The 142,248-nt window shown below is 43.6% G+C and overlaps 1 protein-coding gene across 1 annotated transcript; it reads right to left on the reverse strand.

The window, feature by feature from the left end:
- Window positions 1-21,507: 21,507 nt before the first annotated feature.
- QSOX1 (quiescin sulfhydryl oxidase 1) lies at window positions 21,508-121,077 on the reverse strand. Its single transcript, XM_089671484.1, has 12 exons — window positions 120,762-121,077; window positions 58,166-58,266; window positions 55,718-55,766; window positions 50,498-50,594; window positions 49,462-49,552; window positions 44,202-44,347; window positions 40,202-40,330; window positions 36,561-36,690; window positions 33,801-33,923; window positions 31,763-31,907; window positions 27,627-27,803; window positions 21,508-22,537 (listed from the first exon to the last, which is right to left on the reverse strand). The coding sequence occupies exons 1-12, from the start codon at window positions 121,003-121,005 to the stop codon at window positions 21,735-21,737; spliced, it is 2,235 nt and encodes a 744-aa protein (XP_089527610.1). The 5' UTR covers window positions 121,006-121,077; the 3' UTR covers window positions 21,508-21,734.
- Window positions 121,078-142,248: the final 21,171 nt, after the last annotated feature.

Raw genomic sequence — 142,248 nt, forward strand, 5'->3', positions numbered from 1 at the left:
GTTTGGGTGGGCACCAGTAATAAGCAGTAATTTGTGTCTCTGCCTCCTTCCACAAGGCCTTCAAAATGCGGTCACTATAATGATCCACACAGACCTTACACATGTTGCGGCTTAAAGACTATAGTTATATATTTTTTTCTAAAATCCAGATCATCCTCTGCTCCAGTATACCATTAATGTACCTTAGTTGCAAAAATATACAATCTCTCTTTGATCTGGAGAGCAAGGCCTTACCTTAGCCTTTGGTAAATTTCTTAGAAAGCTGTAAAGGACCGCCTGACAGTACCTCTATCCGTCCCCTGATAGAGCCTCCCCAGAGTGCGGAGTCTAAGTACCGGAGCACTTGTTCACCAGGGCCCCTTTTGTTGGTGATGGACTTGGAGCGCTCCGGGACCAGGTCGCAGCTGCTAGGTATCTCTACCAGAGGTAGAGGAGTCTGCCAAGGGCTCCAGCGGGTTAAGAGCCTGATGTGAGGGAGCCCAGGGATCCCTAAGGGATGGATGGACGGATGAGCAAAGTCAGAGTCAAACAAGCTGGGTCGGTAACTAGTGGATTGGTGAGGTACAAGACGATATGCAAAGGATAGTCGGGTCACACGCAGGGTCAATGCCAAAAGATCAGATCTATAAGGGAACATCCAGGAGCAGAGTCAGGCAAGCCAAGGGGTCAGGACAGGAGAAGGCAACAAGGTCAGACAATCCAAATCAGAAGTACTCACACACAGGTAACAGGATACAAAAGACCATTCGGCAACAAGCATCTGTGCAGGGCTGGCTTAAGTAGCCCGCCCTGCACCTGACCGTCGCCGCCTAGGTCCCAGTGCCTGCCTAGTACTGTCAAGACGATGGATGCGCCTGGGTCCTAGTGCCCTGCTACCTGTACGTCTTGACAGATGCCTACGCATGTGTAGACCCATGCGTCGCGATGGTCCCTGACAACCAGCCAGCCAAATAGCTTTTGACATTGGTAGAAAACTCCCTCCTCCATGGTATCCCCTTAAGGTCAGACTGACTGAAGAAGAAGAGTGAACAAACAACACCCACATGAGGGTAGGCAGGGATGAGGGCAGGCAGGGATGAGCGCATACTGCAACCCAGACTGAAATACATTAGAAGAACATAAGGATAGGCAGGGAATTATCTGCTTAACCCCTGTATAGATCTCTGAATCTGACAAAGACAACTCTACAAACCAGCCTAATCTTGACCTGGAAACCAAATTGGTTCTAAGAAGCATCATATCTGCCATGAGCAGGATGCTATGGCTGCCAAGTTGAGCATATAAGGGAGGTCAGGATTTACACTCTGAGTACTGTGTCCTCCTCTAGACCAAGCTATGCATGGGGAACACCATTTGTGTTACAGACCAGTGGACTGTACTTTGAGTTTTCACAACTCATAGGTTTTGCAGGGGACTCTGTACCTGAGTTGTACCCAGTTACTAAGCATATTCATTGCTGCTTTGGACCTGGAAACTTAGCATGGACATTTATTGCATATGATACTATGTTGGAGTGGATTTTAAGTATTTACACCAATGGAAAATGACATATGTCTTTGTCTTATGGATCTAAGCATACGATTATAATGTGCAATGGGACTGCTCCTATTTCTATAAATGGGAATTTACATACGCTTTTCCGCCTATAAAGTGTGTATAGTCAGTGAAGGATTACCCTGGGCCTACCTTTAATATCATTACGCATTCATGACCACAGAGAACTATGATTGAAACGCATATGCAATTTGGACGGAGTGATATGGGGATTTTTTATGTATATGTTTTATATTGTGGTGTTTATGTAGTCTGATTTTTAGTACAATAAAGTTGATTTGTAAGATGCATTGATCGAGTTTAATATGACTTTTTAAGGGACCCAGTTCTTTCAGCTTTTTGGTTTGAGTCCACAACTAATATTCCTCTGTTTTTTCAAGCACAAAGTGAAAAGATCACCTCAAAATGTTTATGTGTAAGTGATGCATTAAACAAAAACTCAGCATGTTATATAAACAATCAGATAATCAAAAATATAAAACATATAAATAATCAGTGTATCAATGCACTATAAATAACGTGAAACAAAGTTCAGCGCAAAACTCTGTGATAAAAGTCCAAACAATCCAAAGCACTCACAAAAATGACGTGCAACTTCCAGGTGAAACCTCCACCATTCCCTTTGGGCACTCTCTCACCTTTCCAATTTTGACCCTCACCACAATATTTCACATTATTTAAGATATTTTGAAAATGGCTCTGTGTCCGAACATGCCCACATCCCATATATGACATCCAAAATCAACAATTTATTGTAGAAGATGACTTTTAAGGGCATATACATGAAGGCATCATCAAAAAGGAATACAAATGTACAATGTTTATTGTAAAACAATTTAGAACACGTATGATTACCGTGTTTTATAGACAAAGGTTTAACCTACCAGCAATACAAGGTATAAGGATTCATGCCACAATAAATCTCAACGTGTTTCGAATGGTGATACATCTTCTTCAGGAGAATTTGTGTATAAAATCTATGCGGTGAAACCCAGTCAATAAAACAATGTATAGATGGAAAATATACACAGTCATTTCCCCTGCAAAGAAGTGTCAGAGAGCAACATCAGACCAGAGAACCCCCAAACATGCACAAGGGGCACCAAGGGAGGGCAGCCAAATCTAGAAGTGAAGAAAGGACAATATCACACAATACGCCCAGGACAGTTACAAAAAAACTAAAGTGAAATCTCAATGAAAAAAAGGATTGTCTCACGGATCAAAGGTCTGAGTCCTGATCTCCCTCTGTGGAGGCCCAGGCTTAACTAGGGGCTCAGAGTGTTCAGAGATAGACTCCGCAAACGATGATGTAAGAGCATGCTGAGAACCTCTGCATGCAGCATGTCCCAGTGTTCGAGCATAAAAAGATAGGAAGTCCAAAGTGGAGAGGGAGGTCCCTTTGAACATTGCAGGGGTCTCAGTCACACCCAACAGAGATGAGTTAGACTTCAATGACTAGGGTCCTATGAAAATAAGCTTCCCAGATTCCATGGTATCAGTTCCTTCTGGGGACACCAGGTAAATATCCCCAAAATTGCTATGGAAGTGTAAGCTGAGGTCACATGTGGCAGTGGGACTGTCCTCTGTGTGACTTAGTAAAGACATGTTGTGTCCGTATACTGGTAATGCAACTAGGCCCAAAGCAAGGCACAGCCTTAATTACTCACAGCCTTGTGCAGCTGGTGCAGATGAGAAATTCAGGCAGCTGGAGGTGACCAAGTCACTGTTGGCAAGCAGTGAAAACAGACCGATTTGTCTGGAGGATTTGTTTTATCTCTGTATCACCTGGGGCTGGTCACTTCTGTAGGTATATGCATTAATTTACAACCACTTTAACCCTTACCATGGTAAATGGCAGTGGCAAGAAATTTGAACAATGTAAAAGTGAGGAAACTCCCAGTCGTTCAGCCCAAACAGTGCCACGGCTCTGGACCTTGAGAGGTGCTTCGTAGTGATGCGAGCCTCAGGCATTAACTTTTGAGTGTGATTCCAAAAAGGGTCCTGTGTGAGTTTGGAGACTCACAAGTGATAGAGTATAGTGGCATGCGGAGGTCAGTGTTCACATAGGATTGTGATTGACAAGCTTTTTTGTATTGAAGCCAATGGAAGGCGTTTTTGCATTGAAGTCAATAAAAAGCGATTTTGCATTGAACTCAATGGAAGGCAATTTTGCATTGAAGTCAATAGAAATGCAGAATCCAATATCACTCCTCTGGTGCAATCGGACTCAAACAGCAATGCTGTTCACAAAGAAGCGCATGCATAAGCTGCAATGCAATTTCTGCAGGCATATGTGGGAATCGGCTGAATGTTCTCCTTGGCTAACTAACACAGTACACTACGTTCTGGAAACTCTACATTGCAGAGCCCAATGCCTGAAGGTCAAATTCTAGGCCAGTACCACATTTTCAATCCAGCAGGGTCCAGATACAGCCTTCAAAGCTGATGCTGAGGGACTGCTAATCCACATAGTTGCTGTGTAGAAACCAACTCAAGCAACAGTGTAGCAAGGAATCTTGAATGAAGTCACAGAGGAATGGACACCAATGATGCAGCAAGAATCTTGATTGAAGTGGCCAAGGAAATCATATCATGGAGTTAGAAACAACCTCTTAGGACACTAGCAAAAAACAGAGCTGCATTGAGGAGGGGTTATCCAAGGGGTGGTTTATGATTTTTTTTCAGTGTAACTCTTGTAGGTGGCAGTATAACCCAAATGTTTCTGAATTCCTGTGTTTCTCATTGGATGAAAGAGAAAATAGGTGACTTGTCACATGTCTAAAGAGCACAAATGATTTGTGTCAGTTTAGCTGGAACATCTATAACTATAACAGATAATTGTGTAACAATAGCAACAGTTTCCACAGTTATGACTGCATACATACTGTATATGATGGCAAAATACATCGGTTAAGAAGAAGAATGGCTAGAAACCAAAACCGAATCAGGGACATTTGAACACTAAAAAACATTATGATCAAATAACACAGAACTACTGTAGAAAAAGTGACAGCAGAACTCAATATTCTTCTTAAAGACCCTGATTCCACATAAAACAGTCTGCACAGAACTGCACAACGTCATCACCCATGAGAGAGCTGAAACCAACACTAAAATACTAAAAGTTAATTTTGGTTTTCATTTCTTGCTCTATGGTGAGAGACAATAAGATGGCATATGGTGAAGGTAGTAGCAGAGCCACAAATGGCCAAGTTATCAGGTCAGGGAGCAGATGTCTGTCCCTCTCTTTCGCTCTTCTTTAGCAAGATTACTCTTTGTACATAACACCAGCACTGTTGAGCATAAACTATCCACATGCATATAGCGTGTGTGAAATGAAGTGCTTTCAAGCCATCGTGTCCTGACAGGGGCGGGCTGACAACTCATGGGGCCCCCCGGGCAGTGCCCGAGTTTCCAAATGGTCAGTCCACCCCTGTGTCCTGATAATCTTGAGAGGAAAAAAGTCAAACAGAAGGTGAGAAGTTTTGACCAACAGATCAGTTGCTAGGTCTGTCCCCTAATATGTCCATGAACAATGGCATGAATATCATGGCCTCCTTGGAGGGACATGCATGGGGAACCTTATCTGTGCTATCTTTTGTTCTTTTATGGGCTTGGCAGGTCATATATATACATATACATATATATATATATATATATATACTATATTGCCCAAAGTATTAGGACGCCTGCCTTTACACGCACATGAACGTTAATGGCATCCCAATCTTAGTCCATAGGGTTCAATATTGAATTGGCCCACCCTTTGCAGATATAACAGTTTCAACTCTTCTGGGAAAGCTGCCCACAAGGTTTGGGAGTGTGTCTATGGGTATGTTTGACCATTCTTCTAGAAGCACATTTGTGAGGTCGGGCACTGATGTCGGATGAGAAGGCCTGGCTCGCAGTCTCCGCTCTAATTCATTCCAAAGGTGTTCTACTGGGTTGAGGTCAGGGCTCTATGCAGGCCAATCAAGTTCCTCCACCCCAAACTCACTCATCCATGTCTTTATGGACCTTGCTTTGTACACATGTTGGAACAGGAAGGGGCCATCACCAAACTGTTCCCACAAAGTTGGGAAAGTGAAATTGTCCAAAATGTCTTGGTAGGCTGCTGCCTTAAGAGTTTCCTTCACTTGAACTAAGAGACCAAGCCCAACCCCTGAAAAACAACCCCACACCATTATCCCCCCTCCACCAAACTTTACACTTGGTACAATGAAACCAGGCAAGTTCTGTTCTCCTGGCAAACGTCAAACCCAGACAATGTTCATCAGACAAGCGTAATTCGTCACTCCAGAGAACACATCTCCATTGTTCTAGAGTCAAGAGAGTCTAGAGAAGCTTTGCATTGCACTTGGTGATGTAAGGCTTGGATGTAGCTGCTCGGCCATGGAAACCTATTCCATGAAGCTCTCTACACACTGTTGTTGTGGTAATCTGGAGGCCACACAGAGTTTGGAGGTCTGTAGCTACAGTTGGCAACTTCTGTGCACTGTGCGCTTCATCACACACTGGCCCCGCTCTGTCATTTTACGTGGCCTACCAATTCGTGGATGAGTTGCTGTTGTTCCCAGTTGCTTCCACTTTGTTATAATACCACTAACAGTTGACCATGAAATATTTAGTAGTAAGGAAATTTCACAGATGGACTTTTTGTACAGGTGGCAACCTATCATAGCACCATGCTTGAATTCACTGAGCTCCTGAGAGCGACCCATTCTTTCACAAATGTTTGTAGAAGCAGTCTGCTTGCCTAGGTGCTTGATTTTATACACCTGTGGCTATGGAGGTGATTGGAACACCTAAATCCAATGATTTGGAGGGGTTTCCCAAAACTTTTGGCAATATAGTGTATATATATATATATATATATATATATATATATACACACATATATAGTATATACAGTGCCTTGAAAAAGTATTCACACCCCTTGAAACTTTCCACATTTTGTCATGTTACAACCAAAAACAAAAATGTATTTTACAGGGATTCTATGTGATAGACCAACACAAAATGGAAGGAAAATGATAAATGGTAGTCACAATTTTATACAAATAAATATTTGAAAAGTGTGGCGTGCATTTGTATTCAGCCCCCTTTACTCTGATACCCCTAACTAAAATCTAGTGAAACGAATTTCCTTCAGAAGTTGCCTAATTAGTAAATAGAGTTCACCTGTGTGTAATTTAATCTCAGAATAAATACAGCTGTTCTGTGAAGCCCTCAGAGGTATGTTAGGGAACATTAGTGAACAAACAGCATCATGAAAGCCAAAGAACACACCAGACAGGTCAGTGATAAAGTTCTGGAAAAATTTAAAGCAGGGTTAGGTTATAAAATAAATCCCAAGCTTTAACATCTCATGGAGCACTGTTCAATCCATCATCCGAAATGGAAAGAGTATGGCACAACTGCAAACCTACCAAGACATAGCCGTCCACCTAAACTGACAGCCTGGGCAAGGACAGCATTAGTCAGAGAAGAAGCCAAGAGGCCCATGGTCTCTGGAGGTGCTGCAGAAACCCACAGCTCAATTGGGAGAATCCGTCCACAGGATAACTGATAGTCGCGCACTCCACAAATCTGGCCTTTATGGAAGAGTGGCAAGAGGAAAGCCATTGCTAAAAGAAAGCCATAAGAAGTCCCGTTTGCAGTTTGTGAGAAGCCATGTGGGGAACACAGCAAACATGTGGAAAAAGGTGCTCTGGTCAGATGAGCCCAAAATTTAACTTTTTGGCAAAAAGCAAAACGCTAGGTGTGGCGGAAAACTAACACTGCACATCACCCTTGACACACCATCCCCATCATGAAACATGGTGGTGGCAGTATCATGTTGTGGGGATGCTGTTCTTCAGCAGGGACAGGGAAGCTAGTTAGAGTTGAAGGGAAGATGAATGGAGCCCAATACAGGACAATCTTGGAAGAAAACCTGTTAGAGTCTGCAAAAGACTTGAGACTGGGATGGAGGTTCACCTTCCAGCAGGACAACGACCCTAAACATACAGCTAGAGCTACAATGGTTTAGATCAGTGATGGCGAACCTATGGCACGCATGCCAGAGCTGGCACGCAGAGCCATCTCAGTGGGCACGCCAGGAGGAAGAGAGGAAGAGGAAGAGAACGCGCTCTCCTGCGCACCTCCGGGGGCGCGCACCGGGCGATCTCCGTGATCGCTGTGTCCTGCGGACACAGCTGATCACGTGACATGGTAAAAGGCCAATCACAGCGGCCTTTTACCACGTGATCAGCCGTGTCCAATGACACGCTGATCACCGGGAAATGCAAATGCCGGTTCTCGGCTGCACTTTCCTCACGCTGTCAGATCGTGAGGAAAGTACTGTCGAAAACCGGCAGTTGTCAGAACAGGGATCGGCACCGATCATCAGGGTCACTGATCATCAGTGCCCTGATGATCGGTGCCCACCTGTGCCACACACAAGTTCCGCAAACTTGTGCCCAGCAATGCGCCCACCTGTGCCCAGCAATGCGCCCACCTATGCCCAGCAGTGCGCCCACCTGTGCCCAGCAATGCACCCACGTGTGCCCAGCAGTGCGCCCACCTGTGCCCAGCAATGCACCCACCTGTGCCCAACAGTGCGCCCACCTGTGCCCAGCAATGCACCCACCAGTGCCCACCTGTGCCGCCCACCTGTGCTACCCACCAGTGCCCATCAGTGCAGCCCAGCAGTGCTGCCAGTCAGTGCCACCAGTCAGAGCCCAGCGGTTGTGCCAGTCAGTGCCCAGCAGTGATGTCAGTCAGTGCCACCTATCAGTGCTGTCTATCAGTACCCATTATCAGTGTCGCCTATCAGTGCCACCTATCTGTGACACCTCATTAGTGCTGCCCATCAGTGCCACCCATCAATGATGCCCAGCAGTGCCGCCGGTCAGTGCCGTCTGTCAGTGCCTCCAGTTGGTGCTGTCAGTGCCGCTTATCAGTGCCCATCATTTCCTTCATATCAGTGCATCATCAGAGCCTCCTCATCAATGCTCACCAGTGCCGCCCCATCAGTGCTACCTATCTGTGCCGCCTCATCAATGCCCATCAGTGCTGCCTATCAGTGCAGCTTCACCAACGCACATCAAAGAAGAAATATTACCTGTTTGCAAAATTTTAGAATAGAAGCAAAGGAAACCTTTTATGTTTTTAATTTTTTGCTCTTTTTTCATTTATAGTGCAAAAAATAAAACACCCAGTGGTGATTAAATACCACCAAAAAAAGCTCTATTTGTGTGAAAAAATGATAAAAATTGCATATGGTTACAGTGTTGCATGACCGCACAATTGTCTTTGTTAAGTGCAACAGCACTGAAAGCTGAAAATTGTCCTGGGCAGGAAGGGGGTAGAAGTGCCCGGTAGGCAAGTGATTAATTCCAGTGTTGGCACTTTGAAATAAAAAAGTTGGTTTTGTGTTGCAGTTTGGGCACTCGGGCTCAAAAAGGTTCGCCATCACTGGTTTAGATCAAAGCATATTCATGTGTTAGAATGGCCCAGTCAGACCTAAATCCAATTGAAAATCTGTGGCAAGACTTGAAAATTGCTGTTCTCCATCCAGTCTGACAGAGCTTGAGCTATTTTGCAAATAAGAATGGGCAAAACTTTAACTCTCTAGATGTGCAAAGCTGGTATTTATTTATTTCAGGTACTTATATAGCGCCATCAATTTATGCAGCACTTTACATACATATTTTGTACATTTACATCAGTCCTTAACCCTCAAGGAGCGTACAGTCTAAAGTCCCTTACTCACATTCATAGCAGAGACATCCCTAATAAGACTTGCAGTTGTAATTGCAGGGAAAGGTGATTCTACAAAGTATTGACTCAGGGGGACTGAATACAAATGCACACCACACTTTGCACATATTTATTTATTTGAAAACCATTTATCATTTTCCTTCCACTTCACAATTATGTGCCACTCTGTGTTGGTCTATCACATAGAATCCCAATAAAACTCATTTATGTTTTTGGTTGTAACATGACAAAATGTGGAAAGTTTCAAGGGGTATGAATACTTTTTCAATGCACTGTATATATATATATATATATATTTATATATATATATATACAGTTGTGCTCAAAGGTTTGCAGGCCGTGGCAAAAATTGCAAAATTTTGCCATTGATATTGAAAATATGACTGATCTTGCCAAAAAGTGATCAAATGAAGCCATTTATTATCACATAGTGGTTTGGCTCCTTTCTAACTCATAATGATAATAACAAATCACCCAAATGGCTCTGAACAAAGTTTACATACCCTGGAATGTTTGGCCTTCGTACAGACACACAGGGTGACACACACTGATAAAAATGGCAATAAAAGGTTAATTCCAACATTTGTGGCTTTTTAATTTGCAATTAGTGTCTATGTATAAGTAGTCAGTAAGTTTGTTAGCGCTCAACTGGATGCACTAAGCAGGCTAGATACTGAGCCATGGGGAGCGGAAAAGAAATATCAAAAGACCTGCATAACAAGATAATGGAACTTTATAAAGATGGAAAATGATGTAAAAAGGTATCCAAAGCCTTGAATATGCCAGTCAATACTGGTCAATCTCTTATTAGGAAGTGGAAAATTTGATAGCAAGGTCTCTTGATGCCAAGCAAAGGTCAGGAGGACCAAGAAAGATTTCAGTCAAAACTGCCAAAAGAATTGTTTGCTTTACAAAGAAAACCCCATAGGTAACAACATGAAAAATACAGGCTGCTCTGGAAAAAGACCGTGTGGCTATTTCAAGGAGCACAATACTATGATACTTGAACAACATTGAGCTGCATGGTCGAGATACCAGAAAGAAGCCTTGACTGCGCCAATGCCAAAAAAAGCCCGGTTACAATATGCCCAACAAAAATTTGACACACTGTTATCTGGAGTGACAAGATCAAAATAGAGCTTTGTGTTCGCAACCATAAGCACTATGTTTGGAGAGGGGTCAACAGTGAGGAGATTACCATCCCCACTGTGAAGCATGGGGGTGTCTCACTGATGTTTTGGAGGCGTGAGCTCTAAAGGCATGGGGATTCTTGTAAAAATTGATGGCTAGATGAATGCAGCATGTTATCATAAAATACTGCAAGACAATTTGCATTCTTTTGCACAAAAGCTGCGCAGGGGACACTCTTGGACTTTCCAGCATGACAATGACCTTAAGTCCAAGTCCAAGTTGACCCTCCAATGGTTACAGCAGAAAAAAGTGAAGATTCTAGAGTGGCCATCACGGTCTCCTGACCTTAATATCATCAAACCACTGTGGGGAGATCTCAAACGTACGGTTCATGCAAGACGACCAAAGACCTTACATTACCTGGAGGCATTTTACCAAGATGAATGGGGAACTATACCACCTGCAAGAATTGTTGGCCTCATAGACAACTATTACAAAAGACTGCAGGCTGTCATTGATGTTAAAGGGGGCAATGTACAGTATTAAGAACTAAGGATATGCAGAATTTTGAACAGGGGTCATTTCATTTGTTTACTGCCAGGTTTTATTCTATGATTGTGCCATTCTGTTATGACCCACAGTTGAATATGAACCGATAAGAAAAGAAAGAAATGTGTTTTGCCTGCTCACTCATGTTTTCTACACTACTCAAAAAAATTAAAGGAACACTTTGAAAACACATCAGATCTCAATGAGGAAAAATATGCTGGATATCAATACTGATATGGACTGGATAATGTGTTAGGAATGTAAAGATGCCCCATCGTTTGATGGAAATGAAAATGATCAACCTACAGATGACTGAATTCAAAGACACCCGGAAAAATCAAAGTGAAAAAATGATGCAGCAGGCTAGTCCATTTTGCTGAAATTTCATTGCAGCAACTCAAAATGGTATTCAGCAGTTTCTATGACCCCCACGTGCTTGTATGCAAGCCTGACAACATCGGGTCATGCTCCTAATGAGACAACGGATGGTGTCCTGAGGTATTTCCTCCCAGATCTGGACCAGGGCATCACTGAGCTCCTGGACAGTCTGAGGTGCAGGGGCCGACTGACAACTCATGGGGCCCCCGGGCAATAGGGGATCATGGGGCCCCTGTGTCCTTGCCCAAACTCAAAAAAGCCTATGAAAAAGGTACTAGGGGCATCTCATGGGGCCTCCTACTGACTCCGGGCCCTCGAGCAGTGCCCGAGTTTCCAAATGGTCAGTCCGCCCCTGCTGAGGTGCAATCTGGCTGCGTCGGATTGACCGAAACATGATATCCCAGAGGTGTTCTATTGGATTTAGGTCAGGCGAGTGTGGGGGCTATTCAATGGTATCAATTCCTTCATCCTTACAGAACTGCCTGCATACTCTCGCCACATGAGGCCGGGCATTGTCATGCACCAGGAGGAACCCAGGACTCACTGCACCAGTGTGGGGTCTGACAATGGGTCCAAGGATTTCATCCCGATACCTAATGGCAGTCAGGGTGCCATTGTCTAGCCTGTAGAGGTCTGTGCGTCCCTCTATGGATATGCCTCCCCAGACCATCACTGATCCACCACCAAAACGGTCATTCTGAACGATGTTACAGGCAGCATAACATTCTTCATGGCTTCTCCAGACCCTTTCACGTCTGTCACATGTGCTCAGGGTGAACCTGCTCTCATCTATGAAAATCACAGGGCACCAGTGGCAGACCAGCCAATTTTGGTGTTCAATGGCAAATGCCAATCGCACTCTATGGTGTCGGGCAGTGAGCAGAGGGCCCACTAGAGGACATCAGGCCCTCAGGCCACCCTCATGAAGTTTGTTTCTGATTGTTTGGTCAGAGACATTCACACCAGTGGCCTGTTGGAGGTCATTTTGTAGGGCTCTGGCAGTGCTCATCCTGTTCCTCCTTGCACAAAGGAGCAGATATCAGCCCTGCTGATGGGTTAAGGACCTTCTACGGCCCTGTCCAGCTCTTCTAGAGTAACTGCTTGTCTCCTGGAATCTCCTCCTTGCTCTTGACACTGTGCTGGGAGACACAGCAAACCTTCTGGCAATGGCACATATTGATGTGCCATCCTGGAGGAGCTGGACTGCCTGTGCAACCTCTGTAGGGTCCAGATATCGCTTCATGTTACCAGTAGTGACACGGACCATAGCCAAATGCAAAACTAGTGAAAAACAGTCAGAAAAGATGAGTAGGGAAAAACGTTAAGTGGCCTCCACCTGTAAAACCATTCCTGTTTTGGGGGTCATCTCATTGTTGCCCATCTATTGCACCTGTTGTTAATTTCATTAACACCAAAGCAGCTGAAACTGATTAACATCCCCCTCTGCTACTTAACTGACCAGATCAATATCCCAGGAGTTTAATTGACTTGATGCTATGACTTGTTCCTTTAATTTTTTTCAGCAGTGTAAATATTTATATTTGTACACTCACCAGCCACTTTATTAGGTTCAATTGTTTGGTAACACAAATTGCTAATCAGCGAGTCACATGGAAGCACCTCAATGAATTTGGACATGTAGACGTGGTGAAGACGAGTTGCTGAAGTTAAAACTGAGCATCAGAATGGGGAAGAAGAGGGATATAGGTGACTTTGAATGTGGCATGATTGTTGGTGCCAGGCAGGCTGATCTGTGTATTTAAAAAACTGCTGATCTACTGGGATTTTCATGCACAACCATTTCTAGGTTTTACAGAGAATGGTCAAAAAAAGAGAAAATATCCAGTAAGCGGCAGTTGTGTTAATGAAAATGCCTTGTTGATGTTAGAGATCAGAAGAGAATGGGTGGACTATTTGCTGCAACATTTAGATGGTAGGGTCAGAATTTGGCATAAACAACATGAAAGCATGGCTCCATCCTGCCTTCTATCAATGGTTCAGGCTGGTGGTGGTGGTGTCATGGTGTGGGAGATATTTTCTTGGCAACAGCAAGGTGTACCTAATAAAGTGGCAGGTGAGTGTGTATATACACCGTTCTAAATTATTATGCAAATTCTATTTAAGTGTCACAAAGATGAAATATTTTGTTTTTCAGTTTAACTCACGGATGGCATTGTGTGTCAGGGCTCTTTTGAACACTGAAAACAATCTCGGACACCTGTGATAATTAGATTGGCAGGTGAGTCAAATTTAAGGAAAAACTACTAAAGGAGGGTGTTCCACATTATTAACCCCCCTGGCGGTATTCCCGAGTGTAGCTCGGGGTAAAATTTCAGTACCAAAAGCGGTAACCCCGAGCTACACTCGGGCTTACCAAGCGGTGTTGCTCAGGGATTCCCTGCAGCGCTTACCTTGACCTTCGCTACTGCGATGTGTCCCCTGCAGCGCCCCCGGCCATCTCCTCCGGCCGATGCCGGCATCTGGCTTCCGTGTTCCGGTCCCTGCGAGCATCAGGATGTACGGGGGCCGGAACGGCGGCAAATGTAAAAAATGTTTTAAACTGTCATTTTCTTAGAAATGAATTTGACATAGTAAAACATTATTGTATCAAACCATTTCACATACATTTTGTCCCTACTGCATTGTCCTGCGCCCTGCCTGCATTTTGAATGTTCTTTATGCCTGGAAACTTAGAAAAGTCCATGGCGTCCAAAAAGCATCCCTTTTGGTCAAAAGCAGTTTTAGACCAGCTAGAGAACAGCGATAGTAAATTAGAACCACTTGCAGAATTAAGAGATTTGTGGCTGATTCAGAGCACAGACGGGTTCAGATAAAGGCACATTTAGGAAGATTTCTGCCAGATTCATGCATCGGATCAAGAGAGCAACTGCTAAAATACCATTACATAGCAGCAAACAGATATTTGAAGCTGCTGGTGCCTCTGGAGTCCCACGGACATCAAGGTGTAGAGTCCTCCAGAGTCTTGCAACTGTGCATAAACCTTCTATTCGGCCACCACTAACCAATGCTCACAAGCAGAAACGGCTTCATTGGGCTGAATAATACATGAAGACTAATTTTCAAACAGTCCTGTTCACTGATGAGTGCCGTGCAACCCTGGATGGTCCAGATGGATGGAGTAGTGGATGGTTGGTGGACAGCCACCCTGTTCCAACAAGGCTGCGATGTCAGCAAGGCGGTGGGGGAGTCATGTTTTGGGCCGGAATCATGGGAACAGAGCTGGTTGGCCCCTTTAAGGTCCCCGAAGGTGTAAAGATGACCTCTGCAAAGTATGTGGAGTTTATGACTGACCACTATCTTCCCTGGTACAGAAGGAAGAACTATGCTTTCCGTAATAAAATCATCTTCATGCATGACAATGCACCATCTCATGCTGCAAAGAATACCTCTGCATCAATGGCTGTTATGGGGATAAAAGGAGAGAAAGTCATGGTGTGGCCTCCATCCTCCCCTGACCTCAATAATATTGAGAACCTTTGGAGCATCCTCAAGCAAAAGATCTATGAGGGTGGGAGGCAGTTTACATCCAACAGCAGCTCTGGGATATCTTGCAAACAAATTCAAGCAGAAACTGTCCAAAAACTCACAAGTTCAATGGATGTAAGACTTGTGAAGCTGCTATCAAATAAGGGGTCCCATGGTAAAATGTAACGTGACCTGTTAATATGTTTAAAAAGTTAAAATGTTGTTAAAAGTTTGATTGAAATAGCTTTTGATTTCAGTAAATATGCTGCAAACACAACAAATGACAATTTTCAGTTCTTTACAACCTATAAATTGTTTTGAAACTTACTGTGCGTAATAATTTGGAACAGTGCATTGTAAGTGTTTTATGTTTAAAAAAAAATACTGTTATCATTAGGAGGTTTGTTCAATAAAATTGGAATTGTACTCTTAATAGTTGATAACATGAGAATTATGCTGACTGTTATTTACATCAATTATTTAGGTAAATGAGAAAACTATTGCATAATAATTTGGAACAGGGTGTGTATATATATATATATATATATATATATATATATATATATATATGATTTTTTTCTAAGCATAGTAAAGAAAATATATATATTGAAAACACTACACATTCTCTTTAAAATGCTGTCATAGAATTTATTGCAAAGTGTAGCATTTTAAAGGCCAAGGCTGAGATTATCAATAGTTAACCTCTCTTGGATGATGTTGTTGTGTCCCCAAAAGATGGAGGATTTGTGTATTTTGTGAAGAGGGCTTTTCACACTTGTCAGTTGGAAATTAAGTTCTCTATGGTGTAACAAGTGTGACAGGACCCTGAATTACCATTACATCCACTTGTGTATTGTGCTTAGTGTTTATTTTCATGTGTCACAGAAAATATGTTTCTGGCAAGAATTAAATAAATCCAGAAAACAACCAGAAAAATCCTGCAAAGCAGGAAACAAAGGTAGTATTATATTTAATCCCCGAAAACAATATTAATTTAATGCTTAATTTCTCAATGTGAATGCAGCTATTTGGCATGAAAGTGAATCTTTTCTCAATTCTACTATTGTAAATAAAAGTGTATGGATAGCCAAACATTTTTTGGGAGTTGAGGTTTTTTTTTTTGTCTGCGTACCATTGTGGAATCTTCTATTCACTTCATGTTCCAAAGACACAAGAGGAAGTTAAGCCTTGTACACACTGAGATTATCAGATGCATGAGCGGATGAATGGTTGTCCTTTTTTTTTTTGCATTCCAGTCTCATATTGAAAATAAAGAGGTTACTAAATTTACGCAAAATCTAATAAAACAGAATACAGTTCATAAGTGATATAATGTATTGTATTGTATTGTAATGATTTCTTTCCTTTCCAAGCATGCGTGGTCTTGGTCACTCGATTTTATTTGTACAAATACTATACTAATTACATGAAAATCGTTTGTTCTGTTATCTTATGAGAAACATTTTCATGCTTGTCCCTTCAGATATTTTCGCATGAACTATTGTGATTGGCTTTCAAAAGCTATGTACTAATGGTCAGATTATCAGCTTTAGAATAAATCTCCCAAAGTGTGGGTAATTCCCCTGTTAGCTTAGCCCATCCATTCTCAACCACGATTCCATGGAAATCTAAAGTTCCTCCAGAGGTTGCTAGGGGTTCCTTGAACTGTTAATGATTGACCCCCCCTCCTGGAGGTGTCTGCATAGTTCTGGGGCCAACACCACTTGACAGGGCCAGCGGACTTACACCAATTATCTTTTTAGCTGTCTCTAAGGATGGCAGTCTGACTACAATTGTAAGTAAGGCATTCTTCCATCTGGCCACCAATGTAAGAGGCAATCTCCCCACTGAATTGATCTCAGCAGAGGTTCCCCAAAACATGCAGATTAGTTCAAGTGTTCCAGTGTGGTGTAAAGGTTGAGAAAGGCTGACTTAGACACCAATATGTGGAACAGGTATCCTCATTGAAAGATCTCCACTTACCTCTTGCTCTAGGGACAGCTCTAACATTTTTGATTTGCCCCCATATTCCTTCTTGGTGACAATGGTTACGGTAACCAATACAAAAATAGAGGGATGAATCTCAGCGATGTGTAAACCTACATTACAAGCTTGATAGGGTTTCTAACTCTCCCCGATCCTCCATATAAAACTAAAGGAGACAGTAGAGCAGGGGTAGGCAACCCTAAAGGGGTGAAGATCTTCCTGAACAACATGGGAGATGTCAAAGATCACTGTGCACAGTGTTGCCTCCTCACACCTGATTTAAACCCCTAATTGGCGTACTACCATGCTGCAATCGTATACATTGCACCGCAATCATGGGTTTAAATTGTGTGCCGAGAAAGCTACATAATGCCTCTTCACCACTTGTCAAACACACTCAGATCACTTTTCAGAGGAGCAGCAGTGTAGCATTCGGCAGCGGCACCCTTAGGGCTTGTTCACATGTAAAGTTGGGGGGTTGTAAATCCCCGCAGTTGAGTCACCGTTTTATCGCCCCCCCATACTTACCTCCTTTAGCTGCTGAGGGTAAAGGTGTACACGTGCCGCAGCAGGAATTAAACCCCATGTTGCTTTTTGTGGATGCTACCACCTGTCAATCACGACCCATTCAAGTAAATGGGGCCACTCAGCAAGCTCCTATAACTGCATGCTTCTGCAGGGTTCAAGGGTCTTAAAGCAGGTGGCGAGAAAGCAACACAACACTGCCTGCTGTAACCCTTTGTTTGCTGAACTGCACAAGGTTGCAGGGCACTTGCAGAGTGGCCTCATTCACTTGAATAGGTCATGAGGAAAGAACAAACAGAGGGCACACAGGCCTAGTGCATTACCATAAAAAATGTTTAATACGAAATAAAATAGGTTTTGTACTCACAAACGACAATAAAGTTATGGCACATCATAAAGAACAGCTGGGTCAGCACCGCACTGAGTAACAGTCCACAATAGGGAATGTAGACATCCAATAGGCTGACGCATTTCGAGGACTTGCCTCTTCCTCAGAGCCCATTCAGTATATTTGGATTTTACCTGTCCATTGAGGGCAGCAAGGTGTGCATGTTCCAGGACATTCTTAATATGGTTGTAGCCTGCATCAAATCCATCCACAAGCGCAGGAGCATTTGTGTTTGCTGGTTACTTGAATAGGTCCTGCCTGGCAGGTTCTACACCCACCGACCATGACAGGGCATATAACTTCTGCTGCGGCTGCGACATGTGTACACCACTGACCACTGCAACTAAAGTAAAAAACCCCATATTTAAAAACACGTCTAAACTATGGGGTTTTACCACCCCCCAAACTGCAAATGTTAATGAACACTTACTGTTCTGAGCCTCCTATAAGACCGTTTTCAGACTGATATGCTGCACCGCGGTGCAGCACAGTACAATTGTGACTTTCCTGGTTTAGCTGTGCTTTGCCATAGACTTCCATTATATCCTGCAGGTGTGGTGCACTTTCTGTAAGTGCACCAAACCCAGGGGACATAATAGAAGTCTATGGCAAAGTGTAGCAAACCCGCAGGAAAGCTGCAGGTACACCTGTATACCTGTTCAATTGCTTGGTAACACAAATTGCTAATCAGCCAATCACATGGCAGCAGCTCAATGCATTTAGGCATCTAAACGTGGTGAAGATGACTTGCTGAAGTTTAAACTAAGCATCAGAATGAGGAAGAAAGTGGATTTAAGTGACTTTGAACATGGCATGGTTGTCGGGGACAGACAGGCTAGCCTGAGTATTTCAGAAACTGCTGTTCTACTGGGATTCTCACCCACAACTATCTGTAGGGTTTACAGAGAATGGTCCGAAAAAGAGAAAATATCCAGTGAGCAGCAGTTGTGTGGATGAAAATGCCTTCTTGATGTCAGAGGAGAATGGGCAGACTGGTTGCTGCGACATTCAGATGGTAGGGTCAGAATTTGGTGTAAACACCATGAAAGCATGGAGCCATCCTGCCTTGTATCAGTGGTACAGGCTGATGGTGGTGTAATGGTGTGGGGGATATTTTCTTGGCATTAGCAAGGTGTATCTAATAAAATGGCCAGTGAGTGAGTTAGAAAGGTCTTTTGATGACTGTCTAGTTTGTAGACAGCCTAAATTATAATTAAATGCAAAAAAATGTCAGGGGTTATAACTCCCCCTTGCTTGATCCAAAAAAAAAAAGTTTAGCCTTTAGTTCTTCTTTAAAGTATATCTATGTAAGGATTATAGATATGGCCATCGCTGACCTTGTCATAAACATTTTAGTTGCCCGGTTGTGCTTGGATTTAATGTTTCTGACATACAGACTTGAAACAAGCATTCAGCAAATGAAGGTCAAAATCCCTATATCTCTACTTATACTCCAAAGTCCATTTTGTATAAATGCCATCATTGTATGAGGCTTCCTGTGCTGATGAACCAACCAGCTCATGGAGAGAAATCAGAAATGGTCATAGCAAGATCTAAACAGGGAAGTACTGCAGCAGAAATATATTGCAAATAGATTATCCCTAATATTGGAAATATTTTTGTGAAGTTAAAACAAAAGTGGAAAGAATAAAAGAAGGCTGCGGTTACTTTTTCCACATAAAGTTAAAACAAAATAATGGCTCCCTCTTGTGGTTGTTACAAGTAACTAAAGGTGCACACAATTAAAGTGTTACTAAACCCATAACAGTAAAATCAGTCTGTATATGCAGTAAAGCATGCTTGTTATACCCACTGTGGAACCTAAGGGGTAAATCCTCTGCATTGTGTAAAAAGGCTATTTTATCCTGTCTTCTCTGATCCTCCCCTTGTTCCAGTGTCCCCGTTATCTCCTGATAAGTCACATGGTATGGAAACACTCTGCACATGTTAAGTTTGGTGTGTATTACTAGGGGGGGTTTGTTTGTTTTTCTTGGGAAAGTGCATGTGATCAGCACAGGGCCAATCAGCACTGTCCAGACAGAGGTCAGGGGTCCTGCATCCTCCTAGAGAAAAGAAAACTCCTCCTACAAGCTTTAACCAGTGCTCTGCTGGACACTGATAGACTTCACAAGACTGTTCTAACTGCTGATGAGAAAAGGTATTTAGCAGTTTATATTTACTAAAATAATTGCATGTCCATGTTGTGTGTACTGTGGGAGACCAGATATAGTGAATGCAGGGTCCTGGGTTTAGTAACTCCAGGTAGGTTGCAGTTCTGGAATATGACAGCACTGGAAGATAATGCGTTCCTGGTAGCTTCACGTTTGATTCTTCTCAAAACTTTGGCAGCTAATTTACATCTTTTTTCCTCAGCATGATTCTTGCAACCCTGTTGCCTATTTACGACAAAACGTTTGATGGTTCTGTGATCACGCCCCAATATCTTTGCAATTTCAAGAGTGCTGCATCCCTCTGAAAGACTTTTTACAATTTTTGACTTTTCAGAGTCAGTTAAATCTCTTTTTTGACCCATTTTGCCTGAGAAAAAAAGATGGCTAATAATTATGCACACCTTGATATAGGGTGTTGATCTCCTTAGGCCACACCCTCCCTCATTACACAAATACACATCACCTGATATGCTTAAATCCAATCAGCAATCATATTTATACAGCTTGGAGTTGGACAATATGAATAAAAATTATAATTTGGTCAAAATACTCCCTTGCCTTATAATTGTGCACACATTGTATATTAGATTAGTCCAGATTATTTTTCAGTACCACTCTGACATTACCTTTTTAGAATCCCATTTTAACTCCTCCCTGTCCAGCAATATGATGGAATTTCCTCATTGTCATCCATCATGCTCTATATTCTCAGTTTTCCTTCTCCTGTACCTGCCTGCCATCACATGTGACCCCAGTCTCCACCGATATTCACTTTTCTCTGTTTCAGCCTTTCATATTAAAAAAAAAAGTGTCACTCTGTCTCTTTACCAAACACAGTGACAATCATTGTCACATCCAAAATAAATATAAATATAAACACAGACATATAGAATTTGTGCATTTCACTCAAGTGATAAAGTGACATAAAAGTCCCAAAGTTTCCAATGCAACCTATCAAACTGCAGCCAATTCCACTGATATCCAGGGGACTCTATTAGGGTTAATTCATACAACCAAATTCTGCAACTGATGAATATATATTCATATAAATTATAGACAGCAGAATTCAAGTCTGCTGTTTGGATGTCCAGTTTTAGATTTGGACCCTCCTTAATTAAAGTGGTTCCAAAGCTTAAACATTTTTTTATCTTAATGCAATTCCTGCATTAGGGTTAGAAATGTTCCAGTATTAAAATCACCCCCCTCCAATACTTACCTGTGTCCTCACTTGATCCAGCTCTGTGCCCGTCTGTAGCCGCAGAGGGAGCCATTGCTGTCAGTCAAACCCTGTGTATGAGGGAGCAGGGACGGGGCTGAGCTCTCTGTGTTTGCCTATAGATGTGGACACTGCTGCTCAGAATTGAGCCCGTACGAGTACCCCCATAGCATGCGACTTACTATAGGGGCACTCAGAGAAGAGGAGGGGCCAGGAGAACCAGTGGGGGACAAAAAATTGGAGGTTCACAGAGCAAGTAAGTATAACATGTTTGTTATTTAAACAAAGACAAAGAAACAAAGACAAAAACAAAGAATTTACAATCACTTTAAAAGTATCACATAAGCCACACATCCGCCTTTGTTATAGAAACGTATTTTTATTGGGTTTATTTTATTTGGCAACACATCAGTCAGTACAGGACAACTTCAGTGCATTTAGTTTTGGTCTTTACTGATTGTCTTAGGCTAGCACAGAACTTCCACAGGTTAAAACAGGTATTTTTCACTTTAGAAAATATACAGTCCATCTGTAATATGACAGACCACAAGTCTGCCACCCAAGTTAATGCACGGTAGTATTTAAGTTACGGTTGAGGATATCTGCACCGTTGACGGAAAAAGCGTGATCTGATGTTAAGGTACAAATACATGGCTAGGAGGCCCATGCTGGTGAGGAAATAAAGAATAATACACAAACTGATGTCTAAACGGGAAAACCCAACTTCCAGCATCTTCACCCATTGTCCTTTCCAGTTACTGTCCCCTTCCTTTACCATAACCCCGAGAAGATATTTTGTGTCAATCCCCCTCTTGAGCAATCTTTCCCGTACTGCTTCCTCATTAAACTCAGCATCACTGGGATCCAGCAATGTCTTTGGGTGAATAGCACGCTTATGGAGCTTTGAGTCGGAGTCCTGCAAAGTTCTAACTTGGAAATAATGATTTTCATAGGCATCTAAGTCCAAAATCTTCTCCTCTCCGTCTCTTTGCAGAGCTGTGTTGGTCTTCATTTTTATAATGGTAGGCCTGTGACGTAGGATCTGCTTTGCTTTGGTTGTCTGAAGTGAGTCGGCATTTCCTTCGTCTTCAGCTTTAGCTGGAGGTACGATATTATCATTTCTGCTTGGTATGTCTTGTTCTTTCAAATCTTTTGTTTCCCTCTTCTCTCTTGTTGTGCTTGTTGGTTCTCTCAGCTTTTTCAATAACTCCTTCTCATCTTCCAAATACTCAAAGGATATGTTACTCTTAGAAAATCGCTGTTTCATGAAACTAAGAACATTTGGACCATCCCAAATTTCTTTAGTCAGGAGTTTCTTCCGGCACTTTGGACAAAGGTCTTTGGATGGCCATTGGGTCTTTGGGAACTCTGGGTCTTCTTGTTTATTTCCTAGGAAAAGAAAAACATGTTTAGTTACTACAACATAAAACTCCCACACACAGTTCACATCTCTACACTCAGTTGCTTGAAGCTCAAAAAGGCACATGAGCTTTATTGTGGATTTTTTGCCTTATTTACTTGGAAGCACCTGTATATGTGCGTTGCCAGATTTAAGAGGTCCTGGAAGGACAATGGAAGCAGGTGTACCCAGATTGAGAGTCAGACTCTGTCACACAGCAAGACAACACTACACCACAATCCAAGAAGGAGATGCAGGAAAATGCCTACGTATGATGTCACAGATTTACTGCTGTCCATTTGCCCAAAGAAAAATGCTTAAGCTTGCATACATGTGCAAAAACTCTTGCAAAACTTTTCAGTAATATGGTTACATAATTAGTTCAGTTGACTACTCCATCGAGTTCAACCAATTGTCAGGGATGCGGGTGTGACCAGAAGTGTGTGGACTGACACAGGGAAACGTAGGATTCAGATATAGTAAACAATATAATTTATTGAGACTAACAATACAAACATAAACGCAGTGCACCAAACCCCAAGCTAACACAAATACATACAACAAGGTGAAACAAACCCAAACCTAAACTGATATAGATACACAGGTACATACACATATAGAGCACAACGTAGTCAGGCAGGCCGGGTCGATAACTATTGGGCAGGTAGGTACAGGAGGAGCAGGCAGAGAGAATGGTCAGGGTCACAAGCCAGGGATCAAACAGGAGAAGTCAGCAGAGGTCAGGATCAGGCAGGGTCGGCAACAAGTCAGGCAGAAACAGGAACAGGAATGCAGGTTACAAGATACAGGGGCCCATGGAAAAACACACACCAAGGCACAGATTGCAGGTCTGGCCATCCCTTAAATACACCACCTGCAATCAGCCCCAGGTGATGGCTAATTGCCGAAGTGAACCTCTGGTTGTTGAGAGCACCCGCTGGCCAGCCCTGGTACTGCAGCCCACAAAGCAGGTGAGTCTCACCACTATTGGCAAGTCCATTCCTGACACCAATAGGGAAAAAAAAAAAGCACATAAATAGGAAAGCTCCAAATACAAGGCAAATAAATCATTAAAGCAGGATCCATTTTGCTCCAGCGGGGGAAATTCCCTCTTGATTTCCCAACTGGATATTCCCTGGATAAACTACTCCTGGTGTTAACACCCATAAATATTAGTATTCAGTTATATTTTGTGTAACTAGGAAAAAATCCAGGCCTTTTTTAAAACAGTCTACTGATCTGGTCAAAATCTGTTCTTGAGAGAGTCTATTGCACATTTTCACAGCTCTACTGTGAATAAGCCTTTTCATATTTGGAGGATAAATCTCTTTTCCTCCAGATGTAAAGAATGCCCCCTTGTCCTTTGTGATGACCTTAAATTAAATAACTCTACACCAAGTTCACTATATGGACCATTTATGTATTTGCATGTTGATCACATCCCCCTTTAATCTCCTCTTCTCAAGAGAGAATAAATCCAGTTCTGCAAATCTTTCCTCATAACTGAGCTTCCCATTGCGTCTTATCAGTTTGGTTGCCCTTTTCTGCACTTCCTCCAGTTCTCCGATATCCTGTGAAATGAACTAGTGCCCAAAACTGAACTGCATATTCCAGATGAGGTGTTACTAATGATTTGTACCGGGGGAAATATGATATCTCTCTCTCTGGAGTCTATACCTCTTTTAATACAAGAGAGGATTTTGCTCGCTGTAGAAACTGCAGCTTGGCATGGCATGCCATTATTAAGTCTATGATCTACTAGAACAGGGGTATTGAATTAAACTTCAAGGAGGTCCGGTCACTAAAATTTTCTTCTGGCCGAGGTCCAAATTGGGTGTGCCCATCAGTGTGCACCCTTACATTAGGTGTTGCCATCAGAGTACAACTTTACATCAGGTATTCCCATCACATCAGGTGTGCCCAGTAGAGTACTCCTTTACATCAGTTGTCCCTATCAGAGTGCCCCTTTACATCAGGTATCCCCATCACAGTGCCACCTTACATTAGGTATTCTCATCAGAGTGCCCCTTACATTCAAAGTACCCCTTTCCATCATATTTCCCCATCAGAGTGCCCTTTTACATCATATTCCCCATCAGAGTGCCCTGTTCCATCAATCATTGAGGCCAATTAGACTGCCCCTTTCCATCACATGTGTCCACCAGAGTACCCATTACCACAGTATGTGCCCATTTGTGCCCCGTTAACATTACATGTGCCCATCAGAGTGCGTTAACATAAAATGTGCCCTTAAGAGTGCCACTTAACATAAAATGTGCCCATCAGAGTGTCCCTTAACATAAAATGTGCCCATCAGAGTGCCCCTTAACATAAAATGTGCCCAAGGCACATAAGGGGCATGCTGATGGACACATTTTATGTTAAGGGGCACTCTGATGCACACATTTATATTAAGGGGCACTCTGATGAACACGTTAACACTGGGTGGCCTATAACAAACTCCGATAATTAATTTTAAGTAAACACACCCTTATGCAGCTTTACCCATAATGCTTTGAAACCATTACACTCTCCATTAAGAACTTTCTCTTTAACACTCGTTTTGAGTTTACTTCTCACGTAAAGAGCATAACCAGGAATATTAATAGCCCAGTTGTGTGCAGAATGAAGCCAAGATTCATCAATACCAATTAAATCATAGTTCTGTTCATGCACCAAAGCTTCCAACTCACCTATTTTGTGTTTTGCATATTTTTTGTAGCACAAATACTACTATAATTTCCAAAGGTGGTTTGTAGCCTGGGAATTTTCTTGCCACCTGTGAATCTAGTTGTCATCTGCTATAGCCCTCCCCCCCATCGTCCCTGTTCCATCCATCATTAGGGACTGACCCCTGTCTGACATCTGTGCCCGATTTTTATTCACCCTCTCCTCTCGATCCTAGTTTAAGTACTCCGTCAGCCTTCCATAAAGCTCTCCCCCAGCACAGGACATGAGTTTATATATATGAAAGCATGAAAAAAATGCTTCAATATCGCTGGAAAAACGCTCAGCTCAGGTGTCAATGGGGGCTCAATAATGCAAAATTTTGTGACATACATCAGTTGCTCAAATAGAATTCATATGAGCAGAAATGTAAGTTTTGTTTGATTTCCAAATAATATGCATAATGCCAGACAAGTATCTGAATTTGTTAAATCTTTTTTTTTTGCACAGAGGATGCTATAGCCTTGACGCCTAGGTCAAATCTAGCAGCATTTGTATAGGTCAGTTGACAAGTGAGAAGAAAAAAATAAAAAAGTATATATATATATATATATATATATATATATATATATTTATATATCAGTAATGTGGGTGGAGCGCACAATGATGATCAATCACAGTGCATAGCAATCAGGACCTCCCAAAGGCCATATATATATATCTATATATATATATATATATATATATATATATATATATATATATATATATATATATTAAAAAATTGGATTGCTGCACATAGAAAAATTTTATTCTTGAAAAATCACCATACAAAAGGGGCGATCCAAAAAAATGGACAAAGCCATATATCATAGTGTTCAACAAGCAGTTTCAGGCTATTATGTTAATGGGCTTCTTCAAACCAGAACACATTGAAATTCATTAATTATATTAAATAATTGAAATTGAACATTGAAATTCATTAATTATATCTGTGTGTGTATATATATATATATATATATTTATATATATATATAAAATTTTAATTATTATTTATTTATTTTTTTCTTTTTAATACTGTAATTGTATTAAAGAAATAGTGTTAGGCAGAAACACACCAATCTACAAATTGCACTGGCTTCTGCAAGCTAAGTACATTTTTTACAGAATGTAACCTTCAACTTGGATTTGATTACTATGTTACTGTATAGTTGACATAGTGCCTCATATAATGGGAACCTCTTTGATTGGTTTCTAATCTTTTTGGGGACGGAAAGGTTATTAACAGTAGGGTTTGACATCTAGCAACCATATAAAATGTTCACTGTTATCTGTTAAGGGGATGAGAATTATTAGGTATCCTTATCATGGTGCATCATGCTGAGGAATTTCAGGAATACAATACACATATATGAGCTGTTTCAACTACCAAAAGATTTGTAATTCTGTTCACACAGTCCCAGGGGCGGACTGACAACTCATGGGGCCCCCGGGCAATAGGGGATCATAGGACCCCTGTGTCCTTGCCCAAACTCAAAAAGCCTATGAAAAAGGTACCAGGGGCATCTCATGGGGCCCCCTACTGACCCTGGGCCCTCGGGCAGTGCCCAAGTTTCCAAATGGTCAGTCCGCCCCTGCACAGTGCTATGATTTGCACAACTCTATCACACTGCATACTCCAATATTTTCTGTTTCAGTTTCCTGTAATACCTACCAACTTGTTTGAAAATAAAGTACCATCATCATAGTGCTGATTACAATGAGCAAGGAGATGAAACAGGCTGAAATAGAAAATGGTAGTGTCGCATGTCTGGCTGGGGGGCTACAGGGGTTTGCAAATCAGACCAGCCAAACAGACGTAGACATTCTTTGGCTCTAAAACAGCTCATAAAATATAAATGCATTTTGACCAGGTGAGTAGTTGTTTACCCGAGGTCCTGCTTTAAAGCTGACCTGTTGGGCAGCACAGTGGCTAAATAGTTAGCATTTCTGCCTGGCAATACTAGGGTCACTGGCTCAAATCCCAACCATGGCACCACCTGCCTGGAGTTTGCATGTTCTCCCTGTGCCTGCATGGGTTTCCTCCGGGTACTCCGGTTTCCTCCCACACTCCAAAGACATGCTGATAGGTTAATTGGATCCTGTCTAAATTGGCCCTAGTATGTGTATGTATGAATGTGAGTTAGGGACCTTAGATTGTATGCTCTGTGAGGGTTAGGGACTGATGTGAATGTACAATATATATGTAAAGCAGTGTGTAAATTGACAGCACTATATAAGTACCTGACATACATAAATAAAATATTTTGAAGCAAACATAGATCAAATTCTAATTCCTAGTACAGGTCAAAGAATGGTTACTGACACTACAGGGAGACCACAAGCATCAGCTCTGAGCTGTCTGCTACTCACCTGCCAATCTTTTATTCACACGATTGTGACTTGCCCACAACCATCTGATGGCATCATCATGATCCCGAATGAAATTCATTGACTCACTGGCCATTTTCTCAAACTCTGTAGCACACTCCCTGCAGCCGAAAAAGTAGCGGACATATGCCCGCATTGCCTTCAGTGACTCCTGCGGATCTGTAGCAGTAGAGTGATAAAAAGAAAGGCAAGTCAACCACCAGACAAAAGAATGAACCAAACACTTTTCATGGAACACAACAGATATCCCAAAAACAGGATTTCAGATGAACTCCCTAATCAGCTCCTTATCTCCTAGTGCCTCTAGTAGTGAGATTATTACTTGTGATCGTGAGTGAAAGAATTGTTTGTAGGGAAACACAAATTATTATTATTATACAGGATTTATATAGCGCCAACAGTTTGCTCAGCACTTTACAATATAACAGGAGACAATATAGCAACAATACAGTTCAATGCAAGACTGGGATGAATTGGTAGGAGGAATAGAAGATTCCATTATTAGCCGAGGGCAGGATAGGCTTCCCTAAAGAGATAGGTTTTCAGAGATCGCCTAAAAGTGAGCAGAGTAAGTCTGATAAATTGGGGTAGAGAGTTCCAGATGGGGGAAGCTCTGGAGAAGTCCTGGAGACGAGCATGGGAGGAGGAGACAAGGCAGCTAGAGAGCAGGAGGTCATGTGAGGGGCGGAGAGGATGGTTTGGGTGATATTTGGGCAAATGATCTTTAATTTGCAGCAAGCTGGACAATCTTTGCAAAGCATGCTAAAGACTCTTGCCATCTGAACACTGGCTATTGTTTATTTATTAATCTACAGTCCATGAGCATGTGCCCAAAGCCCGTCCCTGAAACAATTGCAGTGATCTCCCAATTTGAGTTATATTCAATAAAAAGTAACACATTATCTTTTCTCCAGAGGATGGCTATCATCTCCATCTAGTGTCCAAAATGGAGTACTGCATTACTGGCCACTAGATGGAGCTGACAATAGAGGCAATAATCTCTTTGAGAAAATTTGGGACATTTCCTTCAACTTGCAGGAATGCTTCTGACATTCGTGCAACAAATGTTTTATAAAAAGACCCCATGGTGTAATGTGTGTATTTCTTCCAGAACTGTGCAATAATCCTGGGTGAAACTTTGTCTTTGGGCAAAAGCTTTTTGTATTAATCAATACTAATCACAGCTGTTCTCTCTCTTGAGCAGGGTGACTGGTCTTGTGTCCGCCCCCCTCCTGTAATTTTATGTAGGCAGCCTGCTCTCTGCACGTTCCCCACAGCTCTGCTTTCTGTATAGTCTATGTACAGCACAGCAATGATGTCATCGCTGCCTTTAGATGGCATTATCTGGGTCTGTAAAGGCATTAGGTGTATAAATCCAATGTGGATATATATATATATATATATATATATATATATATATATATACACAGGTGTTCCTCGGTTTATGAATTTAATGCGTTCTCCGGGACGTTTTGTATTGCAGTTTCCCATAGGAATGCATTGAGTACCAATTAATCCAATCCAGAGGTCAGAAAAAAGTAAAAAAAAAGTTGCTGTCACTATAGGTCAGTGCTGGTTTTTAAATGTAATTACCGGCTTTTTTTTTCTTTACTATAGCTCAGAGAATCAGCTGTCACTTTCCCCCCAGCTAAAAGAAAGAAAAAAAGTTTATTTCCCCAGTTAAAAGAAACGATGTTTCCTTTTAGTTTGCTTCCTGAGATAAAAGAAACAAAGTATCCTTTAGCTCTGGGGAAAGTGACAGCTAATTCTGTGAGCTATAGTAAAGAAAAAAAAAACGGCAATTGCATTTAAAAATCGGCACTGGCATACACTTCGTATTGCAAAAAAATTGTAAAAAAATTCATAAACCAAGGCATTATCTTCAATGGATTTTCATTCGTAAACTGAAAATTATGTTAACCGAGGTGTTCTCAAACCAAGGTACACCTGTGTGTGTATGTATGTGTATATATATATATATATATATATATATATATATATTTATTATGTGAGAACTCGCTTCAAATGGTAGAGCTTGGTTAAACGCACACAGCAACTCGCTTATTTTTCAGGGCCTTTTTAGCCCACTTTTATTTAAATGAAAGTTCAAAACATCAGGAGTTTCCCACACAGGGATATCTATCATCCACATATAAACAAAATTCAGCCTCCTGGCTCTCTCAGATATACACAATCTTCCACTGGCCTTCCTCTTCAGGCTTACGTCTGTCTCCTGCAGACTCTTTCAAAAACATGGCTCTCGCACACAGCTGGCCACTAGCACACAGCTAGTCTCTAGCAGCTCCTTGCTGCTTTTGGCTTCCCCCTCTCCTTGGTGGAGCCCTCCTGACTCCTATCTGGCGGGGTGGAGCCCAGAACCCTGGTCCTGACTCTATGAAAAGGCCTGCACACACCTGTGCAATCAGTCTCCTGGCCATTTCCAAAACCTGGTCCCAGGATTGGAGATTTCATCCCTCCCAGATCTCTTTGAAATCTCTAGGCTCCAGATCCCAAAATGGACCTTACAAACAAAGGAGGAAAGTGAAAAGCCACTTTCCTCCGTATCAAACACTTACCCTGGAGCCCCTCAACCTGCCTTGTTGAGAATCCTGGGTGACAGATTGCCACACTGTCACAATATATACACACACATTCTTTTTTTTACTTCTTTTTATTGCAGTTTAGTAAGTTTACAAAATTTAGCCTTCTGGGCATACCCAGTTCAAGGCAATTACAGTACACAATAAAGTAATTGAAGAATATATTTCAATAAAAATGTTCTGTCTGAGTTCAACTCTACGCTTTGCATAATTATTGCTAATTTAATTCCAATCATATCATTCTCCTGTAAAATGTAATAGCCTGTGTCGATGGACTTGGATAACAAATACAGCTTGTTTTAGACATCCGTTTAACGCTCCTCGGATTATTCAGAATTCATTGACAGGTGCATTTGGCTTGCAGCTGACCCCCTGATCTGCATCAACCTGCTTCAAACTGCTTTTGTACTCCCATAAACTCGTATGGTGACAGAAGCAGAATAAAGCAGAATAAAGTCAGTGGACACAGGCCCTAAGGGTGACCTACTGAAAAGGAATAGGCATCTATTTATGTGGTGAGGAGTCTGGTCACCTCTGCCTGCTGGACAGCAACTTTAAAATATTTTTTAAAATATATATAATACTTCCAGCACAAAAGATTCAGAATATTTGCTAAGGGCAGCACAGTGGCTAAATGGTTAGCACTTCCACCTGCCAGTACTAGCAGTCCCTAGGGTTGGTGTCACCCGGTGCGGTAAAACTTGGTGACACCCCCTTGTAAAGAAAGCCGACGATCCCCGCAGAATGGATCAGATCTGCGGATTGAGCTAAATGGATTGGACTCCGATCCATTATGCTCAATCTGCAGACCCGATCCATCCTGCGGGGATCGTCGGCTTACTTTACAACTTACCTTTTCTTGGAGCGGGTCCGGTGTCACCCCATATAGGTTGCATGCCGACGATCCCCGCAGGATCGTCGGCATGCAACCTATACGGGGTGACATCGGACCCGCTCCAAGAAAAGGTAAGTTGTAAAGCAAGCCGGCGATCCACGCAGGATGGATCGGATCTATCCTGCGGGGATCGTCGGCTTGCTTTACAACTTACCTTTTTGTGGAGAGGGTCCGGTGTCACCCGGTGCGGTCAGTGTCACCCGCAGCTGCCTCGGGTCGCCACTGAGTACTAGGGTCGTTGGTTCAAATCCCTGCCACTAGGGGGTTTATTTACTAAAGCTGGAGAGTCCAAAATCAGACTCCCTTCTGCATAGAAACCAATCAGCTTCCAGGTTTCATTGCCAAAGCTTCATTGAACAAGCTGAGGTTAGAAGCTGATTGGTTTCTATGCAGAAGGGAGTCTGATTTTGGACTCTCCAGCTTTAGTAAATAAACCCCTATGTGTCCATAGTATGTGTATGTATGAATGTGAGTTATGGACCTTAGATTGTGCACCCCTTTGAGGGTTAGGGACTGAATGAATGTACTATATATATATATATATATATATATATATGTAAAAGCTCTGCATAAATTGACAGCGCTATATAAGTACCTGTAATAAATAAAAAAATAACACTAACCAGAATCAGCAGTTCTCATTTCAAATGCTTGGACTGTCAGCAAGTGGAAGACCGTCCAGACTGTACATGGGAAACCTCGATATTTAGGCTTTGAACCCTGACACCAGACATAGTTCACATGGGGTGTCAGAACTGCATCCTTAACCTTGGGACAGACAGATAGGAAACCAGAAAAGAATGCATGTTACCAATACCGTTATCAGGAGCTGAATAACCTCAAAGGTTCAACACAGGTTATACATTTATAAAAAAAAGTGAATGTCACTTTCGTCAATCATTTACAGGTAGAGAATCATTCCCTATAATTCAAAATCCATGCACTAGGAAGATTCACTTACATAAATATTCCCCCTTAGACTTATTATACCTATAATTATAACTAAGTTGAACTGATGATTCCAGTAAATGAGTTTTAAAACAAGCCTTAGCTGACCTGTTTAGCCACAAGCACTGTGGATCAATCCTTCCTGAACGTGATTTACTCCGCAGTGCCTGCAGCACAAAGGGACAGGAAAGACTTGTTTAAAACATATCTAACCCTTCAGCTTACCTTTTCTTAGATGTAGTGGTTGAATTTAGAGACAAATTTAGACCGTGGAACGCCTGGGGAACTTCTGGTTCGAGGGGACCCCTTATACACAGAGTTGGTTTACATTTTCAATAACAGTTACACATTTTAAAAATGCATGACACAATGTCATTCTGAGGTACAGCATGCAAACACATGCAGTCATAGCGCTCCATATATGGTTTGCTTGCGCCACCAAAATTAATTTTTTATAAATGATACAATATTCCAGTCCAGAGTAAAAACTTGTACAGATGATGGCTGGAAAAATACATGTAAAAAAGAAAATAATTTTTTATTATATAGTTTATATTATTTTATCACTATTTATGTTTTATTATTTTTTATAATTGTTTTATGCTGTTTTATATATATTTTTTGTATAGAGGAGGACCCCTTCTGTCAGGGGGGCCCAAGACAGTTGCCCATTTTGCCCTCTAAAAAAATCTGGTTGAATTTTTCTTCCTGTTTCACACTTTTTTTCTTCTTCTTTTGTTTTCATCTGGTTATCCTGCCAAGAACACACTTCCTGTCCTATGGTGACAACTGTGCTGTATCTAAGAGATGTAGAGTTGTCAAGGTAGTGTGTTAAGACTCTATAACACCCCCTTCTCTCCATGACATAGAAGGTGGTGTTTTGTAGTCTGACTGATAACTGTCCAGAGAAGAAAAGAGTACAGGACATTGCCAGCTCACAAGTCTTCTGGGTGGATAAACAGCTTTTTTGTACTTGCAAAACAGATATAACAAAATGATCTTAATGGTATATTTAACATACCAAAAGGAAGCAAATAGAACTTTTTTTAATAAGATTTACATACACTTTAAGTTTTCATATACTGCTTACTAGATATACAGTAAGTAAATACAGCACATAAATGTCTATAACCTGGCTAGTGGTTCACTACACTGACTACACACATAAAATATTGTTAATTTAACAAAAATGGCAAAAAGTTCTAGCTGAACAAAACTGATTTTGTTGGAAAATTTTCTACAGACCACTATTTTATTTTTGTGAGTAGCCTGAGCTTCAGCTGATGCAAGCTATTTGGCCTTACTTCCAAAGCTGCCCATAGATGACTCAGTTTTTTTTATCAGCTAGCAGGCTTATTGAAAAGTACTGAAAAGATTCCTCCATCCACACAAGCGAGGTGGATGGAGGACTCCTCCCTGCAGCGTTAATGTATGCTGACAGCGGTGTCAGAATACACTGATCAGTGCTGCAGGCTGGCACTATTAGGCTGGCCATAGATAGATCAGATTTTGTCCGATTTCTGCAGAATCGGATGAAATTCAAGCCATGGGAAGCCCCACCAACACCACTCAGCTCAACAAAATTGATTTAAAACTTGACTGATGGGAAATCATTGTCCGAACAAGGACTACATCCTACTAGCATCCATGGGTAATAAGTAAACAATTGTCTTTTTTTTTTTTACGATCATCAGATTTTGTACATGTTCTTACCGTATACGTGTTATTTAAAACATTCGCAAAGTCTTCATACATTAGTGACTCTCCCTCCTCTTTCTCCAACCAATCATTGACTGTATGCAGAAGAGTGCGCAGCATGGGGCGGGAAGGAAAATACTGTGTCAGGAATAGAGAAGAGTAAACTAAGCCATCATGACAGACATAATAAAGTATAAAGGCACTGTGCTATGTAGGGTTATGATGTTCTCAGGGGCGGACTGACCATTTGGAAACTCGGGCACTGCCCGAGGGCCCGAGGTCAGTAGAGGGCCCCATGAGACGCCCCTGGTACCTTTTTCATAGGCTTTTTTGAGTTTGGGCAAGGACACAGGGGCCCCATGATCCCCTATTGCCCGGGGGCCCCATGAGTTGTCAGTCCGCTCCTGGATGTTCTACAAGGATTCAGCCCTGGAGGTCCATGTCCATGGAGTGCTAGAGTTATAAAATGAGCCGCTGTCTCAGCTTCTACTATCCAGCAAAACCTCAAGCTACATGGATGACATGTGACATCACTGCCCTGCCGCTTCACCTTGTCCAATCAAAGGACATTTTTGCATTCATTCAGAAAATGCAAAGCATTCTCTGATTGGCAACCATGCCTTTCTGAATACCTACGTTCACAAAGCAGCAGGGTAGCTGCTTGGCATGGGATCAGGAAGCCAGTGAAGATCACTGGAGTAGCAGTGTCTACTACAGTTATTTCCAGCTTCTTGAGCAGGGGTCTCCAAACTATCTAAACAAAAAGTTTACTGTGCTTTAGACTTTAGCGGGGCCAGAATGTGGCCAGTGAAAGTAACATTGCCTCAGGCTTGATAGTCAGAGGGAGTAAAAAAAATTACATAATGCCTGTGGTTAGTAATTGCAGGAATAGTGCCCCAGCACTGGTGTCAGTGGAAGGAATAGTGCTCCATCGTTGGTGTCAGTGGAAGGAATAGTGCCCCATCATTGGTGTCAGTGGAAGGAATAGAACCCCATCATTGGTGTCAGTGGAAGGAATAGTGTGACATCCTTGGTGTCACTGGAAGAAATAGTGTCCCATTATTGGTGTCAGTGGGAAGAATAGTGCCCCATCACCTCATCACTGGTGCCAGTGGGAAGAACAGTGCCCTATCTTTGGTGTCAATGGGAGGAAGAGTGCCCCATCATTGATGTCAGTGGGAGGAATAGTGTCTCACCATTAGCGTCAGTGGGAGGAATAGTGCCCCATCGTTGGTGTCAGTGAGAGGAATAGTGCCCCATCATTGGTGTCACATGAAGAAATAGTGCCTGGGAATAGTCTATGGGAGTATTAGTGTCTAGTATCAGTGGGAGGAATAGTGCCCCATCATTGGTGTCAGTGGAAGGAATAGTGCCCCATCATTGGTGTCAGTGGAAGGAATAGTGTCCCATTGTTGATGTCAATGGAAGGAGCAGTGCCCTGTCATTGGTGTCAGTGGAAGGAATAGTGCCCCATCATTGGTGCCAGTGGAAGGAATAGTGTGACATCCTTGGTGTCACTGGAAGGAATAGTGTCCCATTATTGGTGTCAGTGGGAGAAACAGTGCCCCATCACCCCATCACTGGTGTCAGTGGGAATAAGAGTGCCCTATCTTTGGTGTCAGTGGGAGGAAGAGTATCCCATCATTAGTGTCAGTGGGAAGAATAGTGCCACATCATTGGTGTCAGTGAGAAGAATAGTGTCCCATTGTTGGTGTCAGTGAGAGGAATAGTGCCCCATCATTGGTGTCACATGAAGAAATAGTGCCTGGGAATAGTCAATGAGAGTATTAGTGTCCAGTATCAGTGGGAGGAATAGTGCCTCATCATTGGTGTCAGTGGGAAGAATAGTGCTCCATTGTTGGTGTCAGAGGAAGGAATAGTGCCCCATCGTTGATGTCAATGGAAGAAGTAGTGACCTGTCATTGGTGTCAGTGACAGGAATAGTGCCCCATCATTGGTATCACATGAAGAAATAGTGCCTGGGAATAGTCAATGAGAGTATTAGTGTCCAGTATCAGTGGGAGGAATAGTGCCCCATCATTGGTGTCAGTGGGAAGAATAGTGCCCCATCGTTGGTGTCAGAGGAAGGAATAGTGCCCCATCGGTGATGTCAATGGAAGAAGTAGTGACCTGTCATTGGTGTCAGTGGAAGGAATAATGCCCCATCATTGGTGTCACTGGAAGGAATAATGTGACATCCTTGGTGTCACTGGAAGGAATAGTGCCCCATCATTGGTGTCACTGGAAGGAATAGTGTGACATCCTTGGTGTCACTGGAAGGAATAGTGTCCTATCGTTGGTGTCAGTGAGAGGAATAGTGCCCCATCATTGGTGTCACATTAATAGGTGTACATCTACATACAATCATTATTATTATTATACAGGATTTATATAGCGCCAACATTTTCCTCAGAGCTTTACAATATAAAGGGAGACAATACAGCAACAATACAGTTCAATACAAGACTGGGATGAACTGGTAGGAGGAATAGAAGATTCCATTATTAGCTGAGGGCAGGATAGGCTTCCCTGAAGAGATAGGTTTTCAGAGATCGCCTAAAAGTGAGTAGAGTAGGCGATAGTCTGATAAATTGGGGTAGAGAGTTCCAGAGGATGGGGGAAGTGCTGGAGAAGTTTAATACATGAGAGTTAGGAGGGCCTGATCCTGGGAGCTTACAATCTAAGACACATACAATGGCTGTGCCTATTCTGTAATTGTTTTCCAGACACAATATTCCTGCTCTTGCTTTTGAAGTGCACTTAGCTCCCACTTACCTTTGCTAGTACATTGACAAAGCCACGAAGAGCTTTCAGACGCTCCCCCTCCAATGTGGTATAACGAGCAATCTCAACTCTCAAAGCATAATGGAGACAAGACTCCAGGTCAGCCATGTAGATCTTGGAACTAAAAAGTAAAAAGAACTTGCTGAATAAAGGAAAATTGTACTAATGAAATTAAGAAATAAGAAATGTGATTTTAAAAGTTATCTTTCAGGATATATACATAGACCTCCTTCTGAAAATGCTAGTTGCCTGGTTGCCTCTGGCCTGAGTACTATCTGTGTCACTGACCCAGAACAGGTGTGAAACCAATCATGTGTAATCCCTATATTTATTCCAGGAAAATAGCTCAAAAAGTATTGATTCTAGGCACCTGGTATGACAACCAGGCAATTAGTGTTTTCAGAAAAAGGTCAGAATTTGCAGTCTATGTATTTTCCCCATGAAAGTTCTTCTATAACTTCACAGTATTGGCATCTTTAATCAAAAGCCACACTGCAGCAGGAGACAAATGGGTCAGTTCTGGTTATAAAGGTGCATGCGACTTTCTCTCCTGCCTCCACATCAAGCAGAGCCCAGTGTGTCTGAGCAATGTAATATGGGGGGTAAAGGGTCCTTAGCCTTGTGTGGGTTCTGTTCAGTGGCTGGAACTTACACAGGTCTTTTGCCGTGGTGCCCAGCAAGGGAACATGGTGGCAAATATGTGGATAAGTACATGCACCTTACCGTCCCTGCACTAAAGTCAACCTGTTACTTTGCCCTGAATGTCCTTCTAGGGCAGTAGTTCTCAACCTGTGGGTTGTGACCCCCTTGGGGGGTCGAACAACCCTTTCACAGGGGTCGCCTAGGACCATCAGAAAACACATACTTCCGATGTGTAAAGAGCAGCTACTGTGTAGAAAGCAGCTGCTGTGTTGAAAGCAGCTACTCTGTTAAAAGCAGCTACTGTGTTGAAAGCAGCAATATTGGAGGTAAAACGACACTCATGAATTATAATTACTGGATAAATAATTTTATGGTTGGGGGGGTCACCACAACATGAGGAACTGTATTAAAGGGCCGCGGCATTAGGAAGGTTGAGTACCACTGTTCTAGGGGCACCCTCACCTCTTAAGGCCCCCATGCGTATGTTTTTACAATTTATTTTTTTTTTTTAGTATATTTCTATTCTTTATTTATCATTTATTTCAGGTACTTAATTAACACCTCCCATCCGGCCGTTGTATATAAACGGCCAGACTGGAGCAGTGCAGGGTCGGGTGGCCGTTTATAAACGGCTTCCCTGCACCCTGCTTGTGCGCGCTCCCTGGGAGCACGCAGCACCGTGATCATCGGACGGGACCTCTGTATGAGTTCCCGATCATGTGATCACTGATTTGCCAATCAGTGATCACATGCAGAGTAGTAAGCAAGATGTCACTTGTGACATCATTGCTTACTACGTGTGAAATCTGTGAATGATCACAGAGGTCACATGGTACAAGGTTATTCACAACAGCCTTGTACCATGTGACAAGCTGTGACCAATCACAGCTCACTCAGTAGTTCTCAATGGCTGCAAGAATGCAAACAGAGAGAAGGAGAAATTATTGCTTTTACAGCCTTTATGGGTGTAAAAGCAATCAGTGTAAAAAAAAAAATCTTCATCACCCCCCACAAGTAGTACAGTGTCACCATGGTGACACTGTACTGCTAGGGTGACAGTATGTAAAAAAATAAATAAATAAATAAATAAAAAATAATATAAAATATTTTTTAAAAAACGCAAAACAAAATGTTTAAAAATTATAATTTTTGGTTATAAACTAATTTGGGTTATTTTTTTTTTTACTACAAATATAACGGAATAAATTTTGGGCAAGATTTATGATGAAATACTATTTATTTGCAAAATGTTATAAGAAAAACACTTTTTTTCAAAATTTTTGGACTTTTTAATTTACATAGCAAAAAAAATAAAAATCCCAGTGGTGAATAAATACCACCAAAATAAAGCTTTATCTGTCTCAAAAAAAATGCTAAAAAATTCATATGGGTACAGTGTTGCATGACCGCACAATTGTCATTCAAAGTGTGATAGCACTGAAAACTGAAAATTGGCCTGGGCAGGAAGGGGTTAAAAGTGTCCGGACTGGAAGTGGTTAATAAAGCTGTCAAAATTGTCAAGTTTTACACACACACATATATATGTTCTACATTCAGTCCCTAACCCTCAAGGGGCGTATAATCTAAGGTCCCTAACTTACATTCATACATACACATACTAGAGCCAATTTGGACAGGATCCAATTAACCTACCAGCATGTCTTTGGAGTGTGGGAGGAAACCGGAGTACCCAGAAGAAACCCATGCAGGCACAGGGAGACCATGCAAACTCCATGCAGGTGGTGCTGTGGCTGGGATTCGAACTGCCAGGCGGAAGTGCTAGCCATTTAGACACTGTGCTGCCCATGTTTCTATGATGTTTTTAGGCTGGTCACATTAAGTGCAGGGTTTTCTTTCTCCCGGCAATGGGTGGTGATGATGCAGAACCCGGTGCTTGCACCATCATGTTAACACCACTCTGCATCAGCAAAAACCAGCCACTTCCAAGAGAGGACCTGAAGAGAACCCTATGCTTCCTGTAACCTACCTCTCTATGCATCAATACACTGTGCATGCAGGGTGGTATGGAATGCAATGACAGGCTGACAGTGGCTGCAGCTTTCCTCCAGTGTTAGCTGCAAGATGATCATCTGTCCATAGCTGCAGGTAATTGCTCTGTTAATTCCAACACTGGAGAACAACTGCGACTACTGTCAGCCTGTCATTGCTTTGTATAGGCAGCCTACAAGTGTCTACAAGCACCAGCGCTGCTATTAGAAACCACGGCGCCCCTTACAGCCAATCTGACAGGTTTTCCCCCCAAAACACAGTTTACTATGCTTCCGTTATGAACGAACACCGTGAGTGATCAGTACTGATCACTTATTGTGTTCATTAAGGAAAGGAAGAGGCTGGTAAATGTGACATATTTACTGGACCCTTCTCTTACCCTCCATCCTGCAGGATGCAAATGTGTGCTTGCTACTGCCGATGGAAAGAAGAAGAGGGAAGTCAGTAGCACAATGGGAGCAGTGGGGGCACACAGCATGGGGAAACGTATGGTGCACAAGGAGGGGGCAATTACTGCAATCGACCCCTGTATCACTCTCTCTGCAGCAGCTGAAAGCCAGAAAGAGGGAGAAGAGAAGAAGCCAGGTTTCACCTGCTGCAGAGAGCCATATCCAGTAACTGCCCCCCTTGTGCCAATCACCCTCCCTGCCCACATCCAATTCACCCAGCTGCCTGGGTCCCCCTGCTGGCCTGGAGGAGGACTGATAGTACCCCCTTATCCATGGCCCTGACAAGCACCTGTACATCCAGCCACAGGAATCTGCTGGATTCTCACTGCACCCCCATTTTTGCTGTGTGACCAAGGCCTAACTCCTCAATCCAGAACAATGAGGACCTCTTATGGCAGAAAGCAAATACTGCAGGCACTGCGCCAGAAAGGAGGCAAGTATTGCAACCAGAGCTATTTCTTTTATTCTTTTCTCCAAAAGTGTAATTAAAATAAAATAAAAAAAGCCTGGAGTTGGGCTTTAACCAAGTACCTATTTGCAGGTCTCAATGTCACATTCTTCTCCTCAACCCCTTTCCATCCAATAAGATTAAGGTTCAGTTTCCTCACCCCTGGCAGAGAACGAATGAATCTGGTGTACTCATTTCGACCCTCCTTTGCCCTATGAGAAATAAAACAATAGATGTTACATTTTTTGTTTTCTGCACTTGTGTACCAGGAAACCTATTTCTGATATGTTGCATACATTTTTTATAAACAGTAATTTTGCAGATGCACATATTAGGGCTAAGCTATACAGGAAATGTTAATAAATCAATGGGAAGAAATGGATCTGCTTTTGACAATTGCATTATTTTCAGCACATGGTTAATTCTATGCTACTAAAGCAAAAAAAAAAAAAAAAGCAACAGAAAAGCTACATAAATAAAGTAGAACTAAAAGCAAAATGTATTTTTTAATTTTGAATAGAGTGGAGATTAGAACACCTGTCACGCTTATGTTGCTGTTTGTGTCCCCATTAGGGAGATTCACCCTCTTTATTGGTCCTGTTTACCATTATCATTGTAAGTGAAAGTAAATGAAAATCCTAAATTCTTGGGTTGCCCTCAAAACAGAAATAACGGGGATATCTTCCAGTGGGGACACTAGTTTTGGTGACACTGGTGACCACCAGGGATTCCCTCACTTTAGAGGGATTTTCTCTTACTTCCTGTTTTGGCTATGGGACAGGAAGTAAAGGAAATTTTCCCTAATGGGCCACAGGGGTTACAACCCTTCCTTACTCTATCCAATATAAAAAAAACAAGGTTTTGTTTTTAGTTCTACTTTAAGGTTTTAGCACAGGCGTCACTAAATGGTGGACCGCGGTCCAAATATGGACCAAGCGACAGTCATGTCCGGACAGCAGCCACTACACTTAGCAGCCTGAGTGGGCACCTCTCCTTCCTCCACTACAGCTGTTAGAAATCGGGAGGAATGGCAGGGTGGACTCCTGTTCTGTATGCACTTGCCTGCTGCTGCTGATGTCACCGCTGTTGTTGAAGTCACAGCAGGGAAGAGGGCAGGAGGAATGGAAGGACTCTCTTCTAAATGTACTGGCTTGCCGTTGCTGCCACTGAACTCTGAGCAGGGAGGAGAGCAGGAGACACTGCAGGTCTACAGGGCGAGCGGGGAGCCAACCTTTCATATTAACAAGTGGGTCACTCGCTTTTTAACAAGAAGAGTTAGGCAGCTCACACCCTCAGTGGAGACCTTCTGTGCCTCCCACCCACCTCCCTGCTCTGAGTTCAGCGACAGTAAGCCGGTACATCCAGCATAGGAGTCCTTCTCTCTATTCCTCCTGCCCTCTTCCCTGCTGTGACTGCAACAGCAGCGGCAGCAGGCGAGTACATACAGAACAGGAGTCCACCCAGCCATTCCTCCTGTCCTCCAGAATGCTGAGTTAAGGTAGGGGGAAGATTATGGGGGGGGGAGGGGGCTGTGATGTCAGAGGGGGAATCTGTGATATAGGGGGCAGAGAGAGGAGGGAGCTGTGATATGGGTGAGCTGTGATGTGGGGGGAGCATTGATGTGGGAGGCTGTGAAATGGGGGGCTGTGAGAGGGGGAAGCTGTGATATGGAGGGCTGTTAGAGGTGGGAGCTGTGATTTGGGGGGCTGTGAAATGAGAGGGGGAAGCTGTGATATGGGGGGCTGTGAAGTGAGAGAGCGGGAGGCTGTGAGAGGGAGGAGCTGTAATATGGGAGAGTTGTGATGTGAGAGGGGGCAGCTGTAATACTGGGGGGGTGTGATGTGAGAAGGAGAGCTATAACATGGGGGGCTGTGAAGTGAGAAGGAGAGCTGTGAAATGGGGGGCTGTGCTAGGGGGAAGTTGTGATGTGAGAGGGGGGAGCTGTAATACTGTGGGGTGTGATGTGAGAAGGAGAGCTGTGACATTGGGAGGCTGTGATGTGAGAAGGAGAGCTGTGATATGGGGGGAACTGTGATGGGAGAGGACGGAGCTGTGATATGAATGGTCTGTGATGTCAGGAGGGGGGAACTGTGATGTGGGGGGTTGTGACTGCAAAGGGGACTATGATGTGAAGGAAGGCTGTGATGTAAGAGGGGCTATAATGTTGGGGGAGCTCTGATGTGAAAGGGAGTTGTAATGTACAGGGTGCTGTGATGGGAAAGGGGGGACTGAGGACATTAATTAGGGGCTGTGATATGAAGGACCTGAGTAATAGAAGAGAAATTAGATTCAGACCTCTGCAGAAAGGAAATGTTACCAACTGGTCCTCCGTGCAGTGGTGTATTTAGGTTTCATGCTGCCCTAGGCAACACAAAAATTCACTCCCCCCATGGAGAGACCCTGACACTGACCAACAACCCCCCCCCCCCGCCCCCATCTGAGAGAGTCTTGCACTACCACTGCCCCCCATACACTGGCAACCCCACCCCAGAAAGAAAACACTCACCTTTGCAAGCTCCTGACATCCCCGGGAACAAGAGTCAGGCTCTGCATACACCATCAAGCTGCCCGCAGCCTCTCTCAGATCCCACCTGGTTCCCATGCTGCGTGTGTCTCTTCTTCCATCTCTTGTTTAGGGGGGCATCGCTGCCCTCCCTGAAAAATGCTGCTGCCCCCTGAAAGATGCTGCCCTAGGCAAATGCCTTGTTTTCCTTGTGGTAAATACACCCCTGCCTCCGTGAATTTTAATTCAGTACCCCTGTCTTAGAACATGCTGTAACTATGATATGACTATGCAATACTAAGTATGGCCACTAGATGGGGGAATTGACAAAAGGATTGCAAAGTGACAGTTAGCTCTGTATTGATGAATGTTTCTCTCTCTGCACTCTTCTACTGTAGACTGACAAACAATTAACCTGTAATAACTAGAACAAAGGGTTCCAGCTGTAATTTTTCCAGTCTTAGGTTTGAAAAAATGACTTCCTGATTGTTTACTGTGAGCCACACCATTATTTTCTCCATACTTGATTTTCCTTTAGGGTTTGTTACACTTGCTTCAAAATGTGGCATTGGACACACCTTTTTAAAGCACTCTGAATGGCAACCAAAGCACCTGTCACTAAATAAAATGGGAAGCTTACTGTCCTGTTTACACGTTGCGTTTGTTTCAAAAATGATATCCCATTTCGCACTCTTGGTGCTACATAGCGTCTCCAAAGCCTCCATAAAAGTTCATGACAAATCTCACTAGCCGCACTTGCAGATTTTCAGAGGCTTTGATTAGCGTTAGCTTCACTTCGTTTTGGAGGTATTTCAGATATGAGCTATCTCTGGATGCTCTGGGAAACCAACAAGCGAACTGGAAAGACGTCATCAGCAGTCACTTGCAGTTCATGTGTATATTTTCTGGAAGTGTCTGGTGCAGACGTCACATCTGGTGTGCAGTGAGAAGCAGCAGGCAGGGGAGCTGGGTCCGGACCGGAGCAGAACAACTAGCAGATGGCACACATGGTGTGCAACAAGGGAACAATATAGCGAAAGGTGAGTGCAGACCGGAGAGAGAGGACAGAGCGGCAGAGCATCAGCAGAGCTGGGGGACCAGAGCAGGAGAGACTAGCAATGCCATACGTGGTGCAGCATGGGTGCAATATGGTGGTAGGTAAGCAGGAACCAGAGAGATAGCAGGATCAGCAAACCAGAGGATCAGCAGAGCTGTGGGTTACTAATGAGTGGGGGATCAGCAAAGCGGGGGGTACTACTGAATGGGGCATCAGCAGAGCTGGGGGTACTACTGAGCAGGGGATCTGCTGAATGAGAGTATTAAGAAGCTAGGGATCTACTGAATGAGGGTACTGGTGAGCTGGGGATCTGCTGAACAGGGGTACTAATGAGCTGGGGATCTGCAAAACAGGGGTACTAATGAGCTGGGGTTCTGCATCAAAGCATCACTGAAACATCAAAAACACATACAAAAAAAGCATGTTGAAATGGTAGGTGTTTTAATGTGTGTTGAAGTCAAAGAAAATGTAATTGAGCCTCCAGTGACATAAGAAGTATTGAATCAGGAACCTAGATACTTACAATTTGATTCTACTGATTGATCCATTTCTACTAAGCAAAAATCCAGTTGGGAACGATGACACACTGAATTTTGTGACCAGATCCTCCTGTTTATTGAGTATCCTCCGGACTGACACACCATCATACTGCACCATATCCATAGCAACCTGGGAAAAGAAATATTACAGTGCTCAGACACACCATGGGTTTCTCCAGCAGGCACAGTATTGCTATACAAAGGCCAAATATTTGGAAGTATTCTAACTATTAAACCAGATTATCAAGCTTCTGAAGGAATGCAGATAAGCAGAAAGGCATACAAGTATGGACCTATTACCTCCGATAAGTCTGGCAGAAGCACCACTACTGAAAAAAGTTTGGCATGGCTAAGCCACACCAGAGACAAGGGTGGAGGGCAGATGCTATAGGAGGGTATTTTTAATTGCCTGATCCTATAGACATTGGATCATCAATCAGCCAGGTCTGAAATATCATGTATATTAGCAGCTTTAAAGCTGAATTCCAAAATGAGCAAATATTGTCCAAACACAACCATCACACAATGTATTCTTAGCTGAATCTTAGTGTGTTTTGTGTATTTCCTCCAGTTCTGTGCAATAATCCAGTGTTAAATGTTTCCTCTGTGCCGGAGCTTCCCGCAAGACCAACCACTGCTGCTCCCTCTCCTTCTTCGGGGTCACTGGTCTTGTCCCCACCCTTCTGTAGTTTGTTTGCACCCAAGTCTATAGTAGTGGATGGCACTATAGGCTACCGCTATACTGCCACTGTGCTGCCCCAGCCTGCCACTATACTGCCCCATCCTGCCACTGTACTGCCCTAGCCTGCCACTATACTGCCCCATCCTGCCACTGTACTGCCCTAGCCTGCCACTATACTGCCCCAGCCTGCCACTGTACTGCCCTAGCCTGCCACTATACTGCCTCATCCTGCCACTATACTGCCACTGTACTGCCCTAGCCTGCCACTGTACTGCACTAGCCTGCCACTATACTGCCCCATCCTGCCACTATTCTGCCCTAGCCTGCCACTATACTGCTTTAGGCTGCCGCTATACTGCCCCATCCTGCCACTGTACTGCCCTAGCCTGCCACTATACTGCCCCATCCTGCCACTGTACTGCCCTAGCCTGCCACTATACTGCCCCATCCTGCCACTGTACTGCCCTAGCCTGCCACTATACTGCCCCAGCCTGCCACTATACTGCCACTGTACTGCACTAGCCTGCCACTATACTGCCCCATCCTGCCACTATACTGCCCCAGCCTGCCACTATACTGCTTTAGGCTTCCGCTATACTGCCACTGTGCTGCCCCAGCCTGCCACTATACTGCCACTGTACTGGCCCAGCCTGCTACAATACTGCTCTAACCTACCACTGTACTGCTCCAGCCTGCCACTATACTGCCCCAGCCTGCCACTATACTGCCCCATCCTGCCACTGTACTGCCCTAGCCTGCCACTTTACTGCCCCAGCCTGCCACTATACTGCCACTGTACTGCACTAGCCTGCCACTATACTGCCCCATCCTGCCACTATACTGCCCCATCCTGCCACTATACTGCCCTAGCCTGCCACTATACTGCCCTAGCCTGCCACTATACTGCCCCATCCTGCCACTATACTGCCCCATCCTGCCACTATACTGCCCTAGCCTGCCACTATACTGCCCTAGCCTGCCACTATACTGCTTTAGGCTGCCGCTATACTGCCACTGTGCTGCCCCAGCCTGCCACTATACTGGCCCAGCCTGCCACTATACTGCCACTGTACTGGCCCAGCCTGCTACAATACTGCTCTAACCTACTACTGTACTGCTCCAGCCTGCCACTATACTGCTCTAACCTGCCACTATATTACTTTTACCTGCAAATATACTGTCCTAACCTGCCGCCATACTGCCACAACCTGCCACTATATTGTCCTACTGCCTTTATACTGATCCAGCCCGCCACTATACTGCCCCAGCCAGCCACTATATTGCCACTGTGCTGCCCCAGCATGCCATTATACTGCTCTAGCCTGTCACTATACTGCACTAGCATAACCACAGCTCTCTTACATATGTTTGATTAAAGTATGGCATTAAGTTAATGATATGCTGCTTTCAAAACCATGACTGTTTTAAATGAATGCCCCATCCCTAATGAACGTACATTCTCCATCTACAATTGCTTTCTGGACGCAACGGCAAAAAAAAGTGAACCTGAAAATGTCTTTAAAATGTTGGTAACTATGCTGAACTCCTCCTATTTCTGAACTGCACTCAGCCTGTGCAAAGGCAGCAGAGCTTCTGCAATCCACACAGCACATAGCTGGGATCAGGTTCCCTTACACACAACCACAATCTGCAAAAGTGTGTATCACAGTTCTGACCTGGGAAATTCCCTAGTCAGAATAGTAGCACAGCTGCAGTAGCCAGCTACACACTGTGCAGATCATGGCTGTGTGTAAGGGAATCCAATCTCAGCTATGTGTAGTGTGTGGCAAGGAGATTATTTTCTGCCTGTGCCCAGGCTGTACTAAGTGCCCTGCCAGCAGTGACCCCTGTCCTCTGCTGAGTTTTCCTAGCAGTGACCCCTGTCCTCTGCTGAGTTTTCCTAGCAGTGACCCCTGTCCTCTGCTGAGTTTTCCTAGCAGTGACCCCTGTCCTCTGCTGAGTTTTCCTAGCAGTGACCCCTGTCTTGTGCTGAGTTTTCCTAGCAGTGACCCCTGTCCTCTGCTGAGTTTTCCTAGCAGTGACCCCTATCCTCTGCTGAGTTTTCCTAGCAGTGACCCCTGTCCTCTGCTGAGTTTTCCTAGCAGTGACCCCTGTCCTGTGCTGAGTTTTCCTAGCAGTGACCCCTGTCCTGTGCTGAGTTTTCCTAGCAGTGACCCCTATCCTCTGCTGAGTTTTCCTAGCAGTGACCCCTGTCCTCTGCTGAGTTTTCCTAGCAGTGACCCCTGTCTTGTGCTGAGTTTTCCTAGCAGTGACCCCTATCCTCTGCTGAGTTTTCCTAGCAGTGACCCCTGTCCTCTGCTGAGTTTTCCTAGCAGTGACCCCTATCCTCTGCTGAGTTTTCCTAGCAGTGACCCCTGTCCTCTGCTGAGTTTTCCTAGCAGTGACCCCTGTCCTGTGCTGAGTTTTCCTAGCAGTGACCCCTGTCCTGTGCTGAGTTTTCCTAGCAGTGACCCTGTTCTGTGCTGAGTTTTCCTAGCAGTGACCCCTGTCCTCTGCTGAGTTTTCCAAGCAGTGACCCTTGTCCTCTGCTGAGTTTTCCTAGAAGTGACTACTCTCGTCTTCCCTGCCAGCAGCAACTCTTGTCCTTTGCCTTGCCAGCAGTGATTCCTACCCCTTGCCTTGCCAACAGTGACTCCTATCTTCTGCCCTGCCAGCAGTAACTCTTGTCCTCCTCTCTGCTGACCCGTTCTTTGCTCTGCAGACCCCTGTACACTGTCCTATAAGTTAATGGCCTTTGTTCACTGCCCTAAAAACTGATGACCTTATCCTCTGCCCACCTGGTATTTTTTTACTGCATACCTACATTAGACAGGCTAGATCTGGCCCTGGTGGATGGATCTGCTGGGTACCTCCTACAACTCTGTTCTCTACACAGCTATATGCAAAAATATAATGATGTTAGCATTACATTTACAATGTAATATCTGGGTTTGTAAAGGTATTCTGTGCACAAAAAGTTGATTTATGTCTTCCGTGGCTCTTGGGGAATATATTTAAAAGTTTTTTTTGTTCTTGGAGTTCTGCTTTAAGGCTAGCATTAGAGGGCAGTCAGTTTGTTCTTGCATCTGTACCAAGCTGCATTTCACTACATCCTGTTTTAATCAGTATTAAAATCAGCAGCAACGATATCTTCTATTTACATTTCCAATTTCATAGCATAGAGAAATGTAAATTCGGAGATAACTATCTGGACATTGACAAACCTAACATTGTTATTAATTTTATATTAGTGAACTGCTGCATGTCAAAGTGCTCCTGTTTCTGGGAGGGAGATAGTACTTTAAGTGGGCTAGGGCATAAAATAAACCTGTATTTGCCTATGCAGAGAAAATAACATATTCACTTTAATAGCAGCCCAATCAGCTGATTGTACTTCTTTTTTCTTTGCTTCCCCAATGCTCCATTCATCTGTAGGAGCGAGGAAAGTAAGCTCTATCTAAACTCTAATTTGCAACTTAGTGCTTACACAGGGCTGATGGCTCTTTCCTTGATCCCATGTGACAGCACTGGGTGTTTCATCAGCCAATCGCTGATCATTACATATCACATGGTTCCCCATACCTAGAAGTTCAAATATGTCATCTTGTTTCCCTGGATGGATGGAGCAGCAGGGGAGCAAAGAGAAGGTAAGTATAAGCAGCTGCTGCAGTGGAATTAAAGGGAATGTATTTCTTTGTCCTGAACATCCCTATCTTTATCCCCCAAAGTGTGATTTGCCATTCACAATGCCGCCCCGAACTACATAACTGACCTGATACCCAGATACTACCCTACCCGTGCCCTCCGCTTCTCACAGGACCTCCTGCTCTCTAGCTCCCTGGTCTCCTCCTCCCACGCCCGATTGCAGGACTTCTCTAGGACTTCCCCCATCCTCTGGAACTCCCTACTCCAATCCATCAGAATGTCACCTACCCTCCTCACCTTCAGGCGCACCCTGAAAACCCTCCTCTTCAGGGAAGCCTACCCCAACCTCTCCTAACACCGGACCTCACCTCACAACCAACCTCCTTCATTCCACCCACCATTCCATTCCCCACAGCCATTTCCTCCTGTACCACCTTCCCCTCCCTCCTAGATTGTAAGCTCGAAAGAGCAGGGCCCTCGAACCCCTCGTGTATTGTACTGTTACTGTCTTGTCTCATGTTATGTCCCCCTTGCTACTGTACAGCGCTGAGCATACCCTTTGGCGCTATATAAATACTGTATAATAATAATAATTTCAGCCATTCTTCTCAATATAACCTGTTAAACCTTCCATTTGCAGGGTGGTCTGCAGGAGTCAGACATGGCCACCAAGCACTAAACACCACAGCGTCAAGCAAGATTTAATGGGGTAAATGTCAGCAGTGGTGGTAGGTAACTTTTAGAAGGGAAGCAGTAGCCGACTCATTGACTTACCTGGAGGTCACTATTTCCATAAATACATGCTTTAACATCACACTGAAAATACTTTATAACATCAAGAGGTAAGTCTGTATGTGCATGCTGTGGATCGGGTGTGACTGGTTAATGACAAGTTCACCTTAACACTTCATTCTTACCTCTCTTGCCATATACATTTCAGGAAGTTCAAATATCAAAACTAGATAGGTCTCATCATTGTTCTGGAAAAATTGATCAATCTCAGCGGCACTGGAAGAGACAATGTTATCGATCATATCAGTGTCATCTAATCAATTCATCACCATTTAAAAATGTTGAATAAAATGTTTACAATAGATGTAATCCCAATAACTGATATCTCATGTAAGGTGTAACATGTTACTGTCATTTCAAAAGCAGTTTTCAATATTTTTTATATCTGCAGCAGTAATACTTGGTGATCCTGCCATGAAGGTCCTTGCTCAGGTTATAGACTGTTATAGACAGACTGACAACACGCGGTCTCCTCATTGTGTTCCTGCGTTGTCACCCTGTCACACTGGCTTCTGATGGAAACTACATGTGCACAAATGACACAACTATGGTCCAATGTTGTCACCATCAAAAAACCTGACCTAAGAAATGTCATGTAGCCATCAGTGGAGTATATGTATGTAGACAGCAAGAGGTTGCAGAAGATCAACAGGAATGGGATGCCACAAAGGAAGAAAGAAGGTAAAAAGCAGTTTATTATTAAGGAACATATGAAATATATTAAAAAGGCAAATAGACTATGCACTTTACAAGTGCAGTTGAGCTCTGCAAAAACAGTTGCTCCAGAGCTTAGTAATTGAGATGAAAGCTTCATTTTGCAAAGAATCACATGCAATGAAAATAAAAAAAAATATAATTTTTGCCTGCATATGATTGGGTGATGGAAGTCAGGAGGGCTTCCCCTCATTTACTAAGCTCTGGAGCAAATGCCCTCGCAGACTGCAACTGCACTTACAAAGTGCACAGCCTATTTGCCTTAAGTAAATCATCTGAATGCCATTCAGCTAGGGTTTATATATACTTTAACTGAAGATCATGCTACCAATGCTGCAGCCAGGAAAATAAGGACATTTAGTACTTTCAGAAGGAATTCAGCAATGGCTGCATCCATTTCTCTAATGACAGGTTTACTTTAAGTTTGTTCCCATTCCTTAGGCGTACCTGATTGGTTCTAGTGGTGGACATGCAGGGGGTGGAGACTCCTTCCTTGCTTCCAATCTGTCAATGATGAATTTTTTTATGGATTCCGAATCCCGAGCTGCAGAAATATGGTGCAAACAGTAAAACAGTTGTCTACATAACATTTGGCATTTTCCTGCCCCCCCCCCCCCCAAGCCCTACAGAATAAGCAGTATTAAATAAGACTAGATCTTTAGAATAGATATGTGTTTAATAATTACTAGTACAAATATTTTGTAGCATTTTAGAAGGAATATAAATCATTTTGCTGAGTTTCAGAAAATAGCTGTGATTCCAGTGCCAAGTGTTTATGAGAAGTCTGAACTGGCTTCTTACCAAATTTGTATTCACTTGTCACTTGTAATTTAAGGAGTTCTTACTAAATGGCTTTACAGAAGCAACTCCACTTGTTCACATCCAAGCGCTTTACAGCAGCACAACACAGCCAGCAACGGCTTTTGTGGAAGTCAGTCAAGTCCACCCCAATCTTTCTCTGCATGGTAGTGTGCTACAGAAAATATGAACTGCATGAAGTTAACTGTGTCAACATGTGCTTTTAGTGCCCAAAGCAGCCTTTCCAACCTTTTCAACACAGAGGAACCCCTGTGGTCTTTGGGAATTCAGCAATATCTGCCCTCATTTCTCTAACAGAGGAACCCCTGTGGTCATTGGGAATTCAGCAATATCTGCCCTCATTTCTCTAACAGAGGAACCCCTGTGGTCATTGGGAATTCAGCAATATCTGCATCCATTTCTCTAACAGAGGAACCCCTGTAGTCATTGGGAATTCAGCAATATATGCATCCATTTATCCAACAGAGGAACCCCTGTGGTCATTGGGAATTCAGCAATATCTGCATCCATTTCTCTAACAGAGGAACCCCTGTGGTCATTGGGAATTTAGCAATATATGCATCCATTTATCCAACAGAGGAACCCCTGTGGTCATTGGGAATTCAGCAATATCTGCATCCATTTCTCTGACAGAGGAACCCCTGTGGTCATTGGGAATTCAGCAATATCTGCATCCATTTCTCTAACAGAGGAACCCCTGTGGTCATTGGGAATTCAGCAATATATGCATCCATTTATCCAACAGAGGAACCCCTGTGGTCATTGGGAATTCAGCAATATCTGCATCCATTTCTCTAACAGAGGAACATTGGAAATTCAGCAATATCTGCATCCATTTCTCTAACAGAGGAACCCCTGTGGTCATTGGGAATTCAGCAATATCTGCATCCATTTCTCTAACAGGAACCCCTGTGGTCATTGGGAATTCAGCAATATCTGCATCCATTTCTCTAACAGGACCCCCTGTGGTCATTGGGAAGAATTACCCACTTACAGTTAGCTAACAGATAACTTACAGAAGACTAATGGCGTCAGTGAGAACTTATCTGAGATTTAGAAATTGCTCAAGAACCCACTGGTAACCTCTGGAGGAACCCTAGGGTTCCATGGGACCCTGGATGAGAAACCCTGCTCTAAAAGGATAAGTGGTGACACAGTAAGGGTACTTGCACACCATACTATGGGCAGCACAGTGGCTAAATGGTTAGCACTTCCGCCTGGCAGTACTAGGGTCATTGGTTCGCATCCCAACCATAGCACCACCTGCCTGGAGTTTGCATGTTCTCCCTGTGCCTGTACCTGAAATAAATAAATGATTCCTGGCAGAAAATTCCTTCATAAAAGCACAAGATGGGCAGTATAGTAAATATGCATATTTGCATGTTTTTGCTCACACACACATAAAAATGATTCTAGCTTTTGTTGGGATGTGTCGTACATATGTACATATTTCACACAAAAACAGCCAAAACACTCTCCAGCAATGCAGATTATTTTTTTTTACTGATCTATAAGCAGCGCATGTTTAAAGGCCTGTGCGTACAGGCACATTAGGAGCAGTGGACTGCATTTACATCAGTAAAAAACCCCCACTTGTATGCCTACAAATATTGCATTTTTAGGGATCAATGTGTAAGAGACCTAAAACCAAATTTTGCCTACATACTGTACTATACAACTAGCAGACTGAAATCTTTACATATTAAAACCCATACAGCAAAATGCAACAAAAGCATACAAACAATACATAAAATATGTCACTGTGAAAAAACACATGTCCCCTGGAAGGATGGTGCTGTGACTCTCACAGAAGTGAAAGACAGAAGTAGGGTAACTCTTTTTCCTTAGGGCTTGTTCACACTTGACTTTATTTCTAACTCTTGCCAAACGCCCCTATAGCGTTTGACAGGCGTTAGACAAGCGTTCAAGAAGCGTTTTTAATGCTCCTGAAATGCCCCCAAACATACATTTGTGCCGATGTGGAGTCACATACTATATAAATGTGAGCACTATTTATTACTGTATTTTTATTACATTTATTACATTAATAAACATACTACACTATATTACCATTTCTATCCTCTGATTCCTGTGTGGGATGATGGCGTGAATGAGAAGTCAAGTTTTGAATTTCCACACCAGCTGGCAATTTCCATACTCTGATTGGGTAAACAAGTGCATGAGACCTTCCTTTTAATTAAAGCGGTCATATTGGTCTGTTGAGTGATTTAAGTATTGCCTTTTCGCTGGGTGAAACATGGCTACTGTATGGTGAAGGAATACCAGCACCAAACAAATGTTTTCTTCAAGATTGCACTCTTAAGTACTTTTTATACTTTTATGGACATTGCAGTAATTTTACTGTAGCGCTTGAATTTATAATATCTATTTATGAATATATGTTGACATATTTACACAGAATCATATTTGTCTACAAGCAGGGGCGGACTGACAACTCATGGGGCCCCCGGGCAATAGGGGATTATGGGGCCCCTGTGTCCTTGCTCAAACTCAAAAATGTCTATGAAAAAGGTACCAGGGGCATCTCATGGGGCCCCCTACTGACCCCGGGCCCTCGGGCAGTGCCCAAGTTTCCAAATGGTCAGTCCGCCCCTGTCTACAAGTTGAGTATATTTATACTGTGACTTCAGTGCCTTGTTATTAAGAGTGCAAGAAATTTTGTGCCAAAGCAAGCATTTTTTCAGCTGGATTTTTCTGCTAGCTCCTAACAGAAATATCTAGCATACATAGGAGTATTATATTATGCCATACGCCTGTGTGCACGAGGCCATTAACTGGTTTTGTTTTGTAATGCAAGGTCCACTTTAAGCTAAGACTCCAAACATTAGGTTTTGGATATAGAGGGGAAGGATTGGCACCTCTCAGATTTGTATTCAAATTCCAATTGAAGAACAGAAATATGCAGATGTTGGGCAAGCAATGGCAAATACTTAAAAAAATCTTCACATTGAACTTGCAGGTGAGAATAGACAATGAATGTCTTAATAAATGTGACCCCTCCAACAGACATTCAGTGGTGATAAAAAAAGTGAATGGCCAGCTAATCGAATGATCAGCTCTTTACAAATACGCCTCTAGGTCATGTAAATGTTTGTATTTTGTAGCTATATGGTGGCATATTCAACAAACAGTGCAAGGAAATAAACACAAGGGTGCAAAATCTGGTAACTCTTTGCAGCCAACGAGAATTCACACTTTTGAAGTAAAGGCCATACAAAATGAATTTCCACTGGTTACTATGGAACATCACACTTCTAATGTTGATTCACAGGGTAAGTTTCAAGCAATTTCAAAATGTTTAGGCCACTGAAAAGAACGATGTAGAACGTCACATAGATTTATATTGTTGGGATATAGACTGCCCTAATTCATTTTGAAGTCCAAAGTTGGCTAAAATTGCCACAAAATAGCTTCTGCGTATGGCAAGAGTTCATGCTTTGTTTCCTGTACTGGATTACTATATTATATTTTATTTATATATTATATTTTAAAAAACACACTAAGTATGACCAGACAAGGATCAATAACACCAGAGAGTGCTGATCAGGGGAAAGTCTGATTGCCTAGGGCAGGGGTCTCCAAAATATCCAAGCAAGGGGCCAGATAACTGTCCTTTAGACTTTAGAGGGGCCAGACTGTGGCCAACGGGAGTAAAAAATGCTCCAGCATCAGGCTTGGTGGTCAGTGGGAGTAAAAAAAGACCTAGCACCTGTGGTCAGTAGGAGGAGGAATGGTGCCCCATCATTGGTATTATTGGGGAAAATAGTACTTCATCACTGGTGTTAGTGGAAGGAATAATGCCCCATCATTGGTGTCAGTGGGAGGAAAAGTGCCTAACATTTGTGTCTGTGGGAGAAATAGTGCCCCATTATTGGTATCAGTGGGAGAAATAGTGTTCAATCATTTATATTAGTGGGAGGAATCATGCCCTTTGGTTGGTGTTCACAGACAAAAATGTACACCTAGGAAGAATTCCCCTGGAGGTAGACCAATGGTGCTCCAAAGCTCACAGTTTCTTCCTGGCACTTTGAACAGCATAGGAATATAAGATGAAGAGCTGGCAACTCATTCTCCTGATAAAAGTACTTTATTCATAAGGGGTACAGTGTGCATGTTACAGCATCTGATGCGTTTCGGTGAAAACCCTTATTCATAGCCAATGCTATTGTTGGTGTTATTGGAATGAATAGCACCTTATTTTTGGTGTCAGTGGAAGGAATAAGGCCCCACTGAAGGTGCTGATGGAATGAATAGTGCCCCATTGTTGGTGTCAGTAGAAGGAATAGTACCCCATCACTGATGTTAGTGGTAGGAAAAGTGCCTCATAGTCAGTGTCAGTGGGAGGAATTATTTCCCACTGTTGGAGTCAGTGGAAGGAATGGTGCCTCATTATTGGTGTCAGTGGGAGGAATAGTTCCCCAAGGGCCAGATAAAGGCAAGCAAAGGGCTGCATCTGTCCCACGGGCTGCGGTTTCAAGACCCCTGCCCTAGGGGATCAGGGAGACATGTATCCCCTGTTGGAGCAAATTGGACCATGCCATATAAGGGTTAAGTTTAGCTTCCTCTGGATCAAGCATACGCAGAGGGTTCTGTATATGGACTCTTTTATTGGTTGAACCTGAAGGACTTGCGTCTTTTCTCAACCTGACATGTAACTATGTAATAGTAATTACAGTAAGATTTTAGGCAAACATAAAAGCTAAATACTGAGATTACTAGAGAAAATAAAATGAGGAGCCAATGTTTTCCCTCGCCCACTAAATTAAAAAAGATTAAAAAAGAAAGATCAGTGATAAAAAAAACAGAGAGAGGAAACTGCTCACATACATAGAAATCGGATGGCATCTGACTTCTGTTTTGTATATGCATGGAAGAACTGAGGAGAGAAAAACAATATACATTATAAAGGCCAAAGCCAAAAAGGAATTTATATATTAAACAATTTAATTATACTGTAAATAAAAAGCTGAAGTATTATCTATGTGAGAAGAATTTTGCAACAAAATGCTTAAAAATAAATACCAGTTCTGTTGTCGGAAAGAAATGCTAATTTTGAGCTTTTTTTTATACTAGTGTTTAGCATTTTTTTCTGCCAGAAAAAAATCTCTCAAAAGAGGCAAAACAGATGGGTTTTTTTTCCTGCCTCTATAAACACTGAGATTAAAAAATGCCTTTATACTATGAGCATGGACACACAGGATACCATTAGTTGCTTCTACAGGCAAAACGCTAAACTCCTCTAGGAGCAGTGTTTTTTTTAGCCAGTGTGCATGGAGCCTTACATTGCTAATTACAATCTGTTAACACTTTATGAAGTTTCAAGAGCTGGTATGCAAATTATCTGACTATCTAAGGCTGGCCAAACACTATGTGAATTTCTTCCAGTTCCCGATGAACCCGTCGAAATCCACTCCTTGGGTAGCCCTGTCCAGGATCCTTCAACTGAAAGATGGAAGTAGCCAGACAAAAATTGATTGCCAGCTACATCCAATCAGAAGCAGCCACTGTCAGGGTATTCTGACAGCCACTGGTGCTAAAGACTGGATGAAAATCAAATACTGTATGGCCAGTTTAAGCCAGACCAACAAAATATTTCATCCCACTGTGCCCACCAACCTTTTTTTTTTTACTTTTTTTTGGAAAGCATGGGGAAGGATTAGTACATCTGTTGACTTTTATTGCTGTACGTGTTGTCATTACTGCCCCATTGACACCCTGTGTGTCAGGGAGTATATCAGCGGGACAGGAAATCTCTCTAGTGAATCTCTCCTTTTTACAAGAACATTGGATGCTGTAACCTGCATCTATCTCATTCAGTACTGGTTTTGATTCAAAAGCATGGCTGTCCTTTAAATGTCAAATGTTTTAGTACACGAGGTTTATAAGCTAAATTCCAGGCAAATCCACAGATGATATACATTTAAGGTTTTTTTTCTGCCAAAGATTGGTTTTCCTGTCCATTCATTCCTGAGATTTGTAAAGCCTCAGTATTGACTGGTGGATGTCCCCACTTACAATTAAGAGATACCACGGTCTGACGCAGATCAGCAGCAGATCTGATGAAGTCATCATTCTGCACCTATTTTTGCCAATCAGAACATTGCTTGTAAACATTTGCATGCAGCATACTTCATTGGCTCCCAGTCCTGCCCCCCTTTGTTTCTTAGCCACCAATGTGATTTATCATGCAATTTGACAGTTCAAATCACATGACAAGTCACACCCTATTTGTGCCTATGGAATCGTTCAAAATGGTGTGACTCCGACTTTGCACTGATTTTGAAAAAGTTTCCTGTCCTATTTTTGGTGATTTCATGTGTGACTTGCATTGACATCTGTGCATGAAGACGCACAGATGTCAGCAAGCCACACATGAAATCGCACTACTTCAGCTGCAATAGCGCACTTTTAAAGCCGTGTTTGGTGTGAACTGGGGCTTAGTCTGCAAGAGGCTGATGCCATGTCAAATTTAGGTGCTTATGTGAGTTTTCTTCAAATAAAGACATGTAAGGGTTTTGTAATGAATATGTTGCTGCAATTTATATATATCTGGAGTTCAAATCAGACAAAGTAAAGGGAGATCTGCAGTAAGGCTAGCGATACATGTTATAATTTCTCTCCTTTAATCACACCTTTTGAATAAGAAAAATCAATTGATCCCCCATCCACCCTAAAAAGCATGGATGGCGGAATCTCCCATTGCCAGCTATTGTATTCTGACAGCTGCTGCTCCTATGGCTGTCAGACTACCCAAACAGTGACTGTCAGCCATGAAGATTTTGCCCAGCTCCTTCCATTTTCACACTGACGTTTGTCAGATCCGGTGGTGCTAACAGGGTTACCTACAGCTTGGATTGCAGCTGGTTCAACAGGAATCAGCCACATTTGAAGTGTGTATAGCCAGCATAACCCATAACAACCAATCAGCCATCATCTGTCACTGAATGTTCTAAGATAATGACAATTGAGTACAGTCTGTGATACTTTTTGTATTTGCACTAACATACAATTTTCAGGACAAGCTTTTGGGGTATGTCCCCTTCTTCAAGGTTCAAGCAGTACTACTTGGACCGTGAAGAAGGGGACTTACCCCAAAAGCTTGTCCTGAAAATTGTATGTTAGTGCAAATAGAAAAAGTATCACAGACAGTACTCATTTGCACTAATACGGCTACAATCACCTAAGATAATGAAAAATAATACCTGATTGGATATTATTGTTTGCTGAATAGGGAAGAAAAAAATTTAAAAAATGATTTATAAAAGTATCAGCTACCTTCAAGGTGGGAAATCCTTGTATTTCAAACTCCTTACAGACTAAAGAGTTGTCCTCATTTCCACAGTCTAGGACAGCCAAGTACACTGCAGGTCTCCAATCTGTAAAAAGAAATCTAGATATCATTATTATCAGTTAAAAGATTTTTTTTTCCAGAAATATAATAGTTATATTTGTTTTCAAAATTATAACTATAATTAAAAATTAAAACTGTAGCAATGAAAAATGGAAATGGTCAGGGTGGATTTGGTTTAAATCAAGCTGATTTAAATCACGATTTAAATCACTAGTGAAAAGGTTTGATTTAAATCAGAATTTTTAAAGAGCAACTGTCATCTCTGTCCCGCAGCGGCTCCTCTTCTGACCCGCTGTTGACTCCCTGACAGTCCCATTCACTTTAATGGGACAGCTGGTCATGCGGCAGTGACACAACAAGGTGAGGGAGGTGGCGGCAGCAGGTGAGTGGATGCCCTCTAACAGGTGCTACCATGATGGATCTAAAATGACAGGTACTCTTTAAATGTAAGGAATCTGACTCATTCTTGCTGGTATTTCAAATCTTTAATGTTTGCAAACCAAATGAAGGTTTCTTTTTTAGAATAATAAGTGGTCAGGTTAGTAAAACAGCGATATCCTAGGTTAATCACACATAACTGGAGAACTACTCAAATTCTTTTATTTCATGTTTTTTCTCATGGTTACTGTGATATTGTGTGAATGCATCAATGCAGTGCATGTTATCTCAGCTTGCAGAGCTTGGATTCATTGAATGAGTTTACCAAAAATTAAAATATTGCAGAATATACAGCCTCATGCTACATAACCAAGCTCCATTTCATGCTAAATAAACTAAATTATTAATGTATCTTAAATAGAAAACTATCTTTAGATAGATTTTTACTCCAAAAGTATTTTATTAAAATAAATTTGCTAAAAATAAAAAAAATCCGATTTAAATTGAAAAAATCTGATTTCTTTGATTTTTTTTTTTTTTAAATCATCAATTTTTATCCACCCTGGTATCTGTTATTATGTACCAGACTTCAGGCTTCAGTATAATTACATACTTTGAACTGGCAGCTAGCTGTTTAGTCAGATTTTAGTTTTTGGAAGTTCAAGACAGTCAAGACATTTCTTTTTTTTCAAATTTAATTTTATTATAACAAGGCAGTATCCATAATAGACAACATACAAGGTTACAGGTACAAATGCAGATTTCAGCCCATAGACTGGATACAAGAAATATCCAAAAATAACCATCATGTCAAATGTCTATATGAAGAAGGTGGTACTATAAAACTAAATCCAATTACTGGAAAAAACAATGAAGTGCAATAATTAAAGGCATCGCCAAATAGGTTCATTACGTGCGCCCGGAGATAGCGTGGCCCTATATCAATGAAATATTCTACAGTAGCTCCCTTGTAGGGAGAAAGGGAAGTCAGACATTTCTGATTGGGTGTTTTTGTCTGAAAAACTCAACAGATAATCTTCAGATATATGGGTGCTTTAAAGTCAAATATAAACAAAGCATATCCATTTATAGTGTGTACTTTCTCAATTAGGAGCACTAAGTGTAATTTCTGTCTGCTGCCCTGTTCCTCTGCTATCAGCATGAGTCAGTTCTGACACGTTTTCTTTACATGGAGAGAAAAATGGTAACAGGGGACCTTCAGCAGATTGATAGCCTCAGCTCTGTTCCTGTGAGCTGTGTGAAGGGGGGGGGGTGTCTCTTGCCTCCAATCAGCTCTCAGAAATCTCCTCACTGAGCTCTGCAGTGTGTAATTTCAGCTCTGTTCCTTTTGTTCTCGGACAAGCTTTATAGATATACAGTGAGGAACAGAAGTATTTGAACACCCTGCGATTTTGCAAGTTCTCCCACTTAGAAATCATGGAGGGGTCTGAAATTCACATTGTAGGTGCATTCCCACTCTGAGAGACAGAATTTAAAAAAAAAATCAGGAAATCACATTGTATGATTTTTAAAGAATGTATTTGTCTTGCACTGCTGAACATAAGTATTTGAACACCTGAGAAAATCAGTGTTAATATTTGGTACAGAAGCCTTTGTTTGCAATTACAGAGGTCAAACGTTTCCTGTAGTTCTTGACCAGGTTTGCACACACTGCAACAGGGATTTTGGCCCACTCCTCGACACAGATCTCCTCTAGATCTGTCAGGTTTCGGGGCTGTCGCTGAGCAACACAGAGTTTCAGCTCCCTCCAAAGATGTTCTATTGAATTTAGGTCTGGAGACTGGCTAGGCCACTCCAGAACCTTGATATGCTTCTTACGGAGCCACTCCTTGGTTATCCTGGCTGTGTGCTTCGGGTCGTTGTCATGTTGGAAGACCCAGCCACGACCCATCTTCAATGCTCTGACTGAGGGAAGGAGGTTGTTGCTCAAAATCTCACAATAAATGGCCCCATTCATCCTCTCCTTAATACAGTGGAGTCGTCCTGTCCCCTTCATAGAAAAGCACCCCCAAAGCATGATGTTACCACCCCCATGCTTCACAGTAGGGATGGCGTTCTTGGGATGCAACTCATCTTTCTTTTTCGTCCAAACATGACGAGTGAAGTTTAGACCAAAAAGTTCTACTGTCAGGGCCTGGACTTGAACCTGGGACTTCTACTGTGTCAGGCAGTAACTCTACTCATTGAGCTACCTAGGATGCTGGACAACACTTTGCCTCATCTATTGGATAATCCTGCCTTGTGCCTTGTTTGCTCTTGAACCTTGAACTCCTTGCTCCTCCCATGAACTTCCTATATAAGCCATGTCCTTGGACTTCCTCCTTGCCAGATTATTGTGCCTTTCCAGCCAATATCCTGCTACTGTTCCTGCTGCTGTCTACACCTCCGCTACTGACCTTTGGCTTGTTCCTGACCACGATTGATCTGCTACCATTTGTGACCGACCCTTGGCTTGTGACCGACTCTGCTTTCGTCTGATCCCTAACCTGTTGATCCGCTATTGGTTCCTAGTCTGCTCATTCCCTGGTGGGGTGATCCTGAGATCTGCGACCTGGTATTAACACGCAGCCCAATCCATCTCCACCATTAGGAGCTCTGGTGAATACCGGTTAATACTTAGACCCCGCACCTCAGGTGAGCCTGCGTCATTCCCAGGGGGATCCGCTGGTGTACCTATCCTGCTGGTTCCAGGTAAGCCTTTTACTGCTATAGCAACTGGTCTCTGAACCTGACCTTACACCGTGACAGAATAATCTGGCCCACACATGGAGGCCGCTATAGCAAATGCCATGGCTCCTGTCAGGCAGCAAATTTCAGAGCTACAAGAGTTTGGTGTTACCTACCAAAAGAAATTTGCTGAACTGCAAAGTGTAGTAGAGGGGCAACAGGAAGAGATCTATGCTCTGCAGACACGATTGCTGGACATGTGCTCCCGTGATGTTGCTAATACACGCATGCCTCTGCCACTCAAGTTCAATGGAGACCGCCGCCACTACAGGGGTTTCCTTAACCAATGTCGCATTTATTTCCAGATGCAACCTGCTGCATTTAATACCGAGAGGCAGAAGGTATTGTTTGTTATAAACCTCCTGACTGAGGAAGCCCTAGCTTGGGCCTCTCCTTATATAGAGCAAAACAATGCAATGTTAAACAGCTTTGCGACTTTTGTGACTGCAATGAACGAGGTCTTTGATGATCCCAACCGCTGCGCTACCGCTGAAGCAAAGCTGCATAGTTTGAGGCAGGGTAGACGCCCTGTTGCGGAGTATACAACTGAATTTCGACGCTGGATCTCAGACACCACCTGGAACCCAGCAGCGCAAAAGAGTCAGTTCCGGCAGGGGCTCTCTGAACAGGTGAAGGATGAGCTCGCCAGAGTAGAGACTCCTAACGATCTTGAGGAGTTCATCCAATTATGCATTCGGATTGACCAGAGACTGACAGAAAGGAGAGATTGGGAAGTAATGGTGGCATGCGTTTTTCTGCTAATCAGTTCAGTCAGAAGGATTTAAACATTTCTTCAGATTATAACACACCTGAACCTATGCAAGTAGATACTGTTAAAAGATACATTTCTACTCAAGAGAAGACGTTTGGAGAATTTATGTTTATACTGTGGGGACTCTGGGCATTACGCAGTCAATTGTCCTAATAAAGTCAAAAGAACAATTGCTGCGACTGATGTTATCCTGCCTGAACGCATAAATTCAATTACCCAGTCTATCTCCCCATTGATCGATGAAGAAAATAAAGTTGGTCCTAAACAGTCTCATTTAGTTGTCCCTATCAAACTTTTTACTGAGGGCCATGAAATTCCTTGTTCTGCTATGCTGGACTCTGGGGCTGGGGGAAACTTTATGGACATAGAGTTTGCCCACAATAATAATATTCTCAGGAGAAACAAATCTGCCCCTATTGATATGGAGACAGTTGATGGTTCACCTTTATCATCAGGACCAGTTACTCATGAAACAGTTCCTCTAGTACTCCAATTTCAGGCTGACCATTTTGAGACCATCAGTTTTCAGCTGATTACATCACCTAAATTTCCTGTCATCCTGGGCATCCCTTGGTTTACTACCCATAATCCCTTCATCAACTGGGGAGCACGGACCATAAATTTTACATCCCCCCATTGTGAGGAACATTGTAGGAAACCATGTGCTACAAGTTGTCTACCAATCAGGAAATCACAGGCTGATATGGTAACTACACAGTCATATGACAATCTGCCTCCACAATACCATGAGTTTCGAGACGTCTGTGATAAGAAAAATGCGGATCAACTACCTCCTCATCGTCCATACGATTGTCCCATTGAACTGCTTCCAGGAGCAGAAATACCATTTAGCCGCATTTTCAATTTATCAGAACCTGAGTTAAAGGTGCTAAGGGAGTGGCTTGATGAGAATTTGGAGAAGGGCTTGATCAGACCCTCAACATCTCCTGCAGGAGCAGCCCTGTTCTTTGTTGAGAAAAAGGACTCCACCTTGCGTCCATGCATTGATTTTAGGGGCTTGAATAAAATCACTGTTAAAAACCGTTACCCACTCCCTTTAATCGCAGAGATGTTGGAAAGACTCCGCTCTGCCAAAGTCTTCACAAAACTTGACTTACGGGGGGCATATAACCTGGTACGCATGCGTCAAGGCGACGAATGGAAGACTGCCTTTAGAACCAGATATGGACACTTTGAGTCCCTAGTTATGCCTTTTGGCCTATGTAATGCTCCCGCGACTTTTCAGCACTTCATAAATGATGTGTTTCGAGATTTGTTGGACCAGTTTGTTATTGCTTATCTGGACGATATCCTCATCTTTTCGGACAACCTGGTGGAGCATCGCAAGCATGTCTGTACTGTATTCAAAAGGTTAAGGATGAACCGACTTTACATCAAACTGGAGAAGTGTGAGTTTGAACGAGCCCAGATCCAGTTCTTGGGATATATAGTTTCTTCAGAAGGAGTGAGCATGGATCCTGAAAAGATCAAGGCAGTGGTAGATTGGACTGCCCCTGGAAACGTTAGGGAAATACAACGATTTATTGGATTTGCTAACTTTTATAGGAAATTCATAAGAAACTTCTCTAAGGTAATAGCATCAATTACACAGCTGACAAAGAAAGGAGTGCCCTTTGCATGGTCAACTGAGGCACAAACTGCTTTTAGTAAGCTAAAGACTCTCTTCACATCTGCACCAATATTGGTACATCCTGATCCTGAGCTACCTTTTATTGTGGAAGTGGATGCCTCAGACTCCGCCGTGGGAGCTATCATTTCTCAGCGACGAGGAGAAAAAAATGCAGCTTCATCCCTGTGCTTATTTTTCTCGTTTGATGGCATCTGCTGAAAGGAATTATGACATTGGGAATAAGGAGTTGCTGGCAATTAAGGAAGCCTTTTCCGAATGGAGGCATCTGTTGGAAGGGGCTAAGCATCCCGTGACTGTCTTCACGGATCATAAAAATCTAGAATTCATCCGTTCTGCCAAGAGATTGTCTTCTAGACAAGCACGTTGGTCACTGTTCTTTTCCAGGTTCAATTTTATTATCTCATATCGACCTGGGTCAAGAAACGGAAAGGCTGATGCCTTATCACGAATGTCGTCTGGGCCTCTCCAGGAGAACACTTCTGAATGCACAATCCTGCCTCAAAAGAACTTTCTAGGGGCCACAAGTCCTAAGGCATTCTTGAATCTTCTTAAAGAGGGGTATGAGAATGACCCACTTCTCAATCATCCACCTACGGACATTAACCTGACTTATAAGAATGGCTTTTGGATTCAAGGACATCATCTTTATGTACCTGAATCTGTTCGGGTGGAAGCTCTCAAGTTGGTTCATGATTCCAAACTTGCTGGGCATTTTGGAGTCGCTAAGACCGAAGAACTATTATCACGTTCCTTTTGGTGGCCGGGGTACAAGAAAGATGTCAAACGCTATGTGACCTCATGCTTGACCTGTGCACGCAATAAGATTCCCCGAGCCTCCCCTTTGGGGTTGCTTCAGCCACTCCCTGTTCCATCAAGACCATGGGGGTCTATTTCTATGGATTTTGTGGTGGATTTACCTCCCTTTAAAAGGAATGACCACCATTTTGGTAGTGGTTGACCGTCTCACTAAAATGGCCCATTTTGTTCCAGTTAAGGGGCTGCCCACTGCTGAACAGACTGCTGAACTGATGGTTCGAGAAATCTTTAAACTGCATGGAATCCCTGATGATGTGGTGTCTGACAGAGGTGTGCAGTTTACTTCGAAATTCTGGAGAAGTTTTTGCTCAGCCTTAGGTGTTACAATTAATCTGTCCTCTGCTTTTCATCCCCAGTCTAATGGTCAGACTGAGAGAACTAATCAAACAATGGAACAGTATCTTCGATGCTTTGTCACTTATCTTCAGGATGACTGGGTGGACTGTCTTCCCACTGCAGAGTTTGCATACAACAATTCTAAACATAGTTCCACCTCTCAAAGTCCGTTTTACTTAAACGCCGGTTACCATCCAGTTTTTATTCCTGATCTCCCTATCACAACTCCAATCCCTGCTGTTACCAATAGACTAACTACATTGCAGGAGATTCAAGAGAAATTGATTGAGACTTTGAGGGAAGCTCAGGAGTATTACAAAAAGTCTGCAGACAGACACCGGAGAACACTTCCTACGTTTCATGTGGGTGAAAAAGTTTGGTTATCAACAAAGAATTTGAAGGTCCAGGTGCCATCTGCTAAGTTGGGTCAAAGGTTTGTGGGTCCTTTTCAGATTTCTGCCCAAATCAACCCAGTCACCTTTCGCTTACAGCTTCCGGATAGTATGAGGATTCACCCTGTTTTTCATATGTCACTACTCAAACCGTTTCAGGAAAATCCTTTCCCTGGAAGAATTTTTCCACCTCCTCCACCTGTTGAGGTACAGGGTGAAGAAGAATTTGTGGTGGAGAAAATCCTTGATTCCAGGATCTTTAGGAATAAGTTACAGTATCTGGTTCAATGGGAAGGATATGGACCAGAAGAAAATTCTTGGGAGCCTGAGGAGAATGTTCATGCTCCTAGACTAACAAGAGAATTCCACCAGAGGTTTCCACACAAGCCTAGTCCTAAAACGTCCAGAGGACGTCCTGGGAGGAGGGGAGTACTGTCAGGGCCTGGACTTGAACCTGGGACTTCTACTGTGTCAGGCAGTAACTCTACTCATTGAGCTACCTAGGATGCTGGACAACACTTTGCCTCATCTATTGGATAATCCTGCCTTGTGCCTTGTTTGCTCTTGAACCTTGAACTCCTTGCTCCTCCCATGAACTTCCTATATAAGCCATGTCCTTGGACTTCCTCCTTGCCAGATTATTGTGCCTTTCCAGCCAATATCCTGCTACTGTTCCTGCTGCTGTCTACACCTCCGCTACTGACCTTTGGCTTGTTCCTGACCACGATTGATCTGCTACCATTTGTGACCGACCCTTGGCTTGTGACCGACTCTGCTTTCGTCTGATCCCTAACCTGTTGATCCGCTATTGGTTCCTAGTCTGCTCATTCCCTGGTGGGGTGATCCTGAGATCTGCAACCTGGTATTAACACGCAGCCCAATCCATCTCCACCATTAGGAGCTCTGGTGAATACCGGTTAATACTTAGACCCCGCACCTCAGGTGAGCCTGCGTCATTCCCAGGGGGATCCGCTGGTGTACCTATCCTGCTGGTTCCAGGTAAGCCTTTTACTGCTATAGCAACTGGTCTCTGAACCTGACCTTACACCGTGACATCTACTTTGGTCTCATCTGACCACATGACTTTCTCCCATGCCTCCTCTGGATCAACCTGATGGTTACTGGCAAACTTCAGACGGGCCTGGACATGTGATGACTTGAGCAGGGGTGTCAGGGCTCCGGGTATGACCAGAGGTGTGTGGACTGACACAGGAAACGCAGGCTTCAGATATAGTATAAACAATATAATTTATTTAAGACTAAACAATACATAAATGCAGTGCAAGACTAAACATAAACACAGTGCAAACAAACCAAACCCCCATCAGGAATGGACTTGCCAATAATGGTGGGACTCACCTGCCTTGTGGGCTGCAGTACCAGGGCTGGCCAGCGGGTGCTCTCAGCAATCAGAGACTCAACCCTGCAGTCAGCCAAACACCTGAAGCTGGATACGGAGGTGTATTTAAGGGATGGCCAGACCTGCAGTTTGTGCCTTGGTGTGTGTTTTTTCATGGGCCCCTGTATCTTGTTACCTGCATTCCTGTTCCTGTTCCTGCCTGACTGACTTGTTGCTGACCCTGCCTGATCCTGACCTCTCCTGTTTGATCCCTGGCTTGTGACCCCGACCATTCTCTGCCTGACCCCCTGTACCTACCTGCCCGTTAGTTGCTGTACCCGGCTCGTGACCTGACTACTCTCTGCCTGCTCCTCCTGTTCCTACCTGCCCGATTGTTATTGACCCGGCCTGCCTGACTACGCTTGCATTGTATGCATTGTTATCTGTGGGTGGTTTGGTTTGTTTGCACTGTGTTTATGTTTTAGTATTGCACTGCGTTTTGTATTGTTAGTATTAATAAATTATATTGTTTATAACATATCTGAAGCCTGCGTTTCCCTGCGTCAGTTCACATACCTCTGGTCATACCCGGAGCCCTGACACCCCCAACAGATAACAAAAGAACAATACTAAGCGTAGTCGGGCAGGCCAGGTAGGTAGCAATCAGGCAGACAAGGTACCAAAGGAGCAGACTGGAGAGTGGTCAGGAATAGCAGAGGTCAGGACAGGCGTAGTTCAATCAGAGTCAGGGATCAAGCAGGATCAGACAGGAAGCCGAGAGGATGCAGGTACAGGGGCTCTTGGGAAAACATACACCAAGGCCCTGATTGCAAGTCTGGCCATTCCTTATATGCACCTCCTGCAATCAGCCTCAGGTGTTTTGGCTGACTGCAGGAGTGAGCCTCTGGTTGCTGAGAGCACCCGCTGGCCAGTCCTGGTACTGCAACCCACAAGGCAGGTGAGTTCCACCACTATTGGCGAGTCCATTCCTGACAAAGGGAACCTTCCGTGCAATGCATGATTTGAAACCATGACGGCGTAGTGTTCTACCGACAGTGACCTTTGAAACTGTGGTCCCAGCTCTCTTCATGTCATTGACCAGCTCCTCCCTTGTAGTTCTGGGCTGATTCCTCACCTTTCTTATCATCAGTGATACCCCACGAGGTGAGATCTTGCATGGAGCCCCAGTCTGAGGGAGACTGACAGTCGTCTTTAGCCTCTTCCATTTTCTAACAATTGCTCCAACAGTTGATCTATTTTCACCAAGCTGCTTGGCAATTGCCCCGCAGCCCTCTCCAGCCTTGTGGAGGTCCACAATTTTGTCTCTGGTGTCTTTTGACAGCTCTTTGGTCTTGCCCATGGTAGTAGTTGGCGTCTGACTGACTGTGGGGTGGACAGAGCTCAGACAGGTGCTACTAAGTTAGATTAATGAGTGGAGTAGAGGTGGACTTTTTAAAGGCACAGTAACAGGTCTTTGAGAGCCAGAATTCTTGCTGTTTCTTAGGTGTTCAAATACTTATGTTCAGCAGTGCAAGACAAATAAATTCTTTAAAAAATCATACAATGTGATTTCCTGAATTTTGTTTTTAAATTCTGTCTCTCAGAGTGGGAATGCCCCTACAATGTGAATTTTAGACCCCTCCATGATTTCTAAGTGGGTGAACTTGCAAAATCGCAGGGTGTTCAAATACTTCTGTTCCTCACTGTATATTCTGCAGTTTGACCAGTGGTAGAGAAGAGAATACTGCAGACTGACAGGTACAACTTACTGTATGTAGGAGGATTTGTTTCATCTCTGTGTATCACCTGAGGCCAGTCACTTTAAAGCAGAATTTTGGCCTCCCAGAAAAAAAATGTATGTTCCTAGTTAGAAATGACATAAAATTTTTCCTCAATGAAAAAAATCAAGTTGTAACTAAATCCTTTTTCCCATTTGTGTCCTCTTCAGTGTATGTGATAATTATTGCACCCTACTTGTTAGTGATGTCATGCTACACTAAGATGAACATCTCTGGATTTGTATGTTAAAGAATCATTACTTTATGACTCCCTTTTACTACTTTCTTTTATCTTATTTGATGTAACTTTTCTTCATTTGAAATAAAGATTGGATAAAATACATGCTGTAGCACTGAATTGTAAATGCATCCATTTTCTCTTAGTTCGCCCTGCAAAGTCACACATATACCTGTTACAAAAGTCCTCCTAATGTAGCTTCCCGGGATGGTGTGACAACAATGCTGCACTGTTCCTAAATAATAGCAGAGTTGCCACTCTGATGTGCTACAAGTGACAGTGGTGACCACAGGGATAGTGGAAAAAAAAGCCCTGATTGGCAGCATTATGCAGATGCTTTGGGATCAATGCTGTTTGAGTCACTAACCTGAGATAAATACAGTAATACAGAATTTGAACACTTTTCTGACAAATATTTCAATCACATTTTCTTGTAAGTTCTGATGTACATTGTAAGTTAATGAAAATCAGTTATGGAAAGGAAAAACCTGGCAGGTAAGCATTTTAAATACTTGTTTTTTTGTGCTTTCAAAGTTGGTGACAAGGTCTCTTTAAGTACCACCTTCTGCATACTTTGCATTATACTTGTATTGTGATCTGTATCCTGAATCTTCATTCAGATGTGAATATACAATATACACTATATTAACAAAAGTATTGGTCAGCCTGCCTTTACACGCATAGGAACTTTAATGGAATCCCAGTCTTAGTCCGTAGGGTTCAATATTGAGTTGGCCCACCCTCTGCAGCTATAACAGCTTCAACTCTTCTGGTAAGGCTGTCCACAAGGTCTAGGAGTGTATCTATGGGAATGTTTGACCATTCTTCCAGAAGTGCATTTGTGAGGTCAGGCACTGATGTCGGATGAGAAGGCCTGGCTCACAGTCTCTCCTCCAATTTATCCCAAAGGTATTCTATCAGGTTGAGGTCAGGACTCTGTGCAGGCCAGTCAAGTTCCTCCACCCAAACTCGCCCATCCATGTCTTTATGGACCTTGCTTTGTGCACTGGTGTGCAATCATGTTGGAACAGGAAGGGCCCATCCCCAAACTGTTCCCACAAAGTTAGGAGCATGAAATTGTCCAAAATGTCTTGGTATGCTGATGCCTTAAGAGTTCCCTTCACTGGAACTAAGGGGCCAAGCCCAACCCCTGAAAAACAACCCTACACTATAATCCCCCTCCACCAAACTTTACACCTGGCACAATGCAGTCAGGCAAGTACCGTTCTCTTGGCAACCACCAAACCCAGACATGTCCATCGAATTGCCAGACAGAGAAGTGTGATTTGTCACTTCAGAGAACACGTCTCCATTGCTCTAGAGTCCAGTGGCGGCGTGTTTTACACAAAGGCATCCGAAGCTTTGCATTGCACTTGGTGATGTAAGGCTTTGATGCAGCTGCTTGGCCACGGAAACCCATTCCATGAAGCTCTCTACGCATTGTTGTTGTGCTAATCTGAAGGCCACACGAAGCTTAGAGGTCTTTAGCTATTGACTCTGCAGTCAGTTGGTGACTGATTTTATACACCTGTGGCCATGGAGGTGATTGGAACACCTGAATCAAATGATTTGGAGGGGTGTCCCAATACTTTTAGCAATATAGTGTATATGTGTAAATTGCTGCGTAAATTGACAGATCTATATACTGTACTATACCTGTATTAATAATAAAAATCTAATGATATTCTAGGAACGTTTCTCATTGGATGGACATGGACTTGTAGCGTTCAGGACTTCTCAGCAATGTGAACAACAGAACGCTGGTCTTTATGTATTTATAATTAAATAGAAAGGGGGACAGCTCAGCATAGTAAAAAAAAGTTGCTAAAATATTCAAAGTAATATAAACCTGTTCCACTCCATTAAGGCCCTACCTTCTGCTCCCCTATCTTCTGCTCCTGGTCTTGCACTGTTCTTTTTCTTCCTCATTACTCACATAGTACATGATGTGAAAATTGTCTTCTATTAGCCATTAATTAACTGAGCCCTGGACTGTTTCCACAAATATTAGCTTAGAAGTAGACAAATATCACTGGGACGTCACACTGACATCTCCATGTGCGTGTCTTCTTTTCATACTATTCTATCTCTATTACAAACATTGACTTCAATTCAGCAGTCAAGCAGTAATACAAAACCTTCCACCAGAATTAGCAGGTTTTAAGTACTTGTCTTTACATTATAAACATCTGTAAGGAGCATCCTACAGCACACAGCATAGCCCGGGATGCAACCCTGGTCAATGTACACCAGTATAGAAAGGATATGTTCAAGTCCAACTTCAACCCAAACTTTTTACTATATCAGATTATACAACACCCAATCAGTTTAAAGTATATGTAATCTCTTCTGTTATTGTACTCTATTTGTTAAAGGAAAAGTGAGGGAATCGGATATTAAAAAATAAACATACATACCTGTATGGATGCAGCATTACTCTAAAGCTGCAACTGTCCCCTGCCAGCTCCAAGACTGAGAACTGAGCAATCACATGACTGCTGATTATTCAGCTCTCCATCTTCACTGAGCACAAAGAGGTGATTGTCAGTCACCACTCTCTGCTCTGCCCCTCCGGAGCTCACTGGCGCTCCAAGATGTGTAGGGGATGGGAGAGGCTGGCTCAGTCTCTCAGGGGTGTTTATCGGCTGAACCAACTGCCGATCAGGCATCTGGGTGGGGATCCTTCCAGAGCCAATAGACCTCATTTGTGATGTCAGCCGACAGCGCAGAAATAAGCAGACATTTGTGACCAAGAAGAGAAGCATGGCCAAAAACAATTAGGCCATACTTTTCTTTTAAATACCTTTACCATTTAAAGTGGTAGTAAACTCACGTTTATATTTGTATCTACAGGTAAGCTGATAATAAAGCTTACCTGTAGATAAAATGTATATAAAATGTATATCTCCTAAATGTGATATTCTACAGAGCTGCAGCTGGTGACATCACCGGTGCATGCGCTCTGAAGGAATGGCATACCCGTGGCCGTTCCTTCGGAGTTGAGCCGTGTCCGAAAGTCACAGGATTGACATCATCAGCAGCTCAGCCATTCAAGCAGCTGCAGCCCGGGAACCCGTAATGAAGATCGGGTGAAGATGGAAGCCTTGTCAGCGGTGACAGCGTGCCGCTGGAGGGCTGCATTTTAAGTTAGGTTTCACATAATGTGCTAGTATACAATGCATACTAGCACATTATGATATTACTTTGCAGAAGGAAGCTTTTTTTTTTTGGGACACGTATACTACCACTTGAGATCCTGGGAGCAATCTTGGGATTTCTACACAATGCCAGAATTCCGCAGATCTAGGTTGTGTCCTCAAACAAAGGAAGGCCATAGACAGAGCAAATGTTTTACCTGCAACCTCAATTCTCCCATCAACACAGACAGTGTTGACAGGGGAATCCCTCCCACGAAGCCAGGTGAGGGAAGCCGTTCCCACTGGGAGAGCACAGTGCCCATACAGTGAAGGAAATAAGTATTTGATCCCCTGCTGATTTTGAATGTTTGCCCACTCACAGAGAAATGATCAGTCTAAAAACCGAATGGTAGGTGTATTGTAGCACTGAGAGACAGAATAGAAACAAAAAATTCAAAAGAAATGCTTGTCTAATAAATGATGCACTGACTTGCATGTTCATGAGGGAAATAAGTATTTGATCCCCTTCACAAAACATGACTTAGTACTTGGTGGCAAATCCCTTGTTGGCAATCACAGAGGTCAGACATTTGCTGTAGCTGGCCATCAGGTTTGCACACATCTCAGGAGGAATTTTGTCCCACTCCTCTTGGCAGATCATCTCCAAGTCATTAAGGTTTGGTGGCTGACGTTTGGCAACCCGAACTTTCTGCTTCCTCCACAGATTTTCATTCGGATTAAGGTCTGGAGACTGGCTAGACCACTCCAAGACCTTAATGTGCTTCTTCTTGAGCCACTCCTTTGTTGCCTTGGCCAAGTGTTTTGGGTCATTGACATGCTGGAACACCCATTCACGACCCATTTTCAATGCCCTGACTGAGGGAAGAAGGTTCTCACCCAAGATTTGACGGTACATTGCCCCGTCCATCGTCCCTTTGATGCAGTACAGTGGTCCTGTCCCCTTAGCAGAAAAACACCCTCAAAGCAGAATGTTTCCACCACCATGTTTGACAGTTGGGATGGTGTTCTTGGGGTCATAGGCAGCATTCCTCCTCCAAACACGGCGAGTTGAGTTGATGCCAAAGAGCTCGATTTTGGTCTCATCTGACCACAACACTTTCAACTAGTCCTCCTCTGCATCATTCAGATGTTCAGTGGCAAACTTCAGACGGGCCTGGACATGTGCTTTCTTGAGCACATGGAAACCTTCGGGGCACTGCAGGATTTCAATCCTTGTCGGCGTAGTGTGTTACCAATTGTTTTCTTGGTGACTGTGGTCCCAACTGCCTGGAGATCATTGACAAAATCCTCACGTGTAGTTCTGGGATGATTCCTCATTGTTCTCATGATCATTGACACTCCACGAGGTGAGTTCTTGTATGGTGCACCAGACCTAGGGAGACTGACAGTTGTTTTGTGTTTCTTCCATTTGCGAATGATTGCACCAACTGTTATCACCTTCTCACCAAGCTGCTTGGCGATAGTTTGGTAACCCAGTCCAGCCTTGTGTAGGTCTACATTCTTGTCCCTGACATCCTTGGACAGCTCTTTGGTCTTTGCCATGGTGAAAAGTTCGGAATCTGATTGTTTGATTGCTCCTGTTGACAGGTATCTTTTATACAGGTAACAAAATGAGATTAGCAGCACTCCCTTTAAGAGACTGCTTCTAATCTCAGCTTGTTACCTGCATGAAAGACTCCTGGTAGCCAGAAATCCTGCTGAATGATAGGGGATCAAATACTTATTTCCCTCATGAACATGCAAATCAGTACATAATTTGTTAGACATGCATTTCTTTTGAATTTTATGTTGCTATTCTGTCTCTCAGTGTTACAATACACCTACCATTCGATTTTTAGACTGATCATTTCTCTGTGAGTGGGCAAACATTCAAAATCAGCAGGGGATCAAATACTTATTTCCTTCACTGTACATGGTTCAAATCTTGCTGGTCCCTGCTGAACTGGCCAAATTTTCAACCATCTATGGTCAACTTAAGCAAAAGAACACTTGTTCAATTCTATTCAGAAACTCCCTGGTGGAGTGATCTCCAGCCTGACAGTAGGTGGATTGATCTGGAAACAAAAAGAAGAGAGAGTAGCAGAGTGGGGCTACTGCAAGGTAAGTGTATGCTGACACCAAGACTTCATCTCCACTGGCACCACCAATGCCCCCCCCTCACTGATCACCAATTCTCATACAACTGAGCACCAATGCCCCCCCCCCTCACTGATCACCAATGCTCATACAACTGAGCACCAATGCCCCCCCCCCACTGATCACCAATGCTCATACAACTGAGTACCAATGCCCCCCCTCACTGATCACCAATGCTCATACAACTGAGCACCGTTGCCCACCCTCACTGATCACCAAAGCTCATACAACTGAGCACCAATGCCCCCCCTCACTGATCACCAAAGCTAATACAACTGAGCACCAATGCCCCCCCTCACTGATCACCAATGCTCATACAACTGAGCACCAATGCCCCCCCCCCCCTCACTGATCATCAATGCTCATACAAATGAGCACCAATGCCCCCCCTCACTGATCACCAAAGCTCATACAACTGAGCACTTAACCACTTACCCTCCGTATGGTTTTACCCTCTGCATAACCAGGGCATTTTTTGCTAATCAGCACTATGCTACTTTGAGGCTTCATGCACACTAGCAGGTTTTTTTTAAGCTAAACAAATGCTGGATAAAAACCGCTGGTAAGAGCGTTTTTAGTAGAGGTTTAGTAGCGTTTAGAAGCATTTAGGAGTGTTTAGGAGTATTAGCGTTTTCATGCTCCTGCACACTAGTGTTTTTTTAAGCTCCTAGAAGCTGTTATCAGCAATTTATTGCTGCTTCTAGAAGCTAAATAGTGTTATCCTATGTGTCCATGCACACAAGGCAAAACGCTGAATGCTCCTAAATGCTACAGCTTTTTTTCTACATATAGTGTAAAAATGCTAATAAAATGCTAACGCTCCTTAACGCTAATAAAATGTCAGCACAAAAAAGCTATTATCAGTGTTTTTCATCCAGCTTTTTCTTTAAGCTCAAAAAATGCTAATATGCATGAAGCCTTACAGTACATGTAGGAAATATATGTGAAGCGCTGTGTAAATTGATGGCACATAGGTGTCCGTTTATGAACCAGCGGTAATAGATCGCTGCTCAGTTCTCCGGCATTCTCGGAGAACACAGTTCTCCTGTGAATGCAGTTTATGAAGCAGTTCTCCTAACGAAGGGAGAACGATCTCCAAACGCTGGAGAACGGTCTACAAACGGCTGATTTTACTATAATCTCGCGAGATTACAGTAAAAGATCAGTTTACTAAGCAGAGGTAAATTATCTCTGCTTTTCGGTCCCTCCGATTCTCCAGCTCTGGGCTGGAGAATCTGGAGGGAGAACACAGATCTCCAGAGAAGGGCTGACATGATCTCCTGAGTGTCATAAACTGTGAATGACCAGAGAATAGCTGTGATCCTCTGAATCTCAGCTATTCTGTGTGTCATAAACGGACACCTATGTGAGTACTTGTAATAAATCAATCAATCTAAACTTTCCTTTCTCCTCTCTGAGAAGTCTTCTCTATAGAGTGGCTTTTGTGAATGCTATCCCCAACAAATAATCAACATCCTTTATTTTTCTTTTACAAAGAATTTATGGATGTTTTTACAGCTTTAGAAAATACAGAGTGACCGCAAGCAAAAAGCAGCAACCTTGTAACATTTCACTAATAACAGTATAGAGAATTGGGTACATTAAGCAGCAGTTACTAACTATAAAATTCAGCGAAGTGGCGAATGCAAGGGTTAAGAAAGGCCCAAAGGGATGCCCCAGATATGGGGAGTTTGGTCTTTACTGGTTACGCTAAGTGCCCCAATGGGTAACTGTATAACAGAAGAAACAGGTATGCCACGAAAAAGGGAAGGGGGGGCTGGGGAGTATAAAATAACTTGCCTGGAAAAGAGAAAAATAGAGGGGGGAAGAAGTGGGGGGACCCAAGTGATTCTACCAGTAGGCCTCAGCAACTTCCCCTGAGGTAGGTTACATGGAAAGCGAGTTGTGGTCAACATTTGCCTGAGGGCTATAGTCTATCCAGGGGGCCCCAAACCTTACAGTAATGGATGTGTGTGCCTTCCAACACTGAAGTGAGCTTCTCATGCACCATAGTGCCCATGAGCCTCTGTTTTACTTCACCAACATTAACATTCTTTAATTTTCAAACCATGGCCCGTAAAAATTATAACAGAAACCTAATAATGGGGCAGCACAGTGGCTAAATGGTTAGCACTTCCGCCTGGCAGTACTAGGGTCGTTGGTTCGAATCCCAGCAACGGCACCACTTGCCTGGAGTTTGCATGTCCTCTCTGTGCCTGCGTGGGTTTCCTCCGGGTACTCCGGTTTCCTCGCACACTCCAAAGATATGCTGGTAGGTTAATTGGATCCTGTCTAAATTGGCGCTAGTATATGTATATATGAATGTAAGTTAGGAACCTTAGATTGTATGCTCCTTGAGGGTTAGGGACTGATGTGAATGTACAATATATATGTAAAGTGCTGTGTAAATTCACGGCGCTATATAAGTATCTGAAATAAATAAATAAATAATAAAATATTTTCCTAGCACATGCCTCCTACATTAACCTGATATTCCTTTTGAGAAGCCACTAGGGGTAGGTACACTGTCACTGGCTCCCTATAGGAACACTAAACACACCCTTCTGAAGAATGCCAATTCACAGAAGAATCTCAGCATACTGCAATGCCCTCTTTTTCGGAGTCTGTATTATTTATTTATTTCAGCTACTTATTTATTTATGGGTTTCCATTTATTGACACACTTACTGGAAATGTAGAGTGCATTAAGCAAAGCAGGGTACACCCCATCGACAAACAAATATTTCCAAACCTTGATTCCTGTGCTTGATAATCTGATTATATGGGTGGATACTACATTCCCACACTAATCTTTGCCAATTGCCTATATTATTATTGGCTGGGAATCAGTCCTCAGCATGGGTCAGGTAATGGATCAGATGTTCCATTGTTTATAGATTCTAAAGAGCTTAACCTCTAAACCGTTCCATGTCCTTTGTTCCTGCTGCACTGGGGGGGGGGGGGGGGGTACCACTCCTACCTGGATTTCTAATTTATTTCCTTTTTTTGAAAATGCACCAAGAAGAGTGGAAACACCCCGTCATAGCTGTTGGGGTAAGACTCCAAAGATGTACTCCTAGGTGGACAAACCATTTAAAGGAAAGTTGGCTGTTAAAACTTTTATTTCATTGTTACCAAGATCACATTGTGTTTTTACGCAGTGAAGTTGGCTACAACCTCCAGTGTAGATCTGATTTACTATGGTGTGAAGCAAGGGCTTCTTTACATGACTGGATATTTACATGAGCACTAGTGATAAGTGATTTTGCAGCAAAAATGACTGATTTAAATTCTGCCAACATAAAGCAGAACCTAATCATCCTGAAATTTCACATGCTGACTTTTTAGGCAAAACTTCCCACATGGAAGAAAAATATATTTGAAATATGTTTAAAAAATATTCTTCCCAAATATATTGACATATATTTGAAATACTACAATTTTGGCCATATTGAATATTTCAAAATATATTTTGATATATATATGTGTGTGTATATGTATATATATATATATATATATATATATATATATACATACATACATACACACACATATAAACATTTACACATATACACATATATACATACATACACATACTGTATGTTGAAATGCGTTTTTATTACAAAATATATCAAAAATATTTTTAAAAATACATTTTTAAATATACTGTAGTCTTTAAAAATACAAATCAACATTTTTGGAATGCATTTACAAATATATTCAAAAATATATGCTAAAATGACTTTTAGCTTAGATTATTTTAAAAAATCTGAAGAATATATTTAAAAAATATATATTTTTACAAAATATTTTTCATATATTTTTTAATATATAAAAACGCATTTCAACATGCAGTATATATATTTATTGAAATATATTTTAAAATATATATAATGTGGCCAAAATTGTAGTCTTTCAAATATATGTCAATATTTCAAATATATATTTCTTCCATATGGGTTGCTTGGAAAAAAAAAGGTCAAACACTGACATGTGATCCATGGTGTGTTAATAAACCTACCCTAATGCTAACTCTATCCTTTTTTTTTTTAGAAACAAAAGTCATGCGATTACCATGTCAGCACTGACCCACAAAGGCACAAGTACAGTTCCATGATAATTTAAGAGTTTCTGTAATCCTTAGAAGCCATTAAAAGCTAATTGCCTCCCTTTAAAAACCCCTTAAAGTATATCTAAACCCTCCCCAAAAAAACAAAAAATTGAATATATTGCAGCTTACTATTCCTTAGATATAGTGGCTGCATTAGTTTTGTTTTTCAGGCTTTATTTTCTTGTGGTGATCCCGCCAGTAACACACTTCCTATTTTAGTGTGACAATGCCCACTCACTGTACTGTATCTATGTTGGGAGCTGCTCACCCATGATTTGAAATACAGACCAATCTGATGTGCTAGGACTAGGTCATCAAGTGCAACATACCAAACTATCCCCCCCATCCCCCCCCCCCCCACACACACACACACCCCATATGATGAGTGCATTGTTTATTCTCAGCATGTAGGACACTTCCCTCTGACATAACAACATTCACCCTGGGCATCTGTCCCTCCTGCCCCACCCCTCCCCCTTTCCCCCAGTGCATCAGATTTCAGTGCAGCAGAGTCAGTGTACAGAAAGATACAATCTCACTGGACTTCTGGCAATGTAAAATTGTTACTTTTTATTTACTTTGGTTTTATTGTTGGTTTTATCTGCAGATTAAATGGTGATCTGCAAATGAGGTTGGTTAAAACAGCTTTACAAGTTAAAAAGTTTTTGTTTTTTTTACTTTAAAACTAACAGTTATCCCATATTACCCCTTAGGTAGCCCTAATTATCCCCCATTAACTCCACCCCCTTTCTTCCCTATATTGTAAATCATTAATATTTCTTCCTTTTTATTCAGTGGAAAAAGGTGCATTTATTTCATTTGTAAACAATTATGCAATGATTACAAAATAAAAAGTATACTTTTTATCTACAGTAACACTATTTAAAAAAGTGTGTTTTAAAAAAATGTACATATTTTTTGTCTGTCTATTGGTCGCATCAAAAAATAAACAATTTTTTGCACGGCAGTATCACCAAAAACAAAAACTATATAAAGAATGTATTCCTTTGTTTTCGTAAAGTTTTCTTTGTTTTCTTCTTGTTTTCTAAACCTTTACATATACTCAGTAAAGTGACTAGCATAAAGTGATCCACAGAGATTAAACAAATCCTCCTTCATAAGTTGTACCTGTTTACCTACAGCACTGCTTCTGTACAGCCTTTCAAGTTCAATGTCCAGAATTTACACAGCATTTCTGAGCTTCAGAAAACAGGAAGAGGGGAGCTAAAATTATCCTCTGCAGAGCTCAGTGAGAGCTGACTGGATGGAAGGGACACACCCACCTACACATAGCTCAATCACAGGCTGTGTGCTGAATCCCTCCCCTGTCACCTTTTTACCTCTTGGTGTCTGGAAAACTTGTCAGAAGTGACTCATGCAAATGGCAGAGGAACGAGGAAGCAGACAGAAATGTCAATACGTCACTGGTCACAGCGCTGCGATTTGCGTGCAATTTCAGGTACAATATCTGAAGACTTTATTGCTACGTGTGAAGATTTTCAACGATTTCTTGCAATTTGCAGTGCAATTTCCCTTATATTCTATGTATGTGAAATAGCAACAAAACTGCAAAAAAAGTAATGCAAGAACTACTTTAGAAATCGCACTGCAGCAAATGGTAATTGTTAAGACACTGACATTCACATTCATTAGATGTGATTTCAGGTGTGGTTTTAATTCCCAAATTGGACCTGAAATCGCACCGGTGTGACCAGTGGTCTGAGACAAGTACACAGTATAGAGGGATATGCTTTGTTCATAGTTCATGTCAGAGGTTTACAACCACTTTAACAGTAACAAAATGATCATTAAATAAACAGGCCCATAGAATTAATGTAAATATTGCTCTAGCCCAATAACATGTGCAAGAGCTGATGTGGCTAAAAGACCAAAAGGGAGTAAATATATTGTTAAGGTTAGGTGCATACATTTTATTTTAGCCTTCCCCATAGTCTCCAATGCATTTAATAAAAATGGCAAAATGGACAATTTTTGCCTTCATTTTGACCAAGTCATTCATGCCTATAGAACACGGGTCCATTTCAAACTTTAGGCCTTGATTCACTTCAACATGTTTCTATAAAACGGATCTACTGTACCTAAAGTGCATCTCTTCCGAAAATGTATTTTTTTGGGTAGAAGAAGGAACAGCCCGTCAGTTGGCTGGATGTAGACGTGAAAGATATGGATGGGGGGGGGCTGGGTGTAGAGATGAGAGCTGTGAATGAGGGGGGCAGATTGAGAGCTGTGGATGGAGGAGGGAGGTAGGTGACTGAGTGCAGAGTTGAGAGATGTGGATGGGGAGGTCTGGGTGCAAAGGTGAGAGCTATGGATGGGGACAGCAGAGAGCAGAGGTAAGAGCTATGGATGGGGGGGCTGCTGAGTGCAGAGTTGAGACAGCTGTGAATGAAGGGTGGTGCAGATGTTAGAGCTGTGCATGGAGAGGGGGTAAGGGTCTGAGTGCATTGATGAAATATGTGGATGGGGAGTTCTGGGTGCCGGGGGAGAGCTATAGTTGTGGACAGCTTATGGCAGAGGTGAGAGCGGTGGATGGGGGGGGGGGGGGTTGCTGAGTACAGATTTGAGGCAGTTTTGAATATAGGGGGTGCACATGTGAGAGATTTACATGGAGAGGGGGTAGGGGTCTGAGTGCATTAATGAAATATGTGGATGGGGAGGGCTGGATGCAGAGGAGAGAATTATGGTGGTTGAGGACAGCTTAGGGCAGAGGTGAGAGCAGTGGATGGGGGGGGGGGGGTTGCTGAGTGCAGAGTTGAGGTAGCTGTATATGTTGGGGGTGTGCAGATGTGAGAGTCGTGCATGGAGAGGAGGTAGGGACCTGGATGCAGAGGGGAGAGCTATGGTGGTTGGGGACAGCTTAGGGCAGAGGTGAGAGCAGTGGATGGGGGGGGGGGGGGTTGCTGAGTGCAGAGTTGAGGCAGCTGTGAATGGAGGGGGTGCAGATGTGGAAGGGGGGTGGGGGGGGGGGGTAGGGGTCCGAGTGCTTTGAGAAGAGATGTGGATGGGGAGGGCTGAATGCAGGGAGGAGAGCTATGGTTGAGGAAAGCTTAGGGCAGAGGTAAGAGCAGTGGATTGGGAAGGGGGGAGCTGCTGAATGCAGAGTTGAGGTAGCTGTGAATGGACGGGGTCCAGATGTGAGAGCTGTAAAAGAGGGGTGGGGGGTAGCGGCCCAAGATGAGGAGAGCTGGATGCAGAGGGGACAGCTGAGGAGAGAGGTAAGAGCTGTGGATGGGGAGGGGTTGCTGAGTGCAGAGGTGAAACAGTTGTTAATGGAGGGGGTGCACAGGTGAGAGGTATGGCTGAGGAAAGCAGAAGTGAGATCTGGAAGTGGAAGCAGAGATAAGCTGTAGAGCGAGAATAGAGGTGAGCTGTGGATGGGGGACACAGAGGTACATGGTGGAAGAGGGGTGCAGAGGTGAGCAGTGGATGGTTACATTTGGGGGTGTTGCTTGAGGAAGGGGTGATTTTTGCTGGGGGGGGTATGTCATGCATGGCATGGCATCCAGGTGCAGCAATCAGGATTTTGTAATGTACCTTGTACAATACAGTTGCAAGAAAAAGTATGTGAACCCCTTGGAAGTACGTGGAGTTTTGCATGAATTGGGCATAAAATGTGCTCTGAACGTCATCTAAGTCACAACAATAGAAGAACACAGTCTGCTGAACATAATACTACACAAACATTAGATGTTGCCATGGTTTAATTGCACATAACATGTAAACATTCACAGTGCAGGGAGGAAAAAGTATGTGAGGCCCTAGCTTAATGACTTCTCCCAGAGCTAATTGGAGCCAGGAGTGAGCCAACCTTGACTCTAATCAGTGTGATGATATTGGATGTGTTGCTGACAGCTGTCCTGCCCTTAAAAAACACACACCTCTTTTGGGTTTACTTGTTTCAAGAAGCACTGTCTGATGTGAACCATGCCTCGCAGAAAAGAGCTCTCAGAAGACCTACGATCAAGAATTGTTGACTTGCATGAAGCTGGAAAGGGTTACAAAAGTATCTCCAAAAGCCTTGATGTTCATGTGTCCATGGTAAGACAGACTGTCTACAAATGGAGAAAGTTTAGCACTGTTGCTACTCTCCCTAGGCGACGTCGTCCTGTAAAAATGACTGCAAGAGCACAGCGCAGAATGCTGCATGAGGTAAAGAAGAATCCCAGAGTGTCAGCTAAAGACCTACAGAAATCTCTGGCACATGCTAACATTTTTGTTGACACATCTACAATAAGGAAAACATTAAACAAGAATGGAGTACATGGGAGGACACCACGGAGGAAGCCATTGCAGTCCAAAAAGAATATTGCAGCACATTTGAAGTTTGCAAAAGAGCAGCTGGATGTTCCACAGCTCTACTGGCAAAATATACTGTGGACAGATGAAACCAAGATTGAGTTGTTTGGGAAGAACACACAACACTATGTGTGGAGAAAAAAAAGGCACAGCACACCAACATCAAAACCTCATCCCCACTGTAAAACATGGCGGAGGGAGCATCATGGTTTGGGGCTGCTTTGCTGCCTCAGGGCCTGGACGGATTGTTGTCATCGATGGGAAAATGAATTCCAGAGTTTATCAAGACATTTTGCAGGAAAACGTACGACCATCTGTCCGCCAACTGAAGCTCCGCAGAGGATGGGTGATGCAACAGGACAATGACCCAAAGCATACAAGTAATTCAACAAAACAATGGCTGCAACAGCACAGAATACGCCTTCTGGAGTGGCCCAGTCAGAGTCCTGACCTCAACCCCATTGAAATGCTGTGGCATGACCTTAAGAGAGCGATTCACATCAGACATCCCAAGAATATTGCTACACTGAAACAGTTTTGTGAAGAGGAGTGGTCCAAAATTACTCCAGATCGTTGCGCAGGTCTGATCTGCAACTACAGGAAACGTTTGGTTGAGGTTATTGATGCCAAAGGAGGGTCAACCAGTTATTAAGTCCAAAGGTTCACATACTTTTTCCTCCCTGCACTGTGAATGTTTACATGTTATGTGCAATTGAACCATGGCAACATCTAATGTTTGTGTAGTATTATGTTCAGCAGACTGTGTTCTTCTATTGTTGTGACTTAGATGACGTTCAGAGCACATTTTATGCCTAATTCATGCAAAACTCCACGTAATCCCAAGGGGTTCACATACTTTTACTTTCAACTGTAAATGTTCCTGTATGTCATGCTCAGTGTGCTGTGTTATATGTTACATATCATTAGCTTCTAGACTGTATGGTGGGGTGCATGTTACATATTCCTGAGATCTGCACTCACTATGCAGTGCTGCACATTACATACTGTTGACCACTGCACCCTGCCCACAGGATGTTAAATGCTTCTTGCCACTGTACTTTGTGCACAAGGCTGTATATTACATACTTCTAATTAGTTTGCCCTATACCAGGGCTATCCATTACATAATGCTCACAACTCCGTATGCTGAGAGTGCAGCAGTCAAGTGTGTGCAAAGTACAGCACAGCATACATATTTCAGCAGTCAGTAGTATGTAATGTATGGCACCGTTTACAGAGAGCAGTGGCCAGAAGTATGTAACAAAAAGAGCAGGGGTCAGGATTATACAATGTATAGTACAGTGTTAAAGGGTAGTAGTCAGAGGGATTAGCACAGTGTGAAGAGAGCAGGGGTAGTATTCTGTAATATGCAACATACAACACAGCATACAGATTGCAGAAATCAGGATTATGTAACGTACAGTGTGCAATATATACTCCTGACCATACTCTGGATGATGTGATGTGTGGTACATACCTTTTACTTGTATGTTACATATTTATGACTACTGCAAATATGTAACATACTGTAAAGCCTAGTGTAAAAAGAGCAGGGGTCCAGATTATACAATGTATAGTACAGTGTACAAGGGTAGTGGTCAGGAGGTTTATGTACCATAAAGCTTAGTTTTAATAGATCAGAAATAGTATTCAGTAATATGAAACATACAACAGAGCAAACAGATTGCAGAAATCGGGATTATGTAATGTACGGTGTACAATACATACTCCTGACCATACTCTGTATGATGTGCTGTGTGGTACATAGCGTTTACTTGTATGTTACATAGTTATGACCACTGCACTCTGTACTCCTGTCTGTACATTACATATCCCTGACCACTGCACTCTGTACTCCTGTCTGTACGTTACATACCTCTGACCACTGCACTCTGTACTCCTATCTGTACGTTACATATCCCTGACCACTGCACTCTGTACTCCTATCTGTATGTTACATACATCTGACCACTGCACTCTGTACTCCTATCTGTATGTTACATACATCTGACCACTGCACTCTGTACTCCTGTCTGTACATTACATACCCCTGACCACTGCACTCTGTACTCCTTTCTGTACATTACATATCCCTGACCACTGCACTCTGTACTCCTGTCTGTACATTACATACCCCTGACCACTGCACTCTGTACTCCTTTCTGTACATTACATATCCCTGACCACTGCACTCTGTACTCCTGTCTGTACATTACATATCCCTGACCACTGCACTCTGTACTCCTGTCTGTACATTACATATCCCTGACCACTGCACTCTGTACTCCTGTCTGTACATTACATATCCCTGACCACTGCACTCTGTACTCCTTTCTGTACATTACATATCCCTGACCACTGCACTCTGTACTCCTTTCTGTACATTACATATCCCTGACCACTGCACTCTGTACTCCTTTCTGTACATTACATATCCCTGACCACTGCACTCTGTACTCCTGTCTGTACATTACATATCCCTGACCACTGCACTCTGTACTTCTGTCTGTACATTACATATCCCTGACCACTGCACTCTGTACTCCTTTCTGTACATTACATATCCCTGACCACTGCACTCTGTACTCCTTTCTGTACATTACATATCCCTGACCACTGCACTCTGTACTCCTTTCTGTACATTACATATCCCTGACCACTGCACTCTGTACTCCTGTCTGTACATTACATATCCCTGACCACTGCACTCTGTACTCCTGTCTGTCCATTACATATCCCTGACCACTGCACTCTGTACTCCTGTCTGTCCATTACATATCCCTGACCACTGCACTCTGCATACTCTGCTGTACATGACATAATTCTGACCACTGCACTCTGTACATTATAAACTCCTGACCCCTGCAGTCTGCATGCTATATACTCCTGGCCAAACTGTTCAATGTCTCAACATTCGCTGCTTGCTAAGTAGTCCCTGACTATTTTAATAAAGTGCTTCATTAAGGTAGGCTCAGTGTGCAGAAAAGCGTATATAATGGCTAAGTCTGTGTTTTTAAAAATATTTGTGCTGAGGTTAGAATAACATATTTTGTAGCTATGTGTGCTATTGAAATAGTGAATAGACTCAGGTTTTCTATAAATCCAGCCCTGTAAGCCCCTCCCACTGCTAGTTCTGTAAGCCCCTCCCAATGCTAGCCCAGTAAGCCCCTCCCACTGCTAGTGCAGTCCACACTCACCATTCCCTACGGCACGCTATGCGCACTGCACCATTCATATCTTCGGTACCCTAGGTCTTTCCCAATCCCAGCAATGCCCCTGCACTACTTAAAAACCAATCAAAGAAAACTACAGCTAGAGATCCACTTTGAAATGATCTGTCAGAACAAGTTCTATCGCTGCTGAAGCACAAAGATGCACATGCAAGTGACCCTCATTGATCCAGCAGGGAAGATCAAACATTGCTCACCCAGAGCAGCCTCAGCAAATCTGGCACTCAGATTGATGTTCTTTGTTTTTTTTATCCTTTTTTTTTTGATCCCGGTAAAACTGGTAGAAACCTCCCTGTTTGCTGATTCCCAGTAAGCGGGTCCACCCATTGAACACACACACTGATCACATACACAAAAGTGCAAACATTTGTTCTGTAAAGGATTAGGATGGACTTTCCACACTCAGTATGTGCAGTTTAAGGAGGGTAAGGAAACAAGTACAAACTATAGTAACGTACGCCATGAACACAGAATAAAGTGCTTCTAAAGGTGTGAGGGGGTTTCTTTTACCTTACCTCTCTGCATTACTTTACACATAGTAAACATTGTTTGGTGCACATTTAACTCCTTGATCACCCTAGATGTTAAAGTGTTACTAAACCCCCAACAGGAAAATCAGTCTGTATATGCAGTAATGCATGCTTTTTATACTCACTGTGGAACCTAAGGGGTTAATCCTCTGCATTGTGTAAAAAGGCCATTTGTATTTCAATGGTTTTTATTAATTTTAAACAGTATAAAACAGAGGCAACAAAACACGCCCACGCAGGGGCTATCAATTGCACCGATAGAAAATGTATAATAGAGCAGACAACGCTCTAATTCCAATAAGGCAAAACGTATGCCCACGTAGGGGCTATCAATGGCACATAGGTAACAATAACATCAGTGAAACTCAGATTATCGCAACTAAAGACAGCTGTCCACTGTCACATCAAAACAAACAGAAAAGGAAAGAAGAAAAGCAGAGAAGAAAGAAAGAGAAAAAACAAAAACAAAAACACACACCAGAGAGCAAGGGTCCATGAGCGCCAATACAAAACTCCATCACCTCCCTACACTGGCCGGGGGGAGCGTGGGAAAGGCATATTGCAACCACGGTTCCCATATTTTCAAAAATTTATGTTGAGAGTCATTGCATATACTCGACATCTGTTCATTGAGCATCATAGTAGTCATACGATCCCGCACCCCCTGAAAAAGTACAAACGGACTCTTCCAGGCCTGGGCAATTGTCCTAGTGGCTGATAAAAACAAATAGGAAGCCAATCGCTGCTGACGAGCCAAGAGGCCCGGTATGGGGCAATGAAGCAAAGCATACCGAGCATCCCGGCGTATGGAGAGATGAAACAAAGTGAAAAGGAGGCCAAACACACGAGACCAAAAACGAACCAACCTCGGGCATGACCACCAGATATGCAGTACATCGCCACGATGGCCACAACCCCGAAAACATCGATCACTACAGGCAGGGTTAGCCTGGGCCAAACGAGCCGGCACCCAATACCAACGAAACAATACCTTATAGGCTGCTTCCAGCATGGTCGTATTAAACGAACATTTAGCTATGAGTGACCAGGCCTTATTCCAGTCCTCCGGATCCACAGCCACTCCCAGGTCGCGTTCCCACTGAACTACATATGAAAGAGAAGTGTGCGACGAGCATCTGTTCAAAGCTGCGTAAAGAAGGGAGATAAGGCCCGGGGCGCCCGGACGCTGCTGGCAAAGCCGTTCAAAGGCAGATGTCTGATATGGGAAAGCAGAAGTGGCCCTCAGCGAGAGTAGCCAGTGCCGCAATTGAAGGTACCGAAAAAATTCCGCTGGGGGAACATCCCGAGACTCCCGGAGGACATTCCAGGTGGGAAAGGACCGAAAAATCAAAAAGTGTCGCACCTGTGAGAAACCATGAGCCACCCACCAAGAAAATGCCCTCGGGTGATCTAGACCCGGCGGGAAAAGAGGGTTATTAACGATTGGAAGCAAGGGCAAGAAAGGTGACATCAGGCCACTGGAGTAACGTACCGAGTCCCAGACTCGTAGGCCATGGAGCAACATCGGACTCAGCACCGTAGGGCGCAGGGCAGGGGGAAGCCATAGAAGTGTCGATAGTGCGATAGGGGCACAATTAGGCAGTTCCAGCAGGACTCAGAGAGGAACATCGGAGGAAGCGTGCAACATAGACAGCGGGGCAATTTGGCTCGCCTGATAATACTTAGTTACATTGGGTACCCCAAGACCACCTTGGAGTCTATGAGCAAAGAGCGTATTTCTAGAAACTCTGGGATGCTTATTGGCCCAGATAAAAACGCATAAACTTCGCCTGAAGCAACCGAAGAAAATGAGGGGGAACTTGCACTGGGAGGGTGCGAAAATAATATAACAATTTCGGCAAGATGGTCATTTTCACTGAATGAACCCGTCCTATCCAAGACAGGTGCGGAAATTGCCAGGAATGCATAAGAGAAGATAAGGAGCTAAGCAAAGGATAATAATTTGCAGCAAAAAGGGAGTCATAGGTGGGGGTCAAGCGAATGCCCAAGTATTCAAGAGAAGAGGAAGCCCACCGGTAAGGGAAGTGGGATTGTAGGCGCGAAACCAAATCTGAAGCCAAAGTAATATTGAGAGCAACGGTTTTATCCAAATTAATACGTAGACCCGAGATCAAGGAAAAGTGCTCAAGAACCCGTTGCAAATTAGGAAGCGTCGTCAGAGGATTAGTAAGGGTCAAGAGGGCATCGTCCGCAAAGAGGCTCAGCTTAAACTCCTGTCCCGCGTATGGAACTCCCGATACATTGCAGTCGGTCCGGAGCGCTAAAGCCAGTGGCTCAAGCGCCAGGACAAAGAGCGCCGGGGACAGCGGGCAGCCCTGCCTCGTCCCTCGCCCAACAGGAAAGGGATCCGAGAAATACCCAGCGTATTTAACGGAAGCCGAAGGAAAGGAATACAAGGCTTGAATCCAAGAGAGAATAGAATCCCCGAAACCCCAGCGAGACAGCACAAACCGCAGATATTCCCAGGATAGAGAATCAAAAGCTTTATATATGTCCAAGGACAGTAAGAATCCTGGGATTTTCCGTTGTTGCAGAAAATGTATAAGATGGACCACCTTACGGACATTATCACCCGCCTGCCTCCCGGGGACGAACCCTACTTGGTCCCTGTGGACCAGGCTACACAAATATTTATTGATGCGAAAACTAAGGATCTTGCCCAATATTTTCAAGTCTTCATTAAGAAGAGAGATGGGCCGGAAGGCTTGCGGTTCCTGGACATCAGCGGTCGTCTTAGGAATCATAGAGATATGTGCCCTAAGTGCGTCCGGAGAGGGCAAGGAGCCCTGTCGTAACTCATTAAAGTAGGCAGCTAAAAAGGGCGCCAATAGGGCTGAGAATTTTTTATAATAGAGACCGGAGAAGCCGTCTGGACCTGGGGCCGCGGTGGACCGTAAAGATTTGATTGCTTGTAGCACTTCCGGTACGGTGACACCTGCGTTGAGGGCCACCTGTGCTGCCTCGGTTAATCCAGGAAGATGGAGGTCCTGAAAGAATGCCTCTGCCTGGGCCACAGGGAAGGGATCTGGGGCAGCATAGAGGCGCGAAAGGAAGTCCGAGAAGCGGGAAACAATCTGCTGGGGATTAGAAGTACAGCCACCCGTGGAAAGTCGAAGCCGAATCGGTTTATGGGGTTTCCCCACAGAATTGAGTTTCCTGGCTAGCATGGGACCGGGCTTATTAGCACAGGAATAGAATTTATGTTTGGTCCAACGCAAGGCCCGTTCCGCCTCCGAAGAGGCAAGGAGGTCCAATTCTGTCGCCAGAGCGTCCCGAGCGCGTTTATGGGCCACGGATGGAGATGACTTCCAACGCGCATCCGCAGAGGCCAGGAGAGAATGAAGCTCCGAGAGTCGACGTTCCCGCTCCCGCTTCCGGACTGCAGCCAGTTGTATAACATGACCCCGCACCGTGGCCTTATGCGCTTCCCATAGGGGTACTGCTGAAGAGACCGATCCCGAGTTTTCCGTAAAGTATGTCCGTAAGAAGAATTCTATTTCTTGGCAGGTAGCCTGAGTGGTCAGTAAAGAGTCATTGATGCGCCAATGAAAAGGGCGTCGTTCTGACCCGGAAAGGGCAAGGAGGAGTACCAAAGGATCATGGTCTGACCAGGGTGAGGAGGGAATAGTTATCCGCCGGACCAAGGGGAGTTGCTGGACCTGCATGAATATATGATCAATTCTACAGAAACTGTCATGAGGGTTAGAATAGAACGTAAAGTCGCGTTCAGTTGGATGAAGTTCCCTCCAGACGTCCGCTAGCCCCGCCGTCCGCAAAAGAGAGCGCATACGTTCCTCCAGCACCAAGTCATGAGAGGGGGTCGCTCCTTGTGCGTAGCGCCTATCCAGTGTGGAATCTAAGGTAACATTCGAATCCCCCATAACAAGAAGAAGACCCTTAGAGTGTCGAGAAATAATGGTGCAAAGATGCGAAAAGAATTTATGCTGGAAACGGTTAGGCGCGTAGTAAGAGACAAAGGTAACCTCCTGGTCCCAGAGGGTGCCTTGCAGAAGCAAATATCTGCCCGTGGGGTCCGCTATATTCCGAGCACAGACAAAGGGGAGATTGCGTTTAAAAGCTATCAGAACACCCCGACGCTTCTCAGGAGCCGAGGCCGTGTAAAAGATGGGATAGTGAGGTGAAAGATAACGCGGAGCGGAGGACTGAGAAAACCTGGTCTCCTGTAGACATACCACATCTATTTGTTGCGACTTGAGGTGATGAAAAACTTTAGTCCGTTTCTGAGGCGAATTGAAGCCCTGAACATTTTGTGAATGTATTTTCAAAAGGGGTGAGGCCATGGCGGTATCAACGCAACACGCTCAGCAGAAAAAAGCCCAAAGCAGCCAGCAATTTCCACTCCCAATGGCGATCGGACCATGGCGTCCCGGAACCCTGCAGAAAACAAAAACAAAAAAAAACAGAGAAAAAGAGAAGAACAAAGAAAGAAAAAAGGAAAAAGACACAAAAAGTATACACAACAGTGCAATCGTGTCACACCAATGGTGACGTGCATCCTACACATGAAGGATACAGTTAGGGGTAACTCTACCACCGGACACATGGCTGCAAATGGAAACATCAAAACAGAAGCCCTCAGGGGGCAAAAAGGCAATGTACATAATAGAATATAGTAAATCTTAATAAACTAAAAGTCCCAGGAGCAGGAACCTCCGCGACGACCCTCCCATAGAAACCCAGAGAACCACGGGGGCCAACCCCCCTCCACCCAACCAGGCCCACCGGGTCAACCTCCCACCCTGGAGCCCAAGGGAACCATCACCCAATGCCACAAACGTAGACCCAAGCACCATCACATGGACCCAAAACAGGCTGCGGCAGCAAAAAGTCCCGATTCCTAAGTCCAGGAAGAGACCCCCCCCCAACCCGGGATGAAACCCAAAAGGGCAAGCCGGAGCAGTCTCAACCTAGAATGTCGACAAACCGGGGAGGCCCTAAGGGCCAAACTCACAATCTCGTCAGGGTAGTCCCTCGGTGAGACGATATGTGGGAGTTCCAAGGCGCATCTTCAGCCTGGAGAAGAACAGGAAGGACTTGATCGCGAAGGGGTCTGAGGGAGAGCCCCCCTCCTGTTGGACGACCGCTCCCAGATGCGGCCCAGAGGGGGCGGCCTTGCCGAGGATCCAGAGGAATGAGCCGGGCTCCGATCAGCAGCTTCCGGCGAGAGAAGATGTAGAGATTCCAGGAGAGAATGGGCCTCCTCCGGCGTAGCCACAGAATGACTGCGGCCCTGGTAGGTGAAGGTGAGGCGGAACGGAAAGCCCCAGGCATATTTAATTCTGTGTTTCACCAGGACCGAGGTGAAGGGCTTCAACTGGCGTCGCTTCTGGAGAGTGGTCTGAGAGAGGTCCGCGAAAAGCTGGTAGCGGTGCCCCTGGAAGCTAAGATCAGGGTTATTTCTGGCCGCCAAGAGGATAGTTTCCTTAGTGCGGTAATAAGTAAACTTGATGACAATGTCCCTCGGGGGCCCATCCGGTCGTCTGGGGCCCAAAGAACGATGTATGCGGTCAAATTCGAGCCGGTCAATGGGAATAGTGGGTGTCAGCTCCTGAAACAGAGCAGTAGCAGTGGAGGTAAGATCCGTGACCGTTTCCGGAATACCCCTTAATCGCAAATTGCCACGGCGGGAACGGTTTTCGAAATCCTCAAGCCGCAGAAGTGCGTCCGCCAATTCCTTCTTAAGGTCGCACAGGTCCTGTTCGTGATTTTCAATGACTGTGGCCGCAGCGTCCATTTTATCTTCGAGATCATTCGTCCGATTGCCCAAATCCCGAATTTCCCGCGAAAGACGGTCGGCCAGCTTGGTGGTAGCGGAGGACAATTCTGTTTGCAGCATACTTTTAAAGCGGCGCAGGAGCTCGGCATCCCGCAGGGATGGAATGTGCGACCGCTGGGATGGTTCGGGATCCAGGTCCTCCCCACTGCCAGGATCCATCTCACCTGCAGGTAGTGATGGCAGGGGACCCAAACTTGCAGCCAGGGCTTCAGCTGTTGTCCGGGGCGAAAACCGCGAATCCGCGGCCGGGGTCCTGGAAGCCTCCGGCGCCCGGCCTAAAATCGAGGCCGCGGCTTCACCCGCGATCTCCGGCGGGTAGGCCGCAACCTCCCGAACGGTCCGCCGGACGCTGGAGGTGCGGGGGGCCGGGGTTTTTTTCCCCATCAGGGTGCTGGAGGGACAGGGGGCCAGGGAGGAAGCGGAGGGACCCCCCCTGAGGGTCAGAAATCGGCCGATGTGTCCGGCGGCCGAGACAGTAAATTAATAGGCAGCCATCCTGGCTGCTGCTCACGAGCGCCCCCCGTAAAAAGGCCATTTGATGCTGACTTCTCCGCTCCTCCTCTTGTTCAAATGTCCATCTTTTATCCCCTAATAAGACACACTTAATCGTAGCCATTCTGCACATGCTCAGTTTTGTGTGTATTCCTAGAGAGGTTTTTTCTTCTTGGGAGAGTGCATGTGATCAGCACTGGGCCAATAAGCACTATCCAGACAGAGGTCAGGGGTTTTGCAAGCTCCTAGAGCAGAAAGAAAACTCCTCCTACAAGCTTTAACCAGTGCTCTGCTGAACACTGATAGAAGTCACAAGACTGCTCTAACTGCTGGTGAGAAAAGGTATTTAGCAGTTCTTATTTACTAAAATAATTGCATTTCCATGTTGTGTGTACTGTGGGAGACCAGATATAGTGAATGCAGGGTCCTGGGTTTAGTAACAATTTAATCCCTTCCCAGCCAGTGTCATTAGTACAGTGACAGTGAATAGTATTATCACCGATCACTGTATTAATGTCACTGGCAATTTCAGTGGCAGTTAGTCAGTTCCCTACGACATTAGTTAGTGTCAGATTACCGGCCACACTAACGCAGTCCCATTAATAACGCAATGCCATTAATAGTATATATTAAAAAAATCCAATCTACTTTATATACCATAGTTTGTAGGCTCTATAACTTTCATGAAAACCAATCAATATACACTTACTGGGATTTTTTTTTTATCAAAGACATATAGCAGAATACATTTTGCCCAAAACTTATAAAGATTAGATTTTTTTATTTTTTTATTATGTTTTGTTAATTCTTACATTATGTTTTGAAGTAAAAAATATTGCTTTTTTCCCAAAATCTTTGGTCTCATTTTGCTTATATCGCAAGAAAAAAAAACAAAAAAAAACAATGGTGATAAAATACCACCAAAAGAAAGTTATATTTGTGTGAAAAAAATGATGTAAATTTTGTTTGGGTGCAATGTTGCATGACCAAGCAATTACCACCTAAAATAGCGCAGTGCTAAATAGCAAAAAATGGCCTAGTCATGAACGGGGTAAAACCTTCCGGAGCATAAAGTGGTAGTAAAGTCTTTGTATTTAAAATCCGCTGACAGGTGACCCTAGAGGTCTCTTCTGTTATAAATGACTAACTGTCAGCGGGTAATGCGGTCTGAGCTGAGCATACACACCCACATGGAAGAAAAATATATTTGAAATATATTTAAAAAATATTCTTCCCAAATATATTGCCATATATTTAAAATGCTACAATTTTGGCCTAATTCAATTAATTTCAATAAATTTATATATATATATATATATATATATATATATATATATATATATATACTGCATGTTGAAATGCAGTTTTATTACAAAATATATGAAGAATATTTCTTAAAAATACATTTCAAATATACTGTATGTCTTTAAAAATACAAATCTACATTTTTGGAATGCGTTTACAAATATATGTAAAAATATATGTTAAAATTACTTTTTTCTACATGTTAAAAAAAAATCTGAAGAATTTTTTCAAAAAAATATATATCTAACACGTCACCCATACTAGTTCTCTCACTATATTTATTATTTATTTCAGGTACTTATATAGCGCCATCAATTTACGCAGTGCTTTGCATATATATTGTACATTCACATCAGTCTATATGGTATATGTCGGCATATTAATATGTAAGTGCATGTCTTCCATCAGAGCTGTCGGACCTCGATGGCTGTACAGTATGTGACCAGTTTATTCCATTCCACGTGTGCAGTCTGATCCATCATAGACGACACAGGAAATATTTTCCTTTCCTAGAAAGTGATCTGTTCTCACATTCCAGACTAAATGCCATTACACCATCACTGCAGTCTTTCTACAGTACAATCCACAACTGTCAAGTCTGATGATTGCAGACCACAGACCATCAAGTTGTCTCCTTTTTCCTTCCTGGAAATGCTAACACGAATAGGACTTCTCTAAGAAAGCAAAGGAAAGTAAGCATTGATAAAGTACAAGGTGCAGTGAACTATAGAATCACTTTTCTCTAGTCTGTCCTCCAAGGTCTGGTTATTCCCCTGATGGATGCCACCATCTTGCATCTCATGTAGCATAACAATAACAGAATCAGCTGTGTTGTCAGTCAGACAGCGATGACTACTCTGTGCATTATGTGGCAGGTATGTGTCACTGTTCTTTGTATATGTCAGCAGCCAGAGGGAGTGGTGGGAGACTGGAGATGAGGCTTAAAGAAGTATTAAATCCAAAAGGTAAATATTTATTATAAAACAGCTTACTAATTTATAGATGTGACAGTGGCTTTTTAAGGCTTTCTTTCTTTTATTTGCATTTGGTGATCAAGCCCGTAGGTTTGTTGTTTTTCAACAGAACAAGCTCTCCTGCAAATGTAGCAGTTAGAATGTTGAGATAAACCATTTAACACTGACAAGGAAGCTTACAATGATTAGCTTGTATGTACAATCTTTATCCCAAAAGGAAAAAAGGTTTGCTTTAACTGATTATAAAGTGTGAGCTAGAGTTTGGCTTAAAATTGTTAGTGTATCTAAATCTGCTAGTCCATCTAACACTCATCTCCCCCCGTAGACAAAAATAGAAAAGAAACAGAGGGCACCAGCCTAGTGCATTATCCTCAAGGATTTACTTTATTAGTAAAAGTATCATACTCACAAACCAACAGATGTGTCTCAGTTTATCACAATGACTGCAAGATCCAGCTCATGGGACATGACAGCTGGTGGTACAGATGCAAAGGACCAACTGGCTGACGCGTTTCAAGGCCTGAAGAAGCAAGGCCTCAAAATGCGTCGGCCAGTTGGTCCTTCGCAATCTTACAATGGGAATTCACAAATTTGAGTGTAAAGGTGGAAATACACTTTAAATTGATCCTGTCACTGCAGGGTCACTTGTACCTAACAGCCTGCCTGTAAAAGAAGCAAGCATGTACTTACTTTTCCAATGGCATGTGTGTTGAAAAGCCGTCTTCTCTGTCCCAAGCTGCTGCATGTGGGCCATGTAGGATATTTACTTCTCCACTACAGAACGTAGAAACCGGCAGAAGAAACCATAGCAGTAGGTAGAACAGAGCAAGTAATCCATCCATCCAACTGCTTGTATATTTGCAGCAGCTGGGTACTGGTAATAAAAGGTGAATATATTGGCGCCCAAGGAAAGGGTATTAATGGAATATTATCTAATCTACCAGCTGCAAACACCACCCTAATTGGTATAGTGTGTAACAAAGAACAAAAAATAATTTGCGCTAGTGAGTAAAACAAAATAAATACAACAAATAAACAAATGTGAATCTAAACATAAATAAATACAACAAAAATACAACGTCATCAACGTCCACTCCGTGAGGACGTCGATGACAAAACGCGCAGGGCAGGGTTTGATCGATGTGACGTCATTACGCTTCCCAGAGATCTACTGCGCATGTGCCGAGTGGCTGGGTTCATTCATTGTGTATTTTACATGCTGATAACGCTGGTGTCGGCTGGGGAACCTTTTGAGTTGAGTACAATGAGTGCATAATAAATGAAGTTGTTTTAAGGTACTGCACTATGAAGTTGTTATTGTTCTTTTCCGAGTGTCTGGCCTAATACCCTTTGGATATGAATAAGGTGGAGTCTGGGAGAAGTGGATTTCCTTAGTGGTACTTTTCAATACAAATCATTGCTTCCTTCATTTTGGTTGATTTGGAGTTGACTTCTGCTGAACATCACCCCCTGGAGATCGATCTACTAGTGGCTTATCATCCTGCTGATCATTGCTCTTAGAGTATTTAGCGCCTTATGCTGATTTATCATTTAGCTCTGGTGAGTTTATTTCGTTTTTCTGTTGGTGGACTGTCAGAATTTTCTTCAACCTTTGGACTTTAAAGATTTTTACACATTATCCTTGGACATTTTTTTGAGACACTTATTTATTTATATTTATTTTTCATTTATTTTTGTTGTATTTATTTATGTTTAGATTCACATTTGTTTATTTGGGGTATTTATTTTGCTTTACTCACTAGCGCAAACTATTTTTTGTTCCTAGCTGGGTACTGGTGAAGCAGCAGCTCTTCAACATACAGACCACCAAAAAAGTAAGTATATCATGCTTCTTTTATAGGTCATGGAAACACCAGTTTTCACGCCCTAACAAGACAGGAGGCTGGGGGGTTTTCAGCCAGGCTTTGGGGGGGGGGGGATAAATGGCCTACAGGTATGACTATAAAATGAATGAACATTTTACAAAGCTGCAGTTTTCTGTAATATCTACTGGGGACCTTTAGCTGCATAGGCCATTTTCTGGAAAAGGTGAACAGCAGTAAAAGTTTATGTTTTCAGAGCCCCCTCCCCTTGCAACATAGTTATATAATCTATTGATCCTGCCAGTAGATTGGCTATTTTTCCAGGATGTGCAGCAAAAGTGGCAGTTATAGGGGTTGGACATATCATATAACCCATATCAGCTTTCCCTTCCTTGTGTCAGCTGATAGCTTCCCATTGTTTCCAATACCATTTCTATGCTGATGACACACAAATCTCGCTCTCTACTCCTCAGCTCACCCCATCAGTGTCCTCATGTATCACCGATTTACTAACAGACATATCAGACTGGATGTCACGCCACTTCCTAAAACTCAATCTCTCCAAAACTGAGCTCATAATATTTCCTCCCCCACGTGCCTCTTCCCCTGATTTCTTGGTCAGAGCCAATAGCACAACAATCAACCCATCCCCGCATGCCAGGGTGCTAGGGGTAACCCTAGATTCTGAACTATCCTTTCAGGCCCACATCCAATCACTGTCCAAATCATGCCGCCTCAACTTCCGCAACATCTCCATAATACGCCCTTTTAAACCAATGATACCAGAAAGCTCCTAATTCACTCCCTGGTTATCTCTCACCTCGACTACTGCAACTCCCTCCTCATTGGTTTACCTTTACATAGGCTATACCCCTCCAGTCCATCATGAATACTGCTGCCAGGCTCATCCACCTTACCAACCGTTCAGTGTCTGACACCCCTCTCTGCCAATCCCTCCACTGACTTCCAATCACCCAACGAATAAAATTTAAAATACTAACAACAACTTACAAAGTCATCCACAACTCTGCCCCCAGCTACATCACCAACCTGATCTCAAAATATCAACCAAACCGCTCTCTATGATCCTCCCAAGACCTTCTGCTCTCTAGTTCCCGAGTATCCTCCTCCCATGCTTGCCTCCAGGACTTCTCCCGAGCTTCTCCCATCCTATGGAACTCCCTACCCCAATCTGTCCGGCTATCTCCTAATTGATCCACCTTTAGACGATCCCTGAAAACTTCTCTCTTAAAAGAAGCCTATCCTGCTTCTACCTAGTAAACTTCCTTTTATTTCCTCCATCAGCTCATCCCCCACAGTTATTACCTTTTGTATCACTCAACCCTTCTTCTTAGATTGTAAGCTGTAACGAGCAGGGACCTCTGTTTCCTCTTGTACCAAATTGTATTGTAACTGTAATGTCTACCTTCATTTTGTAAAGCGCTGAGCAAACTGTTGCCACTATATAAATCCTATATAATAATAACACTGATACTGACACTTATCATGGCCAGCTTTTATTTATATGTTTTAAACTTTTTTTCTAAAAAGAAAATAAAGCTGTTAGGGCTCATTCACATTACCTAACACCTTTGGTTTGCAGGTGTTTGATTGCACACAAGTGTAGGACTCGTGTTGAGTCCACCACCCACAGAGCCACCAGGGAAGGTAACTGAGAGGTGCTTTATCAGATGATCCAAAGGGAACCCCAGATGGACAGAGGTGCCCGGAGGGAAGCCCAGAGATGCTAGACAAGTCCTTAAGATGATTCCATTTGAGACCTTGAGATGTGATTAGTCTTCTTAATGCATATTGGAATTATGCATCTGGTGAGTGTATAATTTGAATATTTAATCACCAGAAGACACAAGAAGGATCATGATTCATTATATAGACTTTGGCAATTTATTCCAGCACTTACCAGTCACCTATTTATTACTGTTATTTATTTGATATCATTCACTCAATGGTTTTAGGTGCCTGCAACCGCATGCGATACATGTGGTTGCAGCATGCTAGTGCGGGGTTTAAGGGGTTGAAACAGGCATGCGATACATGTGGTTGCAGCATGCTAGTGCGGGGTTTAAGGGGTTGAAACAGGCATGCGATACATGTGGTTGTGGCATGCTAGTGCGGGGTTTAAGGGGTTGAAACAGGCATGCGATACATGTGGTTGCGGCATGCTAGTGCGGGGTTTAAGGGGTTGAAACAGGCATGCGATACAAGTGGTTGCGGCATGCTAGTGCGGGGTATAAGGGGTTGAAACAGGCATGCGATAAATGTGGTTGCGGCATGCTAGTGCGGGGTTTAAGGGGTTGAAATGAGCATGCGATACATGTGGTTGCGGCATGCTAGTGCTGGGTATAAAGGGTTGAAACAGGCATGCGATACATGTGATTGTGGAATGCTAGTGCGGGGTTTAAGGGGTTGAAACAGGCAGTGGGGTGGCAATACAACTCCTCTTTGCTGCTTGTTAAATACTCTCTGAAGCATAATCAAAACGTGGATCACTCTTCAGAAAGTAAAGTTAGTGTGAACGAGCCCTTATTGTAACTTCTTAAAAAAGTTTTAGATGGAGTCGAGCTTTAATTTATTTGACTCTTAAAGCAGATCTTCATCTCTGGGTGCACTTTCATTCAATTCATGCCTCCTCCCCTCTGCTCCCAAAAAAAACCAAACATGCGGCTCCGCCCCCCATGCAGGTCAATCGCCCCCTAGATGAATGATGTTCACAGTGTTGCTGTGCTCCTGGGATATGCACGTCACATATTCCAGGAGGCATAGTCCTTCATTCAGAAGGAGGAGGGGGGCATGCCTAGAACTACATCAACGAGAGGTGCACAGGCTGATCCCAGAAGAAATGGCGGTCTTCTCACAAGCAGTGTGGGACTAAGCGATAGCAGAAGACAAGAGGATTTCAATGGGATAACACTGAATAATCTGGGTGATTATCTGTAATGTGCACATCCACTAAACGGGGGTAATGAAAAAATGGAGAAGGGGTGGGCAAAGATCTGCTTTGATTTAGATTGTAAGCTCCCAGGTTCAGGGCCCTCCTAACCCTCTTGTATTGAACTGTATTGTTGCTGGATCGTCTCCCGTTATATTGTAAAGCGCTGAGCAAACTGTTGGCGCTATATAAATCCAGTATAGTAATAATAATAATAATAATAATAATAATTTAGTCCATGTAAGACAAACCTTGTCCACAGGGTGACAACACTGCTGTCATTTCACTGCAGAGCGAACAGCATTGTCAACCTGTTACAGGAAAAACTGGGGATCTAATGGCAGAATCAAGCACTAAAAGCAGTGTGCCAGTGGGCAGCAAGCAAGCAAGATGAAAGAGCATTGCTTGTTCAAGTTGGGTCAAGTTGAGGTTTGGAGACAAATACTTCTAATTGTTGCATTGATTAACCTTGCACAACATGTTGGGAAATGTGTTTGTCACTGAAAATGACTGTTCCCTTTTCTACAGAGAAAAGCAAATGAAACCCATCAGTTAAATCAGAAAGTGGAACACGGAGAATCGCAGAGATGTCGCAGTTGTTCTTTGTGGGATATCTTCTACCCATTTATGAGGAATCCACTAAATCTGTCATTTAAAAGCAGCAAGAAATTAATTACAAGATAAATATGTTGTTAGTTCAAAGAGAACACTGGCGTGGCATGACTTCCCCGGGGACATTTCTCTTTGGGCATTGTGCCCAAGTGAAGGAGTATCAAAAAGGGTGGTTGCATCATGGCTTCTGCAGAGCATTACCAGGATAACCCAAGAGTGGGGTATGGAAACACGGGTCACCCCGATCATTGGTTAGGCAATCTGCACACCAACAATAGCCCAGGTATAGACAGGTAACAAGCGGCTTCAGCCCGGCTCCATCCAGGCCTTCCTCCAGCATGTTTCGCCCCACCCACAGGGCTTATTCACCTGTCTAAGCCCTGTTGGTGGGGTGAAACGCATTGGCCTGGATGGAGCCGGGCTAAAGCTGCTTTTTACCTGTCTATACCTGGGCTATTGTTGGTGTGAGGACTTTGAACTTCCTCCTTGCGTGTATATGAAGCCAGGACAGGCTGTGTCCATGCTGGCACCCTTCTAGTGTGAGTCACCAGAGATAGTTGGATTGGGGACCTTCAGCAGCACCCAAAGTCTTTTGTCTTCGGTTGGCCATACATGGGCCAATTTCTGAACGATTTTTTGTTTGAAAATGGGACCTAAGAATAATCAGCCGATTTCCGCTGTGTTAGTGGGGCAATGGCACTGGCCGATTTTCATGCTTCCTCCCCATTTCATTTATCAGGCATGCTGGAAAATTTGTGAAACACTACCGATTTTCAAAATCATTGGTGGCACTATCAGATTACAGAACGAATGATGTTTTCAATTCTCCATTGAAAAATCATTCGGAATTCGACCCATGTATGGCCTTCTTTACACACACACACACACACGCAAACGCACAGACACACAACCGCACACACACACACACACACACAAACACAGACACACGCAAACGCACATACACACAGACACACACAGACACACACAACCGCACATACACACAGACACACACAAACGCACATACACACAGACACACACAAACGCACATACACACACAATCACAGACACGCACACACAACTGCACATACACACAGACAGACACACAAACACAGACAGACACAGACACACACACAGACAGACACACACACAGACACACACAGACAGACACACACAAACAAACACACACAAACAAACACACACAAACAGACACACACACACAACCGCACAGACACACACACAGACACACAACCGCACATACACACACAAACACAGACACACACACAACCGCACAGACACACAGACACACACACAGACACACACACAGATACACACACAAACACAGACACACACACATATATGCTTGACCACACACTCCCCACATATACTGCCACCTCCCTGTGTTTAGGTAATAAATGACACTATTAAATATTTATTGCTCTAATCATGTTAAACTTGGCCATCCGCTTCCCAACTTCTATCACACAAAGCTTTTACTATCTGGACATGAAGAGACGTTTCCTGAGTCTTTATGGGAAGCAGATGTTCATTCATCACTATTCATCAAGACACACAGCACTAAAAATACACACAGTGCAGACCAAGAATGACCATCACCATTTAATGAAAGGGTTCAAAGTACAACTCTATGTTATAAAATGAAGCACCCAATCAAAAAGAATATGTACCTAGCCCATGTAAACTTTTAAAAGGGCAAGTCAAAATGGCTACTAAGAGATACCAGGGTCAATTCACCAATGTTTACCACAGGCGATATTAGAGTCACATGACCTAATTGCATAAACTGTCAAATTAGATCATTTAAGATCCAAATTCTGAATACAAATATCAAATGTGAGATAGACAACCATATTCATTATAAGACCCCGGTCGCACTGAGTGCGACTTGGCATGCGATTTGCATTCCATGTGACTTGCAAATCGCGTGCCAAGTCGCACCCTATTGTTCGCAATTACAGCGGTCATATTGGTGCGGTTCTTACTTGGTCAGAGCCGCAACCGTTTCTAAAGCAGTACATGCATTACTTTTGGTGCGATTTGCATAGATATCTGTGTCAGATGTCTTGCAAATTGTACCTCAAATTGGCATCTCCCCCGACTTTGAAATCGTGCGACTTCACTGTAAGTCGCACGATTTCAAAGTAGGGCTTGATGTGACCAGGGGGCGGGGGGGTAAAGTCAATTTGCTGAAAAAAAAATTTTATTTATCTCATGGTGCAGATGTGCAATATTTTAGGAATGTAGAAAACAACAATCAAGGGAACTCTGCACTGGCCAGTAAGTGAAAAGAAAACAATACATCAGTGTGAAGATTCAATGTTATTAGCTCAGGAATGTAAATAAATTGTAACATTGCACCGGAGGGAGAGCGTTCTGCAAATGAACAATAACAATGTTTTCACAGTTCTACAATTCTGAGACTTCAATCTTTACAGGAATTGATTTCATTTTAAGTTTTGATGGATGAAATAAATTAACAGTTTTTATGCCGAGATGTACTGGTGCTGGATTTTTACTTTTCTATTGTATACTGTACAATCAACGGCCACTTTATTAGGTACACCTGTTCAGTTGCTTAGCAACACAAATTGCAAATCAGCCAATAACATGGCAGCAACTCAATGTTTTTAGGAATCTAGACGTGGTGAAGACGACTTGCTGAAGTTCAAACTGAGCACCAGAATGGGGAAGAAAGGGGATTTAAGTGACTTTGAATGTGGCATGGTTGTTGGTGCCAGATGGGCTGGTCTGAGTAGGTCAAAACTGTTGATTTACTGGGATTTTCACACACAACCATCTCTAGGGTTTACAGAGAATGGTCCAAAAAAGAGAAAATATCTAGCGAGCGGCAGCTGTGAGGACAAAAATGCCTTGTTGATGTTAGAGGAGAATGGACAGACTATTTTCTGATGGTAGGGTCAGAATTTGGCGTAGACAACATGAAAGCATGGATCCATCCTGCCTTGTATCAATGGTCCAGGCTGGTGGTGGTGATGTAATGGTGTGGGGGATATTTTCTTGGCACTAGCAAGGTGTACCTAATAAAGTGGCCGATGAGTGTTTGTAGCTAATGCGCACAGTGAGCACATCTGTTGGTAAAGGTAATAGCTTAAATTATTTGGAAGTGACAGAAATCTGGAGTTTGGCTTTAAAGCTGAACTCCAGGAGATGTCTTTTCCGTATACTTACATTGTACCAGCTTGGATGAATACAGCACCTGGAAGATCATGGGTATTACAGCAGGTAGCACAGATTACTAAAGTCATTTTTTAGCATCCCCAGAGGCCAACCGAATATTACATACAAATACTTACATCGAACCAAGCTGGACCAATGCAAGTTGGCAGAAATTTCTGTGCCAAGATTGCTATGGAGTGACAGTTTGTTTGATGGGACTGACACTGTAAGGGATGGTGTCAATGGGCATTTGTTTGCTTGTTGATAGTAATGCAAAAGCAGCTTGAAGCAGATTGATGCAAATTAAAAGGAGGTCAAATGCAGCTGTCACTCTAAAAACCTCTCAAACTGATCTCACATGCAAGCTGAACGCCCCTGACTGATGCAAGCTGCATTCACCGTTGACACAACCCATACAAAGTGGAGGTGGAGAGAGGGGGTATGGGGTGGTGTAAAGTGTTACTAAACCCAGGACCCTGCATTCACTATATCTGGTCTCCCACAGTACACACAACATGGAAATGCAAATATTTTAGTAAATATAAACTGCTAAATACCTTTTCTCATCAGCAGTTAGAGCAGTCTTTCAACTTCTATCAGTGTCCAGCTGAGCACTGGTTAACGCTTGTAGGAGTTTTCATTCTCCTTTCACTGTCCTATGAGACTGCATGACCTCTGCCCACCTGTCTGAACAGTGCTGATTGGCCCTGTGCTGATCACATGCACTCTCCTAAGAAAAAAAAAAACTCTCTAGCAATACACACTAAACTGAGCATGTGCAGCTTGCCCCAAGGCTCTGTTTTATCAGGAGATGAGTCGGGGACAGTGGAAGAAGGGGAGAATCAGAGATTACAGGATTAAACATCCTTTTTACACAATGCAAAGGATTAACCCCTTAGGTTCCACAGTGAGTATAACAAGCATGCTTTACTGCATATACAGACTGATCTAACTGTCCTATCCTACTTTATAGAGGAAGAAGTGATGTTGCTGGGTCCTCATCCCTATCTTCCGGATAACAATGCATCCTAATGGAAAGTTGGAGCTGTACAAGTCCACACAGCATACAAATCAAGCTTCACTAATTAAACTAATTACAAAATAAATATGTTAATTAAAAAAGAAAACCGGCTTAACATCACTTCTCTTTGGCATTGTGCCCGGGTGTAGGAGAAGCAAACTGGATGGTTACACAATGTCTTCTATACAGCATATCTAGGATAACACAAGAGTGGTGTATGGAAACACAGGTCACCCTGGACATCGGTTAGGTGTTTCTGTAACTACAAAGTCAGCTCTCAGCTACGGGACCTTTCACATCCAACTTTTATATATTATTCATTTATTACAGGTACTTATTTATTACAGGTCCCTAACCCTCAAGGGGTGTACAATCTAAGGTCCCTAACTCACATTCATACATACACATACTAGGGCCAATTAACCTACAGCATGTGTTTAGAGTGTGGGAGGAAACCGGAGCATCCAGAGGAAACCCACGCAGGCACAGGGAAAACATGCAAACTCCAGGCAGGTGGTGCCGTGGTTGGGATTTGAGCCAGTGACCCTAGTATTGCCAGGCAGAAATGCTATTTATTTAGCCACTGTGCTGCCCAACAGGTCAGCTTTAAAGCAGGACCTCGGGTAAACAACTACTCACCTGGTCGAAATGCATTTATATTTTATGAGCTGTTTTAGAGCCAAAGAATGTCTACGTCTGTTTGGCTGGTCTGATTTGCAAACCCCTGTAGCCCCCCAGCCAGACATGCGACACTACCATTTTCTATTTCAGCCTGTTTCATCTCCTTGCTCATGGTAATCAGTCAATGACCCCAGTGCTGCCAGGCAAAAGTGCTAACCATTTAGCCACTGTGCTGCCCACACCTGACAAATGTGAGATTGTAAATCAGGTCAGTGAAAATCATCAGCTGTATAGATAATGATAATATCCTCTTATTTCTGTTATGTCCAGGCCCCAGCAGAACAACCAACCCAAGTGAGTTGCAAGCAATAGAATGTGTGAGTCTTTCAAGAAGAAGTAACAACACATCCTAAAGGAAGCGTGGCAGTGAGACTCCCTATACTTAGAACAAACAAGCGATCCCTGTGCTCAAATCCCAACAGCTAGTGCATGCATTTATCCATCAGGTGCTAAAGGAGTGTAACCACATTAACGCTAGAAATTCTGAAGGACCCTCTGCACACTGGTATATACCCTTTCAAGCAGACTATGCAATAAATAGGGATATTTAGTTCACACATGTTGCAATACATGCTTAAGCTGGCCAACTGTGCCAAAGTAATCCATACAGCTAGTGCATGTGTCCTTCAGAATTTCTAGTGTTAATATGTGGTTACACCCCTTTAGCACCTGATGGATAAATGCATGCACTAGCTGTTGGGATTTGAGCACAGGGATCTCTGGTTTGTTGTATTGTTGGGTCAGTAGCCAGATCTGAACCTTGTAGCTCTCCCCATTGTGTCTTTTCCCCTATGTTAGCATTGTGTCCACAGTAGCATTTGCGTAGGCAGGGCAGAGTAGGAATGGCCATAGAGGGATTACTTTGACGCAGTTGGCCAGCATGTATTGCAATATGTGTGAACTAAATATCCCTATTTATTGCATAGTTTGCTTGAAAGGGTATATACACCAGTGTGCAGAGGGTCCTTCAGAATTTCTAGTCCCTATACTTAGAAGCGCACAATGTCATGCCAGTGGTATTTCCAAGGCATATCCAACATAAATCAGTCCTCACTGAAACTGCTAAAAATCAAATTCTATACTTATTTCTCTCTGCCACCTACCACCCTCTCTCATTTGGAGGGATTGTCCCACATTCGGAACCAAAGCCTGATGCCCCTCATTTCTCCCCAGTTGGCCTTCTTTTTCGTCTGATGAACGGACCTCAGTAAACACAAGGTTTAATAAATATTTACCAACAGAAAAAATTTCATCCAACCTCCACATTATTTTTATTAGGTGAGAGTCTCAGCATAGCCATAAGCAAACTGTAGGCCTTGGGATGCCAGTGTGGATCCAAGGTCAGCGCTCACTCAACAGAACAGAATGTAGCATGAGGTTTGCTAGGTGCCCCCGTGTTGGTCCGTCAGATGTCCAATTAGCTGGCATGGTTTGGGCACGACGTTCTACTCGTTGGAGCACATGGCAAGGGCACACTGTCCATTTCTGCTGAGAATGCTCCCCCAAGATATTACACTAACTAATTGGGGCAGCACAGTGGCTAAATACCGTATTTTTCGCTCCATATGACGCACCTAGGTTTTTAGAGGCAGAAAACGGGAAAAAAATATTCTGAACTAATGGACTGCAGACATAATACAGGAGATGACCAGAGACTGCGGACACAGTACAGGAGATGACCGGAGACTGCGGACATAGTACAGGAGATGACCGGAGACTGCGGACATAGTACAGGAGATGACCAGAGACTGCGGACATAGTACAGGAGATGACCAGAGACTGCGGACATAGTACAGGAGATGACCAGAGACTGCGGACATAGTACAGGAGATGACCAGAGACTGCGGACACAGTACAGGAGATGACCAGAGACTGCGGACACAGTACAGGAGATGACCAGAGACTGCAGACACAGTACAGGTGATGACCGGAGACTGCAGACACAATACAGGAGATGACCAGAGACTGCGGACATAGTACAGGAGATGACCAGAGACTGCGGACACAGTACAGGAGATGACCAGAGACTGCGGACACAGTACAGGAGATGACCAGAGACTGCAGACACAGTACAGGAGATGACCAGAGACTGCAGACAGTACAGGGGATGACCAGAGACTGCGGTCAGTACAGGAGATAACTGCTGACCTTTGGGGAGGGGGGGGGAGCGGGTACCTGAATTTGACAGGTACCCGCTCTTACTTCCGCTGAGTTGTTCTTTGGTTAGTGTCCGCTCTGCAGCGAGACCTTACCTGTTCCTCTATCCAGCCTCGCGCTGTCTTACCGGCTTCTGTAGTGTGGGCGCTCGGCTTGACAGCCGGGTGCCCAGTGCGCATGAGCGAGAAGCACTGCGCTTTGAGATTGGTCTGGCGGCTTCTGGGACCTGTCATGTGTCCCAGGTGCTGCCTTACCATTCACAAAGAGCACCGCTTCTTGCGCATGCGCACTTGGCACCCGGCTGTCAAGCCGAGCGCCCACACTACAGAAGCCGGTAAGACAGCGCGAGGCTGGATAGAGGAACAGGTAAGGTCCCGCTGCAGAGCTGAGCGGCCGGACTGGTATTCTGACACGGCGGCGGTGGAAATACCGGACCGGCCGCTCCATATTCACTCCATAAAACGCACTGACACTTTCCCCCCTTTTTTTGGGGGAAAAAAGTGCGCCTTACGCTCCAAAATACTACCGTATTTTTCGCTCCGAAAAATACGGTAGTTAGCACTTCCACCTGGCAGCACTGGGGTCATTGGCTCAAATCCCAACCACGGCACCACCTGCCTGTAGTTTGCATGTTCTCCCTGTACCTGCATGGGTTTCCTCCAGGTACTCCAACCTCCTCCCACACTCCAAAGACATGCTGGTAGGTGAATTGGATCCTGTCTAAATTGTCCCTAGTATGTGTATGTATGAATGTGAGTTAGGGACCTTAGATTGTACACCCCTTGAGGGTTAGGGACTGATGTGAATGTACAATATATATATAAAGCGCTGTGTAAATTGATGTTGCTATATAAGTACCTGAAATAAATAACAAGAAGAGCTCTTTGAGCCTCAGGGCACAGTCAATGTCCTTGCAGTAGTTTGATCAAGGAGTTTGCCAATCTGTTTCTGCATATTACATTTTTGTGGTGGATCACTTCCATACTTTGTGGTAAAAGGTGTCCCTCTCTTGCTTGATTGGATTCTAATGCAATTTTGGTTTCTCCTTTTTCCTGAAATTACAGTTCACACAGAGCATTTGGTTGCACAACAAAGGTACATAATCACATCAAATGTTTCAATTTCTACCTAGGCATGGATTCAAGCAGCAGGTCTTCTGCATACTGCATGTCATTTCATGAAAGCTCTTTTGGTTATAATAGCAATTTAAAGTGGAACTTCACCCAAAAGGGGAAGTTCCGCTCATCCTTCTCCTCCCCCCTCTTTTGACATGTTTGCCATTTTTTTTTGGGGGGGGGGGGGGGAGCGAGTACCTGTTATTGACTTATATAGTGCCAGCAGTTTACATATATATTGAACATTCACATCAGTCCCTAACCCTCAAGGGGCGTACAATCTAAGATCCAAAAACTTTCAAAAACATTCATACATACACATACTAGGGCCAATATACACAAAAACTAGTTAACCTACCAGCATGTGTTTGGAGTGTGGGAGGAAACCAGAATACTTCTAGAAAACCCATGCAGGCACAGGGAGAACATATAAAGACGACCCAAGTGCTGCCAGGCAGAAGTGCTAACCAGTTAGCCACTGTGTTGGTGGGCTGCACTCATGAAGTTGAAGATTACCTGAAGTGTTACTGAACCCACAACAGTAAAATCAGTCTGTATATGAAGTAAACCATGCTTGTTATACTCACTGTGGAACCTAAGGGGTTAATCCTCTGCATTGTATAGAAAGACTGTTTGATCCTGTCTTCTCTGATTCATCCCTTCCTTTTCTGTCTCCAATGCATCTGCCATAGTTTTGTGTGTAGTGCTGGAGAGCTTTGGGATTTTTTTTTTGGGGGGGGGTGCACCAGCTCTATTCGGACAGAGGGGCAGGGGTCATGCAGCCTCATAGGACAGTAAGAGGAGAATGAAAACTCCCCCTCCAAGATTAACTAGTGCTCGGCTGCACACTGATAGATATCACAAGATTGCTAAATATTGCTGATGAGAAAAGGTATTTAGCCCTTTATATTTACCTAAATAATTGCATTTCCATGTTGTGTGTACTGTGGAAGACTGGATATAGTGAATGCCGAGTGCTGGGTTTAGTAACACTTTAACTTCATAAACAACTTCTTTAAAAGTGGAGCTATCCTTCAGCCCTTTTGCAGCCTTTTCATTTTCTGTACACACGTTAAAATACACATCATAGGTTTAATGATTGCTTAACCACTTTAAATCCACCCTGTAGCAGATATATAAACATGATTTTGCACTTCCACCATAGGGAGTGCATACACGACACTGGAGTGCCGCTTCTGCTGTGATTGGACAGAGCAGAGGCCAATCAACAGGTGCCGGCCAATGGATGATCGCCGGCACCCGTTGACCACCGAGGACACTGACAGAACACAGCTCTGCCTATGTAAAAAAGGCAGAGCTGTGTTCTTTCAGCGGCAAGCTGCTTGATTGTCTTTTCCTGCAAAGCAGGGAATAAAATCTAGCAGATTGCCTAGTAACAACAGCACACACAGTACACAAACACTGGCTAGGCACACACCTTTGATCACCCTAGATCGGGTGTCGGCAACCCGCGGCTCCAGAGCCGCATGCGGCTCTTTTTCACCTTGGCTGCGGCTCCGGAGCACACTGCCCACCAGGTGACAGGCAATAGGGCAGCAATGGGCAAACTACGGCCCGGCGGACCTTTTAATCCGGCCCGCGGAGCTAGGCTCCCGCTAGGCCCCTCTCACAGTCCGCCCTGAAGACCGGTGTAGCATGAAAATCTGTCTCCTATGAGGATCTGTCCCCCTTGACGTATCTGCGCATGTGCCGGAGATCGCCGATCGGCTGCTAATGCCTGAAACTGGCACATGCGCAGATACGTCGAGGGGGACAGATCCTCATAGGAGACAGATTTTCATGCTACACCGGAACGGCGCGGGAACACGGCGAGAGGAACGCGTGGAGCAAAGGTAAGTGAATTGACACAGGGGGGACTTGGGGACTTAATATGGAGGATGAATTAATATGGGGGATGAATTACTATAGGGGGGATGAATTACTATATGGGGGATGAATTACTATGAGGGATGAATTACTATATGGGGGATGAATTACTATGGGGGATTAATTACTATATGGGGGATGAATTACTATGGGGGAGGAATTACTATGGGGGATGAATTACTATATGGGGGATGAATTACTATATGGGGGATGAATTACTATATGGGGGATGTATTTTCAGTTTTAAAAATGTGGCTCTCAAAATAAATTTCAATCGTGGTTTTGGCGAGATTTGGCTCAGTTGAAAAAAAAGGTTGCCCACCACTGACCTAAGGCTATGATTGTGATTATGACGATACACTGTGGCCCTGATTAACCCTTTGCTTACTGGGCCCTTAAACCCCCTTCATGACCAGAGCGCTTTTTGCAATATATGCAGTGTCGGATTTGTTTTAAATGTTGCAATGGTTTTGCGGCTCCCAGTCTTTTTTTCCCTCTCGGAAACGGGTCCAAGTGGCTCTTTATGTCTTAAAGGTTGCAGACCCCTGCCCTAGATGTTTAACCCTTTCTCAGCCAGTGTCATTATTACAGTGAAAATGTATATTTTTAGCACTGATCACTGTATTAGTGTCTCTGGTTCCCACAAAGTGTCAGTTAGTGTCAGACTGTCTGCCACAATATCGCAGTCTCGCTATAAGTCGCTGATCACCACCATTACAACGAAAACATTCCAGTATATATACATTTAAACCCTCCCTTACTCTAAAATGCAAAAAAGTACTTTAGTTCTACTTTTTTGTTCTCTTTATGAAGACATTAGGGGGCTATTGGACACTGATACCCCCTGAACTCCGGTTGAAGCTGATCAAGCACAGACTGTGCTCACTCAGCTCCTTTCCTGGCCATAGCAGTCGGGGTTTGACAGCTTTGATCCTGGAAGTGCTTAGAGCTGAGTGCTTCTGGGTTCACCCTACTCAGGAGGGATCAGTGAACAGCCATTCACTGATCTCTCACAACTCTCCATCCTGACACCCACCATGAAGCCCCACACAGCTGCACTGATTTTGAAATGTTACAGCGGGTGTTTTTTCTTTTGAGTGACACCACCAACTCAGGGACACTTTTCCTTTCAGTGATGCCACCGAGGTAGGGACATTTTTTAATTCCAGTGATACTACTAACGCAGGGACATCACTGCCTCAGGGACATTTTTTCATTCCAGTGACACCACTACTACAGGGACATTTTTTCCTTTGCCACCATTAGCCCCATATTTGTGAACCAATTTCAAACTTGTCAGCTGGCTGCAGAGTACCACAAACATTTAGGTGTGCGCTGATATTGGCCCCATCCCCCTTCTCTACTCAATGGGGAGCAGGTGGTGTTGGTCGGATGGTAGGCATGGGGAGGTTGCGGGTTGTTGGAGTTTTGGGGTGCTGGGGGGCACAATTTCCCATCTTTGCAATGGCCACTACATGACCATGTTCATTACTGTACAACATGGGTGTCAAACTGGCGGCCCTCCAGCTGTTGCCAAACTACAAGTCCCATGAGGCATTGCAAGACTGAGTTACAAGCATGACTCCAAAAGGCAGAGGCATGATGGGACTTGTAGTTTCACAACAGCTGGAGGGCTGACAGTTTGACACCCCTGCCTTACACCAAATATCACAGCCTCCGGGTATCCAGAGCCGTCACATTCCAACTGACCTATAATATGATCCTCAATATCCTGATCACATCTATGAACAACCAACCCACAAGGCATTCTTTTCAGTCACTTTCAAGTTTTGTTTTTGCGTTGAGTTGAAAAAGAAGCAATCAGGCAAGTAGGGACATCTCTAATTGTTCTAGATGGAGGTTGAAAGTGTTTGGACCATCAAACACATTTTTTTTTTCAGTTCTTTGATTCAGCATTTTCCTTCAAATCTAAAGACAACTGAATGTTATTGAAAATCATTTCAACATTATTAGGACTTGTTCACACCGTCTACACTCAGCTGTGTTGATCTGCACAGATCACGTCAAGGGCGCATAGAAAACAACTGCTCACACCAAAACAAATGCGCTGAGGCGGGTTGCGTGAAAACGCAGACATGCAGCATTTCTTCACACTGCATAACCCCCTCATGTCACTGCATCTTGCTGCACCACAGCTTAGCTGATGTACATAGAGATGAAAGGATGCCAATTTGTGGCATGTCAATAAAGTTTACAAAAAAAAGGTAAACAGTGCCTTGTGTGTTAAAAACACATCAGTGTAAATGGGCTCTAAAACACAGCTAATCACAACTGTTTAACTGTGAACAATTCGAATGGATCAGAAAGTAGTTTTTGTAAATGTGTACATATATGACTGGCAAAATTAAAAAAAAAAAAACATCAATAAAAATTCTGTATTCTGAACACTTATCATATACACTCCCCGGCCACTGTATTAGATACACCTTGCTAGTGCCAAGAAAATACCCCACACCATGACACCACCACCAGTCTGAACTGTTCATACAAGGCAGGATGGATCCATGCTTTCATGTTGTTTATGCCAAATTCTGACCCTACCATCTGAATGTCGCAGCAACCAGTCTGCCCATTCTCCTCTGACCTCTGACATCAATAATGCACTTTCATCCACACAACTGCCGCTCACTGGATATTTTCTCTTCTTTGGGACCTTTCTCTGTAAACCCTAGAGATGGTCGTGCGTGAAAATCCCAGTAGATCAGCAGTTTTTTAAATACTCTGACATGACTGTCTGGCACCAACAACCATGCCACGTTCAAAGTCACTTAAATCCCCTTTCTTCCCCATTTCAATGCTCGGTTTGAACTTCAGCAGGATGGATCCATGGTTTCATGTTGTTTACTCCAAATTCTGACCCTACCATCTAAATGTCACAACAACCAGTCTGCCCATTCTCCTCTGACTTCGACAAGGCATTTTCCTCCAGACAACTGCCCCTCACTGGATATTTTCTCTTTTTTGGACCAATTTCTGTAAACCCTAGAGATGGTTGTGCGTGAAAATCCCAGATCAGCGGTTTCTGAAATACTCAGACCAGCCCATCTGGCACCAGCAACCATGCCACATTCAAAGTCACTTAAATCCCCTTTCTTCTCCATTCCAATGCTCGGTTTGAACTTCAGCAAGTTGTCTTCACCATGTCTAGATGCCTAAGTGCCTTGAGTTGCTGCCATGTGACTGGCTGATTAGCAATTTGTGTTACCAAGCAATTGAACCGGTGTGCCTAATAAAGTGGACGGTGAGTGTATGTGATTGATTAATTAATGTAATATGGATATTTTTTTCATGTCTAGAATTTTCCCATACTTACAATCAAACCAACCTATCTAGCAGAAGGAACTGTGACTGGGGTTCCCACATTCTATAGTACTAGCTAGGGTACTTATAAGAGTCACCTCATACTGACTGACTTTAAAGGGTTAGTTCACCTTTTCAGAAAAAAAACGAAAAAGTGAACACCCACCTTCCCCACCCCCCCAGGTCCCCACTGTACTTACCTCTGTGTGTGATGAGCTGTCAGTGCCCATACAGACAGTGCAAATTGTTTTCTGAAATGGTGAACTTACACTTTAAATCTTTATTAAAAATAAAACTGTTACAATGACTTGACAAGTTCCCCTTATATGTGGCCACGCACATTACAATTGAATTGTAGGACGCACAAAAATGACTATTTGCCCTTTATTTTGCTAAAATGACGTAACACAAGAGCCTAGTCAGTAGAGTTTAGTGTCCTGGAGCCCAACCTGAGGCTCGGGGGCCACATGCAGCCCTTTGCCACTCTGTGTGGCCCTGAGGGCCCATGCCGACAGTAGTTTGCTTTCCCTTGCTGGGTGCTTGCTTAGGGCAGTAAAGGTAAAATATTCTTTAGACTGCTTTCTAATTGTTTATTGGCTTGGTTTTGTTTCTTGCCACTGTAATACTTTTTCTGTGTTACCCATCCATTTTCGGGGGCTGTAGGGAACAAATGTGGAAGCATTGATTTGTAAAGGGTCACAATACATTGCATCACTTCCGAAGTTGTATTCTGTCATATGAGAATTTTCAGAACTTTAATAACATCTTCATTTTCGGTATGAGACCAGCATGCAGCAAAAAATGAATGATCAGTCATCTGATTATCTGATTGTGTGTACTAGGCAAAATACTAGAGATAGGCGTCATGAGACTGCTGGAGATCACTGCTATTGTTACATAGTTACATAGTTAGTCTGGCTGAAAACAGACAAAAGTCCATCCAGTTCAACCATTAAAAAAAAAAAAGTTATAATCCTATACCCACAGTTGATCCAGAGGAAGGAAAAAAACCCATCAAAGCATGATCCAATTTGCTCCTGCAGGTAAAATATTCCTTCCTGATCCCCCGAGAGGCAATCGGATATTCCCTGGATCAACTGTACCTATAAATGTTAGTATCCAGTTATATTCTGTGTAAATAAACAATCCAGGACTTTTTTAAAGCAATCCACTGAGCTGGACAAAACCAACTCTTGAGGGAGTCTATTCCACATTTTCACAGCTCTTACTGTGAAGAAACCTTTCTGTGTTTGGATATTAAATCTCTTTTCCTCCAGATGTAAAGAGTGCCCCCTTATCCTTTGTGATGACCTCAGGGTGAATAACTCTACACCGAGTTCACTATATGAACCACTGATGTATTTATACATGTTGATCATATCCCCCCTTAATCTCCTCTTCTGAAGAGAGAATAAATTCCGTTCCTCTAATCTTTCCTCATAGCTGAGCTCCTCCATGCCTCTTATCAGTTTAGTTGCCCTTCTTTGTACTTTCTCAAGTTCCCCAATGTTCTTTTTATGAATTGGTGCCTAAAACTGAACTGCATATTCCAGATGAGGTATTACTAATGATTTGTACCGGGGTGATATGATATCCCTCTCTCTGGAGTCTATACCTCTTATAATACAAGAGAGGATTTTGTGTCAACAAATAATATAAATGATGAAGCGCTCAACTTATATCTTTCAAAATTATAATCAATATAGTGCAAAAACCCTTATGTAAATTATACACCCCCTAGTGGTAAATAGTGATATTCAACAGAATAACAAAATAACAAGAGAGGATTTTGCTCACTTTAGAATCCACAGCTTGGCATTGCATGCCATTATTAAGCTTGTGATCTACCAGAACCCCCAGATCCTTCTCCACCATTGATTCCCCCAGTTGTACCCCACTCCCCCTAGTACTGGTGTCAGTGGAAGGAATAAGGTCCTCTAGTTGGTGTCAGCTAAAGGACTAGTACCCCATTGTCAGTGGCAGGAACTATGCTCCACTGTTGCTGACAGTAGGGGGAGTAATGTCCCAAGGGCCAGATAACAGCAAGCAAAGGGCCGCACCCGGCCCCCGGGCCACAGTTTGGAGAGTACTGGTTTAGTGGAATGGCCTTTGCCAACTGAGTCAACACAAATAGTTGTATGTTAAAATGATGTATATTCACATTGTTCCTCTTTATAACCCTTTGTATAAATAGGTGGGTTTTGTTCTCCCTTCACACTTGAACATTTTCCTGTACAACAACGCTGCACATCAACAATCCCATTCTTTTCCCCTGAGGCTGTTCATACCTCTATTCTCATTCCCTTGAAGCTCAAAGCCTGAAGGCACATGGGATTTTTGTTTTTTGTTGTTTTTTTTTTTGTTTTAATGTCGTGCATTTTGGTCCCTTGGACAATATTGTCAATATTTGATTATTTTCACCTGTTTTTACACCTGAGTGACTGTACTGTACTCTGTCCTGTTTTCCATTCCCCAAAGAAAAACACTTGAGCTTGCATACATAGGCAAACACGCTTTCAACATACTTCAAAACCATGTATCTATGTACACAAAAACATGCAACTACAGCAAAAAAAACTTGCTTCCTATTCACCTGAAAAAAACTGCTCAGCTCAAGTGTGATCGGGGGCTCAGTGCCAACTTCAGAATTGTAGGAAGCCTGAAGAAAGCTCCATTCACATCTATGCAGGTGCAACAATGCATGTGCAAAATCTCAGTACAGTGCGAAAATCATACAAAAGGAGTGCAAGCACCCTCTTTTTCTGCACTAAAATACAAGGAACTTCGTTACATACGGTTTGATGTGAGATTTTGCGCACGCAGCAAGGTGACTAAATGGCACTGCCACTCGTCTGCAAAACAGATGTGCATTTTTGGTGATCCGCAGGAACACGTGATTTTGCATTGCACAAACCTAGCCGAAGGGATCTAAGGCATCCCAAACTTTCTGCACTAATCAACAGCTACAAGACTTTCAAAAAGAAAATAAGGTCTGACTTTAGATAAACAATTTAAAAAAAAGTAATCCATATACTAAATATTATCATTGTGTTATACAAATATTATCATTACATTTGTATCCTCATCCCATCCCAATATCAGAATACAATCTTCCCCTATAGTGTGCTTTAACAAGCCAGTTTAATGGAGATCTGAACACTGACGTAACTGGAAGAGGTCTCAGTGTTAGGACCAGTTCACACCACAAAAACGCACAACAGAGGCATTGTGGATATGTTTTTGCTTACAGTTCACACCACACGCAGTTCCAGTGCAGTTTTGTTGCAGCTCTGGTGCAGTTTTGATGCAGTTCCGGTGCAGTTTTGATGCAGTTTTGGTGCAGTTTTGATGCAGCTCTGGTGCAGTTCTGGTGCAGTTTTGATGCAGTTCCGGTGCAGTTCTGGTGCAGTTTTGATGCAGCTCTGGTGCAGTTTTGATGCAGTTCCGGTGCAGTTTTGATGCAGTTCCGGTGCAGTTTTGATGCTGCTCTGGTGCAGTTTTGATGCAGTTCCGGTGTAGTTTTGATGCAGTTCCGGTGAAGTTTTGATGCAGTTCCGGTGCAGTTTTGATGCAGTTCTGGTGCAGTTTTGATGCAGCTCTGGTGCAGTTTTGATGCAGTTTCAATGCAGTTCCGGTGCAGTTTTGATGCAGTTCTGATACAGTTTCGGTGCAGTTTTGATGCAGTTCCTGTGCAGTTTTGATGCAGTTCCGGTACAGTTTCAATGCAGTTTCGATGCAGTTTTGATGCAGTTTGCTATGTTCCAGTACGGTTCTGTGCAGAAAAAAATGCAGCATGTTCTACTTTTTTTTCTGCACCTGAAACTGACTGGAACTGACTGCACTGGTGTGAACTAGGGCCATTGGAATACATGGAAAACACAAAATACATGGAATACATGAAAAATAAATGCACTGGACTGCATCTGGTGTGAACTAGCCCTGACTACATGTGTTTCAGTTGCTTTTTTTCTGAAACCAAAATGCACAGAAAGTAGGTTATATGGTTGTCAATGTGATAGTTCATATCAGCGCTTGCAGTTCCATTGCGTTCCGGTTGCAGAAAAAAAATAGAATGGCTGCATTTTCCCTGCACAGAACTTTACCGGAACGCAGTAAAATGCATAAAAAACGCACCAGAATGCACCAAAAATGCACATGTCCCTATGCCCCTTGAGGGTTAGGGACTGATGTGAATGTACAATATATATGTAAAGCGCTGCGTATATTGATGGCGCTATATAAGTACCTGAAATAATAATAATATTTAAATTGAAGAAAAAGAGAGGGGGATAAATGAACTGGGGCACATCAAAAATGCACCAGAATGTGTCAAAACTGCATAAAATATGCACTGGAACACATCAAAAACGCACAGGAAAGCATCAAAAATGAACCAGAGTGAACCAAAAATGCGCCAAAAACGCACATGCAGAAACGCATCTGTAACACATCTGGACTGCGTTTCTATAGGGTGAACCAGCCCTGAAGCTGACTACACATTAGTAGAATTTTGTTGAAAATGTTCATTTTAGGAACGTTCTTTCCATTTTTCAGGTCATTAATAGTGTCAAACTAATGTTCGATTTCAACCACTGAGTTGAGAAAATTCGAGGAGCAGGATGGGGAATTTTTCTTGAACAACAACTGAGTACTGTCCATTATGCTGTGTCTTATATTCACAAACATCGGCATTTTTCGGACAAGCTTTTGGCTGTACCCCCTCCTTCAGGGTCCAAGCAGTACTTATACACAAAGTTTTTGCGGAATGTTAAAGTCTAAGGCCGGCCATACATGGGTCGAAATTCGACCGATTTTTTATCCGAAAATCACACCTAAGAATAATCGGCTGATTTTCGCTCTGTTAGTGGGTCAATGGCACTGGCTGATTTTTGTGGTTCCTCCCCTTTTTGGTGATTGGGTATGTTGGAAAATTTGTGGAAAATGACCGATTTTCGACTCAATGATGGTCAAATCATACGATCGTTTTTCCGATAAGAATATGCACATGAGCGGTGACCTGGAAGAAACAGAAGTTTTGCAAGATATATGGGGTGAACTTTATGACTCAGTCGGACAATTTTCGAAATCAATGATGGCACCATCGGATTACCAAGCGAATGACGTTTCCGATTTTTGGATGAAAAATCATTTGGTATTTGAACCATGTATGGCCTGCATAAGTCCACCTTGCACATCATCATTTTTTCTTCTTAAGAGCCTGTAAAGCATTGCGCCCATGATCAGCAGATTGCGGGTGCAAGCCAGGCTCCTGCAGACTGTCAGTGTAAGTTGTCTGCCTGAACCTCCGATACCAGCAGGTAGTCACTGAAGTCCAGGAAGATCAATGAACTAGGAGATCTCTCACCAGCACCCTTGTAGTTCATGGAGAATTGCAATCTCGGAGCCACAATGGCTGATGGTAGTTGTAGTTCATTTATTCACAGAACTCTGATGAATGATGCAGCAATGTTGGCGGAGCCCTGCATGGCCATGCTGTTTTTAAACTGTGACAGCAGGTGCAGGGAGAGGATTCCCCCTCCCTGTCACAATGGGGGATGGGGTCAGGGTGGCGGCAGGTGATTTAGTAACATGTTACACCCTAAATATAGATATAACATTCAACATTTTACTAAAGGTGAACTTAGCCTTTAATAAGACAATCGGTGATGGTAAAACACACACAAACATACATAACATACACATATACATCACATACATAACATACATAACACACAAACATACATAACACACACACATACATAACATACATAACACACAAACATACATAACACACACACACATCACATACATAACATACATAACACACACACATACATCACATACATAACACACACACACACATACATAACATACATAACACACACATAACATACATAACACACACATACATCACATACATAACACACACACATATACATAACATACATAACACACATAACATACATAACACACACATACATCACATACATAACATACATAACACACAAACATACATAACATACATAACACACATAACATACACAGCAATAGTAAATAAACGTGGAGAATCCATACACTGGTGAACAATCTCCAACAAACACATTTCTGACAGTGTTCACGGTTTTCACTCTGGAACGTACATTCACTACAAAATCGAGTGTTGAAAGCAAATATTTATAAACGTTTGTCCCACATTCTACCAGTGTATGGCCGGCCAAAACACTATCACATGAAATCTGCACCAAGAAAAGACGATAACTGTGTGAATCAGACTTGGCAGCTATTGTATCTGTCATAGAAATCCACAATCTACCCATGGGCACAATACATTTATATCCCTGTACCAGAGGAGAGACTGGCCCAGATTAGATTGCATGATGGTACCACACATGTCCATACATCCCTGTACAATGCCTGTACAAGGAGAGTGCTTGGCACAGATCTGATTGGATGATGGTACCATACATCCATGTACAATTGTGTACCAGAAGAGAGCTTGGCACAGATCAGATTGGATGATGGCACCATACATGTCCATACATCCCTGTACAATCTCTGTACAGAATAGTGCTTGGCACAGATCAGACTTGAGAATGCCACCATACATGTCCATACATCCCTTTACAGAAGAGTTCCTGTCACAGGTTAGACTTGAAGTTGGCACCATACATGTCCATACATCCATATACAATCTCTGTACAGAAGAGTGCCTGGCACAGATCAGACTACAGGATGGCACCATACATGTCCACACATCCCTGTACAATCCCTGTACAGAGGAGTGCCTGGCACAGATCAGACTACAGGATGGCACCATACATGTCCACACATCCCTGTACAATCCCTGTACCATAAGTGTGCCTGGCACAGATCATATGGTAAGATGACACCATACATGTCCATACATCCATATACAATCCAAGTACAGAGGAGTGCCTGGCACAGATCAGACTACAGGACGGCACCATACATGTCCACACATCCCTGTACCAGAGGAGTGCCTGACACGGATCATATCGTACGATGGCACCATACATGTCCACACATCCCTGTACCAGAGGAGTGCCTGGCACGGATCAAACCAGAATTTGGTGTCATAGATCTATACATCCCTATACAATCTCTGTAGCAGAGGAGCACCTTGCACAGATCAGATCGAACGATGTCACCACTGCCCCCTCCCTATTCGTCCCGGTATAGGTAGTGATGTGTCGGTCGGTCGGTCGGTGTGTGTCTCACCCTTGATGTCCCGGGCCAGTCCCTGGAAGATCGGCATGAAGTGCTGGCAGTGTCCGCACCAGCTGGCATAGAACTGGGCGAACCAGGCGCTGGAGGAGTTGAGAAGGACGGAATGGGCTCCGTCGGCCAGGGACGTCACCAGATCATCGGGCCCGTACAGGTGAGCCTGAGCCGGGGCCACAGCCAGGAGCACAAAGCCCAGCAATCCGGGGACACGGAGCCAGCCCGGGCCCGCCATCCTCATCACTGCACTCAGCCCGACTGACTGTACCAGGACACTGACATCCCTCCCGGCCGGGGGGTGGAGGAGACACCAGATCCGGCCCACAGCGCACAGCCTGCCTACCCGGCACCATCATCATCATTTATCATCATCATCATCATCATCCCCACCATCATCATCATCATTTATCATCATCATCCCCACCATCATCATCATTTATCATCATCATCATTTATTATCATCATCCCCACCATCATTTATCATCATCATCATTTATCATCATTTATCATCATCCCCACCATCATCATCATTTATCATCATTTATCATCATCATCCCCACCATCATCATCATTTATCATCATCATCCCCACCATCATCATCATTTATCATCATCATCCCCACCATCATCATCATTTATCATCATCATCCTCACCATCATCATCATCATTTAACATCATCATCATCATCCCCACCACCATCATCATTTATCATCATCATCCCCACCATCATCATCATCATTTATCATCATCATCCCCACCATCATCATCATTTATCATCATCATTTATCATCATCATCCCCACCATCATCATCATTTATCATCATCATCCCCACCATCATCATCCCCACCATCATCATCATTTATTATCATCATCCTCACCATCATCATAATTTATCATCATCATCATCCCCACCATCATCATCATTTATCATCATCATCATCCCCACCATCATCATCATTTATCATCATCATCCCCACCATCATCATCATCCCCACCATCATCATCATTTATCATCATCATCATCCCCACCATCATCATCATCCCCACCATCATCATCATTTATCATCATCATCATCATCCCCACCATCATCATCATTTATCATCATCATCCCCACCATCATCATCATCCCCACCACCATCATCACCACTGACAGCTGTGCCCTGGATGGACGGAGGGGGCACAACCCCGACACAGCTACACACAGCTTTCATCGTCCATACGCTATACAATCTGCTCTACATCTACCAAAACCAGGTCAAATCTAAACGACCAATTCTATTGCTTTCAATTATACTGCCCCTTGCACTCTGACCCCTTGCCTACCGGGCCCCTTCACCCCCGTCCTGCACAGGCCAAGTTACACCTTTTGGCGCTGTCGCACTTTGAGTGACAATTGCACAGTCATGCAGCACTGTACCCAGGTGAAAGTTTTAGCATTTTTTTTCACACAAATTGACATTTTTGGGTGGTATTTAATCACCACTGGGTTTTTTTTTTAATTTCTTTATGCTATAAATGAAAAAGACAGAACACTTTGAAAAAAAAAAAGTTTTTATTAGTATCTAAACAGTGATCAATCCTGATACTGACAGCCAGGGGCGGACTGGCAACTCATGGGGCCCCTGGGCAATAGGGGATCATGGGGCCCCTGTGTCCTTGCCCAAACTCAAAAAAGCCTATGAAAAAGGTACCAGGGGCATTTCATAGGGGCCCCCTACTGACCCCGGGCCCTCGGGCAGTGCCCGAGTTTCCAAATGGTCAGTCCGCCCCTGCTGACAGCCATTCTCATTTCTTGAGGCCCAAAAACGCCAGGACAGTACAGATATCCTCCAAATGACCACTTTTCAGAGAGTAGACAGTCTGAGATATTTAGTAAGAGGCGAGTTTTTTTAAGTTGTCATTTTTTACATAATTTTGTTAAAAATGAAGAAATCTATATTTTTTTTTACATACTGTCACCAGTGCAGTGCAGAGTCACTATATAAGTGGTGTGGTGGAGTCAGAGACACTGACTGGTGACAGTATGTAAAACAAATTAATCATCAATAAATTTTTATTACATTTTTCTTTATTTTTTATGATTTTTTTCTACTCGTGACCAGAGCAATACAATGCTACCATAGTCAGATTTTTTTTTCACATTATATGATTGCTCATACCAGGGGCAGGGGCGGACTGACCATTTGGAAACTCGGGCACTGCCCGAGGGCCTGGGGTCAGTAGGGGGCCCCTTGAGATGCCCATGGTACCTTTTTCATAGGCTTTCTTGAGTTTGGGCAAGGACACGGGCCCCATGATCCCCTATTGCCCAGGGGCCCCATGAGTTGTCAGTCCGCCCCTGACCAGGGGTGTCCACACTTTTTTCAAAGAGGGCCAGATTTGAAGAAGTGAACATGCATGAGGGCCGACCATTTTGCGGCAAAAAAAAAATGAATGGATAAAGGAGTGACTGATACTGGGCATGACATATCTGAAATCTGTACTTGTTTCTCCCCTAAAAAAAAAAAATGGAAATTACTCTCACTGATTTCCTTCAATGCTTGAGAAGGGAGTGCACCTTTGCCTTTCAACGGCCTCGCACATACTCCGAAATGCGTTGCATTGCATGCTGGACATCCCTACGTCATCACGCTGACGTCCATGTTGTGCTCCAGGGTGGACTCCGGACGCCATCCTTGGATCTGCCGGCTGGCTCCCTGTGAACATCCCGAGTCTCCTCCAGCACTTACTACAGCGTATACATCGAGGACGCCGCCATTTCCTTCGCTTTCACCACATATGCCTAAGCCTTTTGTTTTCTTTCATCATGTTCCTCAATAAATGTACCACATATTGCACTTAAAGGCGCTTTTCTCCTTTTTAGATATTGCCAAATTACCTGTGGGGCCGTATTAAACCGAAACACGGCCACAATTGGCCCGCGGGCTGGCCTTTGGACATGCCAGCTTTATACCAATGAATTTCATTGGTATAAGCAAGCATTTTTACTGAATGAAACAAATTAATTCAGTAGTTTTTGTTGTGATCAACTGTGATTGGCCACAGCTGATCACATGTTACAGATGGGCTGTGATTGGCCCAGTCTGTACATGTGATCACTTTGAGAATTCACAGCTAGAAGCACAGTAGTAAGCAATGAATGGCATGAAAGGAAGTCATTCATTGTGTACAACTGTCATGTGATTGGTCACAGCGATCACATGACACTGGCAGCAGGCTGGTGTAGTGATCTGTCATCGGCCATGTCGATGGACACAGCGGTGACAGATCGCACCAGAGCATGTCCTGTGGGGCGCCTGAGGCGTGATCCTGGGAGGACATCATGTGACGTCCTCCCAGCATAATAGAGATCTCACTTGGCCGTCACCTTACAAAAGGCCAGGCGGGAAGGAGTTAAAGTTAATGGTAGATCACAAGCTCACCATACACCGCACAATCAGATTGCAGAAACAATTCAGTACTTTCTATGATACTTTTTTATTTGCACCAACACATAGGGAGTTATTTACTAAGCCTGGAGAGTGCAAAATCTGGTGCATTTCAGCATAGAAACCAATCAGTTTCCAGGTTTTAATGTCAAACTAGATTCCGTGTGCTCCGGTTTTAGTAAATCTCCCCCACACTTCTTCAGGACACAGCTTTCGGGGTATGCCCCCTTCTTATAGTATGAGCAGTATTAGTACTCCTTGGTCCTTGATGAAGGGGACATACCCCGAAAGATGTGTCCTGAAAAAGTGCATGTTTGTACAAATAAAAAAAGTATCATGGACGATACTCAATTGTTTCTGTCGCAAGCATGCTAATACGGCTACAATCACCTCAAGTAAACTGTGTGGCGAACTTGTGATCCTCCTTCATGTGAGTGTACTATAGCGTACACCAGGAAGGCTCACGTTTGCCCACACGGGGATGTACAAGTGTTCCCTACAAGTGTTCCCTACCTCCCCATGCAGGCATTCCCATTCATGTCTGTTGAGACGCAACAGCTCCCAATCTGACAGTCAAAACAAGACAGAAACAACTGAGTATCGTCCATGATACTTTTTTTATTTGTGCAAACATACACTTTTTCAGGACACAGCTTTTGGGGTATGCCCCCTTCTTATAGTATGAACAGAATTAGTACTGCTTGGACCTTGATGAAGGGGACATACCCTGAAAGCTGTGTCCTGAAAAAGTGTATGTTTGTACAAATAAAAAAAGTATCATGGACAATACTCAGTTGTTTCTGTCTTGTTTCGACTGTCAGATTGGGAGCTGTTGCGTCTCAACAGACATGAATGGGAATGCCTGAATGGAAAGGTGCGGAACATTTGTACATCCCCGTGCGGGCAAACGTGACCTTTACACAGGCGTACACTATATTACACCCATGTGAATGAGGACTTTTTAATGGATAAGTTCACCATTTTGACAAAAATAATAAATGCACATTTTTTGCAGGAAAAAAAAAAAGTGCATTTACAGGAGCCTGGAAAGCATTGTACCAGCGATCAGTAGATCGCTGACGCCATGCAGGTCTCCTGCAGACCTGTCAGAATTTCTGCTTGCCATACAGGATGTATGATCAAGCAGATATTCTGATAGGAAGCTTCAATGAACTACCATGGCACTCCACAGCACCATGGTAGTTCATTGAAAACTACGAAGCTGACAGCCGCTAAGGCTGCTGGGACTTGGAGGTCATTCATTCACGGACGTCCATGAATGAGTGACGTGGCCATGTGGGTGGAGCCCCGCACGGCCGCGCAGTTTTTAAATCAGACAGTACGGGGAAACTTCTCCAGAGGGAAGGGGGGGAGGTGTCAGCAGGCACAGCTATGGGAACATGTTACATGTTCCATCTTAAAAACGTGTGGAAGATGTAACGTGTTCTAAAGGTGAACTTATCCTTTAAGGAAGCAGTGCAAAAGCCGGCCTGATTGGATAGAAATTGATTGGATGGTCAGGTTCTCACATTACATCGTTTTGGTAGATCTACAGTTGATTGTACAGAGATTGTACGGTCAGATTGTAACATGTAAGTAGTGGCATCCTGAGGCAGGTGTGGGGGGGGTGCGCCGCACCGGGTGACACCTACCGCACGGGGTGACACCGGACCCGCTCCACGAAAAGATAAGTTGTAACGCAAGCCGACGATCCCCGCAGGATGGATCCATCCGGTATCACCCCATATGGGTTGCATGCCGACGATCCCCGCAGGATAGATCCATTCGGTGTCACCCCGTATAGGTTGCATGCCCACGATCCTCGCAGGATGGATCGGATCTGTGGATTGGGGAGGATAATGGATCGGACTTCAATCCATTATGCTCAATCCGCAGATATGAAAAATCCCGCGGGAATCATCAGCATGCAACCTATACGGGGTGACACCGGACCCACTCCACGAAAAGGTAAGTTGTAAAGAAAGCCGACAATCCCCGCAGGATGGATCGGATCTGCGGATTGGGGAGCATAATGGATCAGAGTCCAATCCATTATGCTCAATCCACAGATCCGATCCATTTTGTGGGGATCGTCGGAGGGGGTGTCACCAAGTGTTACTGCACTGGGTGACACCAACCCTAGGGACGCCCCTGCATGTATGATCTCTATACAAGATTTTATTAGATTTAGCAAAACTGTGTAATAAGAGGCCTTCACAGTTAATTTAATTAGCATCAAATCAGGCACTACACAGTTAATGATAGATTGTACCGATTCTGCAATCAGATTGTATAATGTTTGGTCAAGCCTTACATTGTATGTTCTCAGCTCCATACCAGGAGGGACAGCTGTACAGACCAGAGCAGGGGCGGACTGACCATTTGAAAACTCGAGCACTGCCCGAGGACCCGGGGTCTGTAGGGGGCCCCATGAGATGCCCCTGGTACCTTTTTCATCGGCTTTTTTGAGTTTGGGCAAGGACACAGGGGCCCCATGATCCCCTATTGCCCGAGGGCCCCATGAGTTGTCAGTCCACCCCTGGACCAGAGACACCCCTGGCAGAAAGTGAAGAACGGTCAGTGTGTGGCCAGCTATAGTCGGCATCCTGCGGATTTCTAGATACGAGGGGAGGGCAGTCCAGGAGCCCGGACATGCTAGACTGGCAGCTTTACACTGTATTTACATAGCAGGGAGGAGAGAAATAGCTGGCTTTGCAAATACGTCGCTCTAGAAGGACTGCCTAGAAAAAACAGCACCTCAGTCTATTAGAAGTGACAGGGCCTCTTACTACATGAAGCCTCTGGTACCCTGTGCTGCTCTTACATGTTAACAATCCCATTGTGCAAACTCAACACAACTCCAGAAACATTCAACATGATAACCTACAAAACGATCCGTTTGTCTTCTATTCAGCGACTTTCTTGCCCTGCACAGCTGTCCATAGATCCTAGTATCCTAGCCCTTGCTCTGAAAAGTGATCTGTGGTGGATCTCTTTTCAGTGGTGTTTGACAGACAGGAGGCAATATATCACCTTCTCACTGCCTGTTTTCACCCTAAACTGCTGACCCACTGAGCTGCAATAGCATGTATTGCACAAGGTTGGGGTTCCGCAACATTCATTGCACGGGTTGTGTTTGTAGGATCAGTAGCACTCGCCGCATGTTGCTATGTTGTTAGCCTCTTGGCCGTGGCATGTGTACAGCCCTCAGTGGCTACATGCCCTTGTTTTGGTGGGTGTTTGTGGGGCACTAAAACCTGGGTTCAACTGCCTACTTTTACCACTTTCTTCCTGCACGTCTGAATGAGCTCTAAAGGAGTAAAATCCACTCCAGGTAAACACATATATTTTACATTCTTGCAGACCCAGCCTATTAGATTGTAAGCTCCTATGCCCTGTAAGGGCCGGTTCACACCACAAAAGCGTACTTCAGATCCATTCTGGATGTATTTATGTATATGCGGTTTTTTACTTATTTTTTATGTGTCTTGTGCATTTTTGTGTTTTTGATGTGTTTCTAGATGCATTCCAGATGTTTTTTTTTCTTTTTTTTCCCCATGTACTGGGATCTGATGCATTTTTATGCGTTCTGGTGCATTTTTGATGCATTTTACCAGGTTCCAGTACAGCCCACTGCAAGAAAAATGCAGAATGATCTACTTTTTTTTTTCTGGAACTACGATGCCCTGGACCTGACCACCACTGTGTGAACTATGCCATTGGAAACCATATAACCTACTTTCCATGCGTTTTTAATGTATAAAAAAGTGCTTGGCTGCATGTGGTGTGACCTGGTCCTTAATGTACAGGTGAAATTCCAAAGATTAGAATATCATGCAAAAGTTCATTTATTTCAGTAATGCAACTTAAAAGGTGAAACTAATATATAAGATAGACTCATTACATGCAAAGCAAGATAGTTCAAGCCGTGATTTGTCATAATTGTGATGATTATGGCTTACAGCTCATGAAAACCCCAAATCCACAATCTCAGAAAATCAGAATATTGTGAAAAGGTGCAATATTCTAGACTCAAAGTGTCCCACTCTAATCAGCTAATTAAGCCAAAACACCTGCAAAGGGTTCCTGAGCCTTTAAATGGTCTCTCAGTCTGGTTCAGTAGGAATCACAATCATGGGAAAGACTGCTGACCTGACAGTTGTGCAGAAAACCATCATTGACACCCTCCATAAGGAGGGAAAGCCTCAAAAGGTAATTGCTAAAGAAGTTGGATGTTCCCAAAGTGCTGTATCAAAGCACAGTAATAGAAAGTTATGTGGAAGGGAAAAGTGTGGAAGAAAAAGGTGCACAAGCAGCAGGGATGACTGCAGCCTGGAGAGGATTGTCAGGAAAAGGCCATTCAAAAGTGTTGGGGACTTTCACAAGGAGTGGGACTGAGGCTGGAGTCAGTGTATCAAGAGCCACCACACACAGACGTATCCTGGACATGGGCTTCAAATGTCGTATTCCTCTTGTCAAGCCGCTCCTGAACAACAAACAACGTCAGAAGCGTCTTACCTGGGCTTAAAAAAAACAGACCTGGTCTGTTGCTCAGTGGTCCAAAGTCCTCTTTTCTGATGAGAGCAACTTTTGCATCTCATTTGGAAACCAAGGACCCAGAGTATGGAGGAAGAATGGAGAGGCACACACTGCAAGATGCTTCAAGTCCAGTGTGAAGTTTCCACAGTCTGTGTTGATTTGGGGAGCCATGTCATCTGCTGGTGTTGGTCCACTGTGCTTCATTAAGTCCAGGGTCAACGCAGCTGTCTACCAGGAGATTTTGGAGCACTTCATGCTTCCTTCCGCAGATGAGCTTTATGGGGATGCTGACTTCATTTTCCAGCAGGACTTGGCACCTGCCCACACTGCCAAAAGCACCAAAACCTGGTTCAATGACCGTGGGATTACTGTGCTTGATTGGCCAGCAAACTCGCCTGACCTGAACCCCATAGAGAATCTATGGGGCATTGCCAAGAGAAAGATGAGAGACATGAGACTGAACAATGCAGAAGAGCTGAAGGCCGCTATTGAAGCATCCTGGTCTTCCATAACACCTCAGCAGTGCCACAGGCTGATAGCTTCCATGCCACGCCGCATTGAGGCAGTAATTGCTGCAAAAGGGGCCCAAACCAAGTACTGAGTACATATGCATGCTTATACTTTTCAGAGGTCCGATATTGTTCTACGTACAATCCTTGTTTTATTGATTGCATGTAATATTCTAATTTTCTGAGATTGTGGATTTGGGGTTTTCATGAGCTGTAAGCCATAATCATCACAATTATGACAAATCACGGCTTGAACTATCTTGCTTTGCATGTAATGAGTCTATCTCATATATTCGTTTCACCTTTTAAGTTGTATTACTGAAATAAATGAACTTTTGCACGATATTCAAATTTTTCAAGTTTCACCTGTATAACTAAAGGCAAAACCTTTTTTTTTTTTGCAATAGAGTGGAGATGGATTAGAACCCCTGTCAGTTTTAACTGACAGTCAGTCAGTCTGTGCTCCTGTTATGGAGCTTCACCCTCTCTATTTGTCCTGTTTACTATTTTCAGTGAAAGTGAAAGAAAATCCGGCATTTTGGGTTGTCCCCAGAAAAGTGACAGAGGGTAAATCTTCCAATGGGGACATTAGTTCTGGTGACCTGGGGATCCCCAAGGAATTTACGTCAAGTCCGGACACTTTCACCCCCTTCCAGTCCTGGCCAAATTTCAGCTTTCAGTGCTATCACACTTTGAATGACAATTGCGCGGTCATGCAACACTCTAACCAAATTACATTTTTAGCATTTTTTTGAGACAGATAGAACTTTCTTTTGGTGGTTTTTAGTCATTAGTGGGATTTAAATTTTTTTGCTATATAAATGAAAAAAGACCTAAAATTGTGAAAAAAACGTGTTTTTCTTGGACACAGCTGGCACAGATCACAGCGCTGCACACACTCAGGGAGCACGCAGAGGCAATGGATGCGGGGGGGAGTAATATTTTTATCTTCTGAGTACATTAGAAAAATTCAGTGTCTGAGATTGCTATAGAATGGCGAATGTTGAGAACAATAAGGTTGCTTTCACACTGATCCGCTTTTATTCCATTTTTGCATAAAAAAAAAAAGTGGAAGAAAATCACCTTATCATTAAATCCTATGGCACTCTTCACACTGGCCAGTTGCGGGTCCGTTGTGTTTTTCAAAGTCCTGCTTGCTACATTTTTGGGGCAGTAAAAAAATCAAACCAAAAACGCACCTCCTCATTGCAATGAATGGAAAATGGCTCAAAATTGTGCCCGCGATTGGGGATGGCAACATCATGCTTTGGGGCTGTTTCTCCGCAAAGGGACCAGGACGACTGATCCATGTACAGGACAGAATGAATGGGGCCATGTATCGTGAGATTTTGAGTGCAAACCGCCTTCCATCACCAACGGCATTGAAGATGAAACGTGCCTGGGTCTTACAACATGACAATGATCCCAAACATACCGCCCGGGCAACGAAGGAGTGGCTTCGTAAGAAGCATTTCAAGGTCCTGGAGTGGCCTAGCCAGTCTCCAGATCTCAACCCCATAGAAAACCTTTTGAGGGAGTTGAAAGTCTGTGTTGCCCAGCGACAGCCCCAAAACATCACTGCTCTAGAGGAGATCTGCATGGAGGAATGGGCCAACATACCAGCAACAGTGTGTGCCAACCTTGTGAAGACTTACAGGAAACGTTTGACCTCTGTCATTTATTGATTGATTAACCACAAGCAGAGATGGGACAAGGTCATGTAGCCACCCAGGGCAGAGATATCAAACAGCGCCCCCCCCCCCTCTTCCCCCCCCCCTCTTCTGTCAGCAAAAATCCTCTACAAAGAAATTTGAACACTAATCTGCAATCTTACCCCCAAGAATAAATTCCATTTGCAAGCCAAAATTCTCCCCAAACACAAATCCCCCTTCTTACAGTACTCCTGCCAGATAGGAAGGAACTCTCCATGCAGCACGCCCACCTCATATGATAGCGCAGCGCCCCCCACCTCACAAGATAGCGCAGCGTCCCCACCTCACATGATAGCGCAGTGCCCCCACCTCACATGGTACCGCAGCACCCACACCTCACACGATACCGCAGAGCCCCCACCTCAGATTATACCGCAGCGCCCCCACCTCAGATGATACCGCAGCGCCCACACCTCACATGATACCGCAGCGCCCCCACCTCACATGATACCGCAGCGCCCCCACCTCACATGATACCGCAGCGCTCCCACCTCACATGATACAGCAGCGCCCCCATCTCACATGATACCGCAGCGCCCCCACCTCACATGATACCAGAGCACCCCCATCTCACATGATCCCGCAGCGCCCCCACCTCACATGATACAGCAGTGCCCCCAACTCACATAATACCGCAGTGCCCCCACCTCACATGATACTGCAGTGCCCCCACCTCACAAGACACCGCAGCGCCCTGGCCCTGACCAGTTAATTTTTGCCCCCAGTGATTTGCTGGGTATTTCATGCTGCCTCTTACCAGCAGTGTAAGGACTTTATGTTGCAGATCCGGGACCCTTACAGTTTTCTCTGTTGTTACCTGACCCTTGCACTATATACTCTGCTCAACCTTTTGAATAGCAAGGACCACTTAAGTGATTTGGTAACCGGTTGCAGGCCATGATGAGCTATGGGGTTTTACCGGCCCCCCCAATCACAAATATAAACAAGCCCTTACGGTTTTGAGCCCCCTATAAGGCTGCTTTCACAATGATGCGCTGTGGTTTACCTATACCACGAGTGCAGCGCAGTTCACCTGTGGCTTTCCTGCAGGTTAGCTGCGATTTGCCATAGACTTTTATTACATCTTGTGGGTGTGGTGCACTTGCTAATATGCCAATTGCAGAAGCTATTATGCCCAGTGTATGTGTTGTTTAATACATTGACCTTCATTTCCTCCTGCAGCTGCTGCTGGCAACACTCTCTAGACAGGATTAGAGGCGGAGGGCACTCTGTATCACCCCGCATTGACTTATGCGGTTCCTGCTCCCTCCATAGCCAGCTGTATTCTCCATTGCCAGCGCTGGCTTACTGAACTCTGATGCTCTGGAAATGTAGGTCAGCAAGTGCATATTGCAACCAACGAGTTGCCAACACGGGCATGCACTTCCCTGTTTTGAGGTTGCAGGCCACTTCAAAGGGCTCCAACGGGCCTAGGGTTGAGCACCCCTGCTGTATGATGTACAATACATAATTCTGACCAAAATATGTTTGAGACATGCACCTACGATTCTTATAGTAGCTCTTCCTGTCTCTCCCCCCACAACTCTTACAATTCCTGAAGCCACCACTCGGGGACCAGGGCATTGGTTGTTGGGCAACAGGTCCCGCACTGCCAGTAATGTCTCGTCTCCCAAGGTTCCTGGGCTTGTGATAGTGCCAGTGATCATGATAGCTTTCTGTGCCTTGCCACACCTTGTCTCATGTTTCCTTTAAGTCTTCTTCTTTACGATGATTCTGACTGCGTGCACATGGCAGAGGTAAGCCTCCATGCTTTACGTCAAACCTGGTTGCCCACTGAACAATATTGTTCCGAGTTTTCAGAAAAGGGCCCTGGACTTTCTGGAATGATTCCATACATTTTAGAGTGTGTGGATCTCCATCCGACACCTGGGATGCTGGAAGAAGCCATGCAGGTGGCAATCTGTATCGACTAGTGTCTTCTCTGGCACCACTATGACTTCTTCCTCCTCTTCTGCTACTTCAACCTTTTCCTCACCCTTACCTAAGGCTCCTGCAGCTACTCTTTCATTAGAAGCGTCTATGCTTTAGAAATTAGGGCCACTCACCAATCGTCTCAATTATGATACCAAAGGTATTTTGCAAGCCTTCAAGGCAGGGGTTGGCAACCCGTCAATTGCAATCTACCAGGCAACCTCGGGCAGCCAACGGGTAGATCGCAAACACGTCCCAGTGTCCTCTGCCCCCTTCACATCACCATAGCATGCATGAAGGTACAAAACCTTCAGCGTTTGCAACCACTTTAATATTTTTACAATACTTTTTAATAATATCTCCCATGACTATCTGGGTAAGTTCTTTGTAGCCTATCTGGATGACATTATGTTTTACTCCCAGTCTTTGGCAGATTGTCTAAGTGCTTTCAGCTAGGCTTTGAAAACAGGCCTTGGACATCAAAATGTAGAAGTTTATTTTTCATGTTGCCAAGGTCTCGTTTCTGGGTTACATTATCTCTGACACTGGCTTACCCAATTATTGATTCTGCCAAGATCCAGTCTATTTTGTAGTGGCCTCCACCTTTTGCTCTTCATGCTACGTCATGTTACTACTGTTCCTGAACATCCCTGGACTCATTTTATTTTTGATCTGCCTCTCTCCAAGTGCTACACAGTCATCTGAACAATGTTCAACCATTTTAGTAAGATGGTTCACTTCATGACAATATCCAAGTTGTCTTCTGCCAAACAGCTCTCTGATCTTTTCATAAATGACATCATCAGATTTCATGGAATTCTGGTGAACATCCTTTCAGACAAGCTCTTGTGATTCCTGCAGCAACCTTTCCTCCTGTCTCTCTCCCTGAAGCTCTTATGAGTCCCACAGACTCCGGTCAGCCAATCTTCCTTCCCCAACTGGAGTGTCACTTGCCAGACAACAGGCTCTGCACTGGTGGAAATGCCTCCTCTCACATTGGCAGGAGGAGCCACTACTCTTGGGTAGTGTCCTCATTGCTAGGAAGCAAGGCAGCTCTATCTGCATAGCCTCCTGTCTTTACATTGGTTGGTGGCACTGTGGCACTGGGGTCTGGGCTTGTGGTATTGTTAGCCTGGATGTATATTACTCCACTTTTTTCCACCTACCCTGTACAAATTACACTATTGATTGCAATCTGCTCTGACCCCTTGCCTGGATATAGATTGTGCCACCTGCCCTGATTCTGGTCTGGATTATGGATTATGCTACTATCTGATGCTGGCTCAGACCGCCGTTAGCTCTTACTACCCACTAGCCACTACCTATGTTGCTCCTGTAACTTTCTCACAGAAAAGTGCTGTTTGTGCAGAAATATTGTACAGGTAGTACTTTAGGTATGTATGTACCCAAAGAACCCCCAGTGGGACTTTAATGCAGCAATAGGGTCATACATATACAGTATTGAAAAAGACATTTGGTTAAAAAAGATTTTTATCAACTTTATTACATACACATTTCCATTGTAATGTTAAATACATGATTACTAAAAAGAATATTGCTCTGGCAGTATTCTTACAAGAAAACTCTTAATACAAAAATATGAAACCACACAGAAAAGAGAGAAAAAAAACTCTGACGCGGTTCGATCATTCCGTATTCTAGATCTTCCTCAGGGGGCATGAGAGACAAAAGACTTTCTAGTAAATATATAAATAATCATAAATGAATATACCAAAAATAAACAGATAACCCAAAATTTTTTTTCACATAACCAAAGAATTTTTTACTTACAAAAGCATATGTCAGAGCAAAAGAAAGGATGGCTTCCAAGATGAGAGGCTGGACACCATGCTCCAGTGGGGTGTATCATCCAAGAGGGCAAGAGTGGTCAGATGTAAGTCACCAGACAACAAGGACTGACAGAGGGGCACCAGAACATCCCCCAATGGGACAAAAGATGGTCTGAAAAATAATATATTAAATTCCAAATCAGACCAAAGGGATATACCTGATAAAAGAATATGCATTCAAGATTATGGATTATGCTACTATCTGATGCTGGCTCAGACCGCTGTTAGCTCTTACTACTCACTAGCCACTACCTAGGTTGCTCCTGTAACTTTCGCACAGAAAAGTGCTGTTTGTGCAGAAATAATTTACAGGTAGTACTTTAGGAATGTAATTGAGGGATACTATTCACAAATATAAGCCTAGCAGAAAAACAGAACAGAGGGAGAGAATTGGACCAATCCCATACAAATTGCTGAAAATTATCTCCTTCCTGCGCTGTGCTAGTGCCAAGCTTTTACACCCTGCATATTATTTCACCATGAATGATTACAACATAAGTATTGTAAACACAAAAAACTCCACAATTATGCTTCTGTCTTTAGGGCCTCTTTTGGTTTCCAGATCCTTATAAATTGCTGACACCACTATATATAAACTATAATTATTATTATTAATAATTATACTAACTCGGTATGTTCTACGAATGCAGGGAGGACTTCCTGGGATTTGAATTCAACCAGAAGCAGGTAGATTAGTCAGTTTTTATTTTCTCCCAAAAAAAAGTTATCCAATAAGTCATAGATTTTAGTGGGTTTAAATCTGACCAAAAAACTATTTTAGATCAGAAAACAAATGTTTGGGTCCCAGAAAAATAGAAGAGTAACATTTGGAGCTCCACTGTGATAAAACATTGGCCTAAGACATACAGTCAGGTCCATAAATATTGGGACATCGACACAATTCTAACATTTTTGGCTCTATACACCACCACAATGGATTTGAAATGAAACGAATAATATGTGCTTTATCTGCAGACTGTCAGCTTTAATTTGAGGGTATTTACATCCAAATCAGGTGAACGGTGTAGGAATTACAACAGTTTGCATATGTGCCTCCCACTTGTTAAGGGACCAAAAGTAATGGGACAGAATAATAATCGTAAATCAAACTTTCACTTTTTAATACTTGGTCGCAAATCCTTTGCAGTCAATTACAGCCTGAAGTCTGGAACGCATAGACCTCACCAGACGCTGGGTTTCATCCCTGGTGATGCTCTGCCAGGCCTCTACTGCAACTGTCTTCAGTTCCTGCTTGTTCTTGGGGCATTTTCCCTTCAGTTTTGTCTTCAGTAAGTGAAATGCATGCTCAATCGGATTCAGGTCAGGTGATTGACTTGGCCATTGCATAACATTCCACTTCTTTCCCTTAAAAAAACTCTTTGGTTGCTTTTGCAGTACGCTTTGGGTCATTGTCCATCTGCACTGTGAAGCAGGGTCCAATGAGTTCTGAAGCATTTGGCTGAATATGAGCAGATAATATTCCCGAAACACTTCAGAATTCATCCTGCTGCTTTTGTCAGCAGTCACATCATCAATAAATACAAGAGAACCAGTTCCATTGGCAGCCATACATACCCACGCCATGACACTACCACCACCATGCTTCACTGATGAGGTGGTATGCTTAGGATCATGAGCAGTTCCTTTCCTTCTCCATACTCTTCTCTTCCCATCATTCTGGTACAAGTTGATCTTGGTCTCATCTGTCCATAGGATGTTGTTCCAGAACTGTGAAGGCTTTTTTAGATGTCGTTTGACAAACTCTAATCTGGCCTTCCTGTTTTTGAGGCTCACCAATGGTTTACATCTTGTGGTGAACCCTCTGTATTCACTCTGGTGAAGTCTTCTCTTGATTGTTGACTTTGACACACATACACCTACCTCCTGGAGAGTGTTCTTGATCTGGCCAACTGTTGTGAAGGGTGTTTTCTTCACCAGGGAAAGAATTCTTCAGTCATCCACCACAGTTGTTTTCCGTGGTCTTCTGGGTCTTTTGGTGTTGCTGAGCTCACCAGTGCGTTCCTTCTTTTTAAGAATGTTCCAAACAGTTGTTTTGGCCACGCCTAATGTTTTTGCTATCTCTCTGATGGGTTTGTTTTGTTTTTTCAGCCTAATGATGGCTTGCTTCACTGATAGTGACAACTCTTTGGATCTCATCTTGAGAGTTGACAGCAACAGATTCCAAATGCAAATAGCATTGGAATGAACTCTGGACCTTTTATCTGCTCATTGTAATTGGGATAATGAGGGAATAACACACACCTGGCCATGGAACAGCTGAGAAGCCAATTGTCCCATTACTTTTGGTCCCTTAACAAGTGGGAGGCACATATGCAAACTGTTGTAATACCTACACCGTTCACCTGATTTGGATGTAAATACCCTCAAATTAAAGCTTACAGTCTGCAGTTAAAGCACATATTGTTTGTTTCATTTCAAATCCATTGTGGTGTATAGAGCCAAAAATGTTAGAATTGTGTCGATGTCCCAATATTTATGGACCTGACTGTAGTAGGACTAGTTCAGAAAGATGATGGGATATCTTTAGCATCGACACTGGAAGTGCTCTGTTCCTATCCCATCACTACAGAGGAGGTCTGATGCACAGTGATAGGGAGCATTACAGGACAGAGCTGGATTTTGGAGCTTTTGACACCCATGAATGATGACATTTTGTAAGCTCCCCCAGGGCGATGGATAAAGGGTACCATCAGATGGAGAGTGGGGGAAGAGTCACATTTACCAGCCCCTTTGTTTCCTGAATGAACCCAATGAGTGATTGTACCAATCACTTACTGTGTTCATTCATGATTGAAGCATAGTAAACGTATTTATTTTGGGGAAGGGGGGGCTGTCAGGTTGGCTGTATGGGGTCCCATGGTAACAGCAGCCCTGCCCCCTTCCCCTTGTGTCTTTTAATTTTTTTGTACAAACTAGAAAATTGGGTTTTCTCAGTTATAAACTAAAACCCCAGAGTTGCTCTGCTTAATAAACCAATAAATGGAGTTCCTAGACCTTGATATACTTCAAGTTATCAGCAGCTAAAATTGTCATTGTGACTGCTTGGAAAAGCCCAATGGTGGACTTAACATTGATAAAATGTAAACTCTTCTGGACAGAGATCAGCGACAGGGGCGTCCCTAGGGTTGGTGTCACCCGGTGCGATTGGTGTTACACTCTGACGATCCCTGCAGGATGGATCGGATCTGCGGATTGAGCATAATGGATCGGAGTCCAATTCATTATGCTCAATCCGCAGATCCGATCCATCTTGCGGGGATCGTCGGCTTACTTTAAAACTTTCCTTTTCATGGAGCTCGTGGAGAGGGTCCTGTGTCTCCCCATGCGATAGGTGTCACCCAGTGCGGCATGCACCCCCACACCTGCCTAGGGATGCCACTGATCAGTGAGAAGATGGTTAGCATCCTGCATGATACTTCTACAGGGTTTGAGCAGATGTGGAACTTGTGTGTTACCTACATCCAAACTCCGTCTTGATCGTTTTTTTGTCTAGGCTGGGTGGGTTTGGTGCATGGGTGGCTCGTTCTTCTCTTCTAACTCTTTATCCCCCACTTTTTTTTTGTCTCTTCTCCCTTTGATGGGACCAGGTCCTATTATTGTTTGTGATAGGTTGTGCAGCAACATGTCTTGTTTCTGTTGTCCTCTGGAGCAGAAACTAGGTTCCAACCTACTTGATCAGCACTCTTGGAAATAACACACTTACTGTTCTGTATGTTACTTGACCATTCCTGGTTGGTCTATTTTGACCCTTAAGAGTTTGCTGTACATGCTATGTTTACCACTGTTGTATGTTTTTCTCAATAGTGTCTTGCCTGTGTTGTGAGCTTAACCTTTATCTGCCGTCCAAGATCTATGGCTGTATTGTTCTCTGTTTGCACCTAAACCTTTAAAATAAAAGATCGAAACAGAAAAAAGACAAAGATGCACCTATTTACTGCTCCTCTGTTCTGCTTGGAGCTGTCTTGTTCTTATCATATTGCATGTAAAGGATTCCAATAAAGGATTTCATCCACCACATTGCTGTTTGTGTGGCCAACCATTCTGTTTTTCCATTGCACCTAGTTACTTACAGCAATGTGGCTTGCCTTGCAGCACAGGGGTCTTGAAGTCTGTATTTAGTAGAGAAACTATTGGTACAGCGCTTATGTGACTCTGAGTTTGTTCTGGTTTCTTCCCAAAACATACTGGAGCTTGACTGGCTTCCATCCAGAGAATGGCATATGGGTCTTTGCACTCTGTAGGGCACTGCATAATTTGTTGGCACACTGTACAAAAAAACAAAAACCATTGCCCGGTACTACAAGCATCTTCCTCTATTTGTGATAAAACGAAGAAAGGCAGTTAGATGGATTTTTACCTTTTCTTTTTTAAGCAAATATGGAAATAATTGCTGACGCACATTCTCTACATACAGACATATTACTGGTTAAATATGCTTTGATTTAAAAAAATTATAAAAGGCCATCTGGATATAATGGAGTTAATAGTTCTCTGTGATATTATTTCTGTTCTTTCTGCTGTCTGTTTTGTTTGTTTGTAGAGCTTTCCTGCCTTGTCTTTTCCTGCTGTGTGCCCCCTGAAGGGGAGAGATCAAGGGTTGATTGCCCTCTGCAATGTTTTCACAAGAACAAAGTCCTTTTAACAGTATTGTGCAAGCTGTGTCATAATTGCTGATGCTGAATACAGATGTGCAAGCCAAATTGTATGAACCGAGATTCAAGGTGCATTGTGCCAGTTAGCTTGATGTGGATATGTAATCAGAGGTGGCTCTTTAATTAGGCAAATTAGGCCTCCTTTCCTCTCCCCCTCTCTCTTTCTCCCTCTCTTCTCTCCTCTCCTTCTCCCTCTTCATCTCCCTCGCCCTTTCCCTCTCCCTCTCCTTCTCTCCTCTCCCTCTCTCCTCTCCCAGTTCAATTAAAATGAGCTCTATTGGAAGGACCAAATAACATTTTAACATTGCCAAAGCAGTTTGTATGGGAAAGGGGGGTAAAGGGTAATATAAAGGGGGATAAGGGATGAGTCCATGTAATGGGTTTTAACTCATTTTTTTCAAGTCCCTCTCAGTCTGTGGCATGCTGTCACATACTGAGCAGCTATTTTCACCGTTGGCTCCTCTTCTCCCAGTAGAATCTAGAGTTTCCTCCTCTCTTTTATAGAAGTGAAGTCCAGGACGAGAGCGGAAAGTCTCTGGAAGTGATTGTACCTCACTGATGAGTAATTGGGGAATTGTAGCAGGAAGTGGTCCTCGTCGTCCAGGACCCCCTGGTCACATTGCTGGCACAGTCTACTCTCCCTGGGCTTGTAGGTCTGTCTGTGCCATCCTGAATCGATTTCCAGGCTGTGGGTGCTCAGTCTGTACTGGCTCAGGGTCTGTCTGTCTTTGTGGTGTTGTACCACCTCCAGGTATGGGGCCAGTTTGTAGTCTCTCTGCAGTGACTGGTAAACAGTTGGTTTTTTGGAGTTATTTCGTTTCTCCATTCACCAACATTTTTCTCTTGCGAATCATTATGTTTTTTATTTTAGATTTTGTCAGGCCAGTTTGTTGGGCAGTTGGGATAGACAAGGTTCTGATGAGTTGTTGCAGGCCACATGGCTTCGACTGGTCCTTATTGGACAGTAGGGCCTTATGGTGGTATGAGTTAGGACTGCTGTTTTGTAGATGGTCCCAGCATGATAGCATCCTCTTCTGTACTGCTAGAAGTAAGGGAAATCTGCCCAACTCAGACCAGCAAGAACTGTTGGATGGACTTGGAGGAGGTGCTTGCAGAATTCCAGATGAAATAATTCTGGTGGGCTGGAGTTCCATTTGGATTGCTCTGGGTAGGTGGCAGGACCCCAAACTTCACTGTCAGAAGGATGGGGTGATGACGTTATCAAAGATTCTAAGCCAGACTCTTTTTGGTGGTTTTTAGGTGGTATAGCTGTCTCCTGATGGCATAGAAGGCCCTGTGTGCCTTGTCTTTTAGGGCCTCTATGGCTAGCTTGAAACTTCCTGATTGGTTCATTTTTAGGCCGAGGTATGTGTAGCTGTTAGTTTCATCAAGAGAACAGTTCTTTAATGTAAAGGAAGGGCTGTTTGCTTGGTGTTTTTCCTTTGGAACACCATGATTTATGTTTTCTTGGAGTTGATAGGTAGTGCCCATGTGCACTGTATTTCTCCAGCACTTCTGGCTGTCTTGTAGGTCTCTCTTTGTTGGTGACAGTAGTAAGAGGTCATCCACATGCAGCAGGAACGTCACCTTGGTTGGTGTAAAGTCATTCCAAGTGTTGGGGAGGAATCTAGCTGCAGCCAGTTCATTGATGTAGATGTTCAAGAGAGTTGGACTTAGTCTGCAGCGCTGTCTGACTCCATGGGGTTTATTTACTAAAGCTGGAGAGTGCAAAATCAGACTCCCTTCTGCAAAGAAACCAATCAGCTTCTAACTTCAGCTTGTTCAATGAAGCTTTGGCAATGAAACCTGGAAGCTGATTGGTTTCTATGCAGAAGTGAGTCTGATTTTGCACTCTCCAGCTTTAGTAAATAAACCCCCATGGGTCTGTCGGAAGTGCTCTGTTCTTTTCTCATTTACCATTACGCTGCAGCTGTTCTCGGTATATGAACTCTTGATGACATTATATGCTTTCCATCCTATTTCAATCTCCAATAGTTTGAGGAACAAGCCTGGGTGCCACACTGAGTCAAAGGCTTTCCTAAAGTCCACAAAACAGACAAATATCTTTCCATGTTTTGTAATGTGGAAATACTCTCCCTCTCTCTCTCCTCTCTTCCCCCTCTTTACCCCCCTCCCCCCCATTCTCTCTCTCTCTCTGTCTCCCTTCCTCTCCCTCTCCTTCTCCGCCCTCACTCTCTCCCTCTCTCTCCTCTCTCTCTGTGCTGTGCTGGGATCCTCCTACTCTCCTTCCTCTGTGGATGTTGAATGACACAGGGATACCCCCTCCCCATTGTCCCTGGGTACAAGAGAAATTCCTGGAGGGGTTGTCACCCTGCTGAGTCCCAGATGTTGTATTGGCTGCATGTGTCTGATGGGTGCCCTGGAAGTGGTGCTGATCACCCGTGTGCTGTGAGCTGTACAAGGAGAGAGGCTGCCTCTGTCATACACTAGCATTCCAGAAAGGCTCTCCATCTGCTAGATCAGCAATGGGCAAACTACGGCCCGCGGGCCGTATACGGCCCGGCGGACCTTTTAATCCGGCCCGCGGAGCTAGGCTCCCGCTAGGCTCCTCTCACAGTCCGCCCTGAAGACCGGTGTAGCATGAAAATCTGTCTCCTATGAGAATCTGTCCCCCTCGATGTATCTGCGCATGTGCCGGAGATCGCCGATCGGCTGCTAATGCCTGAAACTGGCACATGCGCAGATACGTCGAGGGGGGCAGATCCTCATAGGAGACAGATTTTCATGCTACACCGGAACGGCGCGGGAACACGGCGAGAGGAACGCGCGGAGCAAAGGTAAGTGAATTGACACAGGGGGGACTTGGGGACTTAATATG

Source organism: Staurois parvus, unplaced genomic scaffold (genome assembly GCF_062004578.1).
Source record: "Staurois parvus isolate SC_StPar_1 unplaced genomic scaffold, SC_StPar_1.0 ptg000106l, whole genome shotgun sequence".
NCBI lineage: Eukaryota > Metazoa > Chordata > Amphibia > Anura > Ranidae > Staurois > Staurois parvus.

Bases quoted from the DNA above. Each gene is read 5' to 3' on its own strand.
- QSOX1 (XM_089671484.1), bottom strand. From the start codon at position 121,005: ATGAGGATGGCGGGCCCGGGCTGGCTCCGTGTCCCCGGATTGCTGGGC. The intron at 36,691-40,201 runs GTACTTGGTTAA...TTTACTTTTTAG, and splicing joins ACATTGAGACCTGCAAATAG to TTCCAAGATCTACATGGCTG. The intron at 22,538-27,626 runs GTGAGTAGCAGA...TTCTTTTCCTAG, and splicing joins TGTGAATAAAAGATTGGCAG to GAAATAAACAAGAAGACCCA.